This window comes from Rhea pennata, chromosome 1 (assembly GCF_028389875.1).
Source record: "Rhea pennata isolate bPtePen1 chromosome 1, bPtePen1.pri, whole genome shotgun sequence".
Lineage (NCBI taxonomy): Eukaryota > Metazoa > Chordata > Aves > Rheiformes > Rheidae > Rhea > Rhea pennata.
The window spans coordinates 131,036,236-131,180,102 of record NC_084663.1 but is presented as its reverse complement, the minus strand read 5'-3'; the positions used below and the strand labels follow the sequence as shown (position 1 = coordinate 131,180,102).

At 38.7% G+C, this 143,867-nt stretch overlaps 7 protein-coding genes across 17 annotated transcripts in view; 4 read left to right on the top strand and 3 right to left on the bottom strand.

Annotated features, from left to right (window-relative positions):
* PRDX4 (peroxiredoxin 4) overlaps positions 1 to 243 on the top strand; it is a 9,533-nt gene extending 9,290 nt beyond the window's left edge. Inside the window, exon 7 of the mRNA XM_062600315.1 lies at positions 110 to 243. Coding sequence (XP_062456299.1) covers positions 110 to 160 — 51 coding nt within the window. The 3' untranslated portion in view covers positions 161 to 243. The remainder of the gene's footprint in view (positions 1 to 109) is intronic.
* The window catches only part of ACOT9 (acyl-CoA thioesterase 9), a 32,862-nt gene extending 4,165 nt beyond the window's left edge, over positions 1 to 28,697 (bottom strand). The window contains exons 1-17 of one of the 7 annotated variants that reach the window (XR_009961235.1): positions 28,458 to 28,697; positions 26,209 to 26,300; positions 24,442 to 24,468; positions 21,366 to 21,411; positions 17,368 to 17,538; positions 17,237 to 17,274; positions 15,107 to 15,190; positions 14,409 to 14,512; positions 13,548 to 13,621; positions 11,170 to 11,237; positions 10,085 to 10,196; positions 8,902 to 8,992; positions 8,314 to 8,399; positions 7,443 to 7,530; positions 7,104 to 7,254; positions 6,686 to 6,833; positions 3,900 to 4,142 (exon numbers count right to left, since the gene is read on the bottom strand). Coding sequence is in view for 5 of the 7 variants with exons in the window: in XM_062600262.1 (XP_062456246.1) it covers positions 6,775 to 6,833; positions 7,104 to 7,254; positions 7,443 to 7,530; positions 8,314 to 8,399; positions 8,902 to 8,992; positions 10,085 to 10,196; positions 11,170 to 11,237; positions 13,548 to 13,621; positions 14,409 to 14,512; positions 15,107 to 15,190; positions 17,237 to 17,274; positions 17,368 to 17,538; positions 21,366 to 21,411; positions 24,442 to 24,468; positions 26,209 to 26,300; positions 28,458 to 28,471 (1,305 nt within the window). In the remaining 2 variants the exon portion in view is untranslated. Of the gene's footprint in view, positions 1 to 3,899; positions 6,834 to 7,103; positions 7,255 to 7,442; positions 7,531 to 8,313; positions 8,400 to 8,901; positions 8,993 to 10,084; positions 10,197 to 11,169; positions 11,238 to 13,547; positions 13,622 to 14,408; positions 14,513 to 15,106; positions 15,191 to 17,236; positions 17,275 to 17,367; positions 17,539 to 19,108; positions 19,194 to 21,365; positions 21,412 to 21,867; positions 21,926 to 24,441; positions 24,469 to 26,208; positions 26,301 to 28,457 lie in introns of those variants that run through there. The other 6 variants (XR_009961236.1, XM_062600262.1, XM_062600279.1 and 3 more) reach the window with 6 other exon arrangements.
* A 5,464-nt stretch (positions 28,698 to 34,161) lies between these two features.
* Positions 34,162 to 37,208, top strand: SAT1 (spermidine/spermine N1-acetyltransferase 1). Its single transcript, XM_062600248.1, has 6 exons — positions 34,162 to 34,432; positions 34,767 to 34,818; positions 34,903 to 34,986; positions 36,171 to 36,272; positions 36,360 to 36,400; positions 36,689 to 37,208. Exons 1-6 carry the CDS (start codon positions 34,367 to 34,369, stop codon positions 36,857 to 36,859), a joined length of 516 nt encoding a protein of 171 aa, XP_062456232.1. The 5' UTR covers positions 34,162 to 34,366; the 3' UTR covers positions 36,860 to 37,208.
* A 14,075-nt stretch (positions 37,209 to 51,283) lies between these two features.
* APOO (apolipoprotein O) lies at positions 51,284 to 83,745 on the bottom strand. The gene is made up of 10 exons (XM_062600235.1): positions 83,655 to 83,745; positions 80,669 to 80,729; positions 78,720 to 78,830; positions 76,200 to 76,319; positions 73,221 to 73,275; positions 72,075 to 72,170; positions 69,183 to 69,274; positions 64,486 to 64,593; positions 54,565 to 54,660; positions 51,284 to 51,584 (listed from the first exon to the last, which is right to left on the bottom strand). The coding sequence occupies exons 2-9, from the start codon at positions 80,696 to 80,698 to the stop codon at positions 54,604 to 54,606; spliced, it is 669 nt and encodes a 222-aa protein (XP_062456219.1). The 5' UTR covers positions 80,699 to 80,729; positions 83,655 to 83,745; the 3' UTR covers positions 51,284 to 51,584; positions 54,565 to 54,603.
* A 135-nt stretch (positions 83,746 to 83,880) lies between these two features.
* Positions 83,881 to 92,584, top strand: C1HXorf58 (chromosome 1 CXorf58 homolog). Its single transcript, XM_062577256.1, has 7 exons — positions 83,881 to 84,006; positions 84,177 to 84,271; positions 86,081 to 86,192; positions 87,317 to 87,448; positions 88,296 to 88,525; positions 91,230 to 91,380; positions 92,225 to 92,584. Exons 1-7 carry the CDS (start codon positions 83,881 to 83,883, stop codon positions 92,396 to 92,398), a joined length of 1,020 nt encoding a protein of 339 aa, XP_062433240.1. The 3' UTR covers positions 92,399 to 92,584.
* An 8,775-nt stretch (positions 92,585 to 101,359) lies between these two features.
* Positions 101,360 to 124,672, bottom strand: KLHL15 (kelch like family member 15). 5 transcript variants are annotated; one of them, XM_062600222.1, is made up of 5 exons: positions 124,589 to 124,672; positions 123,728 to 124,034; positions 112,240 to 112,535; positions 111,824 to 112,152; positions 101,360 to 102,684 (listed from the first exon to the last, which is right to left on the bottom strand). In XM_062600222.1, the coding sequence occupies exons 3-5, from the start codon at positions 112,526 to 112,528 to the stop codon at positions 101,575 to 101,577; spliced, it is 1,728 nt and encodes a 575-aa protein (XP_062456206.1). In that variant the 5' UTR covers positions 112,529 to 112,535; positions 123,728 to 124,034; positions 124,589 to 124,672; the 3' UTR covers positions 101,360 to 101,574. The 5 variants fall into 5 exon arrangements, with proteins under 5 accessions (XP_062456206.1, XP_062456176.1, XP_062456191.1 ...); XM_062600192.1 differs by having other exon boundaries at positions 101,362 to 102,684; positions 111,824 to 112,535; XM_062600207.1 differs by lacking the exon at positions 124,589 to 124,672 and adding an exon at positions 124,152 to 124,232 and having other exon boundaries at positions 101,362 to 102,684; positions 111,824 to 112,535.
* A 329-nt stretch (positions 124,673 to 125,001) lies between these two features.
* EIF2S3 (eukaryotic translation initiation factor 2 subunit gamma) lies at positions 125,002 to 139,797 on the top strand. Its single transcript, XM_062600179.1, has 12 exons — positions 125,002 to 125,108; positions 127,163 to 127,226; positions 127,745 to 127,872; positions 127,992 to 128,113; positions 129,558 to 129,652; positions 130,912 to 131,070; positions 132,643 to 132,777; positions 133,695 to 133,789; positions 134,618 to 134,762; positions 134,929 to 135,098; positions 136,152 to 136,324; positions 139,074 to 139,797. The coding sequence occupies exons 1-12, from the start codon at positions 125,040 to 125,042 to the stop codon at positions 139,135 to 139,137; spliced, it is 1,419 nt and encodes a 472-aa protein (XP_062456163.1). The 5' UTR covers positions 125,002 to 125,039; the 3' UTR covers positions 139,138 to 139,797.
* Positions 139,798 to 143,867: the final 4,070 nt, after the last annotated feature.

The following is a 143,867-nucleotide window of genomic DNA, read 5'->3' as shown; positions in this document are numbered from 1 at the left end:
TTGGCCTTAACACAGTACTTCACAGTATGATGGTATTTTGGTTTTATAGTACATCATATTTGTGTGATACTGTTTTTAGACTAACATTTTCTTTTTCTTTCTTGTACAGATAATTCCTGATCCTGCTGGGAAACTGAAGTATTTTGATAAACTAAACTGAGGCTCACTTCTGTTGAATTGCATACGTCATACTCAACTTGATTTTTGCCAATAAAATTTCATTAAGTTTGTTACTTTCTTGAATTTGGCTAAGACAGTTATAGCTCCAGCTGCTTAAATAGGAGATTGATAAGCTTATTAGTTATCAGAGGGTATTTTGTGAAATACATTTATAGCATGTTTACCCTGCCAGTATTGTTAAGATGCTTGCTTTTCCCAAAACATACTTTCCTTAGCATCTCACTTAGATTCATGAGTTTCACTACTGATACAGCATGACCAAGCAGACAGGATTTTGTGGAAATGAAGCAATCTAGGAGCTACAGCTAGCAAACAGCAACTTGGTATGGTTCGTTAGACCACATTCCAGAGGCAATAGTAGCCTGAAGCCAAAAATATAGTTACGGCTGCTGAATTAAATTTCTAGCTTGTCCGAAGTTGGAAAACACTTTTTTCTTTAAGCTATTAACATAGTCTATGCTACATTAATCAGTACAAGTGCACTGGAAAAGAAAATCAGCTATGTCAGTTCATGTAGTTCAAGAGCTGAACCAGTATTTTTTTTCTCACGCATTTGTAGTTAACATGCTGATAAGATCAGTTCTGTTCCCCATGGGCGGTATTTATCCTGGTCTTAAAGTATTACAGATACACACACTAGTTTTTGCTCTGTGCTGCTCCACATGTTACTATGGCTCCTAGTTTTAAGGGAGTAATTTCTTTCCTAAGATTATTATTGATGTGCTCATTGGCCATCAGAAACTCTGGCTCAGGTACATGTATTTCTTCTTTCAAGGGATAACATCACCTTCTAACACATACCTAATCCTTACCTTCACTGGAGATGCCTTTTATAAGAACATCTTTTTCTTACCCTTCCCACCCCTCCCTCTTTTTAACATAATACTCTACAGTTTATGCAATTGGAAAGACAGTGCTCAACTCCATAAATCAGTGTCAGCCTGTCACCAGGACTGCTGTGCTCTGGTCTGTGAAAAGGCCACAGATGACACATCCTCTCTGCTCCAATCCAGTATCACTAGTATCCATACCTGGATGCTATGCTCCAGAGAACTCAGCTCCCCCTTCCCTGCCAGTTCATATAATACCTTCCATGTACACAGATGCTCCAGTACAGTTCTGTAGAACTAGACCAACAGATGCATTTTCACTGTAAAGTTACCTGACTCTGTACATTTCAGTGAGTAATGAGCAGCTCTTCAGGTTAGTAGCTGCAGGTTGAGGGTAGAGGCTGCTGCTTGATTTTTGCTTCAGCTCTTAACACAAATGGTAGCTTTGGGCATGTGCATGGCAGGCAGAACTACCGCCACAGCAAGCCTAACTCCACCAGCCCCAGATACAAGAGCCTTGATGATAATTTAGCTCCCCCTCAGATCTCGGAGAGCAGTGCATGACCACAGCCAGAGTGCAACAGAGGCAAAACAGGTACATGGAAGACATGAATGCCAGAGGCTGGCAACGTGTTGCTCCAGCCCTTGCAAATTCAAAATGCCAAAAGGCAGCACATAAGAGAGAGAGTTTCTCACATACCTGGGCTGTAAATCAGCTCAGGATTAAATCGTCAACAAAGAGAACATTCAAATAAACAACTCCAAACAACTCCAGCGTGACTAATGCAGGCCCAGCCACTCCATGGATATTCATAAGCAGCCCAGGGCACAAAACAAACCTAACATATGTGCCTCTGACAAACAGCTCTGCTCTTGTTTAGCCATCAGTACAAGTACTTACTCTGCCTGCGTGTTCAGTCTGGGAAGACACACCTAGAACTCTCCTAGCAGCAAGAACATTTGTTCTACTGAGCCAGCAAATGAGAAGAGAGGGGAAAGAGGAGAGGAGGAGTTAACACCCGTATTTTGAATATACTGCAGCCTACAGCTCCTTGCTGAGCCAGGCAGGTAGGAACTCAGAGTAACAGAACCATAGGCTGTGCCACTGCAGCAGGTACAGCAGCAGCATCACACAAAAGTGTGCACTGGAAGCTGTACAACTCCCACGCTGAAAAAGGAAAACAGGGCCGAGAATGCTTACTGACCGAGCACACTGACGCAGCCTGCACACCTCTGAAAATAGCAGATTCAGGTGCACAGCTGTATACTTGGGCCAAATTTAAAGGGCTTGGCCTTCTACAGAGGGCTACAGTAAGGAAGGCATACAATAAGGAATGACTACGGAACTATTTTTTAACAAGGAGTTCAACAGGAATAAAAAGTTTTAAGGAAACAGTCCTTAAGCAAAGACCTGAGTCTCCATGTAACCATATATATATTTGAAAGGAAAGAGTATTTCTATAGAAAGGCAGAACAGGGTTTTATAGAGATTTGAATATGCTGGTAGGGAAGTTTAGGAAGGAAAAGACTGGATGAAAAATACAGTACTTGTACTGGTGCTTAAGGAGAGAGATGCAACAGCTGGGGAACTTGTCTTTTCGAAAGACAGAAAAGAAAAACTTTCCAGGGCTCCAACTTTTCCCAAACATAATAAAAGCTCTCTTCCAAGCCCACACTACCAGGCCAAAGGCTTTTCTATTCCATGGTGACCACTTAGATCTGACAAACTCTTCAGCAAAGAGGCTCCTTAATATGTATTGTGGAAGGCATGTCTGAAGTGAACAAAACTCCTGGAAAGCAATGAGACTCACAATGTATGCCTTCAACTTCCACTGCCTTTTTAGGCAAAAAACTCACACTCTTGGGATTGCTGTCTCAGCTGTAAAAGAAAAGCTTCATAAAGTGGTGGTATCTGGAGGTGAAAGCCACCTCTACAAGTACAGAGGTTCCACCTTTTGAAAGAAGTGAACCAACCTCCTCGGGGCTGGTGCTCCAGCAAAGCTATCTTACCAAAAACCACCGGCAGATGGTGCCCAAATTGCACGTGGATGTGCTTGAGAAACTTCTGCCTCCAGCTCCTCAGCCAACCAGCTCTGCCAGAGCTGGGGTCTGACCTTCCTGAGATGCAGAGCCCTGATGCTGTTTTACTTGTGTCGCTGTAAAAAGCAGTTCACTTTAAGCAGCATTTAATTCTTGAGGTGATCTGCCAGAGGCCCCGCCACCATCCTGCAGAACACAAAAAGCGTAAGGCCCAGAGAGGGGGGGATTTGTCCCTGCGCCATGACTGCAGTTTCTTACTGAACCATTACCAGATAAAATAAAGGAGCTAACTCGTAAGGAGGAACCAGAATGTGTTACTGAGTACCCCAAGCACCGGTCCCCAGAGCCCCACTCCACTGCTCCAAGAGTCTCCCCTTTCCGCTGTGTAAAAGATACAGAGTAAAGGGCAGAGGCCCAGAAGAGCCTCCAGCCTCCTGGTTAGGATGCCCTGCTGGGACGTGAGACTGCCAGTGGTCACAGCAGCACCAGTGTATTTTATATGCAGATATCATCATTGCACCCTCCCTCGACTATGCCTTCAACAACAGCAATCACCAGCCCCGTGCAGAAATCCTGTACTCAGCCTGCCCCCATCAGCTGCCAGCTGAGACAGCGAGGACTGCCCAAGTCCTGTGTCCCCACTGGGGCTCAGGCCTGGCCAGCCCTGGGCACATGCTCCTGGCTCTCCGAGTCCCCAAGGACCATCAACGACCCTCGCACACCGGCTAATGCTGTCACAGTTTCAGCAACTTCATTCCTACAATGCGTCCTACAATACTCTTAGCTGCAAAAGAATCCTGAAAATTTGAGGAGAGATTACTAAAAATTATTCCAATATTTTGTACTAAGTCATTTTTAATCATTTTATTTTTGACACAAGAAATAAAGACATCCAAAATAAAGCACTATGGGGGGCACTTAGCCCACCTGATCTCACAGAATTCACCTCATACATTACTGTTAACTAAGAGGCTTGGGGTTGCAATCCAGCTGCTGGAATTCCCACTTCTTTGCTGTATTCCAAGACATGATGGGCACAGAAACATTTACTTTCCACTACAGAGCCATAGCCAGTTCCACAGACATGTTAAGCTATAAACAAAAATATTTTCTATTAACACATTTAGCCTTATGTGGTAACGGTTAGTCACTTTATAGCAGCAAGGGGTTGGTCATTAAGTTGCAATATAAACCTAACAATAATTACTATGTTAAAATATTTCAACTCTGAATGTGAAATTTAAGAAAAACTAATTTTATCTTACCCATGAAAGCATACAGTGATGTACATAAACAACATTCCTCAAACACAGATATCCTTGGCCTAGTCTCAAAGACAGAGTCAGCCTGGAGTTACCTTCCAAGATTAAAAATACATGAACACATATTCTATGTCTTTCTTTTTATTACTATACATAGTTTACATAGTTTTTATATATTTTTATATATATATATATATATATATATGTATATGTATATACACACACATACCTATATTCTATATGGCAATACCTACATTTCTATAGTTAACTGTGATTGTTGTACATTCTTAAGACACCATGAACTTTGAAAATACACATCCTTTTAAGAACCTTTGCTAGATTCATTTTCTTCACTGTTTCCAGGGAGTTTTATGTCATGCTTTCCTCCCCACTACATTATCTCTTTTCTTCCTCTCCAAACACTTTCCAAATGGTAACTTTAGAAATTATGATGAATTCATATTTAAATATAACTGGCAGTGGAGGAAGAGTTTGGTACTCGCTTAACTTATAGTTGCTATGCAAAAGTGACCCATGTAGGACCACTGGGCCAATGCTAAAAAACTATAGTCAAAAGTAATAGGTAGTTCTGAAACAGATCTCTCAACTTCCTGCTTCAGTTTGAATACTCCACAGTCATGCACACAGCCAGGGGGTGAAGGTGGGACAGAATTTCAGTTCTTTTTTTTTGTGTGTGACCAGTCAAATATATTCAGCTTCCAAAGAGCACAAAGAGGAAGAAAACAGAAAACACACACGTAGTACATACCCCCAGTTTCGTAACTATTAAAGGAGTATAAGATCATATAGCTGCATCAGTAATGAAGTGTGGCTGAAGAGAGGAACTCTATATAAGGGAGAGGGAGCATGCTATCACTGCAACGCAACAACGTAATCCATATCAAGTAACGCTGTTTCTCCACTGGAAAGCTGTCTAACACATGCAGCAAAATCTTAGAAGGGAAAGGCCAACGTGTTATGCGCCAGCAGAAGGAACGCTCGTTCCCCTGCCGTGAACGGCCATCAGCTTTTACAAGCTATGAACTTCACATCATCATTCTAGTGTCAGAGGAAGCTGCTCCTGATCATGAATTTCTCAAACTTTCCTACTTAGAAATAAAATCTCACTACGTTGCTTTATTTTATTAACCTGTTTCATGTGTCTTTGCTGAGTCACACCAAATCTACCTGCTGCTTCCCCCATTTTGGAGATTTTAAGCCTAAAAGGGACAGCTGAGTTTATTCTCCTGCACTGTAGCACATGATAGTTTAGCCACTTAACCTACTGCTGAGTCTGCTACTCTGGTTTGGGTGTCTTGATCACACAGGACATCTGTCTTGATTTGAAGGTATCAGAGATCCAATTTTGTGGCTGTGACTGTCCTTCACAGATAAACTTGACAACCTTTAGAGTAGTGCAACAGTCATATTCCATTACAGTCTACCCTTAAACAGGAATGGTATAGTTATTCCCCCATAGGAGAATAACAATTCTCTTGCAATTCAGCAGCTGACTTGGGAGATGCTCAACACAGGTTCTCTGGACCCTTGACTCCTGCATCTATCAAACACAACCATTACCATTCTATCAGCATTGTCCTTTCTCTGCTCCCAACCCCAAATAAACCAAAATGTTTCGCTCTACAATGCCCTTTCCCAATCTCAATCAGATCTCCACTCTACAGACCATCATGAATAATTCATTCAGGATCGCACTTGCAGTTACAGCAACAAACAAACAAGTTTTTACAAGAGGTTAGCAGGACTGGCTGTATGCAAACAGAATGCCAGAACAGCCCACCTGGCTATTTTATTTCACTACAAAAACCAGTCTCCTCCCCAGGGAACAGGAAACCATCCAAAACAGAAGCAGCAACAACACTGTAAAATCACAGATGATGGAAAATGCCTGTTTGCATATGCACATACTAATATCTTCTGCACACTCTAATAATTTGTGAGCTTGCTACTGTCCAGATGCTTGTGTCTTTGCTCAAAAACAACAATATCCTGAACCTAATTTACACGTTAATGTAGGTCAAATGGCTTCATCTTCACTTATCTACTTATTGCCCATATTTTTCTGATAGAACTTCTACTCCTTATCAGAGAAACACAAAGGTGAATTACGAAGGGAAATAAGGCAGATGGTGACGAGACAGCAAAGGTGTTAACAAGATCTCTCAAAGCAGACAGACAGAAGCTTTCTAAAGATGGTATTTTTTTTCAGCCTTTTTTCCTATAAGAATCACTGTGTCAAAGTAGAGTTCTAAAAAATTTCCTAGTAGTAGAGAAATACACTTACAAGCAACTACATAAATAGTGCTAAAAAGGATTTTTTTTTTTTTTTTTTTTTTTAAGTACTGCAGGCACCTGTCTGGTAGTCATCTCTGGCAACAGCTCTCTTTCAAAGACAGGACGCTGCTACACCGTTGATGCAGCATTCAAGCATTCAGTGCCTCTTAGATTTCTTTTAAGGTTGCAGTGAAGTGTCGCTTCCCATCTAAATACAACATGGACTCTGAAATAACGTGAAGAAAAGAGACAATACACTAGCAACTAGTATCAATTATGGGCAACTACAGAGAGTGGCAATACTAAAGAGCAATTCAAAATGCATTTGTTTTATCATCAAAGCATACAATACATGTGCTATGCCATGAAATGTTGTTACATTATTCAAATGTCAATAGTTCATCTAGTAAAATGAACAGCACTTCATTATATTCGAATAGAAAGAAAGTCTTCTTTCCTCAGAGTTATAATGAAAATGCATTAATTGGATACTTGCCTCCATATGTTTTGGGGACAACCCGTGGGACCTCCTTTTCTGATATAAATGTAAAATGGAAGATATTGGTTGTATGATGTTCTCTGGTATCTGCATCATAAACCTCACTGTGTACTCGAACCTGGATATAGTTTTTTTCTGTATAACACACCTACATGGTTAAGACAGGAGGTACAATTAGAAATTCAACATTGGCACTGGAAAACTGAAGCGGGCTTTGTTTTAATGTTTAAAAAGAAAAGTCACTCTCTCTCATAATGCACTGTCCATTACTAGTGATTAAGAGTGATAATATGAAGGGTAAGTTTTCCTGCTCTTCAAAAAGAAATCAACTCCTACCTGTGCAGAAAGTAGTAGTAAGGATCCAACCTCAACTGGCCTCTGAAACATAATATCATCAACAGATACGATAAAAGGTCTGGAACCCCTGAGTAAGAAAAAGAGAAATTTGCTCTCAAGAGTAAGTAGGGTGCTTGCAGAAACTGAAGCTACTTCACTGTCAGCCTTTTAAAAGTTTTTTTTTTTTTTTTTTTAGAAAGTAAGTCTCAATCAAATACAAGCCACAGGAATTGCTGAAGAATTATGCCATCACCCTAGACAAAAATAACTGGAGGAAACCTCTCTTATACAAGTACACACTCCTTTAGGACACACTACGGCATCACTATCTTATGACTTAATGCTTGCCAGGCAATCTTCATGCCATTGTTGCTTAGGCCACAGTTGTCCAAGCACTGAGGAAAAACACTCATCTTTCTATCAGGCTATGCACATGCTTACATTAAAGTCATACACAGATCTTTGCTGAATGATGATCTCAGTTACATTTTCTAAGAACAAGCACTTTTTAGAAGTTCAGAAGCCATTACTTTTGTGTGTGTAATGAGAAAATGCAGTACCTGTTAGAACGTTTATTTCATATACTTAGAAGGAAAATGTATCTTTAGAAGTCAATCTCAATAGCTTCGAAAGACAAAACAAAAAGGATGTATTTTCTACTTTTACATGTGATGTTTAAAAATCAAGCTCTAAGGAGAAGATACAAATCTCTGTAAAAATGACAGGTGCACTGTCTAAGCAAAATACTGCTGTGTATTGTCACATTCAATCTAGGTCCTTTCTATTTGGGCTTATATTGGTTAACTTGTTTTTCTGACCTATGTCAGAAACTCATGTTCTGGATTATAAATACTGCAAGTCTGCAACTCACCCACAGCTGCAAGCAGTTGCCCATCCCAGTTCAAATGCTTTCCTCATGAGGAAACCCCCAAAGATCCTGTTGAAGATGTTCCGTTCCTACACGCAGAAACACCACAAACGAACTGCTATATAACATACATTCTTCCCAAAATAGCGTTGAATTCTGCCTAGGAATTTACACTTTTGTCTACAGAATTTAACAGAACACTCAGCATCTGAATATAAAAAGAGCACTACTGAAAAATATCTACAAAAGGCCAAATGGCTGTAACAAGTTCACTTAATAGGAGCTCATTCAACTCATTTGACAATATAAGATCAAAACTCAAAATCAGTCATGAAAAAGAAGCCCAACTTAAACACTTTGCAAAGAAATTTCTTTACACAAAACGAGTACTTTAATAATAAAAGAAAGCAGTGAAAAATCTATTTTTCAGTGTTAATCCATACAGATAATACAAAAATGGCAACAGAAACTCAAATCTAAATAGACAAGGAAGATGGAAGAACCTAAACAGAATAAAGTATTCACTAGTCTTAAAAGACAATTATTAATTCAATGACCATTTTTGTAATTCATTAATATACTTCAAAATACCTGAGGGTGGCAAATCTGTAGGCTCTTCAGCTTTGCATCTTCCATCCATATAGAATTAGGCGGTAAAACACGACTCCGGAAACTTACAGTCCTATGAAAGAGGCAAAAACTTAAAAATCCACAATAGCAGAATTCGACAAGTCAAAAACGCGCAAAAAGGAAATGCTGGCACTAAAAAGAACAAAAATGCTACCACTGAAAGCTATTGCAACAGACCTTGAAGCCTTATCTAAAGAAGTATGTGGATTTGTTACTGTAATCATATAGCCTGCGCTTCTGATCTTTCAAATACTTCTGCTAATGTTCAAGCTTATGTGAACAGTCTCAACTTATGACAGTTGCATGAAAGGGGAGATAAACAGCATCCACAAAGCACATGCTTACTTTTCCAGAAAAGCCTTGTAATGTTTATTAAGTTATAATATGAATTAAAAGCACATATAACAGAGTAACTCAACATTAAACAGGCACACAGTTTGAGGTTTTCAAACCCAGAACAGTGTGAACAAAACATTTGCTAATTCTAATGGAGGGCATGTCTTACTTTGGTAAACAGCTTTGAAATATCAACTACATAATGTTAGTAAGTTAAAGAAATTATAAATTATCCACAAATGCAACAGTATGCTAATATCATTAGGCATTGCTCTACCACCACTGGCACTGGAAGATTTCACAGAAATTTCAACTGGAGAAGCATGTCAACACTATTCTCCCTCAGACAATGTTGTCAGGTGTTATATTTAAAATACATTGCAAGGTTACCTGGTCAAAACATGGCCAATTCCTTCCCTCACAAGTTTTCTAGATATCAGGGCAGAAAACTCTTACACAGTTGCAAGTCACAAAGCTGCAGAAGAGTTCCACTCCCTTCTTCAGTTAAACATCATTAACTTTCTTTCTGAAGATTATTCCAAGCAGCCTGCTCAGCTCGTTGTACTAATGCTGTCACTTTTATCATCCTTGCACAGTTAACACTCTTGGATGTTTATGCCTCTTTTGAGAGGCATAAATGTCACATTTAACTTTGTATCTGTGTTTCAAGGAGAGCATTCAAGAATGTAAATGCTGAAATGGGAAAACAAAATGTCTACGCATCTTCCACTCCGCTCTCCAACTCAAAAGGCACGTTACTTTTCCCTCTCACAAGACTCCAGTTCTCCTCCACCCCTCCCTTTCTTGCCTTGTGTCCAGCGTATTAAGGAATATGTCATGAACAACGTTTCTTTCTTCTGCTGTCGGAGCCATTTTCAGTAAGGAAGCAGTGCTGAAATCAATCCTCTTCATCTTGTTCACTAAAACATTAAAAAAAGAAAAAAATCTTATCAGAGTTCAAAGACAAAACCATTTCACTTGGCTCTGAGGATTTTAACCTGGAACAATCTCTCTTTCCACTTTATTTTCCCGCAAGTTAAAAGGTAAGATTCACAGTCCCACAGTGCTAGACTTGGACTCAAATAGGAATCTGGTTTTTAGAATTGATGGTATCAAAGAAAAAATATGACAGAAGTCCACCATTACCCCCTTAATGTGATAAAAATTCCTTATATATATATACTGTGATATCCACCCCCCCAATAGGGCACTTAAATACCTCCAAAAAGTACAAAAATCATATCAAATAAAAAACCCTATAGAACAGACAAACATCTGTAGGTTTTCCAATGGTACAAGAATGCAAATTTATGATAAAACTCATTACCCTAGGCCACACTGATTAAAACTTCAGAAGATCTGTTGCTCAATTTACACAACCTTTTATTTTTCTGTTTAATTTAACTCCCTGCTTTAAAATTCTAGCTAGGAAAAAAAAAAAAAAAAAAAAAAAAAAAAGTTGGTACTACACACTTTTTCCTCATGCCTGAGTTCCTTTCCAAAGGAAACATGGACATGCAGATAGCGAAGGAGCTGTGATACACTTCAGCAGGCCCACCATGGGGCCAATCCATCAACCAGAACATCAGGAGATCCCACGCTGCAGTCAGGACTGAAATGGAATGAGCACCCTGGAACCAGAAGTATAGGGTGCAGAGTACACCAAAAGTGCCCTTGCCTGTCAGCTTAGCCAAAGAGTTTCCAAGAATGTAGCATCAAGGTTTTAAACTCTCTCTCTTCCATCTCTAGCCCTATTGGCATGTGAGACACAACAAAAATCTGATTTTAAACAAATTAGGAGCATCTATTCATAGCAGAACTTCTGAGGTCTACTTTCCAGCTACTAGGTTGAAGCTGAGTCAGATTTTCATACTGCCAGGAAATACGACATACATTCCCCTTGCTTGAAGATTTCTTCCTCCTCAGGGCTCTCAGGAATTAGTGGATTAACAAACGCTGGCCTATGGATAGGAATTTTTTTAGGTTACAAACTTCACAAGAATTTGTCCTATAAATGTTATGTTATAATATTTTTACTTACACATACAAGATGAAAACACAGACTTCAGATTATATCTTAGAAATAAATGTGTTATTTCGTAATGTGGCTGCTGACAAATGAGTATCATATTAACTTTAATTCTGAAGTTAGGTAAGAGATCCAACCACTATCTAGTATCATTAAGAGTAACCAATACATCTGTGCTTCTTAAAGAGCCAAAACTGTACCCATAGATTATACTGAACATCACTCAAGCAGAAAGCTATGTAGAAACATAGCAAATGAAGATGTGATGATCTAGAACAGTCTAAAATAGATATACAAAACTTGAATGGCAAAACAAAATTCCTTCTGGAATAGAAAGAGCACAGTGCTTTAAGTAGCAAGTGTTTTTACAATCTATACATTCCCTATACAGCCTTATCAACAGCCAAAACCTGTTTACCACATGTAACACTTATCAAAGAAGATGACAGGAAGAGGCTGCCTGGAGTCCCAATTCATATGTTTGTATTATTGCACAAATAAATCCACTCCAGTATAATTACATAAAATTTGATTCTTTCTGTTTGCAAGGCAACTGCTTATTTTCAAAAGCCCTTCTTCCTCATAATTTCCACATATTATTTTTGTATTTTAATCATTCATAGGCATGCTCAGAACAATATATATATATATATGCTCAGCAGATTTGCACATTTGTATGTGTATATGTACATGTATATGTTTGAGAGTATATAAACTTGCATATGTTTATAGATACACACACAAACATGTAAATCTGCTGAGCAGATCCAGCCTAGAACCTTTACTCGGGTCACTGACAAGAAGCATGCTGAGACACTGTTTGCTGGGAACAGCCTGCTCTCTCTCCTGCTTTGCTAGAACTCTGGTTGGGGAATGTTTGAGACCCACTGGCTCCTGCTCCATCACATGACTCATATTCCCTCTCCACAGCTCAGGACATATCAGCATCAGCTCTTCTGCCCATGCCCTAAACTGCTGGGATGCACAACTGCTATGGCTCAAAGCCATACGCCCACATTTTTGTGGTGCTGTATGCAATCTAATTTATCTGGTACCTCTCTGCAATGCCTCTACCTAATACCCTTCAAGACCTCTAGTCTTTCAAAATGCAGCTGGCTTTCATCCATCTGACTTGGAGAAAAGGCAGCAAAGTCTGTATCTATGATACACCTCCATACAGACATGCCCTCAGCTGCCCATTTGTAAAGTATGAGAACATTGCATTGGAGAGTTGCTTGGAGTTACCATCCTTTGTTTTGCTGCATTAGTCAGTCTGCTAGCATGTAATTTGATCAATTTGGTATTATTTTTTTTGCAAAACAAGTCTGCCTCCTCAAAATGGGTATAAGAAAGGTAAATTTCTTTTAAATAATATTGTGCATGAATACAGTGTTAACAAGACGTAAAAATATCTCATTAATCTGAAGGAAACCAAACTAATAACTGCTTTTATTATTATCAGAATAATTATGTCAAGCCAAAACTCCTTCATTAAACAGACCCCTCTTCATTAAATACAAACAATTATTTACATTAGCTAGAAACAGAAAATGGTCTATGACTTTTGCAAGCTATCTGCAGGCAGGTAAGAAAAACAGCTGATTTTTAACAGTGCTGGAATCATGCAAACCAAAACTGAAACTAAGCAGCTTGTTTCTTTAATGACTAGGTGTTAAAGACAGAGTGAAATGAGAAAAATAAGGTAATTCTTTCTTATAATTCTGTGAAAATACTTACCAATCACATATTATTTACATAGCAAGTTTCAGGCTGACAAGATCATTCTGACAACACTTACTATTTTCTATTAAAGAATTAAAGGCATTTTTTACTCAAAGATTACTGGACCATTCGGGTTCAATCTTTCTGTTCCTTAGGACAGGAATCCAATTAATTCTAAACAGTACCACAGACTGAGGTGTGTTTCTAGCTAACTCCTCCAATTCCATGTTCATCAGGCCAGTCATTCAAGCACAGGGATAAATCTAACAAAGAAAAGGGCCAAATCCTAAGACTAACAGCAACTCCTTGTGTCATTTAATTGCTGAATGCAATTCTCTGAAGCTTGCCCCAGAAAAGTAACAAGAAATTAGAGGGACATTTGGCCAAGAGAAAACATCAAGCGTGTCGTTTATCTGTAACTGATGCTATAAAGTTTCTCTATGTACATAGCAAGCTACCACATTTGCCATTTTCACTATAGCAGGAGTTGGAAGAGTATTTCTCTGTTCTACAAAATTACCGTTTGTTTTCAGGATCCCGGGCTACCATGACAAAGGTTGCATCTAACACAGGGCTGTAGTCACCATCATGTAGCTAAGAGAGACAAGAAACAATGATATTCTTAAACTCTAAAACTGTATTAGTGCTTAGTAAACTATCCAGTGGACATCAAACATGCAATCACAGTGTAAACCTGTTCACTTGCTCATTGTCATCCCTCTGAGCTCCCTCAAAATAGATCCAAGGCAAGGAAAGAACAAAACTTAACACACTAGTTTCTGGAATTCTGCAATGTAAAAATTAAACATAGGAATACTAATTAATTACTAGTTTCAGCTAGAAAAATCATCATACTCATTTTCTAAAATTATCCACTTGACCTTTATTCTGAGAAACACCACAACAACTATCTGTTGTTAACAGCAAATTGCCACTAATGCCTGCACTGGGAGGAGTTCAGACAACAAAGGTATAACCTTACCTTCTACATCAGAGACTTCACTCAAGGAGACACACTGAATCATAAAATAATTAGCTGAGTGTTTATCTGAATTGTAGCCAGTAATACTTAAGTAATTAAGTAAACTTACTTAAGTAAGTATACATTAAGTAATACAGTATAAACAATTAAGCATCTATAGTGTATCTGCATTACTCTAAATAAATGACAGAAAAATTAGCAACAAAGGATTCTGCTGATCCTAGAATGTCAGCATTCACTTTGGTCTTGAAACACTAGAGCTATTTCAAGCTATTCAAGACAGTTATCCTAGAAAATTTAATTTAGAAATGCTAACATCATTATTCAGAATCCTTTCTGAAGCACTTTAGAATGTAAAGCACAACTGTCATAAGATGGGGAGAAGTCATAGGAACTAACCTGCAGCATGTGCATCTTCACTTCCATTGAAGTCCTCCCAACCCAGGAAACATTGCCAGTGAATTTGATGTCACAGTCTGGATATATGATCTTTTTGCACAAATCTAAAAGACAAACATTAGAGGTTACTGCAGATAGAGAATCAAGTCTTTCTGTATTAACTGTGAGTGATCTAAGGCTTCTTTGTTTTCTCAATGTGACAACACGCACAAAGACAACCCAGAAAAAGCCAGTCATTGCAAGGGACCACATGCTAGAACAGGAGGAAGAAGTAGGCCAACAGGTGGTAGATGGATGGCAGACCCATAGAAATGCTCAGCGGAACACGTGACATAAGCAAGGCCCAACTCCATCACAAGAGACACTCATTTGCTAATACAACACCGAACACAGAAGTACATGTAGTATAAAAACTCATTTTAAAGGGAAGGGAAATCTGAAATGCCACAAAAGCACCTACAAAGCCCTCTTCCCTCCTCACCCCCATCCAAAGGAAAAAAAAAAAAAAAAAAAAAAAGAAAGAAAAAAAAAAAAAGACAGCACTTATAAGCCAAAACAACATAAAGTGAACTAAGAACTAAACAGGAGAGAGAAGAAGAAATCCTCATTAAGAATCATGCAAAAGCAGTAGCTGTGGAAAGACCAGAAGGTTCAGGCCAACAGATGAAATCATTTCTACCAATCAGATTGTCACTTACTGATTTTATCCACCAGGGCTGTAACTATTGATAAGGGAGACCTTGGCTGCGCTTCCTGCTTTGTGTGAGTGTAGCAAATGAGAACTGTGGAGAGATGAAAAATGGAGTCAGCCTTTAGTTCTCCTACATTTTACCAATATTTCAGTAAAGTGTTATCAAAGCCATCTCTGTGAAACACGAGAGCTACCTGCAAAACACAATCTCAAACAATGGCCTGTAGGGATGCAGATGAATTCCATATTTGCATGTGTGTAACTCATGGGATTGCTATAAAGAAAACTGTTACTCAGCAGCTGTCTAGGCTATATACATATTTACTTACTACAAAGGAAAATTGAGCTTAGCACCTTACCTCAACCCATTGCTCCTTTACTCCCTATCCCGTATTATCTCTTCCCTTTATCCCTGTAGCCCACTCGTCTCAGCTCCTTCACTCCCTTCCTACCTCCTACTCTGATTTTATTCAAGTTGTCCAAAGATACATGGTATCTGAGGACTTATTTTCAAGTACTGATTCCTTTAAAGAGGAGTAGATTAGGTAAGATGTGTCTTAACACATGAAAGCATAGTCAGGTATTTATCACACTATAATTACTACTAGCCAAACCACTATTTAAATTAACTAGCTCTGCTCACAAGAGTACATCCAAGTAAACAAACTCCTTAAAGTACTTTGCTGCAAAGATACTGTCTGCTATTCATGTGATTTTCACTTGATACAGATTTCTGTAATCAAAAGTATTTGTTTGAAGAAAGGAGAGAGATCCATCAAAAAAAATGTGAGATACTTTTTCCCTCCAATTGCTAAAGTCACCACTCTAAAAATGGTTATACACATCAGTTCAGTTTAGTAAGAGTCAGAGTTGGATTTATCAGACTTCTATAACCATGGACAAGTAATTAGAAGTCAATCACATCTTGATGTAGAACGTCTGTCAAGATCACAGTTAGGATTAATTCAAACTGATACATTCCCAGAAGAACTGACTGAAGTTAAATATGATTAAAAACAAAAACAAAGACATTCCGTGCTATATTAGGAAAAATCTAAGATCTTCACAGATCTACAGGGAAGATAAGCAAGGCAGAGAAAGAAGAACAGGCTCATCATTTACCAACAGAGGGCATCCAATAGTTTCAAGACTCCTTTCCTAACTCAGGATGGGAACTGAAAGGCAGTATCTTTCACACCCCAGGAAGAAATACAAGTAACCTAGCTACTTTGTCTATCCCTGATGACATAGGTGACATGCATTCACTTGTTTCTCTGCCCTCCTCAATTTCGGCTATCCAAACTTCTGAAAGGTCTTTCTTTTCTGTCAAAGAAAACGATATGCATTTTCCATCCACAGCTTCCCTTAATAAGCATTTATTTTTTTTGTCAAAAACCTCGACCAAAATGCTCCCAATCAGATACAGAACTTTTATCAAAACAGAAATCATCTTGTGACATTTTAGGAGAAAAACATCTCCAGGTTATATTAACAACCTAGCACTTAACTTAGCTGGAAAATAAAAGACAAAGATCTTGAACTTTTAAATATCATGAATAAATGAACCACAGAGAAAAGGATTAAGAAAGCTAACTCATGAAACAACAGAGTAGTTTCTACTTCTACCCTTAGCACAAATTCCAAAACAGAACTCAAGAATCTATACCAGGTGGCTTTTATTTGATCACAATGGATACATTCTCTCCACACTATACTCTTACTTCTCCTCCAAATGGAATATTAAAATAAATAACTTTCCCCTCACTATCAGCTGTTTTTTTTTAAAGAGTAAAATCATCTGATTTAATTTGAAACAGCTCTCCATGCAATTTTCTCTGACTCAGAACTCAATACAGACTCAAAGTCTAAGTGGATTTCTCAATAAACTATTCTTCTAGCTACTCCTTCACAAAACTGGACAGAGGCAATAAGCTGAAGATATAAGGAGCCATTTTGCTTCTGATAATTCTTCTCATCCTTCCTTTTCTTTCAGCACCAATATCTTCCCCTCCCTCCTTAAAGATAGCACTTGGATGTGATCCTCTCTCTGAAGAATTGTCATAACACCCCAAAAACACTACTCAAACTCAATTTGTCTGCATTATTAATGTATTCATTTCATGAGACAAATACTTACCTCCTAAACTGTCAAGATCTTCAAGAATTCTTCCAAACCTGTAAGATATGGTTTTCTGATATTTAATACCTACCATGATAATACATAAAAGTTAACACTTTTCTGTATATATAACATACTTGCTTTATTACCTGACACTGTTGTGCACATTCAGATACTTTTCTCTTATTTCAGGCTGACTTCCTAACGGTAGGATAACTTCCAAGTAGCTATCTTTCATTCTCCTAGGAGGCAGATCTTCCTGACGTGTTGCCAGTAAAGTATGAAGAGCTTTTCTTTCTTGCATTGCTTGCACATGATCCCTATTAAGAGAAAAAAAAAACACCATTTGAGGTATGACAACAGAACTGAAATCCTACCTGAAGATACCACAGTGAAGATTACTACAGTGAAAGGAAGATATAAAAATAGCAAGACACAACAAGTGTGTCTTGAAAAGAAAGTAAAAAGTACATAATGAGACATGTTATGCAAGACTTTGCAGAGAAGTTTTTAATAAAAGTTTTATTGTATGACTGGTAAGCACATACTTTGCACTAAAGAAATGAGCAAAATTTATCCAATCCTGAATGATAGCAAAATGTTTTCCCTAGAACACAAAATAGTTTAAGAATTTTAATTACATACAATTTAACCTACAGATTTTTGTGCACATTCATATATTCTGTAGCTTCTATATCCTAACTCTTCTTGCCAATTTTTTAAGTCTAATTTCCAGCTTACAAACTCTCCCAAGTAACAAAGGAGACAAATAATATTGACTAGTACTGACCACAGAGATATCTTGTCTGCTAAAACTTGCCATCACCTGCAGATGAATTTTCCCTTTACAGTATCAGTTCATACAGTCTACAGTTGACTAAAGCTAAGAGAAAGAGAAAATGAACCTTCCTATTTTCCTCTCTTTCTGCCCAGCCCTCTTACTCCTATGCAGCTATGGAAAGTAAATATACAGGAAAGGCAACTCTACCCTTTCAGGGGTGCTTTTTTTAGCATTACCAAGTCTGGAGGGGTTGCAGTTTGAACAAGGAAGGGAGGGCCAACTTATCCTCACTTCTTTGCACTCCACCAGCTTGGTTCCCTGCACAGATATTTATGCCATGTAACAATGCTGCCTGCTATTCTTCTACCTGTTCCTTGAAACTTCCCCCCTGGGGTTAGGTTTAGCTCAGCTGGTTAGAGTGTGGTGCTAATAATGCCAAGGCTGTAGGTTCAATCCCCATATGAGCCACTTGTTTGAGGGCTGGACTAGATGATCTCCAGAGGTCCCTTCCAACCTTACCAACTCTATGATTCTATGAAAAGTGCAACCTGACTGAAGAAAGCAAATATTGATAACATCCCCAGAATCAACAACAAAGCATTAATAATCTGAGGGTTACACATGCAAGAGTTCAGGTATAAAGCAAGAGAGTACACAAGATGATCAACTAATTTCATAGAGCAAGAGAAGGCATTAAACACTAAGTAACCAAACTTAATTTTAAATTTGTAATGGATATGTACCATTCATTCACTAGTGGATGCCACATTACTGTGATTTATGTGCCACTGTGTTTAACAGAGCCACTTAAAAAACGATCTATAAGAAAATAACAGAAAAGAAACTTTTCATCAAAAAGGAAATTTGTCTTAAAGTCTTTATTTTGGATGCATTCTTGATATTAGCCATATTTTAAGACAAAGATCTTTTTTTTTTTTTGCTTGGGTTTTATTTCAGCAGAGGAGACATACAAAGGAGTCACACTTCCACGTATTTATACTCCCCTTTTCTGTTCAATAATTTGAGACAAATATGAATAATCCATAATTAAAGAACACAGAGGTTTAGCAGAAAATTTCAAGAATATATTATTATTTAAAAAATATTACCTGAGCAACGTGAATACATTATATTGCAGAGTTCAGAGAAGATGAAATAATAGCTTCCTACTCCAGAGGAATTTTTTTGAAGGTGAGACAGTGTATAGATGTGGAATATACTAGATGACTAAGGAAAAAAATGCAGTCAAAGGTGATGCACCTCTATGCTTTCTTGAAGATTTGTTTTTAAGGCCTTTCAACAAAAGGTTTAAGAGAAATTAGTCAGAAATTAAATCAAAATTTTGTCTAAAAAAAAATAAATAAAAATCCAACTACTTTCTGTTTTCACTAGTGCCATCCTGGTCCCTCTGAGGTAAACAGCAGAGCTGCGCTTTACCTCAGCTTCAGAACGCACTCTTTAATACATAGAAATACTGGGCTCAAGGCAGTTACATTTCTCAACAGATAAATACTTTCCAACACTGCAATGCTTTTATAGTGTAAATCATCATATGAATCTGTCATCAAATTGTACTTGCAAAAAAGTACAGGTCTTCTTACGCAGACTTCTATGGGTGTTATTTTAATGATTTCAACACAGGCCAAACTACTCCATAACCTAGATCCAATAGCTTTACTTAGAAATATCTCATATCCATAGTAAGAATCATTGTGCTATATTCGTAAAGGGGAATGGATTAATTCTTAACCAAGTCAGTACAGAAACAGAGAATGCACAAGAAAAATCACTCGTTTTAATGCAAAATGCCTTTTAAGAGAAATCATAAATCAAAATTTAACTTTAGCAAACTTAACAGTCCCAGGTGTTCCTTCAACCTGTATCTTTCTTATTCTTCACAGTAGTTCAGATGTCTATGAATCAGGCCTTCACAGCCCACATCTAGTTCCCATTTCCAGACCCCTATCAAACTGTTCTGTTGGGTCCTCTTAGTCATTCTGTGGTCTAAACTCACTAAAACACTAGCTGGTCTGTCTGTGTGTATCAATTCTTTGTCAATTCAAGTGACAGAACGTCCCATTACAAGTTGGATCTCAACATCCACATGACTGATCTCTTCCAACTTCCCCACAGATCAAGCTTGTCATTCTCAAGCATGCCCAGCTATGGGCTCCCCAGCTTTACTTCTTCACGGCAGTTGAGGCATACAGTACTCTGCAAACAACTTCCAACACAATTATTCTGCATTTTACACAGCACAAGGGATATACCTATCTAAGGAAAACACTGCTCTGGAAAGCATGTTCCAGAGCCTTCTATGAGTTTCATATCTTCAGATGCTATTCCCACATAGCATGGTTCCCCCCAGCCATTCTTGGCTGCTGGAAAAGCTTTTTTTAAAAATCAACTTTAGAGTGCTTTTCAGCTGACCTATTGAAAATTTCAAGGCCTCTCACTCTTCCTCACTAGGCAAAAATCAGCTTCCCAGGTTCAGGCATTTCCTTCAGCATAACTATCCTACTGTTCAGATAGACATAGATAGATAGGCCAGGACACATTAGACACACAATCCAGGCATGCAGATACCTCTCCTCATTTCCTATCAGTGCACAAAGTGTGAAATAATAGCTCAGCAAAGACAGTCATAAGAATATCAACAGTCAACATAATAGCTATGGAACCAATCAATTTGTAATATATGATTTCCACCGACTTTATACTGACTCAGAACTGTTTACAGCCAGAGGACTATAGTCAGCTCTGACTTATCCAACATACTGGAGGAGAAGTAAAATAACCCAAAACACGGATGATATAAGTTATATGTAAATTAGGCCACAATTAGGTTACAGCGAAGAAAATAAATGCCTTAGATACTCTTGACTAGAGAACAGACCCAAAGCTGAGCATTTTACAAAGGCACATGGGTGCTGCCAAGCCATTCATAATGCAGCCTGCTTCACGCAGACCCAGTCCCATTGCCTCTGAATCCAGGGCAGGATAAATCCACCACACTGATAACCCCCCAAGAGATAAACCAAGAGATGACTGCAGTGTAACATTTTTGGTTGGGCTCTATGGCTCTTAAACTTCCATCAATTTCAAAGCTAACATAGTCTTCTAAGAATCAAAAATATACACTTCATTTCTTCAGTGTTATAGATAAAACTTCTGCTAGAGAAATCTCAGAAATCTGTGGTACAGTAAAAATTCAAAAACCTTTGGTTTGCATCATTTTTTAGCGTTGGCCAGATGCTTTTTTTTCCTCAAGCTAGACAGTAAACATTATCAAATCTCCACTACCACAACCTTGAGCTCCCTCTGGGTTTCACAAACAAAGTGGAATACATTTAATGTACACTGTACCTCCAGTTGGTAGATGCTCCCACTATATCCCTCAATCTGCTTCGCACTGAAACAAAAAAATCAAAGCAAATAAAGCTTAGTTCTGCAAATGATAAATGTGAGATTGCTTGGTGCAAAGAAACACAATCCTCATCCCAGAACAGGAAAATTAAGCAGTCGTGCAAATCGTGGCTTGAAAACAAAAGTTTGGCCAAATTCATTAATTTTGTTAGTAGGCATATCACAATAATGGGTTGAGTAACATGGTTCTGTAGCTTACTGTGTGCAGCCAAGATCAACAAAGAATGCATTTAGAGTGTTTGTTAATGCGATCAAATGCTCATTAACAGCTAAAAAAAGACAACAGATCAAGATCAGATTGAGGAAGTTTGATGTGAAAATATTTCAGGCTAAACACACACTGTGGAGATAACACAGATCATAAAGTCATTAAAAGAACATAAAAGGGAATATTGCAGCTAGGAGACAGGGAATACTAAGAGCACTTCTTAATTAGTCCTACCCATGAAAGGCAGGTAATGTCAGTAGTCCGGCTTTTGCCAGCATGGTTTCATATGCCTTCACACAGGAAATAAATTTTTAGCAGCATCAGACACCACAGTGTTCAGGCAGATCTGTACAGTTGCTTCCAGCACTGTTTTGCACTGTCACAATTAATACTAACCCTGCACAAGGTTTTCTTAAATTTCAAGAACCTGCAGAAGCAATTATTTGACTCTTTCCATGGATGGGGCTATTAAGCATGCTAAGATCTAGTCAAGTCTATTAGACTACTCCATCACTATTAGGCTGCTGAACATACGACATTTGCAAATATCTGAAAACAGGCAGTAACAATAAACTCTTAAATTCAAACCAGAAGAAAGTTGAGAAATGGATACCTTGCTTAATTACAAAGATTTTTATGGAGAGGGGCTTAATTACCAAAATTTTTATGGAGAGGGCTCAAATATTAGGGGAAAATAGTTAGGGACACATCAAGGAAGAGCTGCAATGACACATTGGGGGGGACTGCTGGTGACCCATCAGCTGATCCTTTATATGTTTAGGTTATTAGATACCATCAGGCTTTGCCAACTCCAAACTAAATGCCAGGTCAGAGTATTTCCTGTGGTCAGCAAGCTGTCCTGGGAGCACTGGAGTTAACAAAGCCCGACTTCCTATGGATTAAAAACAGGTACCATCTCTCAGCCAGATCCACTCTGTCCCCTAGCAGAGTCACTTCAGTTGCTGCTCGTTTCCTGCCCAAGCCCTCCACACCTCCATGGCTGCAATATGCCTAAGCTCCCCTTTCTTCTCCCTTTCCCCAGTACCCTCAGCCCTGTCTGTACAATCCTAGTCTACTTCTGGTTTGCCCATCCTCTAGTCGAGCACCAGTGCGAGCTGTGGCCAATTCAGAGCTACACAAGGCTGACCGCCAGCTAGTACACTGATCCCTGTTACCTGCCAACTGCCATCAAACACAGTGGTCAGCTGCTGAACTGCAACACTAATTCGGGCATCCCAATGAACTTCTAATTCAGATGCAAATTTTCACAGAGCTTGTGCAAACACAAGTCTCTGTGATTTGTGCTCATCTACTTTGGCTTAAGTCAGGCAACAAAAGATTCTGGAAGAACAGAGTGATAAGGAGATAGGCAGATAGACAAAGACAAAAGCTGACTACTGAGGCCTAATTTCTTAAGAAAATTAGGCTGAAAACATGTTTTGAAATAGGAAGAGTTCCTTTACTAATTCTAAGAACAAGATACTATCAGTGAAAGAAACTGATTGAAAATTGAACAGTTGATTTTTTGGAATGAGGCTCTAATTGGGTTTTTAAGCAGCAGCTAATTTGCTTACATAATGGGTAACTACTTTCCTGTTACGCATACTCCAGTTGTGAAGTTGCCACAGCATGCACTTGAAAAAATACAGTGTCAGCAGAAACACTGTTACAGCTTCAAAAACATAAAACTTCAGTTTTCCAGTAGTGTGCAAACTGTGCTGGGATAGGGAGGATAAACAGCACTTTCAGAGTCAGTGTCTCTGTCTTGGTTTAAACTAAGTTCATCTTCCTTTTCAGTTTTAAAGAAGTAAAAAGCTCTAAAAAGCTTTAGGTCCAAACCTGCAAACATCTAAATACAGCGCATACAAGTAAACGTTTGCCAGACTGAGACTGTGTAAACTTCCTTTTAACAACAAAAGGACTGAATGTAAAAGTGTTTTTAAGATGTTGCCAAACTAAATCTAGTCCATTTTACTGGACTAGTCCATTATGGGCACAGACTCAAAAATATGTACTTTTTTTCCCCAGGAAAAGGATATTGCTTTTCTACATTATTTTTATAGCAAAATATTAAGTAATTAAGCTTTATTAAGTAATCATAAACTCTTTCTCTTTTCTTACAACTGGTAAATGTCTTAGATGTACGAAACATAACTACATAAAATGTAGTTCACTCATTCACCCGTATCATGTAGTAATGTTTTACAGAATCCTGGAACATTAATGTCAGAGCAATAGGACCTGCATTTATTTGATCTATTCTGTGCAATAACAAAGGACATGAACACAGCTGGACAAGCTTACTGCATCCTTCAACGAGACACCCATATCCCCTTGTGCTGATGCCTCTCCAGGCTGTGGCCAGGTTCAGGTTGACCACTAATATGTATTTTACCGGCTGTTTTTGTACAGAGTTTGGTCCAGACTTCAGTGACAGCTACAGATATCCACTGCTTCTGAATAACAAGTCCTTTTATTCAAATGTCTGCAGTGAAGCTAAATACTGCAGGAGTTGGTATGCAAGAGATTTTTTATCCCACAGCCTATAAGAAATGAGTTACCCAGCACATCATCAAGAAAACAATGTGTTGACTTAAATCTAGTAAAACAGTAGCTCTACAAATAAGACCAGACCATTCACTTGTCATGACTAACAACTTTAATGGAGACAAAGAGGCTTTAAGCAAGTTAACAGAGAAGAACAACAGGATTTCATTTTTCATGGATGCTAAAGTAAGGCAAAAGAGTAGCAAGATAAGTTTGGTGCTATAGCAAGTATTAAAATATATACAGATTACCACAACACACCATTATTCACATGAATGGGTAAATGTCCTGTGGAGTAGAAAGCACATGTTAGATTAACACCACCACTGTAAAAGAAAGCAAGCAAATTACCTTTATTAAAGAGTAATCTATTAATCTGATAATTTTACTTCCTTAAATTCCACTTGAGTACATGTACCTTAATTTTAGTAAGCAACTGTAAGCGACTTGTCCTTGCTTATTTCCAAGGCTGAGCCAGTGTCTTTGTGATTTCAACTGAATTAGCTCCTTCCTTCACATCTGATCGAAGGCAGCTTTCCTGTTCATCCGTCTAGCGGCCTTGAGTACTACCTGCCTCCACTGTAATTCCAACTCACTCCTCAAACACTGTGCTACCTTTTACTATCAGTAAACTATTAATATTGGTTCTCAACACACGTATTAATGACAAGATCTCTGAAACTAGAGCTGCAAACACTTAACTCTATGAGTAATCCTAATACCTCAGACACCAATGGAAACATCCGGATTGAGCTGGGAGGAAAGAACAATTGGGAGCATTTTTCAGGAAGCAGGATGAGAGTTATTTCAAAGGAAAATACTGAAGTCCTGCATAGTGTCTCTTTAAAACTATGGAAGTGAGCACTTCACAGCTGGGACCCAAAGTTAAAAAGAAGGGTGTGAAAAGCTACTCAGTATTTGGTGTTTTATTAAAATATATTTAGCAAATGAAAAGAAGAAGAGCTTGTTCATGTATCTTCAAAAGTTTATATAGCATTTTTACTAATTTTACAATTTTGTAACAAAATTTCAAATATTTAAAGTTATTATAGCCCACAGAATACTAATATTCTTAAGCAACAAACCACAGTTAAGGCCAGGATGGCTTCATGACTTATTGAAGTATTTTTACCGTCCTTTCAGGTAGTATCATTATAAAATGTCCAAATAAAAAAAAAAAAGCTGGGTAGTATTTGCAATTAAGCAGTGTTCTGTATACTTGTTCCTCTCCTTTAACTCCCAAATTACTATTTGTTAACAATAATGAAAAAAACTCTAACAGCCAATAAGCCTCATTTTCTCTTTTATTGGATTACTTGGGGCTTATATTTAGAGCAAAAAAAAAGGGAAAAGCTGACACCAGAAACAAGCAGAACTTGGAGAAGGAATTAGTGTCTAATTCTGGCCATTTTCCTCCTCTCCTTTTCTCAATGCACAGGTTAAGAATGCCAGAAAACTTTTTAACAAGCTTTTGAAACTGGAATACTATGATTTATTATTATTAGAGCATTAAAACAGTATTTCAGCATAAGATATGATTGACAAGCACATTTTCACATGGCAGTGATATTCATCTAATTAAAAGATTCTTCTGTGTTTATGAAACAATATTGAAACATTAAAATACCACAGTTCTGTAAGACTTCATCCGCACTCAGTTCCTCCATCTCTTGACTGTAGTCTCCAATCTCCTTAGTACCTGCCTGTACTATATATACTTTTCATCCAGAGCCTCCTTAAGATAAAATTTTTCCTCCAGAAAAGTGGTTCCATTCCAAGGCTAAAGATCCAGACTAGTCCCTAAATCTGTAATTTTTGTAATGTATGCATATTCATTGCCATTGATCTCAGAACACAAGAAATTATTTTCTTCTATGTCCAAAATATTCATACTATGAGCTAACAGTCAAGGGTATGGCCATTTTGCAATGTAGCCAAACCATATTAACATATCAAAGGCTACTATCTGAAGCAGTAAGCTCCTCAGCAACACTTACAAATCTTCCAAAACACAGCCATTTACTTTACCTTCAGACATGTCAGGAAGTGACAAGGAGCCACTGGTCCCAGAAACGAGTGTCCTAGCCAGGACAGAAGAAAGTTTCTTCATGGTGCACAATCTACAGACACAGTGGAATGATTTAGTGTCATTAAAACCACTACCATGCAAACAAATTCAGATTTACTTTTAATGATTCAGAACTCTCGTTCTTTATTTTAGGCTGACTTTTAGAATCAGAAGCAAACCAACAGCTTAAGCCAGTTGGAATTCCAACAGGTATCCATCCCTAACCTAAAACAGGAGGGAAGAGTGATTCATTGGAAGTGACTGTGCTCTTCACTGACTCTTCAGATGTCCTGGGACAACAGCTTAGACTGAACACCAGCTTTTACACTGTAGATGTCTTAGCATAGACAGGATCTGTGTGCAAGTTATCCATGACTGTAAATGTAAACACACACACACATTTGGCTGCCATAGGTGGAGGTGGAATGTGGAATACTCTAGAAAGGATATCAGAAGGCCCCCATGGCTTCCCCACTGAGTTAACCATATTCTTCTCCATGGTTCTGCACTGCTCCAACTCAGAGCTAGCATAAAGTGCAGGACATAATCTGCTTACTTGCTCAGCAAAAAGCAGTAACCATGAAACCCTTCAGAGAATGTAATCTGCCCAGCAATTCAGTAAGTGTTAAACCAGCTAGCAGCCAGTAAGGATCCTCCAGGCAAACAAAACTGTGGTAACATAAATAACAATAAATAATAGGAGGTCTGCAATAGTAAAACCCCTCTTGACAGTTTACAGCATTATCCTAAGAAGTAACATGGTTGCCTGCCCCTTAATTTTCTGTGATCAAGGCTGGAGTTTCTCTGAAGAAAAAAAAAAGAAAAAAGGAAAAAAAGACATGTCCCCAGGCACCAGTGTAAAAACAGGGTCATATACATATCTGCATGTACATCTCCCTTAGGAACATATTTATATATATGTATCATGTACATACAAGCTGCCTCTGCCTGCAGCTATATCAGGATTACTTAAGACAGTTAAAGAAAAAAAACACCTTAACCACCTTAGAAGCTAAGAGAGTCTCATATGTACTGGAGATCACATTAATGATAATTGTGAAACCTTTCTGTTACAGCTTCTGGACCAAGTACATCTCTTAGCACAGTCAGCTAAAGACTTTTAGCTTAACCCACTCTGCACTCCAACAGGATCCTAAAACTTGTTGTTATTTATGTATGATGATACATACTCCCTGCACAAGCAAACATACAAAAGTTTAAAACGCTTTCTCAAACATCCTGCCAGTTGTGCTGTCAAAGTTGCACAGCCCCACCGACTCCAAAAAAGGAGTTGTTCCCTCCCCACAAGAGTGAGAAAAAGAGAGAGAAGAAACACTCTGTCGGCCAAAGTAGGGAAGGTGAGTAAGAGTGCATGAGTGCCTCTCAAGCCTTGCTTCTTCTCATACCTACCTGGATATCTCCCTGCTCCTAACAGCTTCCCACTCACAAAACCCTTCACCCTGTTTGTCATGATATTTTTAGCGCTTGAGAAGTGTATTTTTTAAAAAAGAAAATCACTGGCTCACAGTATCTTTTAGGGAAAAGTTTTGTTCCAGGTACTACTATAGAGGAATCTAAAACAATATTCTCCGTTGTATTCATCCAAAAGGCAATGGTTTGATGAGATTTAACCAGCCCATTTCAGCGTCTAGAACATCTTTTCACTTTCCAAGAGCCAGAAAATGAAATTAAATGCTATGAAAGCCTACGACTACTTTCAGTGTTTCTTATCTTCCTCCAAACTGCGTCAACTCAACGCCCCACAACACACACAAAAAAAATAAATAAATGAATGAGAGAAGAGAAAAAAAGAAAAGGCAAGCCGTGTAAATGGCAACAGGCACGCTTTCATGCCAGCAAGCCGGTAAGCCACAGGCACCTGTGGCACCGCACTGCGAGGGAACGCCCGCCGCGGGGGCGGCCCAGCGGCCGGGGTGAGGGGCGCGGCGGCGGCCGTTGGGCCGGGGGGCGCTGGGCGGGGGTTGGCGGCGGGCGCCAGACCCGCTGCCGAGAGCGGCCGTTTCCTGGGGAGGGGCGCAGAGCCACCCCCGCGCCGACACCGCGGCCCAGCCCGCCGCCGCGGCCGGGGCCGCCCCCGCCCCGCCGCCCGGCAGCGCAGCGCGGGCTGAACCGCTGCCTCCCCCTCGTCCCTCGCAGAGCGGCGGCTCCCCCCGCGCCGCCACCGCGGGCAGGGGCTGAGCAGCCTTACCGGGCGGCCAGCATGGTGCTCCCGCGCTCCGCCACCGGCACCGTCGCTCGCCCAGCGCCTGCGGGCCGGGGCCACGCCTGCCACAGGCACGCGGTCCTCCAGCACCATAGACTCGCGGCCCTCTTGGCACAGAGCGTGCGCTCCGCGCGGCCTGCCGCGATGACTCTCTGTGTTCCGCGTGGCGAGCCCACGGCCGGCGGGGCCCCGCAGCCCGGGCGGGGCGGCCTGGGGCTCTTCCTGTTGCCTTCTCTCGGGGTGTTTTTATATATATATATATATAAATATAAATATAAATATATATATATAAAAAAGTATTGAGGGTATTTTTCTTCTTTTAATATTAATTTGTTTTCACTTCCACTGAATTCTAAAGAAAAACAGGCTTATGACTGTCTGAGCATTAGCTTATCAGTACACACGGCCTTCCCTCCCATTCCAGGAAAAACAAAACAAAAAAAAGGGGCGGGGGGATTTTCAGGAAGTCTTGCTTGAATTCCTTTCCACACTGCCTTTCTGACATTGATGGATGAAATCTATAAATGCCTGTGTAACTGAATCATTAAAAAGTACGTTTTATTCCCTTCACCTGTCACTTGGTGGCACTGTTTACGTAATGGAGAAAATTCATAATTTTCGGGGAGGTAGAGCGGGGAGCTAAGAAGGCACTATTCTGTTACACCCATGCGTTTTCCACACACAAAGTAGCAACAAATGTAATTCAATTAGAAATACTTTTACATTGTGAACTTGAAAAAAAAAGGAGGAAAGCAAAAGTTACCTGAGAGCAGAGAAGCCCATGAGGGCCCATACCAGGGTCTCAAAACAGAGAGGCAGCTGCCTCTCCTCACAGACCATAAACATTATAAGGATGTAATTTACAGGGAACTAATCAGTAGCCATTTAAACACCTCAGGGCAACTTGTATATAAATAGACAGGTATAGCCCATGGCTTTCACAAAGGTCATAATTTCTACTATTCTCACTGGTAATTTAAATTTACCAGCAAAACAATACATGTAGGAGATTCAAGTTATCAGTGAAATTAAGTTATATTTCTATTGCTAAATACTTATAAAAGACAACACTGAGATTGTACAATATGAGAAAATACATTCTAGCAAATAGTGAAAGCAAGTTAATTAATGTATTCATTATTTTCAAGAATAACACCTTATCAGTCTCTTTTTTTTCTCTCTTTTTGATAAATTCTTTCCAATCAGACTAAACTATGGCCACACAAATTGAAATCCAGTATTGTTATCTTTTTAATATGAGATTTGTGATAGATTGCTGTTTTCCCCTTTAAATGAGAATGAAGTTGTGTGTCCCATACATTGAGCAAAACCCACCTAGAACTGACTTTTGCTAGCAGCACTTCTTTTCTGTCACGGTGGTGGTATGAGCACTTCTCCCCTATTTCATCACTGTATAAAGTGCCACAGCTGATCCTGGTGGATGATGCTGGGTTGTGGAGGATGCTGGGGGAGTGGGGTGGAACTGTGCTATATTTTAGGGAAAGTTCCTCTTAGCTGCTTAACAACTGTAATCGCAAGTCCTGTCCTAGCTATAGCCCTTGTATGCATGACCCCATACACAATCATGTGACTCTCATTACTTGATTTACTAGCTCCACACGTCTGCAGAGAAAGATGTTGAAAGAGCTATTTCAAAGCTTCTAGCTTATCTGCTTGTGGGAAAAAAATGGAAATCCGGTATGGGTGCATGCTGAAGAATCACAGAATCACATAGAATGAGTAAGGTTGGAAAGGACCTCTAGAGATCATCTAGTGCAACCTCCCTGCTCAAGCAGGGTCAGTCAGAAACCAAGACACTATAAAAAGAATCATCTCTGGATCAAGCAAAAGCTTGTGGCAAAAGGTAAAATGGTGATTGTGATGTATAAAAAGAACACTTGTTCATCCTGGGACTCCCCACTTGTTTGAAAGTAAAATTCATATTCCTCAAGTTTCTGTTTAAAGACTGAGATACTGAGCCCAAGAATGCCGATTTAAGCATGTCACAGGATCAGAAGCAAAGGCACTTCTACTGTATCCAAAACATAAGGATAAAAAATGAAGGCCCATTTTGTTTTCCAAAATTGTTTCTATTATTTTTATAGCCGTTATTATTTGCAGGCATGATGTTGATGATTTGTGGGTGCATTAGATGTATAAATCCCAAATTTGACAAATTGTGTAATTACAAAAGACTGTCCAGGCATATCAGCTTACAGGAATAGAAGTCTAGTGGCCTAAAATATGTCTTCAAAGGTAATAAAGCAAAATGTTGGGCTTTTTATTTCCAGTGTATGAAAATACATAGTTTTACATAATGCCCCAGATTCTGAAGTGCTACTGCAATATTTACTTACCATTTTCACATAAATACATTTTCTATGTACAGCTCAGTGTCAATAAAAAACTGTTACTATAAGTTGCTCGAAAAATATTCTGGCAGCAGCTAGGAACTCATAAATATCACAGCTAGATCTGAGTAATAGACAAAAATTATTCAGAAAAATTATTCAAGAAAATCCTGAACGTTTTCCAAAGAACAGTGGTGTCTGGAAAAATTAAGAGGTCAAAGTTGAATATTACCGGAATATGCATTTTCTGTAGTTTGCTCCAGGGATTTGAGAGGAGATATAATTTAGAGATACAATTTGGACTGAAATATTTGAGAGCCATTTAAATACTATACTCAAGAATATGATTAATTCACTGCATTTTAATGTGGAATAAGAAGTTCTTATTCTTCCCTCTTGTATTTATTATAAATAGAGAACTTTTGAGACATGACAGAGGCATTCATACAGGAATTCAAGGAATATTCCTAGCAAAGGTGGAAATCAAAAATTAAAATACCAGAAGTAAAGAACAGTTTGATTAGTTGAACACTGAAGAAAGCAAGCTGGTCCCTACTTTGAGACTTTTCCTTCATCCTCCAGAATAAGAGGAAATTCAAAAATGTAGATGCAGATTGAAATAGTTATCAATACAGATACAACTGAGGCCCATAATTATCTGAATAGATTGTTCAGCTGCATCCCTATGAAGGGAAGGTCTTCGGGGACTAGCATGACTATAACCTGTAGGTCCAGTCTAGACAGCACCTCTGCCTCTGGAATGATGTGGGGAAAATATGCCTTATTAAGATACATATTGTCCTCTATGCTTTTATTAATAGCCTGCAACAACACTTTCTTTTTTAAGTGCTCCTTTATTTTTTCTTTTTTTTGTTGGTTTTTTTTTTTTTTGTTTTGTTTTTTTTTTCTATAACATTTTCTGGCTCCCCATTTAAAGAGGAGATAAAATGAGAATGAGAGGAAAATGTGCGGCATCTTTTCAGATAATTCTAACCATTCTACCTCTCAAACAGTGAAGTACCATCCCTTTTGGAGGAAATACAGGTTCATACTCAGCAGGTTCTGCATGGAACAAGCTGCTGGTTGAAACAGGAAAAGCAGGAACTAATCCAGAGTTTAGTGCATATGTCATTATAACAGTTTATTTCAACACTGGTTTACTCTAAATGCATTTACTAATTAATTGCCAGCATAATTGCGTAAGTTGAAAAAAAGAATGATCCTTGTCAGAACAGTTACCACTTCTTATTTCCTCTAGGAAAAGTGTAAATAAATAGGCTGATCACTCAAGTCTGAAATCCTAACCTTAGGGAAGCCATTAGAAATTTCATCACTAACTTCAGCTTGGTCAAAATTACATGAAAGATTCCCAAAAATCAACAGAGCTGGGACAAATAGAGAAAGCTGCTTCTAAAGTACAATGCCCATTGAAACAATTCATTCACAGATTGAGTTCTTTATAACCTCTTTGTAAAATATTCTTACTGTTACACCAAAAAAAAGTATGTTTACATATAATCAAATGATTGTAGCATAGGTTATGAGGTCTAGGTATCTTAACATAATTTTTAATTTCTCTTTTGTTCTTTTTTCTTCTCTGAATTTCATATGTGTCCATGAAATTATTGTTGATACCTTAGGATTTTTTTAATTTTTTTTATGTTCCCTTGTAAATTTGAAAGCTAACTCAAATGAACCATATTCACTTGGGTAACAGAGTATTAACATATTTCTGAGCAAGTTGAAGCAAGACTCTACAAAATTATTCAAGGTACAAAACATCTTTTGCTGAAACTTCAACTTCTAAAATCACATGACTTTTCTAACTTGAGAACAAAAGAAACCAGACACTTTCTGCTCTTACTCAACATTAGGTTTTCTGATAGAATGACTTCCTCATTTTCAAATGGACCAAAAAAAGAGTTGACACAACAGAAAGACTTCTTATGTCTTTCAGAAAAATAGTATTCTGTGTTTGTGATCCCAGTCAGGTTATTCCTAGGAGTTAAAATAAATATATATATATATATTCATGGAATCCCTTGCAGTTACGTTGGGACTCTTTGGGGAAGTTACTCAGATTCAGTCTCCCTACCAGAACCCCTGTCCTGAAGGATTTCCAGATCCATAACTCCTTCTGAAACAAATCTCAACTTAGCCATTAGCTGTCACTACTTGTTTTGGAAATGCTGCTCTTCCTTGGGCATCTCCAGGTGTCACTTTTGCCCCAGTAGAGGGTAACTCAGTTAGATGGGGACACCCGAGGTGGTGTCTGAATAAATCCAGAATTACTTTTCTAGGGGCTAAGCACGCCGCTGGGCGCATGCCAGAGGGCTTTCCTGGCTGACCGTGGCCGCCAGAGCAGGCATGTCTTCGTCGGCGCTGCGTAAGAACGCACTCCGTATCGACCCGAACACCTAAACGAAGGTGAACCCTGTAAGCCGTTGGGTACACTGTCACAGAAAGATTTTAAGTCAGTCTTCTTACATCTTTTATGGTCATATCTCTTTTCCCAGTTGGGCACCTTTTATACTAAACCTTAATTTCTCTTTTTTTTTAATTGAGACCCTTTTAGCTCTTTGTGTCTGGGAGCACCGACTAGCTGGAGAGCCTTGCGGTCCTGCGTGACGAGCCCAGGGTTGTATAAGAGCACGTATATTGAATTTACAGCCCGGTTCATGCATTGCTGCACGGGTCGGCATTTGGTTATTTGTCAGCAGCGTGTGAGATTTAGGTTACTGAGAGCTGGAGAGTCTCTTCTAGTGAGCGAGGCGCTCGCTCTGAGGCAGAACTATCCCTGCGGCGGTTCCTAGGGATTGCTGCGGCATTCCCTGCCATTTCAGGCAGGTGCGAAGGCTATTTTTCCCCCCACACGCAGCCGGGGAAACAACTCGCGTTAGCGCCACCGCTGAGCAGCCACAGCGACGCCCCAGCAGCTAAGATGGCGCCCAAGCGCCCCTCACCCCGCGAGGCGGCCCCCTCGGCGCAGGGGGGCGCCGCCGGAGGGGGGCGCCGCCGGGCTCGCAGCCAGGCGCAGCCCCCGGCGCCGCTGCGGCAGAGGCCGGCGCGGAGCGGGGTCTGCGGGCGCGACGCGATGCGGCGGGGGTGCCCTGCAGCGCCGCCCGGTTCCGCTAGGGGGCGCCACGGCGGGGCGGCGGGGCGGGGGGGGGTTGGGAGTCACGAGACACCCCCGCACCAGCTGTTGCTGGCACGGTGAGGTAAGACTCCGGGGAAGGGCGCTGTCATTGGCTGAGGGCGAGCACTACGGGACCTCCCATTGGCCCGCGTCGGGGGAGAGGCGGGGCGAGAGTATCTATAAATGAGGAGCGCGGCGGGGGCTTCGCCGCTTAGGTCGCGTTGGGGGCAGAGCGTCGGGTGGAGGAGAGTTGCCCACTTTCTTAGCGCCGCCGGGACATGCTCGCAGCCTGACTGACCGCAGGTGGCCGCCGCGCCCGGGACACGAATGAAGAAGCAGTTGCTCCTCCTGTTCACGCATCGGGGACTCATCAGCCGAGGGAGTCGCAGGGGGAAACGCCGCCGAAAATGGCCTCGTTCCGCATCCGTGCCGCGCGACCTGAGGACTGCCCCGACCTGCTGCGACTGATCAAGGTGTGCGGCGGTTGGGGGAGGGGGGAGGGAGGGGAGCGGCGGTTGGCGGGGGGAGTGGCGGTTGGGGGTGTCGTTCAAACGGCGCGCGAGAGCGGCCGTTCCCCGCGCCGCCGTCGCGCTGGGAGGCGGCGGGGGGGGGAGGGGCAGGGGTCGCGGAGGGGGAGGCGGCCCGCGCAGGGTCAGCGCGGCCGGCGAGGGGAGGAGGGGCCCCTCTGCCCTCCTGCCTGCGCAAAAACAAGCTCTTGCGCAAGTCTGCGGAGGGGGCGAGCGGCCAATAAGGAAGCGGCTGAGGAGACCTGCGGGGACAGCCTGCTTACATGTTGTTCTCTTCCAGGAACTAGCGAAATACGAGGACATGGAGGACCAAGTGGTGTTAACTGAGAAAGGTACACAAGCGGCAGCTGCTCACCTGGCTGATAGCCTAATGACAATACCTGTAGCTTAGGTGACAATTTGTTCTGCTTTTCTAGAACTGCTCGAGGATGGTTTTGGTGAGCATCCTTTCTACCACTGTCTTGTTGCAGAAGTGCCAAAAGAACAGTGGTCATCTGAAGGTGAGACTTTCTGCTTCTTGTTCTTGTTGCTAAATACAAAAGAGATGTCGTGTACTTAATGTTGTTGATGGTACATAAGGCTCCACCAGTGAACTGGGGCAGGAAGACCAGGGTAACTGTTAAAAATGGAGTAATGTGCAGTGATACTCTCTAAAGTAGTCACTAATACCTGGAGATATGGGAAGATCAGGTATAATATAATGTACTTTAAATCCAATTAATTAAATGGCTTTTCTTGTTTGACCCTAACTTACCTTATGTAATCCTGTTGAATCACATTTTTTCTTTAATTTGTCCCCAATCTTCAGGTTACAGTCTCTAGCTTCGCCATGTACATGGCCCTTCTGTGTACATGGATGGGCGGGGAGGTAACTAAAAGATCCGTTACACAATAAAGTAGATGATCATAATATGAGGTAAGGTCTACAGGGACAAGTGTTATTCCCAAACCTTTACCAAAAAACACGGTAGATCAGAAATTCGTGTGCACGCTTCTCCTACAGTATGTGCAGTTTATTATGACAGATAATATTTTAATTCTCAAGATCTAGAACCAAGCGTGCTGCTCTCAAAAGAGTTGGTTTCTCTTCTGTGTTGAGCCATAGAATTATAGTTGGAAGTTTCCTTACTTGAAGTAGATAAGTTTTCTGGTGTCAGAGATAGAGAAGGGCATGATGGTATCAGTGCAAGCATAAGTTAGCATTGGAAATGTTGTAAATGTGGTCAGCAAGCATGCCTTTCTTGCACAGTAATTACTGAAGGATATGAATTTCAAGATCAGTGCTCTCTAGAGTTTGATACTAAGTAAGGAGAGTTGGGGTAACCACCTAGATTCTGAACTGCCATGTAAAATATGACTTAAATTCCAGAATGGAAATACTGATAAATCAGTAGGGTATGTATTTGTAGAAAAAAGCCTTGTATGTTCAGTACTTGCTGTAGCATTGATTTTGAGGATTTCAGGATATGAAAAGGGCATTCTTCAATCTATTAGGTCAACAAAATTTTGTCAGAACTCAGTTTCAGTTGTGTGCTTATTTGCAAACTTCACTTCTAATTCTAACCTAATAGTGAACAGCTGCATGTTACAGAAAGAGGGACTATGTTTAAACCTGCATGTAAGACTTGAATTAATATTTTGCCTTTTAAATTCATATCAGCTAAAGTTACACCCTTTGTTTCAGAACACAGCATTGTGGGCTTTGCCATGTACTATTTCACTTACGATCCATGGATTGGAAAACTGCTGTATCTTGAAGACTTCTATGTGATGGCCAAGTACAGAGGTAGGTTTTAGGGCATTTGATGAGTAATTGCAGGGCTGCTTTAAAACTGAAATTCACTTTTTTTTTTTTTTTTTTTTAACTTTTTAGGACTTGGCATTGGGTCAGAAATTCTGAAGAACTTGAGTCAGGTATGTCTAAGTGATAAGACTGAAAAAAGCAGAATTGAGGACACATGACAAGCTAACAGCATGGAAGTTTCTCTTTAAACTGTACTCAGAATTGAGTTATTAAAGGAGGTGACAGGACACTGGATAGTTTCAAACCCTCTCTAGAGTGTGTTAAACACTGACAAATGCTGAACTGATACATGATTTTAGATCTTTTGACAAGATACAGTTGGTTGCTGAGTAGTTTCGCCAATGTTTACTAGGTTTAGTGAGGACTTGTTGGTAACTTGTCACGTTGCACTCCTGCAGGTTGCTGTCAAGTGCCGCTGCAGCAGTATGCACTTCCTCGTTGCAGAGTGGAATGAGCCTTCCATCAGGTTCTACAAGAGGAGAGGTGCCTCCGATCTGTCCACTGAGGAGGGATGGAGGCTCTTCAAAATTGACAAAGAATATCTCTTGAAGATGGCAACAGAAGAGTGAGAGATGAGTCCAGCAAATAAATCCTTTCTATGAATATATACTCTCTATGAATAAATTCCCTCTTGCTTTCTGTGTATAGTTTGTGGTGGAATAAAGTAGCATGGATGCTAATAATGAAAATGCTTTGCAAGTGTGGCTAGAGTAATTGGTACTGTGATCTGGAATTGAAGCATCTGTGAAGTCAGAAATGTGCTTGTATACATCCTTTAACCAGTGTGGGCTTGTTATCTTTGAAATGTATATGAAAACTTCATTCTTGTAAGTGTCACTCAAATGTGTACAATGTACACACTGGTAGGGTTTGTTTTAAGTATTTTCTTTTATAAAAATAAATAGTGTTTTCATTTCATGGCAGTAGTTTTGACTTCAATTTTCACATAATCTTCAGAAAATTAGCATTTAAGACTATAGAAGTCTGTTTATTAGTCACCAGGCATATTTTTCAAAAATGAAGAGCTATTTATCACAGTCCCCAAACAATGATAAAAGTGCCTGCAGGTCCTAAGGGTGAGGTTCCCCACCTTTATTGGAGTGGGGAGCACTAGGTGGGGTTTGGAAATTCTTCTGTATGCATTGTGCAGATCATCCTCTCTAGCAAGCGAAGTTAGCTGCTCTTTGAACTAAGCTGGTTCTTCAGTGGGAGTCCACACATGGTTCCTGGCCTCTGCTGCCTGGAAGATAGCACCTAGGAAAGAGGCTGCTGCTACTTTCTCAAGACTTAACTATAAAATGCCTCAGTATGAAGGCATAAGCTTGAAGGGGGTATCTGGCAGGGACTGGTGGATGTAGCTGTACTTTCAATAGTCCATATTGCTCAAGCATATGAAAAAGTGTGTTCTAAAGAACTAGAAAAAAATCCTTTATGAGTCTTTAAAGACCTGATCTAAATATGTTTGGAAGTCCTACATATACATGATGTCAGAAACTATGGAACTTGGCATGTGCTTCAGTGCTGTAAATCAGGCAGCAGTAGCAAGATGCCTAAAACTAAGTGCTATGCTAAGCACTGTTAAGCGTAAAACCTAAGTCCTGTGCATTTAAATACAGCAGCAGGAAAGAATAATGCTACTCACTAACTTTTTCATCAGCTTGAAAAGCAAGCACATTTTTCAATTCAGCTTTACAACATTGTATCTACTTTTTTTCTGAAGTTTACAATATGAAGTGGATGTATGCAATTTTTACACTGTTACCCTCTTATGCTATAGAAAGTCCTGAAGTGAAAGGCAGACTTTAGCCAGTACTGCTTTAGACCTGAAAGAAAGTGAAGAGGCTTACCTGGCTTGTAACATGTACTGCTTTAAATGAAATGGGATTTTTAAACTGAATTTGCTGCTTAAATCCTACATCTTCTAGAAGATGTTTCCTTGTCCTATAGACTAATGGGTACCAACTGTTTACCACAGGTAACCCTAATGTAAATTCTGAGAACGTGACAACCCTCTGCCTTGCTTCCGAAGTAGGCTATGCAGGGGGAAATCATAAAAGGATGTTCTGTGGGCATTTTTTATTGTGCTTTTTGTTTGTTTTTTAAGGGATAGGCAGTAGTGTGCCAGTACTGCTTGTGTGTGATTGATACAGCTGTCTGCTATTGCCTAAGGAATAAGAAATCTAGTAAGAAATACAGGAAGTCCTAGAAGAAAGCAGGAGGCTGCATACATCTATACTGTTGTCTGGGCAAGCATAGTTTGGATTTTACCTAGATTCTGACAAAAAATTTACCCTGATCTTACAGATGAGGTTCTGCATAAGTCATTTCTGGACGTATGTCCTTGTTTGTGTAGAAGCTCAGCTGCAAGAGTGTTCATACTGCATGCAAGAAGAGACTTACGGTCAAATCCCTCTCCTGCCTAGGGGAAGGAAAGTCGGTCTTTCTCGCTTGACAGCAGCTTTACTGCTAGGCTTTACCCATCCTGTGGCCGCAGAGATGTTCACTACTCTCTCTTACTGAAGCTGCACAGTTTTGCAATTCAGTGGGTCAAAGAAAGTGAGAGTAAGCCCAGCTGATGAACTGTGTAGGTAACTAAACCTGGAGACTGGATGGAAGGAAGAGCTGGTTTCCAGCACCTTTCCCTGCGGTTCAAGGCAATGACTTTTTCTCGCGTGTGTCTGACTGGTTAGTACACCTCTAGACAACTACTGCAGCGACGCTGATGACTGGTAACTCGTGACCTACAGTAACATAATCATGCATCTAAATCATAGTGAGATTGGTTTTAAAGCTAATTTAAGCCAGTGCTTCTGGCACTGTGCATCAGTCCAGAAGGTGATTACTAGCAGAGCAGATTAAAGACGTTTTTATTTTCAAATTAACAGTTCATTAGCTATCTAGGACATAACTACTCAAGCTTCAGACTTCTGGAGCACAATCAAGCTATCACTGCTGCCTGACTGAATAGAACAAGCTAAGTAATTAGGCTTTATAATTAGGAAAGTAAACAACTTCTTAGGATAAACACTTTCAACTGATTGAAAATTCAACTGTCTTGTTCATCTGCTTCTGCCAATGCAGTTTACCATTGCATTCTTTAAATGAATTCTGCTGAAATAAAAAGTTCATCAAGGAACCACATAAAACACATAAAGCGCTGTCCTATGAACAGACTTCCTCTGTCATCTGTGATCATTTGAACACCAACACTTGAAAGCAACGACAACTACTCACCTGCCAGACATGTGACGTTCACTGGTATCCTGTTAAGCAGAAGGGTTTTTAAAAACAGCAGAAATATTGTCACAGTTATGACAACAGACTCTCCAACAGAGGGACCTGGTAGTGACACCACTCAAGACAAAACCAAATTTCAATGGTTACTCACTCAAAATTAGCTGAAATAATTGGGGTACCAAGGTACCCTGTAACTGTGACGAAGAATCACAGTTACACCGCACCGACTAACTGAGGAAGACTTTCTTCACGTCTGCGATCTTCACTGCACTGCAAAGCTGCACTGGTAGGGTAATCCAAACCCAAACAGCGTAAGCACAGTCATACCCGTGTGAAAACGCCAACTGCCTCCCCTTTCTCTGAAGGGGAGCTCAACATGTCAGCACCCAAACTGCAGGTTGCAACCAATGCAGGTTTCAATCATAAAATAAGCCTGGAGACAACCAGCTATGGGCTCGTGCATCAGGCAGCAGCCCTGCTTCAGACGAGCGCTCCTCTCCGCCAGCTTTCGACCCCTCGTCCGCACCCAAATTGCGTCCATGCTGCCACGGCCACCGGGGCAGCGACAGGCTGGGGACTGGTGCAAGGGAGGCAAGCCGGGAGGCGACAGGGTGAGGTGCAGGCTTGCGGTATGGAAAATACAAAGCGAACCCAGGGCGTGCAAGGGGCCCGCGTGCATTTCAGTCTTCGGCTTTATCTTCTTTGCTCCTTGCAGTCTGCTCGGCTCTGGGGAAGAGGCAGAAACCGGCTGCTGTGACAGAGCTGATGATCACATCTCCTGGGAGGTGCCGCCACCACCCTCGCCCTTGCTCTCAGCCTCACGACCCGGGAAAAGTTTCCTCACACCAAGCGAGGCAGCGGAGGTCCTTGCGACTAAGACATTTCCACGCTCCCGCGGCTGAAAAGGTGGCCGCAGGGGGTGGGCTCGCCGCCCCCACTCCGCGTTGCTGCTTCCCGGCCCCCGCGTGAGGACGGCGGAGGCGGCCATGGCAACAGCAGAGAGGGACGGTTTGTTCGTCTACGTGATTCGAGTTAAAATACGAAATAAATGGGAAAAACACTCTCCCTCCTTCCCCTCTGTTTTTAAAGAAAGAGCCTTCACTCTCGACACAGTTTGAAGGTCAATGCAAAAACCTTCCCAGAAACACAGGCATTTTAAGGAAATCATGAGCACGCTGCTTCCTCGTTGGCAGCCCGGCCAGGTAACTGCTGAGCCCTCGCCAACGCCGGCGCGAGGAAAACCCCAGCGGCGCGCGGCGCAGAGGCACAGGAAGCAGCCGCACGGCGCTGCTCCGCCGCGGGCTGCGCGCTAGAGTCCTTGCCCGCCTCAGTCCCGCTGCAAGGCCTCTCGAGAGCTGCTTCCCACCCAGCGCCGCGGGCGTCGACGTCGTGGGCGGCCCCGGGGCCACCGGGCGCGAGAGCTTGTGCAAAGCTGGTCCCCACGCCCCACTCCGCCTCGCGCCAGCGGCAGCTGAGCCGGACAACAGGCATCTTGGAGAGCAGGCTGGGGAGAAGGAAAAAGAAAAAAAAATAAAAAAACCCCAGCTCCAAAACAGTTTCAGTTTCGTTTTGCGGGTTCACTGGAGGGCAGAACAAAAAGTGGAAGGCCCCGGGAGCCGACGAGATCAGTGGGTGAGAGCGCAGGGCAAAGGCAAGGTTGCAGGAACTCCTCTGAGCTGAAGAGTTCTGCGTGTTTGCATTTGCACCTCTGTGAGTTCCCTTCGTTCACAAAGCAGGAGCAAAATGACTGTGTTCAAGGAAAAAGGCGTTTCCCGTTATCGCTGGCTCTATTCTTCTTTTCTACAAAATCAGGTTAGAAAGAACATGCCGTCGTAAGACAACGAAACCAGCTCCCAGGTGAAAGTTTTAGCTTCGCAGCATATCGTGGTGGCTTCCTGTCTTCCAGATCTCCTCCCAGAAGCCCACCAGGTGGCACAGGGAAGTGAATACCTGAAATTCCCACTAAAAATCCTCCTCCGCCTGCAGAAAAAAGTGGGAGAGAGATGCTGACTCTCCATGTAAAAGCCCATCGGTGTCTCCATGCGACATGATTACTGCAGCAGTGCCCTAGGCGTTTCGAAAAGACACCAGTAGAAATGTAGAGTGAGATGTTTCAAAGTTGACTGCTGTCATTCGGCCTTCAGCAGCCACCTGCAAAGGTGCCTTTGAACCGTCTTCTTCTGATGATTCTTGAGCTGACCAGACTCCTGCCTGGTCTCCTCAAGATCTCCCTGAACTTTCCCTTTTTGCGTGGCTCCAGCAGCTCATGCAGGACCACCACTGCGTGGCTGGCTTAGGTGCTGTAGGAAAAAACAAAGGAGCCATAGTTTTGGCCTATAATCTTTTGCAGATAGTTTCTACAGCAGAATTTTGTGTTTCTTCTCCAGTTAATGTTCTATCGCGGGCTCACATGGCTTTACTAGAACATTTCTCACCACATTTCAGCTATAGTGCAGGCACATGGACCTTACCTTCCCTCCCCTCCCCCCCCCCCGAGGTCTTATGCTTCATTATAAACATGAGTGGCGGGACTGAGCCTGAATTTTAGCCAAGCTAGAGCACATATGGAAGATATATTGTAAACAGAATTAATAGTTTCCTTTTATTAAAAAAAAAGGGAGGGGGGTTGGTTTTAGAAGACTTATTCAAAGGAAGAGCTCCTCCTTGCCTAGGATACTGTATCCGTAGGAGGAGATGCTCCCGGAGCCTCCCTGGACTGACACAGGACAGCATTTAGTGAAGGAAGATCCAGCCAAACAGAAACTTCCAGCCTCTCCAATGCATTTCAGTCCAAAAGGTCTGACAGCTGTTTTTATTATTAATATTATTATTAATTTTTATTGTTTACTGGATGGATCTTAATCATCACAGGCCAAGCTGCAACTAGACGAAAAAATTAAAATGCAACGAGGAAAAATATCCCACCCCAGCAGGGGGAATGGAACGACAAAAATCTGTGTTCACTGCGCCTGGAGGTAATAACCGCTGTACAAGGATGGTAGCATTGCCATTGGGGTGGAAATTTTGAAGTCTCAAAGAAATAGTGCTGCATTAAGCCAGGTTTAACAGAACTAGCTGGGAATTCAAGGAATCATGTCAGTGTATGTTGTTCCTTAGCCCTGCAGGGGAACACAACCCTTTTAATGCAGCTACCTCTCCCTGAAAGCTGGCAGACTGCAAATAAGGCTGCTAAAGCAAAGTCCATCGAGGTACAAAGTACAGCTGTCCAAAGGATAGCAAAACGAGGCCAAGGTTAGAGTGTCCCGGAGGCAAAAAATCCATTTCGTAAGAAATCAGTTGGCGTTTACAGGCATCAGTCGATGCCTTTCTCAGTGCAGGAAAGCGATAAGGACCCTACATTTCCATGCTAAGTTTGCTGGCACAAAGATTTGCCTGAAATTTGATTAAAGCAGTCCTGCAGGGAGTTTTGCCCGGGGGAAAGCTCAGCAGCAGGAGGAAGCTGTGCAGCGGCCTGAGCCCCAGAGCTCCTTTCCTTGCCATTTGAACTTGGTGTACCACAGGTTCCTCCTTGGCTTGGCTATTAAAAGCTTCCCACCCCCACAGCTCAACACATTCATCCGCCCCTTCCCTCTCCCAGGCAGGACCAGGTTCTTCCAGCACATCCGTGTCCACACACCTCTTCAGCATGGTTCATGCAGCTGTTGCTCTACTTATATATACTTGTGTAGGGTTAGGCATACTTTCCAAACCAGAGAGGTTTGGGGGGGGGGGGGGGAATAAGCACAGGACTGCAAAAGTCCAAGTTCCTCTTAACACACCAACGCAACTCAAAAGCAAGAATGCACAAGCATTCTCAGACGAGGAGCTGAGCCTCTGGGATTCAAGAAGCGATGGTTCTCCCATTTACAATACAAAACATGCAGTGCTCCTGATTGCAGAAGCACACAATGCAAAACCAAAGCCAGTCTGCCTAAAGCCAGATGCAGGAAACAAACGCTTTAGAAATGCGAGTACGCCACGCAGGTGGGGCACCAGCCTTCAGGACATCCCCAGAGAGGCTCAGCGCTACACAAACAGGACAGCTGCAACCAGCCCTTCTTCTTTACAATTTCTTCTGTGCACATGAATTTAGCCATGATAGCCTAACCCGTGCCAAAGCACCCGCCAAACGCTCCATGGGAGAGCCAGCGGACTGAGGAAATCAGATGATGGTAAACACCAAATCTTCATGTCCTTAATACTTGGTCTTCCTGTCATCAGCAAAACCTGGCAAGCTCGCGTATGAGGAACCTCTTCCGTAGGCTGTTGCCAACCAAAGCCAAAATAATCCCCTTTCCGAGTGAAGCTGACGTGGGCAAAAAGCATTTAGGAGGAGCAGAAGTAAGTCCAAGAGAGCCAGTTTCTACGCAACTGGATTCAACCGTGGTGTTGAAGATCTAACGCTTGCCAGGATGGGAAGGTGCGTCACGCTCGCGGGCTTCCCGCAAGCTGTGGCGGGGAGCCTTGCGGAGGAGACACGGCAAGCGTTGCAGCGGCCTGCTTCCTGCCTCCGCGCTCCCGTACCACCTATATAATTTGTTAGGCGCACAACATACCACCTCGCCCCTCGCCGTCGGGGCGCGCGCGCGCCTTGGGGACGCCGCCGCCCGGCACGGCGTCAGGCAATGCAGTAGGCAGGTCGCTCGGTGAGCTGATGCGACGGCATGGAAACGCTTGGCGAATGGGAACGGAAACCGGCCGCGTCTCGCCTGAAAAACCTTCCGCACGCCAAACAGAAGAAAGAAATGACGTTCGATGGGAAACGTGGTTGGTTTGTTTGTTTGTTTTCCCTAGGACGTAGGTGTAAGGTGCTCAAAAGCTATACTTGATTATGGATTGCCAGCTTTGACAGTTACCTGTGGTATTTCACACAAAACGAAACCCGTCTTACCCAAGCAATTGCAACATCGCCGTCCGCGCCAGGGTGGGGGCTCAGTTTGTGCCTCTATCCTCTGGCTGCTGTGTTTTGGGTCCCACCATCTTCAAAAGGAGCTTCGAGGCCACCAAAACCCCCATGCTTTCTCCCTGGGTCCTGTCTGGCCTCTTTTTTTAAGTCCTCACCGGGCCTCCCACACCCCGCGGCTCCCCTGCGGAGGGATTTCCTGCCCCCTCTTCCCTCCCCCGGCCCGAGCGCCCGTGGAGCCCGGCTGAAGGGTTCGGGGGTGCTCCCGAAACACCTTCCGCCAGCGGTGCTGACAGGCAGGGCGAACAGCAGCATGTCCCGCGCTGCCGGCTGCCTTTCAAGCAAGCCGTAAATACACCAGCCAGGCTTTCGAAGTTTCCTCCAGATAAGGTTTTATCTGCTCTTTCCAGCCCCGCTACAACCCCTCATTTCACTGACTCACTCTTAGCGTGAACACTGCGCAGGCAACCCAGCGCCCAGCCGGCGATCCGCGCCTCTGCCGGGGCTGCCACGAGACTTGCAGACGCCGCTTGCGAACTTCAGGCGTGCACCGTAAGACACGTCCGCCGCGCTTCTCAAGCCAAGCGCTTGAAAAGCTTCATTAATCCAAAAATAGCACCGGTCTGGAATTATCATGCAATAAATTACTGCAGGGCGCTTACTTTTGTCTTCGGCGTGATGATCGGTGCCTTGCGCTTGTGAACCTGCAAACAGAATCAAGGCGGTGTGATTGCAGGGGCGCGTGCGGAGGAGCCCCGCCAGCAGCCCCCTCCCTTCTTCGTGAGTACGAGCTTGCTTATCTTTTGCTAAGGACAGATTAAAAAAGCATGATGAGTAAATCGATGGCTGTATCTCCATCCTAAAAGGAGCAAGCAGCTCTTTTGTAGACTTTCATACAAGTAAGTTTTTCTCCATTTCTTTTAAATCTCGTATTCATCTTCTGTACCCCTAAACGCAACATAAACATGGCACAGAGACGCCTTGCGGTTACAAGGGGAAGAGGAGGGTTCATGGAAGCTCCAAGGTAAGGGACAATCCAAACGGAGACTGGTGAAACTCTCATGGGCCCGGGCAGCTGCAATGTGGCCCGAAAGACTGGGCGCTGCGGGACACCAGCTCCACGGCACTGGGAGCTGGGCTGGGGCTGAGCTGCAGCCCCGCAGCCCGAAGCTGTCCCCAGGGGCCAAAGCCCAACTTGGCTTGACAACGTGAGCTGAAAAGAAGGAAAGGAGGCAGGAAAAGAAAGGAGGCAGGGCAGGAAAGGAGAAAAGGAGCTTATTGTTCACCAGCCTTTAGGCTTTTTTCTACAATTCTGAAAACTAAAAAAAAAAAAAAAAAAAAAAAAAAATTGAACAATACAATAATTAAAATAAAATATAATAATTAAGATGATGATCGACCAGCTTTTAAGGAAACGTGGCTGGCTCAAAGCCGGCGACGGCTGGCAGCAGTTCGGGGAAGCCAAGGAGCCCGGGCAGCGGGGCCAGCGTGGTGCTGCGCTTCCTTGAGAAGATTCCTGGGAGCAGGCGGCTGGCGAGGGCGGCAGGGTCGGGAGAGGCTTAACATCCCATCGCTCCCCGGCGTCGCCAGCAAAACGGTGGAGTTTCCCCAGGGCCTCTCGGGAAAGGCCCCTGCCCGGGGCTGCCGTCTGTCCGTCCGTCCGCCTCCCGCTGGCCTGGAGGCGGCACGTGGAGGGACGACCATCCCGTGCAGGCGCCAGCACGCTCTTCGCCTCTCACCGCAAACCACCACCGCCGACGGTCGTGTGCAGGCAAAAGGAGCAGCTACGCCACGAGGGACATGGCAGCTGCACCCCGGAGTCGAGCAATGGCCCTTCTGCTCCAGACCGTGGATTTGGGAAGACCGGGATTCGCCGTGACGATGCGACAGAAAACACCATACTGAAAAAACCTTCGGGGCGGAAAGCAGTTTGTTTTCAGAGCCTTCACGCAGTAATATCCACTGAAGGAAGAAACGAGCTTTACCTTTTAAGTTTATTCTTTCATCCAGGGTCCCGATCTCACCGCTACCTTAAAAACGCACGCTGAGCAAGCGCCCTGACGCCCCACGACCTGCTCCCTCGCAGCCCGTCAGCAGGCACGCTTCAGCCAACCCCCCTCTGCAAGACGCTCACCGTCCTGCAAGGAGCAGGCTGGCACCAACGCCCCCGCTCCGGGGACGGCTTTGCGGGCTTCTGCTCTTCTCACGAGGCGGTCCCACTTTGCACAACACGTCCTTGAGTAGCACTGAAACGCCCATGCTTAACGTAGGATGAGATTAAAAAAATACATAAATAAAGGTTCTGCTGCTAGTTCTTTTCTAAACACACGCCAAAAGAATTTGGTAAAAATAAGCTTAGAACATAGAGCTGCGCATGGGTACACACCTAAACCTGGCTAGGGGGTATTACAGGGAGGCATTCGCTGGCACTACCAAACTCTTGGCTTCGTACCGGCAAGCTTTGAGTCCAACTGCAACAAGTATGTGAATCAAATATACCTGTTACTCTGCAGACACAGATCAGTGTTTGAGAGAGAGAAGAAACAGACACCCATTTAAAGCTTTTTCAGTATTTGGGGAGCATACAAAAAAAGAAAGAAAAAAAGAAAAAGTGCCCTGTCCTGCCATTCATGGAACAAGCAGCATCCCAAATGCAAAACATACGTAGCAACACATTCTCAACCGTGTTTCTTGGATGTGTTTTTGATTAAAGCCTCATTGTAGATGGCCACACACATGACATTTCAAAGCTGTTCCTTCCTCAGACAGAAGGACTGATGGATCTGAATTGCTTAAAGACTACTGCAAAAGCCTTGTGGACACAGCACCTGCCCTCACTGCCACTTAAAGTGCATAGGAAATGACATTGTCTTGTTACTCTGTGCTGCTGTTTTATGAACTTTGTATCACTGACCAAGACTGGACACCAGGACTGCATGCAAAGTGCATCCTTTAGCTTTAGTTGCCATCAAATTAAATTCTTAAGTCTTGTTCAGTTTCTGTTCTTCTATAAGCACAGAGACAAAACTACTGGCTGAGTTTGTGCTGCTGTTGGCGTGGCTGGCGCTGAGACCTGCCCTTTTGGACAGCGTTTGCACACAGCTCCAGCTGCTCTGTGGCTCTTCCCCAGGCACAGGGCAACAAGTCATCTTGATCCGTTTCCCTCTCTCCAGAACCACTCCAAAACATCCTGCAAAGCTTTAGTACCACGGTCCTTATAGTCAGCTTACCCATAATAAGACCTTACCTCAGAAGCTGGGTTGGCTGATGGCCTCCCAGGCTCACCTGCCACAAATGGATGTGTCCCACATGACCAACCAGATCTCAGTATTTGTTGGCAGAGGTAGACCCTCAAGTGGACCAAAAATGGCCAGCAAGAGCCAAGAGAGCCCGAGAGGCTGGTGTGGTGAGGGTAGTGTAGCTCTATTTCCTCCACAAAATAAATGCATTGTTAGGGGAAGAAGATTGGTAATCAGCTGTGAGACACCATGAGCTGATGCAAAGGCTACCAGTAACACCAGCTTGAAGCAGCGGTAGTGGGAGCAGCATTCTAGAGAAATCCATGAGCATCAAGGAAAAAAGATAAAAGTACAGATCAGACCCTAGTCTTTAACTAGAGGTGACCAATAACAAACCTCATGGACACAGAGCAGGAAAAGGTAACACAATTATATTAGTTTACTAATTCTATTCCCAGAGACACCTCGAGAAAGCAGTCTGTCCCAGTCACTTTAAGAACAACACACAGTCAAGAAATACCAAAATCAAGTAATGGCCCAGATTTAAGGGGAAGGGAGGGTTGTTATGCAATTAGAAACATCCTTCTCTACTTTGTAGTTCAGATATTGCTAGCAAATGTTTCTTCTGTAAACAAGAAGCTTTTGTATTTCTCAAAAACACCCCACAGTGGTCTTGACCCAGACAGGTGCCAGACCATCCAGGTGCACTGCTTTGAGATGCTATGTCCAGGAAGATCCAATGGGAATTTATGCAGGCCTCTCTGTCAAGCGGGAACAGCCGAAACATTCTTTGTTAATAGAGGCCTATTATGATAAAATTGACTTTACAATTAGGGATATGCTTGAGGGTGTAGAAATGACCTCCATGAAAAAAAAAAGGAAAATCAAAAAAGAAGAAAAAGGGAAAAGGTGAAAAAAAAGAAAAGCAGGAAAAAAGAAAAAAAATCGCATAGTGGGGTGGGAGGTTGTATCTTTTCTGAAGCAAATGATCTTACACTGGGATTTTCTGCTATGGCTAATAAATAGAGCTGTAGCAAGCCACTTCAGCTTCCCAGGTATTTTCTCCAGCCCTGAAATACAATTCTGTCCTGCTTATTCTTGCACTGCAGAGTTATAGGTATTTTCAAAGGTAACAGATACAATGAAGGCAGCTCCAAAATATTTTGGTTACAATCTCTGCTGAGAAGTCTTGTCTGGAGCCTTCTGTGTCTAGAGCACTGAGTCTTACCCAGACTTCTACAATAATCACATGTGGCAAAACACATTTTTATTCACACTGCAAGGTTTTGCAGCAAACGGAAAAGCTATGTTATCCACTCTTACTCAATGTATTGCTGATGTACTTACTACCTGTAAGGATTTCCATCCCAGGATAGGATGGCTGCTTAGGCCAACCTAATGATCTCCAGTTCTACAGCTTTCCTATGTTGGAGAGATCAAAGATAGTGCTTTTTAGAGAGGGCACTGCAACATATCTGCTCCCTGACACTATGACAGATGATGTTCGGATGAGAACACCATTTCCTCAGTTGCACAGACTCCAGTTATTGAGCTGAAAGGCTAAGAGTAGAAGGGTGACCAGACTGTTGACATGAAATGTGGGTGGGGAATATGCTGTTTTTAGCACATTTTGTAATATCCACAGGCAAAGACTGGCAAAAAGTAACACATGCATACACAAAATAGTCCCAGAAATATATGAACTGTGGTCAACTGCTCTCATGTTTTCCATTAGGAGTGCTTGCCAAGTGAGTTGAGTATTTATGATCTTTTGCACTCAAAACAGCATGAGACATTACTTTTTCCATATGTCCTCTAGCTAAAGTTTTCTATGAGTAGGAAAAGATTCAGTTACAGTTATCTTGTTCACATTTTGGAACCATCCTCTCATCATCTGTTTTCCAGGTGCAAGGAGATAGTCATTTCCCACTAGATAAAAGCATTCTATTATGCAGTCCATCACTTTGGAACATTTTTAAGAGCTAGCATAAACAGAGAGTATGAAAATATAATCAAATAAAAAGAATATGATTTAAATGATACTTATTAAATACAAGATTTCTTTAAACACACATTATTCATATTATATACATATATAAATAAAGATTAAAAGCTGCTGTGTTTGAATGCAGATTAGCTAATGCAACAAACTGGTCATGGCAAGTTTCATTTTGCTTCCATGGTCAGTATAAAAGAATAAAAAAAAAAAGGGTCACCATTGCCTTAAAAAGGAGAAAGAGAAGGCACATCTTGCTTGGTGCAGCCCGATAGCCAAAATACCTAAGAATCACCAAGTAATTATGTTCTTAAGTGCCAGTGTGGCATATGTCAAATACTTCTGAACAAAATGCAGGTATTTAAATCCTTATTCCTAACTCAATGGTAATAATTTTCCCCAAGATATGAGTACCTGTAAGTGCAGGCCTACTTTTAGTTGAAGACAGAAATCTGTGCTTATATTGTAAGAGCTGTGCAACACAGCAGTTACAACATGTCCGTTCCTCAAGTTTCTTTTCCACTATTGACAAAAACAGTACTTTGATCCTCCCAAGCCTGTTTGAACTATGTGGGCAAATTTTAAACTAAAAAAAAATTTTTAATCACATAAAAATTCTGCTCTTCTTGCTAAACCTGTAAACACCCATCCATACCAGCACAAAACATTCACAAAAACATGCACAGAGCATGTTGTGAGATACTACTTTCCTGCCTGAAGCAACCACATGCCTTGCACCTGTATTGAAGAGTTGGCCTGTTTTATAATGCCTATATAAATTGGTATTTGCATTGTCAAGGTCTATTTGTTTTTCTCTAAATGTTTGTGGAATATGCCCAGTAGGATTACCTACTGATGATTAAAAAAAAAATATAAATAAATAACCCAATTTATTTGGTATTTCCTGCTTGTTCTTTTAAGAAAGGTAGTGCCTCATAAGCACATAATTCATTCTTTCCTTCCCCCATTGCCCTCATATTCACTGATGGTTAATTTACAAGCATTAAAGACTCACCAATAGAGTTTTAAATGCTATGAGCTACTTGGATTACAGTAACTTGCAAAACACCACCCCCCAAAAGAGAGCTTCATGTAAATGGCCACAAATGATGAAAGGGTTTTATTGTGCAAAGATTTCAAGATGTTGGAAATTCTTTTGTATTTCCCTTCTGCTTCACTTTTCCCCCTCCCCTAGCTGGGGATAAGGAAACAGCCAAGTCATTCTATAGCTAGTTCCCACCAACACAACATTCTGATTCTCACTGAGCTGTGCATTCGAGCAAAAACAAGAACAAACATTAACAGCTCCATTCCCATCCATCTACTAGAAAAGAACTCACAGATGCTTCATTATATACCTCCCACTGGCACTGATGAGGCAGAAGATTTGTATAAAAAGGAGGGGGAGACTCAGACAAAACACAAGATTCATTGTAATTGTTCGCATTCATAATTCTATTAGCTAATGCTAACCAAAACATCATGCTACTTTAAGCTTTTCCTCACTTTTTAATAGACATTGTCAACAGCGTCTCAAGAACCATAACCTATTGTTTCATAAATTGTGCAAATGTCGTATTTTAGAAAGAATATAGGCAGAGAAAGGCAATCAAAACAGTTTTATGTAATTAGAATTTTATTTTATATATAAATAACAAGAGACTGAGGAATTTTGAGACTTCCTACTTGGTGATCTTGCAATAGGACCCACTAAGTCCCACTGCAGAACTGATGACATGGTCTCCGGCTGACACAAAATACGCAGTGTCCTTTTAGAGACGCCAGAAGATGATGCAAGGTGCTGTCAGTTTTTCCTGAGGCAGAAGGCAGATTAGTCACATTCAAAGTCAAAATGGATTCAGATGTTTTTCTCCTTTTTTTTGGTGAAATTGTTGTTCTCATCTACATTTTATATTCATCTATAAGCAAAGAATAGATAGAGGATAGAGGGGAGAAGGAAGGTGGGAGAGAGAAAGCAGAATTAAAATTTCATAGACATTTTGCACCCACTGTCAGAGTGCAATTTTAATTTCCCCCCGCCTTTAGTTTGGCAAGTTGCTCAGAATCAGTAAGATGATCATTTTCAATGCCAATTTATTCCTATGTAGAGATTTAATGCTTCATATTACTGATTGCAGCCACAGTAATAGAGCATTAATTATTATGTTTGCTCTAGAGATCTTGATTTATTTAGTTGAGCTGTATGCAAATACAGAAATGAAAGAACACTTCCAGCAACAAAACACCAATGGCAGTCTTGTGTAATAAACTAACTTTCTCAAATAGAATTCTTTCTAATTCCTACTAAAGTGTATTTTCTCCCTGATCTTGCTTATTCTGCTATAAATCTAGGGCAATGTAACTTAAACAAATAGAAACAATAAACAGAACCTGAGCAAAGTGAAAATGAGATATGCTGTCCTCATGGAAAAACACAGACTTACGTAGCTTCCATGCAACTCAGCACAACAGATGGATAAAATTAAAGCTTAGTTCTCCCACAGTGGGATGTAGTTTGAGCTGTACTTTGCATATAACCATTAACAACAAACATGCAGTGAAGGAGGTGCAATGCAGCTGTTTTTTTGGAATGAAGAAATATGTTACTGCCTGTCTCCATTCCAAAGTGATTTTGTCCTGGGCTGTTTAATTCAAAGATCTATGCTGTCACAAATCTTTATGAGGAAAATGACATTGTATTGTTTGGGTTTTTTTTATTTTTTTTTTTATTAGCTAGATTCAACAAGGAATATTGCCAACATTTTAAAATACAGTGCGACTCTAAGGACTGATCTCATTTGGTATAAACAAACACATCTTTTCAAAGATTACAGTAGTATTCTCCAGCGTTTGGGATCACTGAAATCCAACAAAGCATCTGGACCTAGACGTGAAGTTAAATAACTGGATTTGAATTCAGGCAGAAATAACAAATCACCACCCCCACAGAACAGCTGAAAATTGATACTGATTTGAACTTTCACCATCTGGCTCCTCCAGGTCAAAAATCTAGACATTTCATTTAGGTAGCTTCTCTAGAAACAACATGAGGCAGAGTAAGCAGATTTCAAAAGCACTCAGGTACACGAGCAGGTTAACTCTTCAAAAAGACAGACAGTAAAATGACATCTGAGACAGCAACTGTTAATGAGGTACTCATCAAAACTTGCTATTTATATGATTGACACTTTGAGGACAAAAGTTTGGACAACTTTAGTACAAACCTTCCTGACAAGCTTTTGTTCCTTTTCTTTAAAAGAAAACCTGCTTTAAGCAGATGCCAAAGTCTCAACAAATGAATGAAGAGCTGACAAAAATTATATTCACAGGACAAGAAATGTTGAAAGAAAGGTGATTTAGGGATTTGTTTCTGATGAACCTTGACACTTGTACAGTGTCCCACATAAATAAACAAGAGATCAATATTCCTGGCTTTCTATCATTTAGTAGCTCCATCTCAATTCACAACAAGCACAGTATTTTAGTGACCTACCTCTTCTTGCTCTTGGTTTTCCTGGGTATCTTTACTGTAAGCAAGACTATTCTTCCTTTTTTTGTGTGTGTTTTTTATTTTATGTAGTTGTTGTATAAAATATTAAGAGATCACTCTCATACTTAAAAACTTCTTATTTATACATCTGAAGGACAAACACACATCCTCAGTAAATCAACCACTCAACATACTTTTGCTCTTGTGAGGAGAATTAACTACAGCAATTAAAAATACATTAATGGAAACACAACCCTAGAGAGTAGCTTTGCTTTTAAAACTGACCATCTAAGAGTGAAACACTTACTCAAGAGATACGCGCATTGCATCACATTTGTAACTGCTGACGATATATGGGGGGAAAAAACCCAAACAATCAAACGAAAGAGACTTACGCAGTTCTCTAAATCCAGACTATGCTTACGTAGTTGGCAGTTGACGGTGCAGGGGGAAGTAAATGGAACACTGCATACAAGAATAGTGAGGAGTACCCTACAAAAGTAGGTTTTCTGACAGAAAGTAATTCTCTATCATAATACGAAAGTAATGTAGGTAGGGTAAAGAGGAGCAATCAGAAAAAATGTTCAGAAAAGACATCCCGTATCAACTGATAATAAAGCATACGTCATCCAGTATTTTGTACTAAACTACTTCCAATCACATTATCTTGAGTACTAACATGCCTCAAATACATAGCAAGTTTTGTCCTATTATCTTGAACTACGTTTAAAAAGTTGGGAATGCTTTACAGTCAAGGGACTTACTTGATGTTAAAAAACAACTCAGTGGCCAAGTCTGAAACAGAACTGGAGTCTCAACTCTGTTTCTGGCTCAAAGAATTGAGAAACACTACCTCCATTTCCTCCAGCACTGGTTCCCCACTGATGAGGCATGCCTCATTAGTGAGGAGCATCAACATAAAAGGTGAAGCACAGGGTGGACCATCGCAGGCTTTAAGATGAGGTTGTACCTGGTGTTGCCAAAGCTTGAGAGGAACGACAATGTATCATCAACAGGAAAGAGGTTCCTCTCCCCTCCTCACATCCGCACAGGTGTGAGAGGGGGCAAATGACAAGGGCAAAGAGGTCTTTGGTAAAGGAGGCAGGAGTGGTAAGCTAAAAAATCCAATGCTTTAACAAGGCCTGGCTAAAAATTAGTTGGGAACCACTGGAGGAAACTTTTATACTTACTTGCCGTTTTCTAAAGATGAAGAATTTAGATTAGCTAAGTAGTATTCAGGAGAAAACATTTTCTTGACAAATCCTAAAATGAATAAAATCATCATCTCTCTTTCCCAATTATTTATCAATCTAAGGAAGGTATCTGCAAATTAAAACTTGCAAATGTTCAGTTTTTCCAGGTTATTTTGCTGCTGCAGCCTCATATTACTATCAGTGTTTATCTTTTACCTGTTCGATGGCAAGTGATTTAGTGTTCTACTTCTGGGTTCATTCCTCATTTGGAACAGCATGGACTTCCAGGGGCTTGTCACCATCCGCGTCACCCTTGAGGAGGGAAAAATACACACAAAACTTCAATTGAGGCAATCCATGATTAATAGTTTTGCTAGAACAGAAACCCTCTTCAAAAGCCAGAACAAGAAGTTCCTGCAAAACCAAATGGTTGATGAGACTAATTCAGTAAGATACACTCAGATATGATCTTCTCCCAAAGTGTTTCTAAATTTTAGTGTTCCTGCATCTAGCTCTGAAACTAAAGGCTTTGAAAGAACAAGTAGTTCAACAGAAATGCTTCAATTGACTCATTTTTGCCTGCACTAACAGCAGAAGATGAAGTAAGCTTTCCGGAGACTGAAACACATGACATACAAAGGCTGACTGAGAGATCCGGATCGGTTCAGCCTGCAGAAGACAAAGCAAAGGGGAAATCGCTATCTACAGCTATTTCACGAGTGTGATGCATTTGACAGTGCCAGACTCCACTTAGTGGCACACAGCAGAAGGACAAGAGGCAACGAACACGGTTGCAGCATGGGAAATTTCTATTATAGATAAGGCAGGGGGGAGGGAAAGAAAGATCATCACATGATCCAACACTGAAACAGGTTGCCCAGAGAGGCTGCCAAATACCTATCCTTGGAGATATTGAGCACTTGACTGGACAAAGCCTGAGCCACCACATCTAACTTCAAAGCGTCTTTGAGTGGGGCTTGGGAGAAATGAGGAGAAGTCCCATCCAACCTCAATTATTCATAAATTCTAAGAACATGAAAATTAAATTGCCTTTTCTTTTTCTTATAAAAGGAGGTACTCATCAGTATGCCTTAAAGAAACGTGACTGAAAATGTAATAAAATAAGCTAGAAGAAACTGGAAAAGATAAAATTTCACAGGATGGGTAGCATATGTGTTCCAGTACAGATTAAAAACTACAAATGAGGCTCTGGGTCTATGAGGCCCTGTTTGTGCTGTGAAAATACAGACTCAAAATAGGAAGATTCAATCATGAAGATAACTTAAAATTTTCTAATCATTCGTTTCTCATACACTGGTGTTTAGATGAAGTAATGATTTATTTCCCATAAATAAAGATTACTCTTTCCCCCTTCTGTAAAGTGCCTCACAAAGTTTCTTGTTATCAGCTGTTAGCTTTACATAGAATTTGTTGGAAAAATTCTGTGAGTGAGTGAGTAGGAGAGAGATATCCGTATCTCTGGGTCTTGGTGGAACAACAACAATCAAGATTTTACTGTATCGCAGATCAGACAAGAACTATCTTCTTGTTGAAGATAGTTTAAGCTCTTTAAAATTTCAGGTTCTGAAGAGGCAATCTCCAAAGAATACTTTACTTAAACTTTCTCACAAGGTTTAACATCACACAATTATGTTAAACTTTAACGTATTTAAGCTGGAGTCAATCACCTCAATTTTTTATTCTTCCAAATATATGCAGCAAGAGCTTTAAAAGCTAACCCTTTCCTCCAAAAAAGCCACTCTGTTTTGATCGCAATTCCGGATAGTTAACAGTTAAATGAAATCATATCTACAAACTACACTCATTTCAAAGTAATGATCTACTCTATAGTTCTCCACCACAGGAACTTGTAAATTTTATCATTTTACAACTTATCACAAACATCTTGGCTCATAAAGACTGATCTCAAGGGTTACTGAGTTCTGAACAATTGAACTAAAAATAAATGGTTCATAAGTGTCCTATGTTTTTCCACTTGTTTTAGTTCTTAAAAAAAATAGTAATACCTAGGTAAGCTCTTTTTTGTCCTGAAAGAAAGAAAACAGAAAAATTAAAACACATGGGAAAATAGGGGTCTTGCTAAATTCTTACGTATCTGACGGTTTCAACTGAAAGGTAACAGATAAGAAAACTCCATAAACTCATTCATTTGTAAAGTGTTCAATAAAAGGGTATCCCTTGGGATTAAAAAAAAAGAAAAAAAAACTTATTTGAGATTCAAAATAGTATTGGATACAAATTGTCTGTAAACAATGGATTCTGTAAGCTTTCAGTATGTGAATGATTAAAATATATCTCAGTTTAGCTCACAGTATCTAACAGAGATGCCTTGAGACCTACATGTTAAACACGAAGCTTCAGAAAATATAATGATTTCTGTGAAAATTCTCCTTTCACGCAGAAGAAAATCCCCATAAGCAACCTAGCCTAATGCAATAAATAAATAAATAAATAAAATTAGCCTTCTTTCCTCACATCACAGCATTAGAGTCTAACCTGAGGTCAAAGTAAATTTATGCTGTTACCTCCGAAAAGGTCTTGTAGATGCCCAGCCCATTTATAATGGCATCTAACCTTAGAAATCCTAACTCCAAAATTAGAAGCACACATGTTTTATGATTACGGAAAATTCCTAAAAGGTAGAGTCCGGCCATTAGAGGGAGAAAAAATAAAAGGTTGCAAAAGAAAAATAAAGCATTTGGGCTCACAGATTAATAATTTACTTCTTGCTCTGTTCTCTTTTGTTTGCAGTATATTGCTTAGAATAACGATAACATCGCTGCTTTATCTCATTTGTCCTTTCCCAGTTAACCAATTATTCTTCACCTTTTATTTTCAGTTGAGCTTGAATTTAAGTCTCTCAGAAATATGAAGCAGTTTTTAAATGTTACTCAGTGTGTTTCTGAGTTTGCACTAAAGAAAAACACAAACTTTTCTTTCATACACAGTAGATTATTTCCTCTCCACCTATTTAAATTCACAACAGTTGAAACTAAGGATCCAATTTAAAAAAAAAGTATATATTTTTTTCCCTACAACTTTCACTCTGTTGTTCTTCTTACTGCCAACTAGCAACAGGAGAAGATATGACAGTAAACAGCATTTTTGGTCAGCAGTAGAGGTTTATCATTTAGTTAACTGGGTCAGATGACCCACTTTCACCTGTCTGTTGAGCAGCTACTAAAGACAAGTCTTACAGGCATTTACAGTAAAAAGAATTTCTCTCAGCTACTTATGTTGTGTTTTAAAAAATACTCAGAACTCACTAACTTGAAACCAACCTCCTAAACCGCAGTTTAGGCTCACCATGGTCACAAGCTGCGACGCTCCCTGTAAGGCTAACCAGCCAAGATACTGGCACCGCAACTTCCACCAGAGCCTTCGGGTGAACAAACTGCAGCGCCGTAGTAGCAGGCCTCGAAGCCTGCTCTGAGCGAGCACAGGTCTTTGCGCTTGGAAGCGGTCTGTTACCAGCTGACACTTCTTAAAAATGCCCAAATGGCTATGTTTAATTAAAAAAAAAAAAAAAAAGAGAGAGAGAGAGAGAAAGAAAGAAAGAAAAAGAAAAAAGAACACCAGTATTGGTAAATCACAAATAGTTTCTATCAACGGACCAGACTGGAATGAAAACCAAACAGTAAGCTGCAAGAGTTTCTCTCGACGACAGGCAGCAAGGAAATTAGTACGCTCTAAGATCTTCACAGGTTGGAGCAAAGTGGGAAAGAGCACAATTATGAAGAAAGGAACAAGAACTGCAAAGAAGGGTGCTTGTAAAGCCCTAGTGTTGGGACATACTATGGTGTTCTTGGTGTACTCCGGCTTTTCACATTTTGGCTACTTCACTGAAAATAATAGGTGACTGACTCAGTGTCTGGTGGGAATTTGGGTAAAGAGAAGAAGGGAAAGAAAAAGAGCACGAGAGAAAGAATATCTAGAACAGCTGAAAATACGGTGAAACCGAATGCCATAAAGACAAAGCAAAGAGAGAACTGACTGCAGAAATTTGTTTTTGTGTGTTTCAGTACCTTTTAGCTGACTGGCTGACCTGTGTTTAAATGACTTGGTGCCATAATACACGCTCTTGTCACTTGAGGATGAAACCATCGCAGTATTGGAGCTAAGTTTTGCATCTCTTCAGAAGCAGCACTTCACTGAATGGAACAACCCGGCAGCACAAACTAGCAGTACAAATGACCGAAGTATTACAAGTAGCAGAAAAGGAAGGGCAAAAAGCTGCCTTCCATGAAAATAAACATCAGATGAGTAGGGACATACATTGAAAAACAAGAGCTGACTCTTAAGAAACTTACAAGTGGTCTGTATTAAACTGTGGCTCTGAAACACTAATTTTAAGCGATCTTCCATAAAAGAAAGCTGTAGTTCTTCGTATAGAAAACTACAGTCCTTGAAGTTATGGTGTTGCACAAAAATCCTCCAGCAGCCATGTGTGGCCCATCCCTCTGACCTAAGAGCAGGTATTAGAGCTAACAAACTTAGCCAGTATTAAACAGACCAAAACAGACCATATGAAAAGAAAGTTCCAATTCACTGGCTTTAATGTTCAACTAGCAACAAGCTTTTATAGACACTGGAAGACCAAGCTACAAGAAGGCGGGGCGGGGGGGAGAGAAACAAAATATTACATGAACTATGATATAGTGGGGCAGAACAGAGAGACCACAAAGACTAGCTGAAGCCAGTGCAGGGTGTTAGCCTCCATAATTGGAAAATCCAAGTAATGAAAGCTTGATGCCACCTAAGGCTACTCAAAAGGATTTCAAACAGTATACATCATTCTAAAAGCTGTATGAAGACAGAAGACAATATGATCCACTGCAAATTTTGCAACTAAATTTAAAGATAAATGAGGTTTTGAGGGACACATTTTTCACTTTCTTTCCAATGTCACTTCCCTGTCTTTTACCCCCAAGATTTACAACCTGATAATATAAACATCAACAGTAACACCACTGATTTTTGTGGAATTATCCTTGTAAGATTACCCAAGTAAGGAAAATAATTTCAAAAAATAACAGAAGATATCTTTAAAATATCCCTGGCTTCTCACCAAAGTGGTTATATTTCTTCTACCACTCTACCAATTTGGGAGAAGTAGCAAAAATGTTGTCTATTTTATATCAAGATAGTGTGCAAGGAAGCTGAACTCTGGCTGTCCCTTATTAGGAAAATGTTTCATCCTTTTGCAAATAAAACACTGAATACTCATTTTTCACTTATGATTCTTATGTACTTTTACTGGACACATACTTTCATCTTGACAACCACCCCTTTCAGCAAGCCAGCTTCAGGATACCAAAACGTTGTACTGTAAATCGTGTACTCAAAGCTACCCAACTGACTTTCTCTGGAGAGGGCCTCCAGCCATAGTGTTTCAACTGTTAGAGTAGTTTAAAGCAGAACGTCCTGGAATTCTTCTCTTTTAGCAGAAATTTGATTTCCGTTGATATGACCTCCATTTGGCATAGCTTTTTGATTCATAAAACCTTCAAAACATTACCATGTCTATTTAAATGACATATTCCTGCACAAACATCCAGTTATGCACAGCTGTGATACCTATGACTCTCAGAGACATGAGCAATGAAACGAACTAACACAAGCCAAAAAGAGCCACCCATATAATGTTTGGATCTTTGCAGGAATCCTTTGTGTAGCAACAGAAGAATGCTAGAGTGAATGTCACAAAAACAAAAACACACAGTAACATCTTTTGCTCTGGCATGGTTTCCTGAAATGGATTACATGTGCTAAAACTCAAGAATAACATTTTTATTTGCCTTCACTAGTTATAGAATCTACTTGCCCATAATAAGGCACGACAATAAGGAATGAATATATTAAAAAAAAAAAAAAAAAAACAGCAACAACAACAAAAGATTCTTTCACTGGGCTGTCAAACTAAAGCAGAAGTCCCAGAATCTGTCCTGGAGTACTTTGCCAGTTTTGGTACATGATAGTTGGGAACATTTTTTTTTCTTTGACAGTTTTGTATCAGCAAAAGCTCTATTTTTATGCAGTTTAAATTACTGCCATTTTTTTTCCTGGAATGATTTATATTGATTTTGTGAATCTAATCAGTAGCACAAACAAAAAGCACTTTTAGTGCTAGTACAAACACTCAATGTTAGAGATGGACCGACAACATTTTGTTAGGGTAGTCTTGACCTCTCATCTCATGTTACAGTCACATCCCTGCTTTTAGGTATCAAAAAACACAGAGGTTCTCATTATCAAGTATGGTTGACCTCATCCTGCTAGAACATCACTACACTATCTTTAAAAAACAAACTTTGCTCATATGCTTTATAAGAGTTCACCAAAGTAGACAAAAGGAAATTTGAGAGCAGACTTTTTTTCCCATTAGAAATACTTCTCAGTCCACATTCCAGTTTCTCTGAAAGCATGTGACTTTTTACAACTGCTGTTCAGCTTCTCTAAAGAGAGACAACACCCTCTCTTTAACAGCTTCAGAGCACCAAAAAAGCAATGAGGCTGTATACTCAAGTGTTTAAAGACCTTTGAACATCTGAAATACAGGCAATTCCATCTGAAGCGTGCAGTACTTCATTTCAGTTATGAGATTTCTGTATCTTGCCTAATTCATCAAGTTAGTTGGCAATAGTTAACACTACCAATTTAAAGATTCTGCAAGGAGGAAAGGAAAGAAGTGTGTTTACTTAGTAGTCTCTGCAATTTTTGTGTGGTTTGTTTTTCTGCTGAGGTAGCAAATGCTTGAATAAGCCTTATTAAAAGATGAAAGCTTCAAAGTTTTTGGCTTCCAATAACAAGCATGTGTTTCCTTTTGAAAGGCTAGGACACATAATAAAATAAAAAGCTCAGCTAATTTTTTAATCGATACTGTCAGTTTGTCTTTCTGAAATATTTTAATGTTGCCTATATTTTTTGTGATTTTTTTTTTGACAGCGGAGGTTTTAGGAAAGGAAAGTATGATTAACTAACCAACCTTTGTTTATTCAAAGAATTATACAAGTTCTTCTTTACTTAAGTGCCCCAGACTCAATACAGAGCGAGTATCCACTAATGAAACTCTCCACCAACATACAACTGATGCCTACTTTCCTAAGACTTGGCAACTGATAGGATGTGTGAACCTTTCTCCAACTCACCTTGTATTGGCATTAGTCCCACACCTAGACCTACCAAGGAAACTAGATCCCATACCTGTGGTCTATCCAAGTGATATTGCCTCCCTGAAACATATTCTTCCTCAGTGACGCCCCTTATTTCTTAGGGCCTCTAGGCAGCAGACACTTCATTCCGGTCAGATAGGATTTCTGGTCCCCAACAACCCAGAACACCACTGTTAAAGCTATACTGCACTGTCAGGTTAGTAGGAACTGTTACCATATGTTCTTAGCTAAGTGTCAACCAGAAGATCCACAATGAAACATTAAAATTTTCTGCTGGCTCAAAGTTATTTTCAAATCACCAGTTAGTTTTGGCATGTTACTTTAAAGAACTAATCTGTAAAATAAGAGAAGACTGCTGCCCTTCTGTTAAGTCAACAGTTTTTAATCAACAGAACAAGCACAACTGCTTAGAAATCAGGAATGAAAGATGCAAAGAGTCTAGAAATACATTCAAAACAACAGAAGCTTTAAAGTTACGCATCTGAACTTTTATTTTTTTTTTAATAACCATTACAATTTTTTCCTAACAATGGTTTGACCTAGCAGGCTCTCCCTCCCACACACATTTAATCTGTCATAAGCTATCTAGCTCTAACCAATTCTTTGGTCTCTTATACTCTGCTTCTCTAAGCCTACATATATTTCGCAACAGTCAGTTTGCTTATCTGAGTCAGAGAGGTGCAACTACAAAGAGAGCCTACATCCGTGCAGTAATGGAAAAGTCTAGCAGATAAACGAACCAAAACACCATTAAGATAATTAACTTGAGAAGTTTGAGGCGAGTTACAAATTATGGTCAAAATATTATAAAATACAATGATTCATTAAAACACTTCACATTTCTTCACAAGCCAATGCTAATCTCCAAATAATATCATTTATACATTGCACTAATTCTGAAACTGGCAACATTTTATAGAACGTAAAATGCATCTGAAGAAGCAAAATAGAACCTCATTTGCATTTTTTTTTTCTTTTAGGAAATGAATATTTGCTCTTGCATAATGGTGCCACTGTCTACTACTAATCAGATGCTACTATTTAGTCGTAACATCTCTCATTTTAGAGAAATAAACCATCATAGCTGGAGACAACTGAAGTTCTACAATTCACTACAGTTATGTATTATACCTGACCAACTCAAACTACAGGCAGAGTCTCAATTTAGTGTAAAGCATTAACAAAGTCATTCTTCTATACATTTTCCCCTCCCTTTCTTTTTTTTCGTGGAGTGATACCACTTCGGTCTTTGGCTTCCTGTTCATTTCTCTTACTCTTTGAGCTGTTGATTTTGCTTTTACTCTAGTCCTGAAGCCCTTCACTTCAAGGGCTATTCTAAGAATGGACTTTGTGGATATATCTGAATCTCTCTCAAAGATAGAAGGCATTTTTCTTTTATTGGATATTCTTCAACCTCCATGTTTAACTTTTTTCACAAGAATTAATCCCAAAGACTTATATTAATACATACATAAACAAAATACTTGTGTCAATATATACTGCTCCAGCACAGAGAAATATATAAACAAATACACTTAGATACTGCTACAAATACTATCTCAAAAACTGAAGATAATGGCATGCACACTGAATGATACAACAGAGTGCAACTACTCTGTTGACTATAAACGAACTATAGAAGAGCATACTTGTTGAGATATTAAGATTTAAAGTAACTAAATGTACACATACTACCAAATGGAGATATTCTATAAAAGTGGGCCTTAGGAGGGCTAAAGAAAATGCTTCAGTTCTCTGAAGAAGAAACTGTCTCCAATAAATTATAATGTATCACTGATGCTCTGTAGGGGGAAACAGGGAAAGCTATTCTTCTCTGAAACTAAAAATAAGCATGCACACATTTACTTAGTTGAATTAGCAGTGTTAATTCAGAAATTCTGTTTTTAAAGGAAACCCCAAGGTCTGCCAATCTCTGTAATACAAAACCACTATGTTAGCAACTTGCTCTATGATTCAATGCAGGAAAGCAATCTGCTTAGCATAGCACAAAATGGTAACACCAGCCAAAAAACAGTGACTTGTAAAACAGAAAATAAAAGTGAATGTTATTTAAACTAAGAAATTGTCTTTTTGAACATTACTTTAGTCTCTCATACAATAGCCTAGTGCTTGAGAAACATTTAACAGTTGGAAATGTAGAAAGCAGCACTCTGAGCAATGATTGCCTTCAGTACTTCACGTGGACACAGGTTCAAAGATGACTCAAATAATTTTACTTTTATTGGCACTTTTCCTGATGAGAACCAATTAAATCAAGTTTTCTAAAACAGGGCTATAAATACAAAACCATACAGCTTGTCATTCATGACTAAATTCCTAAGAGCTGCATATCCATATAATGTTATAAAGTGCTAGTTCTTATGACTAGATAGTAATGTTTAATAGATCAGTACATAATTGCATCTTTACAGCAAATATTCCTGAACACTCACCCACCAAGGAAAAAAAAAAGGGGGGGGAGGGGGAAGGGAATAAATTTGAAACCAGATTCTACCAGATTCTATTTTACATCTTTCAAAGACAAGATACATATAATGAAAAAAAATGCTATTTTTAAATTTGACAAATTCTGTCTTTAAAAGTCAATCAGCATTTATTTTAAAAAGTAAGTGTATTTTAATAATCAGGACTACAAATCTTCATCTGTAGCATTTCAGACAAAGTAGTCCTAATTTTTCTATTGAAAACTTAGTAGATCACACATTGAACAACTGCTAAATAAAACTTCTAAACAGTATTTCTGAAAGTTTAAAATGGAATAATTTTTCTAGAGGTTAGAAAGACAGTATCAAATCCTTGTCTTCAGAGAAAAAAGCTCAGAATAAAAAAAATACTATTTAAAATAGATATGCTTCATCGGAACATGTTGTGAGTGTCTATACATTCTCTACTAACTCAAAAATCAAGCCCTCAGACTTCTTACCTTATCACTTTTTTTCCCAGATTTCTTCTTTTTGGGAGTATCCTTCCAGAGAGATTCTAAAGCAATATATCCCTGCACACTCCAGTCATACAGCTGTGTACCAGCAACCTTTGAAACAAAAGGTATTAGAAAGCATGAATTTAATAAACATCTGAAAAAGATTATCTTGCTTTTTGTTCAAGTTGAAGAGATTTCAAAAACTTAGATCTTTAGCAGGGATGTTTAAGGGATGCATACATGCTGTTCAGCTCAGGGTGTACAGCATCTTGAAAGAAAACAAAAATGTCACAAAAGAAGTAGAAAAGTTACCTACTAAAAACTCTTCAAAGAATACACTGAAGTAGATTTGTATAAAAATGGGTGGATAGGGGATACTGCAGGGAAATAATTTTGGATTTTATAATCTTAGTACCCTTCTTTCTGTAGATTTAACATATTCAAATTTTTTTCCTTAATTTGACCTTCCTGCTATATTAGAAATTTTATTTTGTTACTATTTTGCAATTTTACATTTTCACTGCTTGGACAAATCAATAAGAGTACTCCTTGGTTTGTTTGCTATTTAGAAGCAAGACTTAATCTGCTGATAGGTGGCTGCAATGAATAACCATCGGTCAACCTCTAAGACACAGGAGGGGTAAGAAAGACAGTTTTTGTCTTTATATTTATTTATATTTATATGACCCCAACATGTAACTTTATGACAGAAGTCCAGCTGCCTAGTAACAGACAACATCTTCATGTCCCCTACATAATATGGAACTGTAAAATTCACAGTATCCTTTAGAATTCAAGGGCGCTGGATTTTTGGAACTCCAGACTCAGGTCAGTACTCACCTTCATATCAATACTGGTTTTCTTACAAATAAGCAACAGGAAAAAAGGACAATTTGCCCAACTAAACACACACACACACACACACACAAATAAAGAAATGAGAAAGCATCACTCTATTCTCCAACAAAAAGCAAAACTGAAAAAACAAGGAAGACCATAAGAACGGGGCAAGCATAAATGACACTTCCTCCTAAGAGTCTTCCAGTTTCCAACAACTTGCAGCTCAGAGATTTCCTGAGCCAGAGGTGATTTCTGTGTACCAACCCTCAATGAGTTTCTCTCATGCGAACTTGTCCAGCCTGCTCTGGAACACCTTTATTTTTTAGCATCCACAGCATCCTGTGTCAAGGGGTTTCACAGCTGGGTGCACATCCTGTGACAAACCACTTCCCTTTGCTTGCCTGAACACAAGGGCCTACGCTAGTTGCACAGCACAACTGTAATGGATGCACTTCTGATAGAAAGCGTGTGACCACCTTTCACTGCTACTAGCACAAGCGAGTTTTTGAACCAGACTGAGACCTCCAGCCTTGTACTATTTTTTTAGTGCTGCATTAGATTTTAGGAAGAGTGCAAATACAAAGCCATATAATACAGACTGCAGCAGGGACAGCTATTTTGCAGTGGATTCAAGATCAGAGACGCGGGCCCCACACAGATCTCAGGTCCTGTGGGCTGAGAAACCCAGCACTAGACAACCTGTAAGCTGCAAGTTTCAGGGTCAACAGGAACACATGCAAGAATTTTGATAATCATCCTGTGCATCCTCTACCGAGCACAACAGCAGAGCCATGTGTTAGAAACAGTCTTGGATTTATATTCCTTTCCCCCCCCTCCCCCAGGAGAACTTTAAGAGTATTGATATATTGCCCTTATTCTACAGTTCTATATACAGTGCCAACCAGGCAAAGTAAAGGGAGTAGTAGGAACACAATCATTTAATTCAGATTGTTCAAAGTGCTCATCTGAATATTCATACAAAGAGTTCATCTGAAAAGTGGCAAATTTTTCTACGTACTAATCTAGAATTCTTAATTTTTGGAAGATAACAATTTCCAATTTATTTGTGTTACAGTATACTAAACTACATCCTGTGTTCAGTGCAACACTGTAAGTTAGTTTATATGCTAACATTTGAACAAACAAGTTCAAAAGTCACACTGAGTGGTTGTCAGTAGGGATCCTGAAATAGCTTGAAAGTGATCCTGGGCCACAAATACCCATACCAAGCACAGCCGGTAGCATGAGCAATTTCTGTGGTATAATCCGCAGGTAAACAAGCTTCCATCTTTTAACTGTACACAAGACTAAGCTTATAATATCGATTTTTCTGTATGTTATCTGTGAAGATTATCAAACAGAATTATAGTTATCAATTCTTTATCAACAATGCATGCTGAGAAACTCAACTAACGATCTACAGCTTTTCTGCATTATATTGCTATCGCTAACAAAGCTGGGTACAATTTCACAAGCGTTTCATTCTCTGGCTGAGGTGGACTACATGACTCCAACTCCCTCTTTTCAACCCCTAGTTCCTGCAACTATGCCAAGCTCTCGGTTGCACTAGATACACCTGTTTATGCATTATGCACTGCAAGGAACTGGACAAGGAAAAACATACAGTCTAAAAACAAACACATAATTTAGTTTGTTGTCAAGAAAATAAACTTATGTATTAGAAGGATTTTTCTTCCTTCCAAGAAGAAAGTAAGTATAAAACACATGCTGTTTCAGGGAATTTGAGAAGTTCCAATACAAATACATAAAAATAAAATATTACTGACAGTTCTTCTAAAAATAAAGGGATTGATATAACTAACTTAATTATGGAAAGTTTTTCCAGACACAGGACAAGTCCCAGTTAATATAAAACCTTCTGAAATGCTCATGATTAGCTGAAAAGCAATACAGTTTCACCAGAGCAATGGTGAGCTCTGTGATTGTGACTTTAGTTAGCAAGTCACACATTTTACCTAAAGGAAGAAAAAAGTCTTCTCCCAGACAAATGCAACCAGTGTTACACCTCAATGCAAATACTTTTTGCTGAGTTTATTTCCAACTCGGCAATGGAAAATCATTAATAAGAGCAGTAAGGAAAAGATTTTAAAGTATGGCTAAATCCAAACTTTACCAACTGAGGAGAACTATACCACTTCAGATGGAAATGTAATAATGAAGTACTCAAATGAGGAAGGAAAAAGAAAAGAACAAAACAAAGAACAACTTAGGTTTCAAAATACCAAAATATTTCCTATACTGTTCTATCAATGTGGCTTTTAAGCTTCATACTGCAAGCATCTCTTTTCAGGCTTACAGAATCTTTTTGAAATGCCTATGAAACATTTCAAAATAATTACTAGAGCAGAAAATGCTTCTATTTAGTATTTTTAAAGCTTTTATTCTGTAATATCTATATTCTTAAACTTTTGCTTTTTAAAGGTGGGGGAGGGCAAGAGAGAGAACAAAGGAACAAAACAAAAAAAAAGAAAACCTCAGGACATCACTCCCCACAGAAGCTTCCCAACTCTTAGATCCAGCACCCTGACCAAGTCAACAAAGCTAAACCTATCCCAATCAAGTTTCAGGTTCAGTCTTTCGTATCAAAGCTTTTGTTATAGTCAAACTAAGAACTGTGAGTTAATCAAAGTGCAAGCATGCACTTCAAAGTTCTGGTAAAATAAACAAGGTATTGTGAAGCTATTAGTAGCAAATCCATAGTTAATGCTGAACTGAGTTTCTTTTAAAAATGTAACATCGTTTTGAACACCATTCAATCACTTCCTCCTTTATTGATCAGAAAACAAGTAGAATTTCAATACACAATTCATCTACAGAAAAGTCTAAATCTCTTAAATATTGATGCTTTTTCCTGCCACTTGCATAATTGTCACTTCCTAAAAATAGCTAACATAATTACTTGTATTTAGAGTATCTGAATCTTGGAAGCATTAAAAACATTCTAGTCAAGATCAAGGTATCACTATGCAGGCAAAGTTCAAATAGACTTTTTGACTCTCCTTAAGTCAATAACCTTTTGGTTTTTAATAACATCATTTGTTCTTGAGAACACTGTATATTTTCATCTTGACATCTCCGTGTCATACTGAGTAATGCGATACACAGAAGTGCAAGTGGTCTATACCAGACAACTCAAATTAGAGTATTTCTACACCAAAATATGCACACTGTGGGTGGTTAAGTGCGGGATCTGAAGAATTTGGTGGACAACTGAGAAATCTGCCAGTAAAATCATGAATGAGCAGACAAGGCACGTGACCTGAGATCAGTATGGACTGTGGGCAACTGTCTGGTCTTTTATTTCTTTATTTCACAGGAAATGCACTTAAGCAAATTAAGTAAACAGTTGTTTCATGGGCATATAATAAATATTAACTTATCTCAAAATGTTGTTTCTATGATTTTGCCATAGATTTTTTTTTTTAAAAAAAAACTTCCTCTCCCCTCCCCTTCCCTCTCCCCCACCCTTGCTTTCATATACTGTCAAGATATCTCAGGCTTCCTTAGTATTGTAACTGCACATGTAAACTGTACTTACTAATCATGTTTATGTTAATTTATAATTATTGGAGTTTAGGGACACAGAAAGGAGTTCATATTCCTCAAACTGAAGACTCTACATGTCAGAGGCAAAACAAGGTCACTAAAAGAAATGGAACATCTGACTGGCATTGTTTGACTGCATGTCCTTTGACAAAGAAACTATCAATTTTATTTTGTTAAGTGCCAAGCACGCAAACAGGACTTTTACAAAAATGGATTATCAGTTAATTTGAAGGTATGAAGAAATAACTGACAAAGTAAAAAACACTTCTCCAATGAAAAATACCATCACTGACCTTTGCAATAGCAGCTGCTTGCTGTGGATAATACAAGGATGCACCAACTCCCATGAAACCTATAGGATACACCACCTTCTTTATTTTTGAACCTGTTTCACAACAAAAAATACATAGTTGGAGTATACATTAGCTGTATGGCCCACTCAACTTTTATACATTATCAACACAATTTTACTAAATGTAGTTCAGCAGATTTTCTGTTTAGGTCTACTGGTTTCTTAAAAAGCATGATTAAACAGAGCAATTTTTTTTGCTTTAGAAAATATTTTTATTAGCATCTTTCCATCCTGCAAATTACCTTACAATTAGATTTGCTGCAGTACACAAGTTAATTCAGCACTGAATAATGACGTCACAGTTAAGAAATACTGAAGGAAACTATACCAACTGATGTTTTTTTTTCCTAAACTAAAAGGGGAAACTCAGGCAAAGAAAGATTAGGTTAACATTCTTTTGAGAAATCACGCAGAAGCAAGAGAAGTTCCACAAAAAAAAAAGAGAAGACTTTACCATGACTCACAAATCTTGATTCTTCCACGGCTGCTCTTATGAATAAGTTTTCTTGATTCAGTGTAGCAATTTTCAAAGAATTTGAAAGTACTGTTCAACTAGGATAAAGTACTTAAGATCATGCTGTCTGCCCACTGCTTAATCTGTAGTGAATTTTGAATATGTTGATCAATTTCAACCAAATCTTTATTAAATAAGACCAAAAATGTAACTGCCTAATAACAATAATAATCACCCTCATCACAGCTGGTCACAGGCGTGTAACCCTGACTGCGAGTGAGAACATGCATCCCTGAATTAGTTACAGGTACATTGCAATTTCTCCAGAAAGGAAATGTAGAAGAGAACAGGTACAGCAAAAAATAAAATAAAATAAAATAAATAAATAAAAAGCAAGTAGTAATGGGAAAAAAGGGAAATAGGGTATAGGATATAGAACAGATATGCAGAGGTCAGGCTTCGGTAGTTCTGTTGCTCGTAGCATAGCTTGTAGTATATGCAAAGATATATTTCCTTCTAATAAAGAGATTCTTAATTCTGAAGAGGAAACACACATTAGAAATATGTAGTGTTTCCAAAAATACATTCTCATGATGAGATTAGAAACAGTTAATGGTAGAATAGACAAACTGTCATAAAGTGATGTTGCCAATTTCTTGATAATGGAACTTGGTACCAATTAGCTATAAGGAAGCACAGAAAAGGTGAGTTTCATTGCAACCAGTTAAATGACCCTTTTGTTTTAATTCTTGGAAATGGAAAATTCCTCCTTAGTGATAGTATATCAGAGCATGACTACAGTATCACTTTAGAAGTAATTTAAAAGTTGAAGAGAGTATTGCCTTCCAGTAGCTGGTTACCTGCTGGAGACCCCCATCAAAGGGGAATTCAGGAATACTCCCCATCTGTTCCAGTGCAAGTCAACCAGGTTAAAACAGATTACCTTCGACAGCATTTTAAATCGAGTCGGATGACTACAAAATATTCACATGACTCAAGTCTGAATACAATACTTTCTACCTAGTGAGCAGTAGTATCTTCAAGTGCTATGGTTTGACCTGGAAGAAATTATTTATCTGTACCTTCCAAGAGGGCAGTTTTCTCAGGAATGCAACTCCAAATGCCACTCCCCCCCCCCCCCCAAAAAAATCCCCAACAATAAAGAGGAAATTTGGTTAATTTGGTTCTAACATTCTGCAACATCAAAATTAGGGTGTACTTCCTATTACAGCAGGAATACTCTCTGGAAATACCAGTCCAGATATTTTCTCCAGTATTGTCAATGATAATCAGATAAAATTAATAAACTATGGCTCCATCCTAAAAGACTCACAGAACAGATATTCATGTTATGAAGGATTTATTTTTATTAAACTTAGGATCCTCTTATCTTTCAGATCCAGTCTCAAGACTACTTTTCTTTCTTCCATAATTTTGCCACACTCAAAGGCTAGAAATGAATCTTATTCATAATCACGTAACAACTCAAGAAGAAGGAACTCAAAGAGAAAGAACTTCAAATGGGAGAATATATCATCTTTGGAAATTAAATTTTGGCAGGTAGAGGGAGATGGTGCATTCATAGAATCTTTGCCATTTCTGAAGAGCCAAGTGCACATTTCCAGTTTGTTCAACATATATGGAGTCCATTAAGGTATATTTTTTATCCAAAGTAAGTCCTCACTAGTATTTAAATTCCACAACTTTGTGTTATCTCATTTCACTGTATTAAGAATGTCTTACAATAATGTACATTTCTAGAATTAACATACATTCCTGTCAAAGCATAAACATATTATTGTTTCTTCAACTAATGTGATGAAATTAGCTGTATCACATTTCTGCACCACAAAATACATTTGTATTTATACTATATCCAGAGTTCACAAGTATTTTTGCTGGATATTCTTGTCTGCAGCAGCTTTGCACCTGGACACACAAAACTTTGAAGCGACTTGAATATACAACAAATGTACATACATACATGTATCATAGTTTAGGAACCTCTGTATTTTACCATAATTTATTTCTCCAGTTGTCGACAGCGACATACATGATCAAGTACTTTAGCAATTTAGAAGACTTTTAGTCTAAAAAAATCCTTTCCTACTTTTGTTACAATAAACTAACTGAAGATCAAAGACTAGATTCTAGTAACAAATACAGATTCATAAACAATAATGAATAGGTACCACGCACCTTTTGCGTGATGTTTCTTTATAATGGGACAAGCACTGCAGAAACATACTTGTAACTTACATCAGATATCTCACAGTTAAAAATTAGGATTCTTCCTCCCACTCCCAAAGAAAGAAAAACCCATCAACAAGTAATTTACCCCGAATCATAACACAAACAGTTCAATGGCTCCTCACTTACCTCTAGCAAGAAACAATCCAACAATCCCAGCAAAACCAATCACACCAAGCCTTGGATAAAATCCAGGAGGGGGATTTTGGAGAAATTCACAGCCCTCTGAAAAGAGGTCAGAACACAGTGCATTAATGTAATGTGAAAGTGTTTTTGTGATAAGGAACCATCAATACATGCTGGCAATTGTTACAAGACATAAAGAGTTATCAAAACACATTTAACTATCATGCACATTTTGTAACTGCTGGCATAAAATTCAAAGCCCTTGAGATCTTCTCTAGTGATACATGAATGAAACTGAACATCGTATTGTATTTACCAATTTTCATAGAAGATTTGCCTTCACTTCTGGGCCATCTGTTTTGTTTTGCTCTTTTGCATCTCAATTATATCTTTTTCAAGTTGGTGATAAAAATCTTTACAAAATGGATTCTTATGTTTACATGCTAACAAAAATTAGTTTCAGTGAAACACCGTACAAAAACAGAACAGAACAAAACAAAGACATGGCAGAAATGAAGGAAGCTCTCATATGAAGGTCCAATAGGGACCTCATATGGGGAATAAAAAGAGCTATGGAAAAATCAAAGGAATTCAAAAGATAGAATGTTAAATTTAAGGACAGGATAACTAAGGCCCAGGATCTGAAATGAGCTCTGATGAAGAGGCAACTGTTAGTATCTATACTGAGTCTCAAGGAGCCAAAACGGGAAAGGATGCTTTAAAGGGTATTAATTCAAAATACTTAAGAGATCCAAGGAGGTAAACCAAAATGATAAAGTTAAGCTTAGCAAAAACAAGACCCAGCACTGGAAACAACAAATAAAGATTGCAGGAAGGTTCAGTTACAGGGCTGGGTCAAGCAACTACTATTGAATTATGCTTCCTTTTGGCAGGAATAAATTGTGAGACTCTTTCTTCATGTCTGTCATTCTTATTGGCACTAGATGCATAGACCTGCATCCACAGATGCAGGTCACAGATTTTAACTATGTGTCATAATGGTCCATAAAGGAAATGCATGTAGAAAAACAGCCTTACATGCATAAAAGACTATAGGTAGAATGATACTTAATGGAACTTCCTTTTAATTTAAGATGTAGTATAGTCCTGCATTTTAAATTGTTCATATAGAAAACTAAACCGATTTACCTCTACCACGCTCAACAGCTTTTTCTAGTTTGGGCATAGCTTTAGCATAAAGATCCTAAAGAAAAGAAAAGAAAACAACAGTAAATAGATACCAATTAAGTAAAATATTAACCACTGCATTGTCACTAAGCCAATGAAGAAAAAGATTTTTAGGTTGCTTAAAAAAAAAGGGGGGGGGGGGGACAAAACAAAACAACAGAAGAAAACCTCTAGTTCATTTACCCATAATACAGTTTTGTTTGGGTCTAAAACACAGCTGCAGATCTTTTATTCAAGGTCAAACTAGGAAATGAATGTATGCATTGTTTTATTCTAATATACAAAACCAGTAAGAAAAATAAGGAAAACAGAACAAGTTCTAATTTTACCCAGTTCACCAAGACTACTTCCCTTTATTCCTACTTCTTCCCCTCACTCACAAGTTTAGGCTTGCTAAACATTACATTTTGCATAACATACAGCATTTTCTCAAGGTAGTCTTTGGAGAAAGATCAAATATAGTACCTCAAAATGTAGAGGTCTACTTCACTATTTCACTGAGTTTCTGATCAAGTAGCTGAAATTGAGGATTATCTCAGATTTCTCAGTATACATAAATATTGCAAATTCTTGAGTTAAGAATGCAAAGGAAGAAAATAAAAAACTAAAACTCATTTTTTGCACTTCAGAGGGACATGAGTCATTCTGCAAGCTGATTAATCCCCCTTTCCAAGAGACATTATCTCAAGCCATTAGCAATTAGTAATGGCATTTTTGAGATGATCTGAGAAAAAAAAGATGCCATACAGTGTCAAAACCAATTAATCAAAGAAGCACTACAGCAACTCCAGGAATTACCTCTATTTTTTTCCCCTGACTGACAGTAAGTAGGAAATATAAGTGGTGGGGGTAGAGGGGAGAATCACACTGCTTTTTATCAAAGCAGAAACAAAACTTAGTAAGAGCAACCTTGCTAATTATGCAAAGACAGTTTATTCTTTGGGCAGACCGTACTAGACAAATTCCTAAACATACGTGCCTGAAGTTAAAGAACAGAATAGTCTTGATCCTACTTGAGCTACATCTATGGGGAAGTGAAACCATTTGTTTAGGCTACTACAGTGCGACAGTATCTTTAGAAGAAGTTTCATTTCCTTATTGGTAATAGTGACTTACCAAAAGTTTGTCACAAAAGAAAAATTAGCACATGACAGACAGAACATAACACTAAATGGGTGTTGGCCATATTAAATGCCAGTGCAAAGAAGAGCATACTCTAAAGACTCAGAGACTGACTAAGTTTGATCTTCTGTCAGAGCTCACACAAAACTCTTATTTCTGCATCTGTGTTTTGAACTGGCTTTCTATTAGGATTAAGCAAGTAATTCTTAAAAAAGTAAAAAATGGTATATGAATGTAGCCAATTCTATTTTCAATATCCTGGGTTATCCTCTCATTTTGAAAGGCAACTGAGATGGATATCTAAAATGTTATTTTTTAAAGTAGCTGGGGGGGGGGAAGCAATAGGCTCTGACTACAGTTAAGCAATCAAGATGACTCCAAAACCATGAAGTTTACATGCCTGCTTCATAAAATGAGTCAGTGAACCACTGTGAAGAAATGATCTGTTGTCTGAGCAAAAGAGCATATCTTATGCAAATAATTACCATGTAGATAAAAATGAGGCAAACAAAGTAACAGGCCAGTGAGATGTAAAGCACCGTACAGAGCTTACCTGCAATCAGTCCAACCAGGTAACTAGTCACTTCTCAAATTTCACTCTCAGTTACAGTTACCACAGGCAACCAAACAGAACATAGGCATTTAAAAAGGTCAGAGCTCTAGTGACACTGCAGAACATCCCCCTTCACATTCAGAACTGAAGCTTATACCCTGCTGATGTGCATGTCAGAAACACGTAACGAGGCTGTGAGTGGCCCTGGATATTTTTTCAGGAAAGGTATAGGCAGTATGAACGGTAGGCACCACAACATAGAACTTTTAGGCAGGACCATAGCCCTGAGCTCAAAATCTCATCTTTCTGTACAGAACAGAAAGAGCAGCTTGCAGCCTAAAAGCAAGGTTCACAACAGCCAGCACATGAAGTAGAGAATCATGTAAAGTTGCCAAGAACAGATCAGAAGACAGGGCCATCCACCCTTCTGCCTTTTCAGGCTTAGGAGCTTATGTAGGAATTACAGGGGACATGTATTTCTGGTTTGTATTTATGACCTAGAGGACTCAAGAGTTCAATGTCCACAACATTCCTTTAAAAAACATACAGATCCATGTTCTTTCCAGAAAAAAAGGAGTAAGTACATTTTTTAAAAGCTAAGACTACCTGATCAAATGTTTCATGCAACACTCTCCCTAGCACAACAAGAGTTAAGAGAGTCTCAACAGTCACTGGCTCAGAAGAGTGCAAGAAAGCAATCATACAACTCCGTAACCTAGTAACAATAGTCTAGATCCAGATTACAAAGACCTCGCCTTTCCTTTCTGCTCCAGAGGACCGTTTCTGTATTTAATGACAGGTTATACTGGTACAAATATGCTACCTAATAAAAATACATAAAAACGTTTTGGGATGAGGCCTAGAAGCCACCATGTAGTGATTAGGGATCTTCTCTCTCCCAGAGAGCCATGTTCCTTCCCTCAACATTCTGGTTCTGAAAATACTGATTTATTTTCTAAGCAGTTTTTCCCTGTCACAGTTGCAGTGAGGACAACTCATTACTGCTGCCTCAAAACACACCACTTGATATTTTATGTCAATCTCCTTTTAATCATGCAAAATTTGGGAAAAATATTTTTAAAGATAATTATTTTTTGTAAAAATACTTTGCTGCCATCTAAAGATTCTTATAAATTCAAATCCTTTCATGACTATTTTTAAAGCAGTTCTTTCTTTTACATTCAGAAATATTTTAATTCTGCATCTAGAAACCTGGCTAAACCTTTATCACCAAATCGCTAACACATTTAACAAAACCGTTATACCTGACACCAGGCTGTGTATGGTTCCATAACATGCCGCAAATGTGAAATCCCTTCTTCCAACTGGGTTTGTGGATTCTCCACATATTTAGTCTCACGAGCTGGACAGGAGTAGAGTGACAGCTGTGAATATTACCAAACAAGAGGTTAAAAACAAAGGTGTAATTATGCAAGTAGGTCTGCAGGGCACTAAGTCTCTTACCAGAGAGCCTGATGCTTGCTACGTAAACAATGCATAATAAAAATTCAAGTACAGCTGCGAGACAACTATTAGGAGCAAAGTTTAATTATACATTACAATAATGACTACTTCTAATTGCTATGCAATTCATCCAAAGTAGGTGCTATATGATCTAAGTCACAAGTTATAAATTACTGTTAAAGTAGTTTAATAAGAATTCAAAACATACTTGCCAGAAATGTTTCTAGTCTTAATCAGCACTTCTGGTTCCCAGTTAACATACCAAATGTACTAGAACTTTAAAGTCACAATCAATCATTTCTTCTATTTGCACAGGCCATTATTAGAGAGTCTAAGTAGTTACCTAACCAAGGTAGCACCTAATACAAATGGGTTTATTTATTAATAAACTACATCCCAGCTTTTTTTTTGTTCGTTTAACTGTACTACATCCCAGCGTTGTAGCCATTAACCGCAGTAGCAATTGACTGCATTAACAGCACCAAAATGATGATAGGAGCAAACAGAAATTGTAACATTCACCTAAAGAGCAACGGGCATGTTCACATAATAAATACTAAAACACCGTAATTTGGGGCTTAAGGCACAATGTACTTATTGCAATTACCTGAGCACATTTAAGACTGTAGTATACCACTAAAAAAAAAAAGTTTATACTATTGAAGTGGAACAGCAAAACTTAGATAAAAATAGAAAAAATAGAAAAAAAATGTTAAAATTCCTGATATTTTATACTAAACTTGTGTTTAGTATAAAAGTTTATATAACATTTTGTAGTTAAGTGTAAATTAATGTTTATCTTGAAGCAACATATTGTTGCTTCAAAGTGCAGTTAGCACTCTTTTCAAGGTAAGTTGGAAACAATTATCTATAGTAGTAAAAAAAGTTGTTAACCAGATTTCCTAGGGAAATGAGATTTAAAATTATTTTCTTTTAAAATATTATGAGGAATCCAACTATGGAAGTTGTCAAATTATTTTTATGTACCTGTCGCTGTATCTCTGATTATCTTTGGCAATCATAATCACAATTAGTCACCTGCTAACAATTTTTGATCCTGTTAGATAACCTCACAGCCAAGTTTGAAACACACGGATAGAAGTCTCAGAGGTAATTAAATTCCCATATGTCTGATGAAACTAGACAGTTTCAGAAACTGCACACTGTGAACGCTAAGAAAGGCACCGGAACTCCACCATCGCACATGCTGCTTTACTGAAGCTGACGGGCAAGTCGATCACTCAGCACGAGCGTAACCCCAGGCTGTTGCCTCACTACTGACTCATGCCAATGGAGGTGCAGGGCACACAAAGACCCAAGCTAAAGTTCCTCCTTTGAGGGAAGCTAGGAGACTGCTTCAGCTGTCGATCTTCTCATGCTACGTAAGTGAACTGCTAATGCAGACATATCCAAAAGACCTAAGCCTACACAAAAAAAAAGCTTCATATAATTCCACTGCTCATGAAACGACACTTTGGATTAAAATGTTTTACCACTACGTTAAAAAAAAACTACAAAATCTCACAGACATAAGGCCATATTTAGTTATGAACTATAAAATATGTCTTTAATGTTTGAGACCGTTAAAAGCATACGCAACAGTACTTGTAAGTAATTACACTACGGTTTGAGATAGGACAGGAAGTTACAGAATTCCAATTGTGATATAACCAAGACATCTGAAACATCTTAAGGAAACAGTTGAGTGACAGGTTTAAATTATGACTGCATTTTGTATTTGTTGCTACCTAGGTCCTAATGCTGCAAAGCAATGAAAATTGACATAATTCTGGGTGGAGACAGTGTAGTCTGTAGGCTACAATACTTAGTGCTACCAGACAAGAAAATTTATTTCTAAAACAGAGAATAAACTACTGCACTTCTAGAAATACAATCTTCTGGTTTTACTCTTTCATTTGAGAACAAAAATGAAATTTTAACAGAATTTGACAACAGTATTTGTCATAAAAATATATGGCATTATCTAGATAAAAAAACAAAGATATTCCTGTGGATTTGAAACACGACTCCAGGTAAACTATGAAGGTGAAAAGAATTTCTGAATGAAGAACAAAAAGCTTTAATGTACAAAAAATATCATGCATGAGAGCAAGTCTGACACTGTCAAGCAGGTTTCACCAAATGCAACACCATACTGACTTCTCTGTTACTGAAAATAAAGAATTGAGTTTAAAGGCAAGATACAAAAGGTAAGGAGATACACACAAATGCGTTTGCTCTTCAAAATATAGTTGGTCTTTCAGAATTCTGCAAATATTTCTCCATAGGTAGAAGAGCATTAGGGATCTAACCATACTTACTTCATCAATTTTCAGCAACTCCTTTTTGGAAGTTTCCTTCTCTGAAGAGGAAGCATAAACTTGGATAGAGAGCAAGCCCAGGCTAACAGGGGTGGCCCCCAGTTGAATTACCTGGAAACATCATGAGAAGACATGTAAGCTCTAAGTCCAAACAAGATGACAACATGTTGGAACACATTCTATACAGACAATATTTATGCTCCAGTATACGGTCATAGGTGATAAGTTAAGATGATTGGAAGTCAGGAGAAAGGGAGGTCAGTAGTACTCAACCTAACACTCTTGGGTGCTCAAATGGTAACACACAAATTATTCGGAAGGTATTTAGAAAAGCTTAAGACTAAAGGAGACAGCAGCTGTAAATGTTAATCTCAGTTTTCACCTCACAAAAAGATCATTTTCTCACTTGAAATACAATTATACTCAACTTTGCCAGTATAGATACTAAGAACATTGTATTACTTAATTCATATTTTAAGCAATTTTATGAAATTCCATAATGCATCTATTTTCCGTAGCTAATACCAAAAAATTCAGCATTTTAATTCTAGTTATTGTCTACATCCAGATTTACAGGGGAGAAAGAAAAAAAAAAGACCTACAGTTGAAAGTATCAGCACATAGTTCTAAAATTCTTAGAAATCACTGATTATCTCCTACTTTTATGTGAGACAAGAATTACAGTACTGCTAGCATCATGACAGACACTTGACTGTTTTTGAATGCCTCAGATTCAATCACACAACACAATCACCATATAAAAGGTAAATACAATTTTTCCTATATTCAGGATCTATGTTAAATTGTATTTCTTAAAGGAAGAGCATGCTTTAACCAAAAACCCAAGAATTTAAGAGGTTTGACTAATCAAGAATACACACACAAAAAATTTCCAACAAATACTCATCCTTATTAGTTTATCCTTATTAATCCAAGAAGAGAGTTAAAATAGAAGACCTTTCAATATCTCGTCTTCATGTTACTAAACTGAGAAACATATATATCTTAGTTGTGCAGAGTTACAACAGTCTGTTATTTGCACCATGTCACAGCATGAAGGAATCCAATGGCTTGTGGCAACCAAGCCGGAGATGCTCATGGCCTGATTAGTCCTGCTGCTCCCCTTGCCCTGCCTTTGGTGGCTGGAGGGTTTCACTGCAAGGGAACTCACCTCACTAACTTGGCATAGATTAATCCTGCAGAGGAAGTGGAGAGCTTTTTGTGGGGTTCGTCGATTGAACCTATTCATGAAACAGTCTGATTAGCACCAGAAGAATGTGTGGTTAGGGAAGAGGGGATGAAGAAGAAGGCAGCAAGACCTCTTCCTTTTCAGGGATAGTAAGGATATTATAGTGACTTAATGGCTTATGAAACAAGCCTATGTTAAATCAGTGCATCTTTCATCCTTCTACAACAACCAACCTAGCAACACGATTAGTCTTAAATCACTTTCTCTCTGCCCATTGCAGAACTGTTAGAAAGTAGCTTTAAACTTATACAGACTGTTTATTGTATACAGATCAGTATTTGCAACTCAGATTTCATCCACCGCTTTACAGATTGAATATTTATTAAACATTAAATAAAACCAAGAGACTCTTCAAACTCAAAACTAGAATATATAGTTGTCAAACTTCCTGAAAATGTCTGCTCATGTGCAAGAAACAGCACATATGAATCAGGCCACATGGTTGTTTTTCAGAAAGATGCAATGGATCTGATGGAGGGCCAAAAGGGATGGAAAGGGATGGAAAAACTTGCTTAAAATGGAAGTTTTTCTTTACTTATATAGACTCATTAATACAGCAATATAATGAAACACCACAATGACCAGTCCAGTTATGTTTCACAGTCAAGGAAAAACATGAACAATCTTTAATAATGTTTGCTTAAACAAAGACTTTTCACACACTTTAATTAGCCAAGACAAAAACATGAATGCCACTAACCATTATTAACTGTAGGATGTATTTCCTCATTCTTTTATTTCACTGTAAAATTGTTCTCTCGCTGAAAAGGCAAAAATCTGAAATGCATTTTCATTCTGAAAGTGTTTTCAGTAAAATATTACTTGCTGCGATTTTTCTGATGTTAAAAATAAAACATACGTCTAGAAAAGGCATCAAGATACTCATCTACTCCATTTGCCTTCCTCAACGTAGCATCACATTTATTTAAACTACACCTAACAGTTATCTGAACTATCATGTTGAGTTCAAATATTTCAAGTGAGCCTAAATTTCAAGCTACTCTAGTAAACTAAGAATAGCTGTGCTATAATAACTGTTACACCAATGGCATATACTACACTCAAAAGATGTTAGCAATAGGGAAGGCTTTTGAAATAAGCCTCTCTCAACTTCAGTCACCCAGACACAATATCTGACTAGAGCAAACAATTGTTATACGTATGACACAATTTTCACAACTTCAATTTAATGTTTTCACAAGTGTCCTTCGTATAAAAGAAATCTACAAAAACAGCAATAAAGTTTTTTGTAAAATGATACTTTAATTAAAAGCATAATTCATTATTGATTCACCTCCATTTAGGAAAAATAAATCAAGTCTACTGTGTTAAACAATAGGTGTGTTTTTTGCCTCTGTTTACATAATTTTCTAATAATATAAATAGTGTTAAATATCACCAACAAGAGTAGTAAATCTAAATGCCTTAAACATTTGAGTGTTTTATGTAAATATGCACATATGTATCAAGCATGCTAACAGTGGAGCATAAGAATGGCATCACCTCAGTTTTCCAAACAGTTGTCAATGATCACAGGATTATTCGAACAGAAAGCTTTAACTGTACTGTTGTAATACTGTTCATACTATCATAATACTGAAGTGCAGACATTTTCCAAGGGTTCTTTATCTACATTTTACACAACAAAATGGAATCAACAACTAGAAGTGCTATATACACAAAATAAAACATTCTGTATTATGAAGAACTAACTGCTCTCTTTTCCATTTCCAAACGTCACTTTAGAATCTCATTTCTTAATTTCTTAATCAGAGTACTACTAAACCAATTGTTTTACTAAAGCATTTTGATGGAGCTTCAATTTGCTTCAGTCCTACATCTATTCAATTGGTAAAAAAAGAAAAAAAAAAAAGACATCCTCTCTAGGCAATGTTTTGTATTTTCATTAACTAAAAAAAGTTTATTACTTTTTCTAACAGAAGAGTTCAACTTTATTTGTAAGCACCAGATCACTTACAGACAAACTATACCAAAACTGATAGAAAAGCCCATCATATTTCATTTTTCATTCTTTTGCTTTACTGTGTCCTTCTCAAAGTTTTTAACTCCTAATTAAAAAAACCTATGGGAAAAATAGATTCTCTATTAGTTCTCAATATGAGCAGGAAAAAGAGCGCAAGATAAAATAGAACTTTTTTTTCCTTATGTCCATTTTCTTAATTCACTTGTTACTGTGACTGTCAGTCTGTCAAGACTGGGAGAGAGGAAAAGAAAGGAAATCCTTAATTATACTTAATTATGCTTTTGTGAAGGGCGATATTTGCCCTAAGAAGCAGCTGCATTTTCTCTTCCCTTCTTTCTCCTGACTCCCAACCCTAACAAACAAACAAGAAAACCCACTCTTGAGCATTCCTTTTACCTGAAGCACAGATATGAAGAACAAGAAGTCTCCTTCCCTATTCTTAGCAGCTGAAACCAGGCTGGCCTTAAGCACCAGAGTTTGCCTAACCTCAATTGCTGTATAAAAGTAGTAATATTATGACAGTACACAAAACCCTACAATAGATTTCAAATATATAACCAAGCTTAACGCAAACTGACAAGTAATGCACCTAAAAAAAAAAAAAAAAGCAATCTGCAAGCTCAGTTTCTGGACTGTAATGTAGTTTGAAGTTAAAAAAATCCGGAATCAGAAAAAGAACAAACTTTCATTTTTATGATTTTCAATGTTCTTTGAAATAAATGTTTTTATCTCTTAAAATGTATCACTTTTCATTTGAATAATATGAATAATGTCTAACAAGTTTGATGTGCCAACTAGAATTTGGTACTGGAAGTTCATCACCAGGACATACGTGATCCCTTTAATGTAGAATTCAGTAACACTTACGGAACCCTCAATAATTCTGAGAGTAAATCCTTACATAAAGGTCCTTACATAACTTGCTATTAGTCTGAAGCAGGCTACGGCTCTTACTAGCTAAGGCAAAGACCTCTGGGGGAACATATCTGCTGTGTGATTTAAGCTCAGATCATGGAAGCTTCCTCCTTCCTTTTCACAGACTTTGCTGAAAACCTACACAAAAATTGAAAAACTTTTAAGATAAGGAATTTCGGAGCTATATGAATCCAAACCCTGTAGGAAAGTAACACTAAATCACAATTCCATGCTGCTGTGTCTAATAAAGACCAAATTTTAAGTAATGGAAGGTGGTCCCCATATTTTGCTTGCTGGGGAACAAGAATAGAGGACTAGGCCTCACTCTAAAACATCAGTGAGAGATTAGGTGACTGCAGTTATAGATAATGCCCCCGGCATATTCTGCACACAGCTGCCAGCTGATAATCCAGATTTTTTACAAACACCAAGCTGTAAATCGAAAGGACTTAGCCGGAAGCGCGCTGACCGCTGAGTCTACGCAACCGATGAATAACACTTGGCTTTAACGGAGAAAGCGAGGGGCTGACGGCGAAGCCGCTGCAAGAGGCCGGCGCCGCGGCCCCGGGCAGCCCGGCGCGGCGCCCCGCGGCCAAGGGCGCTCCAGGGCCGCCCCCTGCCGGCCGCGCCGCCGCCCTCCGGCCGCGCCACCGCGGCCGGCGCCGCTGCCCCTTCCCAGGGCGCCGGGCCAGGGCCTCCGGCCGCCGCCTGCCCTCCCCATGCGGGGGGGGGGAAGGGGGCGCGTAACGGCCGCCGCGGGGAGGGGGGAGGGAATGGGGCTCCTCACCTTGAACATCGCGGTAGCGGCGCGGGCTGGCGGTGGCGCCGGCCGCGTCGCTGGGCTGGTGACGTCAGCGAGCTCACGCGCCGCTACGGGAGCCGGCGGGGAGCGGAGGGCCAAAGCGTCGAACTGGGCGGGGCCTCGCGCGCCTCAGGCTCGTCCGGCGCCGGCGCGCGCCGCGCGTCTCGGTCTCCCGGCAACGCGGCGGGGCGGGGCGGGGCCCGGCTCCGCCATGTCGGCGGGCCGCAGGCCGGCGGCGGCGGCGGCGGCGGCAGCGGCAGCGACCATCCAGCGTGGCTGGCGGCGCTACGTGCAGACGCGGCTCTTCAGGCTGCTGACGCGGGCGGTGCGCGCCGCGGTACGCGCGGGCCGTTTGTGCCCAGCCCCGCCTGGGCGGGGAGCAGCATCTCGTCCTGGCTCGTGAAAAACGTAGTTTAAAGGCGGTTCGCGGTTCCTCTGTAAAGTACCGCTGGGGGGCGTAGAGCTGGCGGAGCGAGAAGTCAAGTCTGTATTTTCCGTGTGTTTCAGGAGCACTGCATTACGCACGAGATCCTGAGAAGGGTGAGCCCCGCGGAAGCGGAACTGATACGGGATCCTAGCATGAAGTGTAAAGTCAGGTTCAGGTAAAGCGGGCACAACCGTGTGTTCGTTCCAGTCCAGCGCACCGGGTGACTGCAACTTAACGAAACAGTGCCGTGTCTGCTTTTACTATGCGTACTGTCAGGCAAGGTGACAGTTTGAACGATACTTGGCTTTACGTCTTTATTTATGACAACAGATATTTTTGTAGAATTTATCTTCTGGACTAAAATTTCCCCTGTAGGCTTCCAGCAGTTTTGAATATTTTTAGAAAGTATATTTTAAAGTTACTACAGCAAACAGTTGAGAAATGGCGTTCTGTTTATCTTTGCCAGGTTACTTCAGGAATTTTTGCTTTGGGAATTTACGAAAAAATACGTAGTCAGGGTTCATGACTTCTGTATGTTGGAATATTAAAAGTGAAATAGATTCATACAAAAGGGGAACATACCAGGCACATTTTGATTTTTTTTTAATTTGGACATTTTGGACTTGGATCTTATTTTGAATACACTGGAAGAATTTTGGTAATATAAAATATTCTGAGTTTCAGTATGTACAAACTTCAGGCGGAGAATAATGACTGTCAAATGCAGCTAGGCTGATCATAAGAGTTCATGACTTTATCTCTGCTAATGGAATTTTACAGGTTATTTTGATCAGTTACCAGCCCCAGATTAAGGTGATGCGGTGGGGCTGCTTTGCTCTGATTCCCATAATCTCTTGCTGGACTTTGACTGAAACATTTACTTGTAAAAGTCAGTTGTGCCCAATATTTAAATTTTGCATTTCTTCATCGGTGTATAGTCATAAGAATAAATACTCTTGCTGGGACCCCATCTTTTAAATCATTACATTAAGGTAGCCATACTTCCATACAAGAAGTGTTCTAGGGTTCAAATTTTTTAAAATATATATACCATTCCGTTCTGAAGACTTAAATTCCAGCCTTTCAATTTAACAATATGTGAGCAGACTGATCCTATGGTTTTTATGGCAGGATTGCACATTTTTAGTCATTCTGTGACATCCTTTAAATGAAAGGTTTTCAAGCTATCATTCCAACTGTTCTGAAAATCAGTGAGAACTTTGTGTGAATTTGAGTGGACTTTCAGATACAGAGCTCTATTACTTTAGATAAATTACATTTGCTATTTGGAAAGTTTTGAGGTCCTAGGAACTATCAGGATCAGTAAGATATGAAAATGTGGTTTTAATAACCATTTTACAACCATTTTTAGTTCAGGTCACAAAATATTACTCCTTATTTTACTTCATTCTTTCACCTAGATCAACTAATTGTGTGTGCATGCGATTTTTTTTAAAGTATTGATTCCTCATTAATTTGGGAGTGATTTAAAACGACGATTTTCAACGACTCATACTACTTAAATTACCTCCCACAAGAACTGCTTCTGGTTTGTGGGATTATGTGTAATGTGCCTTTCATAAAGCAAGCAGGGTTCAATGTTGTTATCTTGCAGCCTTTGTAAAAGATACTAGGATACATTTCATGGTATTAAAATGTAGATGTGGGTAGAGTATAGACATAAGGAGATGTGCTTCCTTATCTTTCCATTTTCAGAATATTAAATTAAAAAATAAAACTACCCCTTTCTGCATATTTTAGGACTCCTTGATTTTTGCAACCCAGGAATTGGGATCTCCAGTTCATTTGGAGCAAATTAGACTGGAGGAAGTTCTTTGCAGCTTATATCAGCAATAATGAGTACTAAATTCCCTTCAGATAAGATAAAACAAGACAATAATCTTTTCTGATTTAAGTCATCGGAAATTTGTTCTCATATTGCAATTAATTAACTGTGTTCTTTGTTTCTGTGTTCTGTGTTCAGATTTGCTGGTCAGGAGTTCCCACCTTTCATTGTGTTTAAGATTTTTCGCAACACTCAAGGCAAAGGCAGCAGATACATTAGTGGAAAAAGAATAATAAGTCCATCAAACGAGGTGACTTATTTTGTGTTCATGTGAGGTCATTTTCTGATCAGTTAGTGGTATCTTGGTGCTTGTTATTTTTTGACATTATGTAAGATGCTTATCCACTTACTTAATCGTGGTCACATAAAAATATATTTCAAATGCAAACAAGTTACTTGCTTCTACTGAATGTTATTTTTCAGTAAGCAAAGAAAAATTGTCTTTGAGCTTAAAATTTATACACGAAGCTTTTCATAAAGATATGTGAAAGCATGTGTCTGTATTCTTTGTGTAGATTGTTAGGTATGGAAAGAGTATGTTCCATAGGCTGTGTCATACAGTTGCCCTTACAGTTCTGTTGTGAGGCAGTTCTGTCATAACTAGGCTTGAAGGGGTTATTCAGTCTTCCTAACTTTTGCCACCTAACATAGCTGCCTGATGCTTTAGGAACATTTGTTGCCTAGTCATTGATTGAATGTAGACTCCACCAGAGGGAGTTAAGAGCGCTTGAATTAGGTTTATGTTTTGAAGTGCACTCACCTAGTCTTTTTGTCCTATTACTCCAAGAGGAGCCATGGCTCCTAATTTAGCCACATAATTAAGTACATCAAGAAAGTAATGTCCAGGTCCAAAAATTACAGTAGTCTAAAATAGTTAATACTGCTTTTAGAATATGCATCCTTTTAAGCCTAGAAAATTATATCAAGAAGATTTTTGTATAAAATCAAAGCATCTTAAAGAGGAGGATTCGAACTTAACAGATACTTCATCTGTTAGGATATCATGGAGAGACAGAGGAGGCATACACGCTCTTGTATCACCTTAAATGTTATTTGTAATGATTTTGTCATGTCGTGCCATCTTTTTAAAAAAATCTTGTTTCTTTTTTAAAGTCTCTTAATAGACCTGATGGAACCACGTACAGCATGAAGAAATATTTTGAATTTATTTGAAGAATAATGGGAATGCTTCACCATCACATTGTGGAATTAGACAATGCTTTTGTGTTTTCTCAATGAGTTTTCTGTAAATTAGCAAAAGATCTTTTTTATTTGTTGGTAGATTGGAGAATTGTTAGGTGAGGTAAGAAGACTTCAGGCTTGTGCCTGTCTTTTCTTTTTGAAGTTTTATTCTATTTTTTGCTTATTTTACAGGCAGCAGCTGATGCTTGCAAGTTAATGGGATATCGGAAATATTATGAACAAATAGTGCAAGATGAACTTCAGTACCAAAAGCAAAGGATAACAGATGAAACAGACATTGCTACAATGAAAGACTACATGCATGTAGGAAATGTTTCAGATATTTTATTACAAATTTTGATCATAAAGGTTCCCCTTTTTTAGCAAGGAAGCTATGATTTTATCTAAAATGTAGATAAGTGACTTACAGATAAAGAATGATAATGCATCTTTTTCACTATAATGTTATACTTTGTGCAGTCATTTATATCCGTGGAAAATAAGCAGTAAGTGTGGCACACGTTTGTGGAAAAGTGATTTCATAGTATTTTACAGCAACTTTGTGAGAGCATAGAAAGTGACTGGGCCACTTGCAAGGCAGTCACATTTTTGATGTATTTTATTCATCCTCAAGGTGTTAGAGGCAGAAAATTTTCAAAGATAAAAATGACGTGAGAGTCAAAAAGAAGAGTGATGCCACTGGGATATACTAATAGAACCTGTTCTGTTTAGTTCTTAACCAAAGCTAAATCCTAGGCTGTGGATGGGACTATGTTTCCCAAATGAATAGAGGATAGAGATTTTTAACTGTTTTCTCTATTTTAAAGTTTGTTACAAGAATATTAAAGTCCAGTTGTTACTGCACATACAGTGGTATAAATATATATATTTTTGTAATCTTTTTAAAGTAAATAACTACACAGCAATTATTCATACACTTACATAATGCAGAAAAAAACCCCTACAGAACAGATACTGTTTTTTTTTTATTAGAAGAATCTAAAGCACGCTATTTTATGAGCTTCACCATCTTGAATATATTTTTTTCTTTAATGCGCAAGTTCATCTTTAAGGTGATTGATATGTCTGATTAAAAAGAATGGGAAAATCTTTATAGAGAAGACCAATACAAATATACTAGTTTTCATGTAGGTTTGCTGTTCTTTGACAGTATATCAGTAATCTGGATGAAACCCCTGCATACTTTGGTGGCAGGAATAATTGCTGGAGAAGGTTGTCTCTGAAAAATTTCCCTAGGACAATGATAGTGTATGACATAATGGAATATGCACAGTCCAGAACACTGTCAGACAGACTTAAGAAGGAGCTGAAGTTTCTGCTGCTGCGGCCACAGAATAAAGAGCTTTGGCATGATCAGCTCATGGCTGTTTCTAATATTAGGTAAGAACCTGTACCAAGTTTCATTTTATTTTGCATGCCAGTATTTTTCGCTTTAGTTGGTAGTTAGCATTTCTAAATATTTGTGAAAGAGATATTTCCTTTAGAAAACTGCAGCGCAGAAAAAATTGAAAATGTTGCTTCATAAATGAAGTCAGTCCAGGCAAAAATACAATTTAAGAAACTTTATTCCTAATTCTTTGACTTAGCTGTTACACTCTTAATCGTTCATAATGTTGTATTAGATAGCTTTTTTTAGTTTATTTTTTTGTCAAGAAAAAACAGTTCTTTACTAGACAGTTATTTGCCACACCTATGGGGGAAAAAAAAATGTTGCATATTCCTGTTTGAGTTTGTAGCACCTCGCCATTAAATATCAGTGTAGTTAGCTACTGCCACTGATCACTGGAAAACTTGTAATTCTAAAAAGCTAGTTTATCTTGATGCTCTCTTTGATGTATTTTTTTCTCTCAAAGCACATTTTTCCATGCACTGCTGCTTCATTGAAAAGGAATATATAATACTAACATTGTGAACCTGGCCTCCTAAATATTTTCCACAAAGTACAGTAGGATGTCACATGTCAGGTATATAGCTTTTCTAGGTAGGTCTCCAAAGCACATAATCTTTTTCTTACGTCACTGCTGCTTTTAGCATGTATGTGTTAAACAGCTAATTGAACTGTCTTTTATAGGGGTGTATGATGACAGATTTTATCCACTGACTTTATGAAGGGAGTGTAGTTAGTATTTTCATAAAAATCCTATTTCATTATTCATACTCTAAGTTGGAAAAAGTGGGTTAAGCAGATTTTCTATTTAATGATACTGTTTTGGTTGGAACGAAGCTTACCTCATGTTTTTGCCTTTCATTTTACTGTGTACATTTTAAAACTATTTTGCATTAAATACTTGTGCTGTTTTGCTAGCTACATGGTCTGAAGTCATATGTTCAATAAGCAAATCACATGTTAAGAATAGGCAGATGCCATTGCAGATTTCTTTGTGCTTTCTGCTGACTTACCTTTAATTACATCAAAGGGATTACTGCATTCATCTCTAAGGTGATTCAATACTTGAATTTCTGTGTGCTGTCATCAGCTTTGTCACATTCTGACAGCATCCAAAATATACTCAGTGCTTTCTAAATAAAGATTCTATATTCTAAGACAGGTGACAGGTAGAAGAGAGAAACCTATTGTGCAAAAAGCAGTTTAGTGCAACTGTTTTGATAATACCATAGTTAAGCAACATAACTTTCTGTCCATAATTCAAGTTTCCGACTAACTGTAGTAATCAAGACCTTTAGCTCCAGCATTTTTGAATTACCCACTTTTAGGCTCTTCCTTCAGCATAAATGAATAGCTTTTCTATTAACAAGTTGCTGATGCTAACAACAGAGATGACAGTGAATGCAATGTGTAGCAAATATCTTGGAATGCATAGGCTGTATACTACTAAAAGCAGTAAGAATGTATAAGCTAACAAACATATTTTTGATGCCCTTAAGCATCAACCACAACAATTTTAACTCCTTTCAAAGTTTAAACGCATCTCAGATTTCAGCTGAGCTGAATAAATTTTGGACATTAACTGAGGCTAAAAGGTGGAAAGTCTTGTATCTGTTGACAGACTTTAAAAATATTTAACACATTAATTTTTTAACCTAATAAATAAATTGCTTCCACAGTAATCCTTAATTTCTTAGCAAGGCGATGTGGATATCTTACCTCATTTGCATATAAATATATTTACATCAGTATCTACATAAGCTTGTATATTAAATGTAGTATCTTATTTACCTGGATGATGGCTTCTAGCCTACCTAATTTTCATAAAAGGCATGCTTTCTTTTCCTTATTGTGCCACCTCTTTAATGACTAACATTTGATTTAACAATTAAGTGAGCTAAGTATTTTTTTTTTTTTTTACTGTGATCAATTTTGAAGGGTTTTTCTTTTTTCCTCCACCAAGGCACATACATATAGAAATATCCCATGAATGAAAAGTAATGTGTATTATGATTACTACATATACACACACTATTTTACAATAAGTACGTTATATTACTAAATGTGTTTTAAGTGCCTTCTGCCCTCTTAATTTTGCTGTAACGGAATTGCATTTTTACGTTTCTAAAAGAATTCACACACACTGTTAAGAGTAAGAGGAGTTACAGTGAAGTCCATTGGACTTCCCATTCATACACACAGAGAAAACTTCTGGAGAATATAACATATAGCCTTACATGCTGTGCTACGTCTTTCATGGTATAAGCTAGTTTGGTGAGAAATAGGGAAGGATTTGCATACCTGAACAGTGAAACCTATACTTACATTATTAGTGAAGCCTTGGTTTGAGTCCTGACTTGCTTCCCTGCTAAGCCTCTACTCGGGGACTTGAAACCTTAGAGGATCCCAAGGATCAGAAGAGAAGCAGACCACTCTGCAAAGGTTTGCTGGGCAGCTTAAGAAAGAAGGGAGTCAGAACTTAGTAACACATTAAGAACAGTCCAAATTTCTTCCTTACTAATGTCACTACCACCATCATTTGATACAGGAAAAGATGATGAGGAAGAAAATTATTATTCGCTCCCTTTCTGGGAAAATAAAATTTGGTTTCCTGGCTTTCTTTGTTCAGTCTAGAGCAATATCCTTTCTTAGAGAAGCTACTGAGTTGTTTTTGTTTTTAATACTCTTCTTTTCCAGGTCTTCATTTCCATGTAATTCATCAGTCACCTCTTTGTTTTGCTCTAACCGATCAACTACAGTGTCTATGCAGTCAACGCGTTGCTCTTCTAAAGCTCGACAAAAGATAGCAAAAATGAAGCAGGCGTATTTGTGTGAGAAAAAAAGAGAGGTATGATGCAAAATTAGAATTTTCAGGACAGAATCCAGTATTTCTGTGGAGACTATTTTTTAGCCTGAAGTCCCACTATATTTCCTTACACTTCAGTAGCATAGGTGACATTTGTTCAGGCTGTTTTTGCATTTCTCCATTGATTTTTTTTTTGGGGGGGATGGGGGCTGTTTTTTTTTTTTAACAAAACAAAACAAACATAAAAACTTTCCCTCACGTTCATCAAAACCCACCATATCTAGTACCTCTAGAAGACTGCCTTCATTCTGGGTGCATTTACCAGCTAAGACTAGCACCTGACCTTACGTGTGTTTAATCCTGAAGTGCATTTATGGAACAGACTTTGCAAGGCTCTATCACAAGCACTTATTAAAATTGCCATCTAGAAATTTTCCCTTACCTGTTTCTCTAGACTGTTCACTGGCACACTTTCTATCTTCAGCATATGTTATCACCAACTACTTACTGTAATGTGAAGTCAGTCATATGTTTTCTTTCCCACCACACCCTGCAGAGGAGGGCTAAGGCCAGCTTAATTGTAGGAACTATGGGGGCATACAGTAATGGTGTACAGACTGACCCTCTCTGTACTTATAACTTTTTCTCTAGTGCAGCATGTAAAATTGCCTTTTCAGCTAGTCAACTGCACAAGTCTTGTACAAGCCAGTCCTGGCACAGCAAAAAGCATCATGTTTTAGTTTGCTTTGGCATCTGTATAGATGAGAAGAGTGGCACGTTTTAAGCACAATTTTATTTGGTTTGTCTCCATTTACAAAGTTGTATCACATGATTTTTATTATGTCCTTATTCCTGTACTTTTACGACTATGCATGCTATTATACAGGCACAGAAACTGGATATTAAAAACAGGAGTTACTTCACTGAACAACAAGAAGCTACCATTTCACAAGTGGAAAAGCCCGAGGATCAATCTGTTCTTACAGATGAAGAATGGGAACATGAAGCAGCTAAATTGTATGCTTGGTCCCAGGCATTATCTCTTGAAGATGTTGGATGATTTTCATCCATAGCTAATGTATAAATCTTCAAAAGTTATGGCAGCTTTAGTCATTTGAATGCTTTCAGTCCTGCTTTGAACAGATTGGAAATATAAAAGTATGGCTTCCTACACCTATTTAACTAACAAGTTTAGCTAAACATAGATTCATTGCAATTGTTTTACACTGTGGAAAACTAAAATAAACACTCTGCAATGCAAAAGTAGGACAAAACTAAAACTGAGAACATATGATAATTTTTCAAGGTTCAGAATTCTGTGAAATAGGACTAGTTTATTATTCGGGCATTGGAAAGCTTGTACTATTTCTTTGGTTACAATGTTTAGTTTATTTAGCTTCTTTTCGGAGAATGGTACTGAGCCAAAATGCAGCTCTTTCAGAAGTTAGCTAAAAATTTCCACTAAGCTTTTTCATGATTTGGTCAGCTCCAAGTTAATTCAGTTCAGTTAATTATCAGCACTTGATTTTTCTAATGGCATATTTCTTTTAAGTGTTCTGGATAATCTGTCACAAAAAACAGTGAAGGAAAAAAATCTCATTTGATAGTAAGAAACACTCCCAGATGGCAATAAATAAACTCTCAGCATCAAGAAAAAGGTTTTGTACTCTAAAATGTCTTTTGAAACTTGACAAATTTCTAACATTCTGGGTTTCATTTTAATACTAAAAACTGCCCTGAGAAGTTAAAATAAGTTCTTGGTAACAAAAAAGGAGAACGACCTGTAAGAGGCAGAGGAAGAACCGAGAACAGCTGTTAAATGAGACAAATCTCATGAAACCTCCTCAGCCAAGTAAGGATTACAGGTGATTAGAGCTCCGTCCTAGAAATAAATTAGTCAACAGAACTTTTAAGTGATGCAAGAAAACAGCAGAACACTTTCCTGCTTTCCAGAAGTGAAAATGAAGCCTGTCACTACACCAAAATAGCAGAGAGTGCTTATGCTATGCATTATACTCTCACTGGGGTCACTGCCACAGAAACAATTCCATACATTTTGGATGGCTTCTGAAATCTGGAAAGGAAAGCAGAGAAGAGGAATATACCGACCATCTTCTATTTTTTTTTCTGCCTTAGATTAAGAAAGCTAAAGAAAAAAAGCAGCACATGAAAATACTTGTTTTCAATTACCATTATTCAATTCTTTTGAGAAATAAGGCATAGTGAAGTCTGATAGTACTGCTCCTCAGTAGTACTCAAATATATAAAAACAGACCCATAACACAGAACTGAATGTGTTATCTCCAAACAAAGGGCTACAAAGGGACTTTTTACAGTATCTGTATGCAAATACTAGGACCTAAGGTAATGAACCACAGGAGGTAAGGATTCTTGCACAGGAGAAGAATTAGGTAGTTGGTTAACTTCAGTTTGTAAGATGAACCATATTGCAAAAAAAGTTAAATGAAACAATGCTTAGAATTTGCCTGAGGACATACTGAAAATGACTGTGGGAAAGGAAGCTGCCAATAAGACAACATTATCTATCTGATAAAATTGAATAATGTAATAACTAATAGAACCATGCATCTCATTAGAAAAATAATTTATTCAGCAACATTTATCCATAAAATATGAGAATTGTTACAAAGGGTGACTGCATCATGAGACATATTTGACAGACATATATATGGCAAAACAATACTTTCTTAGTTTCTAAAATGCTATATAGGATTAATCTAGAAGGCTGAGCACTCAACGTGAGACGTTTAATTCATTCCAGTGGATAGAAGACTGAAGAATTGCTGGATACTTAAACAGAGATCATGATATCATGTATGTTTTAAACTATAAACATTGCCTAAAGCAGCTGTCAGGGTAACTAACACATCAAATGTGAAAGTGGAAAGTGTCACAGTAAGAAGGTAAGGCTATTTTTACACATATTCTCTACCCTTTCTCTTGAGAGGGGCAAAATTTCACATGCACCAAGAAAGTTACACTAGACAAAAAACTACTCTGATTAAAAGATGATGTTGAAAAATTAGTAAGACTTCAACAGGCCAGAGTGGGGGTGAGGGGAAAGATCTGTCAGCAAATACATTACAAACTCAGAATGCATCAAATCAATAAAGAATCTGAAACACAAAGCAAGAGTTTTCCATTCCACATTATGGAGCTGATGGAATAGGGAAAAAAAAAGAACTGTACTAAAAGAGGAGCATCTGTTAAGATTTCAAGTCAGCAAATAACTGAATAACTGAACTGCTGCAAAAATAAAGGTAGATATTCCCCCCCCCCCCAAAAAAAAATAATAATATGACACAAGCAACTATGAACCTGTTAATCTGAAAGTTCTCCTTAGTGAAATAATGGAACCATTATTTGGGATTCCCAGTCAACTGTGAAGGTGCTAAGAAGTAAGTAATGTCAGCCAGCATAATGTCATGGAAGAAGGGTATTTCAGAAGTATGACCTGTCTCTCAGAGAAGGGAAACTAAAGAGGTGAATAAAAATAATTGTCAATAACAAATTTACAATGTGAAAAGATTGCTGTCATCTTCTATTCCACCATATCAGAGTCCAATACATTCGGTCTCCTTTGAACTGAAAATGGGGACACATCACAATCAAAGAGGCTCTTTCTCCAGTGATGTATTCCACTGGGATCAATACAAATGCATCTGCAGTATCTTTCGTTAAATACATATATATATATTTTAGGATTAAGTCAAGTATCGGGGGAAAAAAAAGACTAATGACTTCATACAAATACAGTTTTAAGTATTTTCAATACTAAAATAAAAGTAGCTAATTAAAAACCCAAGATTAAAAAAGGTAAAACAATCACAGTTATTTTCAGACATTCCTGATAGCAGGTCTTTATGCTAGAGATTTTGATATGACAGTGAAAGGTTGCAGAAAAACATTTTTCCTTTTGTCTGCCACTATCTGTAAGAAGAGACTGACAAGGTAGATTTTCATCAGACCACTTAAGAAAATAAGTAAAGATCACAACCTCCTGTTCTATGTTTTTTTCCTCTTCTTGTCCTGATCTGAGATAATAATCCTAAAATGCATACAGATTCTTCTTACAAAAAAGTTAAAGCAGTATGGCTTAGATGTCTGACACTTTGAGTGTGTAATAAACGTTTGTTGTTTCAAAGCTGCCAGTTCAATGATCCTGATGGCTATGAACTCTTGTGAACTCTGACTAGCAAAGGCTGGCATCAATTTTTAGTTTTATCATTTAAATTTATGTCTTGATGCTGATTTACAAGTTTAACTACAAAGTCAGTATTATTTCAAGCTGGAAATACAGAGTAGACACGTGAAGGTACCAGATCAATTAAAACAAGGAAGATTATAAATATGGTGCTAAAGATAAAAGCTTGATGCTATACAAGGACTTCCAACATCTCTTGCTGGGATAACTTTAATACGGCATTATGTGATAATGATACACATATCATTAACAGAGCATTATCAATTATACTTAACATTTTTGATTATTTACTTAACCAGCTGAACTTTTAAGTCTTGCAGAAAATTATCCAGGTACACTGCACTTAAGTATTATACAGCTTACACAAGAATGTTTAAAGATTAAAAATATTTTATTTACACATTTCTTTATACACACTTTATACATTTTTTCAGTTTAAAAACAGAACAGAGCACATATGCAAGTCTGAACATACTGTATCCATAGCAAGGGAAAATTACCTTCTGCCAAAAAACGACAAGAAAATTGTTCTTAAAAACAGTTAAAAAGAGGCAATTCTTAAATTATTAGAAGAATTTTATAGCAGCCCTGGGGTAGTCATTAGAGTGTTAATCCAAAATGTACACATGAGGTCATAAATATATATATAATTGTAATTTTAAATAGGAAAAGTCTTTCCAATTGCTAGACACAAACACAACAGAGTTTGAAAACAGCTTCTCCTCTTAGCTTATCAAATACATTCTTTTCAACACAATCTGATATCGTACACTGGAAAGCAGTGAGAGACGATAGTGGAATTGCATTCTTCGGCATATAATAACATTTTTAAAAGATCTACAAAAATAACAATATATAAGGGGAAAGTATTTAAAATAAAAACAGAACTGGCTCATCCCTCCACCTGTTCCCACAACTGACATGAAAGCTATATGGGTTTCACTGAGGTAATAAAAGCACACTAAGTACAGCTAGCTTTGCACTCCTATGTAACACTGTATTTTCTAGAATTACACAGCAATGTTTTCTACCTGCACCATAAATAAAAACTATTACCTGCAACTAGAAAGTGGTTTTCCCCTAGGTACCAGTTAGTGTTAATCCAAAGGTATTTTAAATTGATTCTTGAAAGTTATTTTAAAAGGCTATATAAGCACAAATTGAAATTTGGAAGTGAAAAACTTAAATGGAAATCCAGGAAAGCTGTGCTCAGAAGTCAGTTTTCCTGCCACCTGCTAGTATGACTGTATTTTTATGAAGATTACCCACAAAAATGGAAATTCCAAGTTACTTACCAACTCTCAGAAATAGAATACAGGTGCAAAAATAGTCATTAGTATTTATTTTAAGCAGCTTTATATTGTTTTACAAACATCAAAATCTCAAAACGTAAGCTACAGGACACTGGCAAGCTTTGTTTTAAATGAATTACACGTGCTTTCCAGTTACGTTCTTTCCCACACTCCTTCAGTGAGCGCTGCCACATGTAATGGAACATATTTACTCAAGTAATTTCAATGTTTTGTTAAATGGAGGAGTGTGGAAAGGATGTTTTCTTTGATGCCCCAACCCTGTAAACACTTAACACAAGTTTAATAACATTTGTGGGGGGGGGTTTGTTTTCTTCTAAGTACCTTATAGTTTTCCACTTCCTTTACAGTCCTTTATTGGACTGTTCCCATATGTGAAGTACATACTTGAAGTGTTAGGAGAATCAGGGGACCAGTTCCTTACTTTCATTTTTTAAGGAAAAAATATTAAAAGGCAAAACATCTCCACAAATGTGATTATTTCCACCTGTAAAAGACTTTGTCATTTATAAAACAGACACTTGTTTAAAGTTTTTATTTTTGTAAAAGAAAGGACATAGTGTGTTTCTTTTCAAACCTACTTTAATTTGTACATGCTGAATTTCATCTTTTGCTTCCTGAGAGTCAGGTGAAGCTTCACCCCGATGCAAATATGTATTATAGTATCAGCAGGAAAAAGGCAGCATTTGTATTTTTAAGGAAGGAAGTCCTTAAAAAAAATAGCTGCAAATCTCAGAGGCCAGATAAATGCTAAAATCCCAGAACCTTGGAACTAGTTGCAACAGGACTGCTATCACACTGCAGAAAGTAGGGCATCGGCATCCAGATTTTTGAAAAGACGACAGCAGGTTGCCAGCTGCCGGATATGCTGCCACTAGCCCCTCTTGCTAGCAATGCTTTCTCAAATAGCAGATCCTTTGCAAAATCAAGTACCACCTTCCTTCAGCTAAGTCAATTGGGACCAGATTTTCAAAACTTCTTTTGCCATCTAATACCTCCCACTACAAAACTACTGCTGAGACTGTAGGGGGGAAAAAAGGGGGGGATATTTTTACTTCCCGTAGCACTTAAAGAAAAGATCTGGCCCATGTAAACAGATACAGCAGCATGCTGAATGGGAACTGGCAGTGTTCAAGCTCTTTACAGAAGCACCATTCTTTTTGTCCATTCTGATCCATATGAAAACAGATTTCCCTCCCGGAACTAGCTGCAAGAATTAGACATGAACCTGAAAATTTTACTATAAATGTGAAAAAAAAAGAGCTCAAGCTGTAACTATGTCCAAGAACACTTACTATTTAAAGCAGGTCACATGTTAAGTTTTAAGTAAACATGTGAGATTAGACTTTCTGATACTACATAAAAGGTGGGTGTGAACAGAAGAAAAAAATTCCCTCAAATTTATTAATCACAGATCATGACTTACCTATTCCCTGATGAATGAGACATTTGGATAGTTTGAAATACACCCTATTTTAATCTAATCATCATGTTTAAAATTTGATAGCAATAGAGAGTTCTTATTTGCCAACCTGCTTTGTTTTTATTTAAACACTAAAATGTTTGGAGCAAGGCACTAAAACCATATGCAAACAGACCTTTCAATGAAAAAGCAAATATCCCTCTGAGATACAATGCAACAAAAACAAGTGTCTTAAAAGTTCCACAGCAATGGAAAAGAGAATGTAAGCTAATGTTGTATTTGACATTTGAAATAATAACAGAAGGGCAGAAACGTAAATTAACAAAGCATTCTCACGTACCCCCACATTTTCTAAACCAAAGAAAATTCCAATCATTCCTAATGCTCAGAAGGTTACAGCCAGCTTTTCAAAGGAGACAGAACCTCAGGGAAGCTGAAACCAACAATTCAAGTTAGAATTTCACAGAATAATTACTATTATAATTCAGAGTAAGATCTTACAGAACTGGGTGCTTAAAGTTAAATATGAGCTTAAAAGCAGAGTACTTAAAAATGACCTGGGTTCTCCATTTTCCAGGCATCAATACTCACCAATGACTTAACTGGCAGTTGTTTAGTGCTCAGAACTTCAGAAGTGCTTAAATACAGAGCAAGAAACATAACTTAGATACTTCCGTCCTTACCATTATTTTTAATAAATTCTTGGTCATCTCTCTTTACATCTAAATCATGGAAGACCAGATTTCCAGAACCACATCCTTCGCCCAGATTGGCCCTAGATGAAAATGGTGAAGTGCTCCCTACTATCCGTAACAGGCCCATGAAAGCCTACTTAGGCAGGATCAGTCCTCACTGCCTCATAAGCTTATTAAGATATAGATTATCCACAAAAGGGAAAAAACAGTAAAAAAACGGGGCGGGGGGGAGGTTCTTTGTGCTCTAATTTTCTGTGAGATATGCACAGTAAGAACCTCTTCATCTGCACATAGCCAGCACCAACTGAAGCCAGGTATTCTCTGCACATATGCAGGTTAACACATATACAAGTCTCATAGTGAAATTGAGGTCTTAGTGTAAGCCACAAAGACTGTAGTTAACTTATTCAAAAAGTAAATTAAATTTCTTATTCAGTAAACTGAATGTTGACAAAGACTTAAATTTAATGCAAGGCTTAGTCTGCATCAGAAGGCTGAATATCAATATTTGGTCCAGTCACTACTGGCATGGATAATTTATCACTACTGCTATGATGGTATACACTCTCTCTGTTAAAACTTTCAGAAAGAAAGTACCAATCAATCTTTATTAATGAAAAAAGAATTCTGCTCATCTGCCATATCCTCAGGTCTCAACCTAAAACATAATTATTACAAAGATACCATTAAATACAAGTATAAGGAGTTTAACACATTGTTTTAACTTCTACTGATTATTTCAAATTTAGTTTAGGCAAGTAGATATTTTTAATATAGCAAATTTGGGATGATTTTGGTCCCTGTGTAAGTGCATTCTTTTGAACTCCCTGAGTACTATACATTCCTTTCCTACAGTGACTTCTGACTAGAAGATGCTGAATAAAGTGAATTTGCATTGCTGCGTATAAAGTCTATTGATTAAAGTAAAACACAGTAGCATAGGATTTTACAAATAGGCACCTGCGTATTTCAGCATTTTGCTTCTACACATCTAAATTAAGCGTGAACCTTCAACTTCCCCACATCTCTCCTTTAGATTTTAGAATGGCTAATTTCACATCATTAAAGAAAATTAGAATGTGAATAATTACTTTTATCATTATTTGTATCTTGGCAGATATTCTTACCAATTTACTGTCAAGAAAATTTACAAGTTAACACAATGCAGTTATTGAAAGTACTTTTGGATGACACATCTCAATTCAGGGACTCTGAGATCAGTAGCTATAGTTGTGTAGGTTTTTTTTGTAAAAGAAACATAAATGGAACTAACTATCCAACCATCTAAGTCTGCATTTTCAAAATACAGTAGTTCACAGAAGTCGGTAATTTAAAAAAAAATGGATTATACCACTTCAACATAAGTACAAGCAAAGTCTCTGCTGAGAATAAATTTTAGTATATCCAGTCCTAAAAATAACTGTGGGTCAAAGCAGTGTTCAGCATTTGCTTACTGACATTTTCAATTTTCTTTAAAAAAAATAAAAAGGGCAACATATTCAAAAGTAAAAGAAACTCAAATAAGATGTATTTACTTTTTAAAAATAGCGTATAAAATAACAAATTTGTAACAGTTCATTATGAAGCATTAATATAGAGTTCAAAGTTACTGAATCAATCAGTATACGCTAAAGATACTTTGATACCAAACGAGGCCTCCAATTACTTAAGTTTTTTTAATTATTTAATTCATTAAAGGATAATACTATACCTAAAATTCAACAGATATGGCTAAATCTGTGCACTAGTTAAAATATAATATCCTAACTGCACATAAAAGATGCATTTATACATAGGTTTTACAGTGTGTGCATGTGTGTGCATATATTTTACCACCAACAAACACAATGCAGACAATAGAAGGCAGCACAGAAATAATGTTTTGAATATAAAAATGTTTCATTTTCAATTTAATAGAAAATGTATAATTTGCATTTGGCAGACTTACTGGTACTACTATACAAAACCAGGTAGAAGTCATGCAAAGGATTACTCTTAAATGTATTTAAGGGGAAAAAATGCCTATTAGAATTGAGAATACTTAGCAATTAATGGGAAAAGTATACAAAGATAACAAAATCTAGTTTAGTTTTGTTCTTTTAAGTCTGGTTGTACCCTAGTACAGCTGATGAGTTCCATTTTCTTTTATTTTCTTTTTTTTTTAAATGAGCATCAAAATAAAGTCGTTCTTCTCTTCCTTCCACAGATATTTTGTTAAACTCAGTTGATTTCAGAAGCATAGTGGTGTAAAGGCCAGTTAAAAAAAAAATGCTATGGACATAAAATGCTACCAAAAAATAAGCACACCAAAAATATATTTTACTTTCCCCTACTTACAATTATGTTAAAAAAAAAAAAAAAAAAAAAAAAAAAAAAAAAAAAAAAAAAAAGCTTTTTACAATACCAGACCAGCTACTGGCTTTTATAATAGACTTGGTAAGTACTTTCCCTGTACATCCAGTTTCTCTAAGCATTTAGCAATTCTTATACACAAGTTAATGTCTCTGAAGAAATTCAACTGGTTTGGATTTCCTGACAAATTAGGGATAGCTTTTTACATTTCAGTGGGTTGCTCATTCTGTTTTAGCTGCAGCGTCTAACATGCTCCAATACATATTCAGGAAAGTGCAAGCTGCATACTTGTAAGCCATCCAGCTTGCAGGGCATCCTTGGGTATTCATCTTCTTTCCATTTGTTTTCGTCTGGATCAAAGGTGAGGATTGAATCACTGTAATGACCATTGTAACAAAGGCCTCCAAGAACCATTATCTGTTTGTCCAGAACAGCTACGCCATGACCACTCCTACCAATTGGCATAGAAGCCAGTATAGTCCATTGATCAGTATCTGGGTCATAAACCTCTGTAGAAGGGCATCCTTGAGACTCAAAGGAGGCCCTCAAGATCACACACACACCACCAAAGACATAAAGCTTACCATTGTAAGAAATCATTTTGTGAAAGCACCTTGCATAATTCATTTTGCATTTGTTCTCCCAGCAGTTAGTAACCACTTGAGTTCTCCTTGTGCGCTGCTCTACCGTCCCTTCTTTACTAGGGTCAAATACACACACTTGCTTAGAAGTTGAAGAAGATGTAATTCCACCAGTGATATACAACTTGTTACCAAGCACAGTCCCTTCATGTCCGTATTTATTGACTGGATAAGGATCCACAAATTCCCACTTATCTTCAGTAATATCATATCGTTCAGTTGAGTAAAAAGTTTCATCTCTGGTTCTCCCAGCCACTGCATAAACATACCTCCCAATAACTCCAACAGCAAACTCAGATCGTGGAACGGACATGTCTGCCATTCGTAACCATGTGTTCTGTCTTGGGTCGTATCTAAACACTTTGGATGAAGCATGAAACTCACCATCTGGCCCTAGTTCTTCCCCACCTAACAGGAATACAAAGTTATTCACAATGGCAAGGCAGTCTGGTCGTAAAGGTACTTGAGGACCCTCTAGTTCCCACCAGACCCTTGGTTTGTGCAAGAGAAGAATTTTACTGTTTACCATACTGTGTCCTATCATTCCTCTAAATACTGCAGTCTGGGGTTTGGCAGAACGAATTTTGTTCGATTTCATTTCCATCAAAGGCTGTTGGTGAACGCTATGAAAGTAATTCATGGCTTGGTCAACCTCATGTCGCAGCTGCCGGGAGTATCGGTAAAACTCTGATGTTTTTACCTATGAATACATTTAAAAGATATTAAAATGCTGACCAAGAGAAACAATCCAGAACAACCTAAATAAGCATGTGTCATTAAAGGATTATTATGCTCAGTTTTATTCAGATAAGCTTCGAGAACAACTGCATTTGTGCACGGACGGTCAAGCTAACGTAAAATTATCCAAAATCTAAAGGCAATCCAGTGACTGACAGCCGTGGCTAACATTTTCAGCTGAATACTCACATGCAGAACTTAAGCAGGAGTTAGGTACACCTGCAATTCCCAAGCGCAAAAATCATTATTCCTTCTCCCTCAAAAAGACTCTGTTCATCTTTTGCTTAATCCACAAAGCACTTAAATTAAAAATGCACTACTGCCCAGGTTTTGAAAAACATCTAGATACCTATTCTGTGTTTACCGAGGTCTGCTCTGGTCTGCTGAATTCTCACAACCGAGACCAACCGAGCAGGAATTCCCAGACTTGAGGCTGTGCTCACAGTGCTGTTTTATTGGGCAGGAGTGGGAAGGCAAGGCTCAAGCCTCTTCTGCAGAACAGGAGACTGCATTAACCTCTAGACATGTTGGTCGTTACCTTATGTCTCCCCTCTGTGAGCCTCCACTGCTTAAGGCAGATCTTTAACAAAAGAGGAAAACATCTCCAGCTATGCTCCCTTGGTTGCACATTTTATGTGCTACCTACTGCAGAGGTAGGTTTGAACCCCCACTTCCCAGGCGAGAGTTACAACCTTTGAACTGCCTTATAACGGGGGAGGGGGCTCCTTCTTGCTCCCATTCCTCAATTTGGAAGGAGTTATCCCTGCTTAAGCTTGTTTAAATGAATGATTGTAAGAATTTACCTTTTGAGCACCTTTCCTACTATCCAAACTAATCCAAGTTTCTGAAACTGGTCCTGAGATGATTCAAAAACACCCTCCTGTCTTGAACATTTTCATTTAGCATATCCAAGCAGCCCTCAGGTCAGAATGTGATTCACTCTTCCCACTCAGAAATGGTAGATGTCTAATGCAGCATTCTGAAATACATTTCTAAAACAAAACAAAAAAACCCTCTAGCTATTGCAAAATTCTCAAATCCTTTATCAGATTTGATACTTAGTCTCAGCATTTTTCACTTAAAACTGGACTGCTTTCAAACAGTCCAAACACCCTTAGTTCCCAGTAGCTTCAAATAGAGATGTAAAGCCCTGGAAAAAAAAAAAAAAAAAAAAAAAAAAATCAGGCCACTCCTAAATTTCAAAGAGACCAGTGGACTACAAGACAACTTCAGAAGCTACTATATTTCAATATCTGTTTCCCCATCTGCTCTGCTCCTATGCCCTTTCCCAAAGGGCAGAAGCCTGTATCACCACTTACGTGAGTGGTGATGGTATAAGTGAAGGTTTTCACATACTTGAAAAGCAATCTGAGGCAAACGTTCTTTATTCTTTATGAATAAAGTAGTTGCTTGTTCCATAAACAAAGCAAGTAGTATTCAAGTTTTTCTAGCCTTCTATTAGTCATTTCTCTTCCTTGTATAATAATTAAGATAGTCTACTCTCAGATGAACCTTTAAAAAATCCTTTGGACTTACTTATTATTTGACGTGATTTGCAAGTAGCAGCACACATTTCTAGATTGTTTTATATAACAGATATTAAAAAAAAAAAAAAAAGAATAGTAACCTACGCTTGCAAAGCACTTTATAGTACAAAAGTTAGTGAATCGGTGTTTTTATTTTAAAAAATAGCACATTTAAAAATGAAAAAATACTCAAAACATCTTATGTAAACATTAACTTATCTGTGGCTTTTGCAATCCTAATAATAATAATAATAATAAAAAATCCAGAGATAGACTCTTAAAAGCCATTATATCAAATATACCTGCCATAATATTTATGCATTATAATGCAGTTTTTAATCACTTGCTCTTTATTTTCAGAAATTCAACTTATTTTTGCTTGAAAAAAAGAAGATGGCCACACATGGACTTCATGAATTACTCTCAGGAAATATCCAACTGTTTGTACCCTGCTGAGCGCAGGGGCAATTATGGAGCAAAAGGTTTATCTAGATGTAGTGGTTATAAGACGTCTACACTAAGCCTAACTCTTCCAGAGAATGAAGATTTATATTGTCATCACAAGTGAGGAGAAGAGCACAGCAGATCTGCTTATATGGTAGGAAAATAGCCACAGCCTGTATTTTCTTGTGTTTGAATAAACTATATACCTTGCCCAGTTGAAAAGACTGAACATTACTTCCAAAAATATACAGGAAATAAAAAATTTTATCAAAATTGTAAAAAGCAGACAATCAGACAATCTTGAAGATTACAAAACTACACAGCAAGTTAAAACGACATAAGCACTCTGTCCTCAAAGCTAACTTTCAAATTCTGCAGCAGCACTACTATTTCACGCATTTGTGCCGAAAGTGGAGCTATCTCTTCTGGAATTAAACAAAAAGTTAAAGTAGTATTGTGCCACATATTTACACTGGAAGTTTTCTCAAAAGACTGTGGATATCAATAGGATCAACATGCTCTGACAAGAAGCAGCACACTAGCAAAGCCTGGCTGACTTGGAAAGTGCTTTCCCCCTCCCCGCAAAATTTACAACCCCATCTTCAGATCTGGAAATTCAAATGCCAGCCCAGACCACCACCCTACTCCTTTACCTGTGCAACCCCAACCTCATCCATGAGAGTGTGCAAAAAGAAATAAGGTATGTTTCTAATTCCACAAACAAGATTCTCAAGACCAGGGAGCCAATCCATTAGTAGTTTACTACCATCTATCTTAATGAAGGCAATGACATCAAAGTAAAGCCTCAGTCTCTCGCTTTAAACCAGAAAGACATCAAGAACCAAATGCAACTGCTAATTATAAACTCACATACACATACAAATATGTGGGGAAGTTAGATAACAGCACAGTTTTGAAGAGATGAATATAAAAATATATCAGCACAAGAAATTTTTACAATATTCAGAAAAAAAACAAGATGGCACACTGTTTATCTATATTCTAATAAAGGAAGGTAGCTGGAGGTGTTCAAGACTGCTGCTGGGGAAAAATATCCATGCTTCTAGTCTTCTACCTTCAGCAGCACCATCCTGCCAGGCAGACGGAGAACCTCTCCTGAGGCTCAACCAGTGGTCTAAGATGAATGTTAGAGTACATCTGTGCAAGAGCATTCATGCTCATGCTTGCCTGATAAGGATGAAGACAAGGCAAATGAACGAGGGTTTGCCCTCTTTCATATTCACATGTTGTCTGTATGTGATCTTCCAGAATTATTTGAAAATCCTATTCAGTAAGGAAAAGCCTTGCCATATCTACCCTTTTCAATAATCTTACAGGTTTTTTAATTACTCGTGTGTATAATCAAAAAGGAAGGAGGTTTTAAATGTAAGTATTAAAAAACAACCTTAACTAAGTTATACATATAGTGCAGTTTTAACAGATTAAAGAACGTGACGCGTAGCGAACCTTTTGTGGGAACAGCTGTCTGATACCCAAAATATGCTGAAGAAAGTCTATCAGCATGTAAAAGTAGGTTTCTGCCATTACCAGTAAGCAGCAACAAGTAGTAACAAACTAGCGAACCTCTAATTGCTTACTAACAGACCAAATTTTACTGTTAAATTAAAATGAAAAAGTTCTAGAGGCAATATTCCCCTAATTACTGAGATACTAAATTAGTGAGAATTCACGGGTTTGTGCAAAACAATTCACAGATGGAAATGTACAATAATCATGATGAATCCTAAAGTAAAACAGACATGCACTGTGGAAGAGCACATCATCAACTTGGAACTCACAAAAAAGAAATTAATGTTTTCAAAGTGTAAGCAGACATTTTTCTGTTCTCTTGCTGAAGAGAGGGAGAAAAAAAGAAAGTTTGTTGAATTTCATTACCACTCCCAGCCTTATTCTAAAAAAAGGATATTAATCCTAGTGATCAAGCTTCCTTCACTGTGCGTACACTCCCATACAACTCTTCAGATTTCTAGCTAAAACCCTCTTAAAGAGAGTCTGCTGGGACACAGCATTAATACAGGAACTCCCCAGAGAACCACTGTGAAATACCACTGTAATAGAAATTGCAGATCTCATTGAATAATCTACCAAATCCAGTGGTTCACAATGAGACTTTTAGTTACACATGCAGGGATCAGCATAAACAAAATGAAGAAGCATGTCATTCCATAAAAAAGAAGATAGAGAAAATAATTTAAAACTCTCTATTCATCCCTCGGGTTGTCAATATCAGAAAAACTGGTTTTGACTTGGTGATGCTACCAAACTCAACATCACCCCTCCAGCCACAGCAAATTGGGGACTGACTGAACTTCCTCTTCATAGAATCACAGAATTGGTGAGGTTGGAAGGGGCCTCTGGAGATCATCTAGTCCAACCCTTGAACGGGTGGCCCACACAGGGACTGAACCCGCGACCTTGGCACTATTGGCACCAAGCTCCAAACAGCTGAGCTAAACTCTTCTTCATTTTGAATCAGTGAAAAACTCAGTAAAAATCTCTGACTTCCCCAACTAAAGCAACTACCATTGCCTATTTTCCTGCCGCATTGCAATAGATGCTTTTCCAGTCACAGCAACTAGACAAGTTTAATATTTTTTCCTCTACAGCATAAGAAAAAATAAAGCCAAAAATGCAAGTCTTTACAGTTTTAATTTGACAAAATGATCCAAACATGTACTCCATGTTTTCTTTGTAATCTCTCAAAATAGTTATGCAAATTCACTAGGAGGAAGAGCATGAAATGGAAGGAACTCTTCTGTAACAAAAGTTTGTCTTCAGTATGTAGCACAGTTTTTTCTCTAACCGTTTTCAGGTACTGCTTTATCTATACTTTTGTTTCTTCCTTTTCTGTAAAAACAAAACTTTCAGAACTGTATAGTCAAAGCTACTTCTGAAATGCTTAACTATTATTTGTAAATCTGTAATTAAACCTTAACACGTTATGATTTAAGGTAGATTTAGGAGCCTGGCTAGTACTGCGGAACTGATAAAAACACAGAAAATGCTGTATGCTCCAAATGTGACTCTATTGTCTCTAGCCACTTAAGCAGAAAACTATTTCAAAGGTTATAAAATTGTGCTTCCTTGAAGTTTTCTAAAGCAGCTAATTCTGAACATATGAGTGATCCAATTTAAATTCAACTAACAGGAATACAAATTGTCTTTATTCATTTAAAAGACATGGCTTAGTTATGTATCAGAGTTGTAGAGAGTTAATTCTTTTTATTTGAAAAAAAAAAAGTTAGATTTTACTAGAGATTAATCATAATCAAAACTCAAGATCCATCAGTCCTGCTAACAAGGATTCCTATTATTTTCACATCTACTTATTGCTAGCCATATTCCAAGCACAATTATAACCCTGACAGTAAACATAATTTTAAACTCACTTATTCCAAATCAAAATTCAAATAACTAAAGTTACATATATGCCTCTACAACAATAGTAACCAAAATTACCTTGTAACCACGCATACAGTAACCAGGCTACTGTACCTAGCTTTCCCTTTTTATAAAAACAGATCATTACTCACTTACATCTCATGGCCAGTATGAAAATTAGTCAATATCTGTGCAGGACTTTGAATATTTTGCAGGCCTTACAAATCACTTACTGTTTTTCTGCTTAACTATAAAAAGAGAATATAAAAGAAGACAGACTCTCTGAAGCAAGGACAATATCCTCAAACTCAGTGTTTTGACACAGTTTCTAAAAAGGAATAGCAAGAGAAATTATCACAATCAAGCTGTAGTCTCAGTGCAAAAAGCTCTCAAATGAGAATGGAATCAATCTTTATGCCAGAAATGAGCATACACAAATACTTCTAGCACATCTATCCTAGTCAGCAATGACCATCAGAGAGAAGAATGTCAAGTGCAGCACCTATATTTAAGGTAAGGGAGAACTCAGTAACCTCATTCACTAGACACTCCTTAGTCAGAGCTTCAGGATACAAAGTTTTAGAAAAATATTATACATATATGAATTATTAGACATTGAAGTTAAACAAAAAAAAGCGAGAGGAGAACACAACATTTAAAGATATAAACATGATGACACAATTACAATGCCATCTTCTCAGAAGTGAATTTCTAGACACTGAAAAGAATACGATGCACAAAGCCAAACTAACTAATGTGATGTCTGTCCTATCTCTGAAGTACAAGCTCATGCACTTAGTGATATCAAAGTTTCTGATTTCAGCTGTGAATTTATCAGTCAGCATGGACTAGTCAAAACAAACCCTGCAGACTGGACATTAGAGAAAACTTCCCAATTTTAAGGTCAGAGAGGTTCTGAAACAACATTTCAACTAGAGTAGTAGAAAAAACTAAATGGATCTTGATCAGTATATGAAAGCAAATCATGACCTGGTCGCCCGCAATAGCAGAGAGCTGAACTCAATGATCTAGGAAAACTCCCCTTTAATTTTCCTGGCGACTTACAGAGCTATAAATATGTTCCAAATAAATGAGGGTGTAACAAGTATAGTAGAAATTGTGCTTCTCCCTGTGCCCTTTTCTGTAATTTTTCAACATTCCCCAAATCCTCACTTCATCTACCTTTCATTTTCTTCTAAGTATCTATTTCAATGGCTGAACGAGAACGGAAGTATCTCAGAGACAGTTCTTCCAAGACAAATCAGAGTAAACAAACAGGTCATATTTGCTTTCGTGCACCCCCAAGCATGTCAGTCTTGAGATATCAACCCTGAGTCACTCATCAATTCCTTTTTAAAGGGAAAACCAGCCTACTCAGGTTGTAAATCTGTTTAAGAAGGAAAATGAAGGAAGAAGAAGAAGGGCTTAAAAGGCAAAAAGAATCCTTACTGTGACTTGCAAAATTAAGTTACAGAAGTTATTTATATACTACGACAGGCATCTTAGAAATGCGTATTAGAAAGATTACATAAGAGTACAGATGACAAGTCAGTGTACAGCTAACATTGAGTTCCCTGAACCATAACAGTCAATCTCCGAATGTTTTTGGTATACGCAGGAGTTTACCCATTGCTCGCTGCAAGAAAAGGATGGGTTCTTGTCTGTTCCAGGTTCTCCAAGAAAGCATAACTATTGAAATTTTCCCCCTTCTGCACACAGAAGTGAGCTTTTCCTCAAGCTACTGCCAGTTAATAGGCGTGCTCTGTTTTTAAAAGGTAAGGGCCAATACTCTTACGTTAGCATCAACCTTTGTCACCTGTCATGCTGGATTACTCAATGCTTTCTAGCTGCATCCAAAATTGAATACATTTCTAGCTGCAGTGATGAATGACACTTATTTAGCAGTGCTTCCCTGTGCTGAGCCTACCTACCACTGTCCCACCAGCTTCTCTCTGTTGCCACATACAATTAATGGATAGTTTGTTCATGGATAAAGCTTGTAAATGTGGGTACATAATCTGGGATGCTGAAAATGACCTCTCTCCTTACGTTGTACCTATCTGGTCATCTGGTAGGTGCCAAGATCAAAACTGAGAAGCAGAATATGCATGACACATACTACTGATGACAAAAACAACTCCAGAAGTTATACCTAGAATACAGTCCTAAAGATCAACATATACTTTTCACTCAACACTTAACAGATTTCAGTGAAGATGATTCGATATTTGAGTATGAACACTCAAAACTTAAAAGAGCTGAGGCAGACTCTTTCATACATATGGCTCTTACCCTGTTAGACTGCCTTTAAGAACACTTTGTGAATCCTATCAGTTTACCTACTGAAGGCCTTAAATTGCATAATAAGATAAAAGCTTTATTAAAAAGATGACATTACACAATACGTTGCGGAGTTTAGTTCTTGCTAGTTGGAAATGTTTTAACCGAATATAAATACTACATTACTGTTTTAAAATATATTTAGGTGATTATTTTATCTACAGGCTAATATAGGAAAATATATTTTACGTATTATGACTTCCTGTATTCAATTCAGACAAAAAAAAAGTGTAAAAATTCATTAATCTCTGAAGTAATTAATAACTTTTATGATATAAAATACAGATAAGCACAAACCAGTAGCCCCTAAAACCACTAAGAATAATACAATCTTATCTACATATTCACTGGATACCAAAGAAAAAATACGTATGGGAAATTAATTTAAGAATCCCAACAAAAACACAGATACTTAAATCCTATTAGTTCAATGACAAGTCAAAAATACACAGGTTGAAGTTAGATCTGATCACATAAATTTGTATCGTTAGAATAAAAACCATAAATGAAAGAATTCTTAACTTGAACACTCTTACTGTTACTAGCCTGCAAAAGAACTGCTTATGTATTTTGCAGTTCTCTACCATTTACAAACCCTCCGAGATTCTCATGAGCTAGAAAACATCGTTTTTTCCTATTCTTCCACAGAAGAGCAGAAAAGGCAAGCTCTCATTTAACTTCTTAATACATACATGTATCAGTTGAATTTTAAGTCACCTGTTACAAAGATTTCTTTAATACTTAGATAAGTCATTACACTTCACACTTAATTTTGATTGCATTACATGCCACATGTAAGATCAAGTGTATGTGTAACTGCAAGATCAGGGCTTATCTCCAACTACCGTGTAACAGCACAAGTGCAACAACAAAATGTTGTTGATGCAACAACAAAAAATTCTAACCTGCTGATTTAGCAGCAGGAGCTAGTTTTCATTTGTGAATTTTTTTAAAAAAAATGTGTTTAAAACATGTAAAGTCTACAGTCACTATGTTTGTTTTGCTTATATTACTAGCAATTATGATAACATATACCCTACCTAATGTATGCAGGCCAGAAATCTCTGGAAAATCAGGCAGCAACTTGTGGAAAACAGTTAGAACAACTGAAATAGAACTTTATACAAGTGATCTTATTTTAAAATGTCCTTTCCATAAAAAGCCATTTAAAAGCAGGTATTTAAACCTACCTGCTCTCCAGTCACTCTACATACTATTTTCTAACATTTAAATGACTTTACTTTTAGATGTTTGTCTTCTACAGGCATGCTAGAAAAATAAATGCCGTCTTTTTGTTCCTCCTAACAGGTCTGAGAATCTTACCTATTTAACGGCATGCTGCCCTAGCTAAATGATGAATCCTGTCTATTGCTTTTCAAATGCACCAACCTTCTCAAAAACACTGGATGGTGTCATCAAACAAAACCTGATGTTCTGAATGATGGTGTCCGTATGCCTCCAGCGTCTTCTATCATGGCGCAGCCAAGCCTGAACAGCTTCATACAGCTCTATCTCTGGAAATCTGCTCAGATGATCGTTATCCAAGTAAGACATGAGCTTTTCAAAGCTCAGATAGGAAAGAAAGTCAGGTCTGGACATGAGTGGCACAAAATTCTCTAGCAGAAAGGAGTCCAATTTTTCCCTGACTCCTTCGATGTTTACACCAAAATCATCCAAAAGTCTCATAATTTCTGCACAGTTTTCTAAGCAGATTTTAGCTAAGAGAAAAGAGCAACAAAATTTTACCACCTCTATCAGCTGGACATACATGGCAGCCTGAAGGATTTCATGAACAGTGTTCATACTCAGTTCAATAGTTCCATAGTACATGAATTGGAGGACATGACTGAAGCCTGTAGCTGTCAGACCTTTCAAATGGATTTTGTCCTGATCTCGTTCTCGCATGTCAGCTGTGAACATAATCCTGAAGTAATCGCTCTGGGTGGCGAGCAGTGCTTTATGGGCCTGAAATTGGTGGTCTTCAATGACAAGTGTGACATCAAGAAGCAATCCCTCTTCATACAGTGCTCTGAATCCAGCAGAGACACTGGTGTCATGGATGGAGGAGCTAAACCCTTCCACGTCCCCTGCCATGAATCACCTGGGGGGAAAATAAAATAAAAATAAAAATAAATTGTTATTTCTGTTAATGAATACAACACAAGTCCTTCCTGACCAGATAAAAACTGAGATTACTTTCATTAACACAGAAGAATTTTCACCTTCTTTTTTGTTTTCTGCCTTGAAAAATCAACTTAAGAAACAGCTTAAAAACACAAACTGCAAATATTTCTCCCCCAAAGATCTTCTGGTTTTAAAGAAAAGGGTAACGAACATGAGTAAGTATGAGATAATGACAAACTGGTTCAGCACTTCAAACTACCTACTGGTCAGATAATGAATATTCAACTAAAATAATCCATAGTCCTCCTATGGACTCTTCCCACATCCTTCCCCAGTCTTTCTAAAAAATTACCTGAGGGAACAATAAAACATCTACTTTGGAATATTAAATACATCAGAAAGGAAGCAGGGACCTCCTTAACTTCAGAAACAAGCTCCAGTAGGTCTTTACAAGGTATAATCTAAAATAATTTTTACCTTGATAAAGTATGTCAATTTATTTGAAAGTTATCTCTAGGAAAGTGAATATTTTGCACTTGAGAAATGTTATTTAATTTCTCATGTTTCAGTTTTCTGTAACAACAACACAGTCTGATTTTGTTTTCTGCCCATTTCTTACTGTGAAATGTAATTAGGTACTGAGATTGGTAAAGCACAAAATACTAAGTCCATAGGAAGCACTGAAAAGATTAGATTACAATTAATATTATCTTTTGTATACTGGGCTTAGTGAAGCTTAAATGTGCATTAAGCATTTGAACGTTTTCAGACGCATAGTGCTACAACAGTGCAAACTATAGTTTAATTATAAATAAGCACATAAATAAATAAATATACAAATATATAAATATATATACATCAGATTCCTACCCTGATAAAGTTAAGGAAGGTAAGTATTCAACAGAAGACTTACGAGTCTTCTGAGTCTAGAAGACTCAGAAAGTGCTTGATGGCAGGACATCACATGTGTGAACAGAGGCAAGGAAGGACAGCAAGGTCTGCACCTTTTGGCAGTAACCAACTATTAGAATTAGCTAAACCATTTTTGTTTAAGCTTAAGTTACACTGCAACACTCACCTAGGTAGTTATTTGTATAGCTAAATATTAAGCTTAAATATAGCTTAATTTCCTATAACTAATAGCAATTTAAGAGAGTAATGTAACGATACTGGTAACTTCTACAAATAGGTAACTTCTATAAATTAAATAATACCAATGTTAACATATTTAAGAAACTTTTAACTTTCAGTTTCAGAACTTTAAGACAGTGAGTGTATGGACACAGGAGTTGCTCCTGGTTGGCACTCCAGGTTTCACAACATCAGTGAGCAGTTATCATGTTGCTCCCCCTTTCTCAAGCAGCACATCCTTACTGCTGCCATTTGAACTGGATTGTATCTGATGAGACTCCATAAACAGATAATCATCTCCATTCCTTAGCACATCAGTGCACATCATGGAAAACAAAAACAGAGCTCCCTTTTCGCCTATGCAAAATTAAAATGGCGAGTGGGTGTTTGCAGCCACACCTCGCCGAATTAGCACCGCTCCCATACATTGGAAACCTGCTGTCAGTTTTTGTGTACAATAGAGTTAATGCCAAGAACACAAGCTTTCAAGAAAATTAAGACTTTATAACAAAATTCAAATTCCTGAAAGCAAGAGGAGCAGCAAGAGAACAAAACCCAATTGCTTTCTCAACAGTATCCATAATAGCACGCTCCCCTCAATGTCACTGAGGACAGGCAGAAAAGGCAAACTTCCCTGGAGCTCTGTACTGTGTGGCTCTTGTTCCCGAACATAGCACATCCTTACCAGGAGGAAAAAGCCATCAAATATTCTTCTCTTTGCTATTGCTAATGATTGCATAAAAGCAGGCAAGGAAAGAGTCAGTTTTCTAACTCCTACCACCTCAAAGAGAAACAATAAACAAACTGAGGTGGAAGCAACAAAGCCTGATTTTTCAAGATTTTGCTTTCTAATGTCATTTTTTGGTATCAAGTAAAAGATAAGTGTTAACTTTAGCCTTTCTTGCATTAGAACACTTTTAACACCTCCCTCCCCCCCCATCCCCCGCTCTCTGATGTCTAAAAATAGTTGAGCTCGTAGTTTAGCATTTCCTCTTTAGGAGATTTAACAGTCACTTGCCTCAGCCTAGGCCACCCATTTTCATAAAACACACCGTAACTTGACATGATTTGAGACAGCACACTCTCAGTTTTGCCTGAAATCAGCCAAGAGGTTCAACAGTCACTTGGGACTCTCCGGCAGTCCAATTGCAGAGGTCAGGAAACCAATGAGGAAGTTTGCTTTGCCTTTAATTCCAAGGTAACCAAAAAGAAGGCACAGGAGGAGAGCTGGTATATTCAAGCGCAAGACATGAATGGCAAAATGCAACAACAGATGAATAAGGATGAAAAGAATGCCAGAAATGAGGCAACATTCCCCAGGTGACCAAAGCAGCATATATGATTATCTGGAAATAATGGCCTGTCATATGGACTCACACAGGTTGACAGTATCTCAAGGAAGGAGTTGCTTCAACACAGCATAAGGGAACAGGATTAGTCAGCGTCAAAGACATGCTAGGGTCTTTGACTAGGAAAGACCTTGTGTGAGGTCACTGACTTAAGAAAAAGATAATTGTAAGCACTCTGCAAATATGAGGAAAGAAACTAACTTTTAAATAGTGTGGTTCTAAAAGGCCTCAAAGAAAAGAAGACCGAAAAACAAGCAAGTGAGGATGAGCAGAGACAAATGGAACAAGGTAAATGCACCAAATAAACAAGAGCATTTCTGGTGTTCCTCTGAGGGAAAAAAGAAAAAAAAACTATATGTCTCTATATACAAACATATATACATAGTCACACGATCTATCTATATATATATACACAAAAGCAAACCCAACATCAAGTTGTTTTTACATAGAGACTGCATTGATTTTTTTTGCAATCATCCATTTAACTGATTAAATTGTAATAAGACATAATAAATTTAGAAATAAGAAACATTTAAAATTTAAAATCAATCTAGACAAAAAGTAAGGTGGGAGGCATCCTATTAGGATTCCAATTTTTGTATCTTCCCAGAACCAGATATTATGCCAAAATACACTGAAATCAGAAGTCAGCCATAAAACTCCACATTGTCCATGTAAAGTGGCCAACACTCCAAAACTACAATTTCAGAATTTTAAAAAATTGGGGGTTTAGGTCATTCAATTCTTCATTTCTCCCCTTATATTATTTCTAGTAAGCCTCCAGTTTCCAATCACAAAATATTATTCCTTGCAAACATTAGAGAAAATTGAATTAATTTCTTAAGTAGAGAAAAAAAATGATGAGACTTCTCTGTAACTCTACATAATGAAGCTTCAGGAACCTGTGAGTGAGGAAAGAAGCTACTTGTCTTCTCCCGTTAAATAAAAGCAGTAAATACCACCTTTTGGCCTAAAGCTATGTACTACATAAGAAGATATATTTTTCTTTGTATCACAAAAATATATGGCCAGTGTATATACACAAAGAGGTTAAAATAGTAAGTGACTGGGAACTAGACCATTAAAGACATATTATGATCAACTGCTAAAAATCTTTCTATTTACAGCTAATGTCCTCAGTCAAAAGCAAATAGCAATAAGGTAGTTTAAATAATAAAAAGAAATACAAAATACTCTCTAATTAAGTCATTTTTCTAAAGCACGGCTACGCCATTCCTCCCACACACCCACTTGCAATCTTAGATGTCATTCTACGCACTCTTCTAATATACAGCCAATTTCCCAAAAGATGATAACAAAATGATTTTTTCATACTTTCAATAAAAATGCAAAATTCAGAGTTAGATTTTCTTCATCCATGCAAATCAAAACAGCATATCTGATTCTAAGGAAGACGCATACTCTGCATTGGTCTGTAAGAAAATTGGAACAAAAAATTTCCAATATATGAACAATAAAGCGGGGGGGGGGGGGTGTCTAAATTAATGCTCCCCACTGCTCTGCTCATACTACAGCTGTTTGGTATAACACAGTACAGGAAGTAAAATTCTCTGCTGAAAAATCTAAAGAGAGATACACTTAACCTTATTAGCTTTTCCTGACAAGCCTTCCTTTTCAGCACATAATGCATTACACAGTCTACTCTGCTGTGACTGGAAAAGCATTTTCTTGGAACACTGATTTCTCATCTTTATTCTGCAGATGTAATAAAAGTCTGAAAACTCTGTTCCAGACTGCTTTTTCCTGCTAAACAAGAACGTTTTTTCCTCAGGGTATCTGAGACTCTTAGTCACAAATGGAAGAAATAAAGTCTAAATGCACAGACTGCTAAGAATGAAGTTATGAAATATCTGCATTTGGCTCATGTCCTGTTTGCTTTAAAAATCTATTCAAAAGCAGTACTTCTGAAAGCGTCTCCTGTAAGAAAGCATCTGTATTTTATATGTAAGCTTTTATACGCTTTCTAGGGATAGAAACGTCTTGTTCTAGGAAGTGTAAACAATACCAACTTCAGCACTTCAGCTGAAAGGCAGGATTTCTGCTTTCCTTTACTGCTGTTTCTTAATAACGCATTGGGATGCTGAGACAGAACTAGAAAGTTTCTATGTTTCTAAATGATGAAGTACTTATTCATTCTACCTTCCTTAAAGTAATTCTGTGAAAGCATCCATGTGAACATAGCTGAACAAATTTTAACCTAATAAAACATTGTTTCAAGTTACACAGCAAGTTATTTTAACAGAGGTACAGAACCATACTTTCATAACACAAAGTATAAAAATAGATTTTAAAATCCAGTAATCTGTTCCATCTATTCCCTCTATGCAACAAATGCACACATTTAAATGCAAATTCTAAAGTCACTATAAATATGATTTAGTAAGGCATAGTGGAAAGTGTTTTTAGCAGAATTCTGTGACCCCAATTTTAAAACAAGCACCTGCCCGCACAAATAGGATGTTTTTCGCAGAGACAGATTTTATACATATGTATGAAAGTTTGATATACCTAGGCATTTCCACATGCAAGCAAAACACTCACAAATGCACACATTCATCACTGAAAACAGTGCCTTTTAATGCAGGTAGGTAACAATGATTTATCTCTGAATTAAACTTTTATTTACATAGTCTGAAACTAAAGCTATTAAATCTTATCCAAACCACCATTTTTCATCGTAATTCCTCACTAATAGCAACAGAGGGAGTGATGTAAAAGAGAAAGATTAGTGACCAGTGGATATCAAAACTCTCCATTCTTTCCAACTATAGCAGATGTACAGAAACACTTCCAAGTTTCTGCATATATAAAATCTTTTTTAATGAATATGCTAGATTTCAGAAAGAAATTTACCTGAAACACTCTAGTATTATTAACAAGTTGAAAAAAGTCCTTAGTGTGAACCTTAGGTAAGAATTCCAAAGAATTCAATTATTTCAGAAGCAAGGATTTAAAAGCTTAACACCCACTGGCAGTCAAAGGAATTATGCTGCTAAATGTCAAAAAACTTTCAATATTAGTAATTGGGTACTTCTGAAAATTGCACCTGCTTCTTCTAGAAATTTCTCTTAGTTGTACACTTCCAACACTGACAGCTCATCTTACAAACTCTACCCATGTTGCTACCTCCAAGCTATCTGAATCAGTTTGCAACAACAGTGGCATTTTTATAGAAGTCAATTGTCTGCGAGGTCATTATAGTTATGCTGGAAGCATTGTCAGAAACAGTTATAACCAAACCTGCTATAACTGAAAATGGATTTTGTCTCAGCTCAGTACAGTTATACACCACACCAAGTATGCTACAACCCTGCTGAGTGGTCTTTAGCAATCTTCACAGAGTATGGCACTAAACAGTCTCTTTTTTTTGGAAAAACCTTTAACTCAAAGCAGATTGTTGCTACTTTCCATATGCATATATTTACAATGAATAATGTTTTCAACTTGTATTGCTTTGTGTCCCTAAAAATTGATATTATAATCCAATTTAGTCTTTCTGCACAAGAAGATCCAAGTATGTTATGATTGCAAAAAAGATCAGAATCGTTTTTATTTTAAAGTACTGTTGAACAGCATAGTTTTAACATATGTTGAATTTAGATAAATACACATGGATTACGTCAAAAAAATCCCACTTTACAATACTAGCCATCAGAGAACAAAATATGCTCCCCAGGTAGGCCCTTAAATCAAGCTTTAAAATGATTATCAAAAGGGTTCTGAAGAAAGCATTTACTTGACAAACATTTTAAGACTACCAGGCAAATCAGTATCAGTTGTAGTTAATTGAGCAATACCTAACTGTACCTAACTGCATCTAAAATCAGCTTCTGTCTCACAATTTAACATTACTGAAAGATATACACCAGTCATTACACCATATTAGGTCCATTACATGGATGATATAACTGCATTTCACAGACATCTGACATAGTTTTAGTTGGCTAGAACAAAAACAAAACAAAACAACAACAAAGTACACTCCAACACCTAGAGCAAGCTGAGCCCAATGCTGTTCTGATGTATTTTCTGTCACTAGGCTAAGCAGCTAGTCTTTAATACTTTGAACAGATCCAAAAGGATAAGAATCATCTTCATCTGGAAAAACTTACTTCATTAATACCTAAGTAGTAAATTATGGTAGTGATGAAAGCTACAGATTTGCCACTCTTCTCAAAGATGACAGGTCCACCCTATCTTGGATGTTAACAATTTTTATTATACATGCCAGTGCCTTATATAACAATTAATGTTATTAAATTTAAGTGCACTTTATCTTAAAAAGTGATTTTCAGTATAAAGATACTAAGAAAATCATACTTCCTACTGATAACTAGCAAGCATTTCATAGTCAATAGCAAAAATTTGAGTTCTGCTTATTTATATTGAAGCATTTGACCTGATAAAATTTTAGCGTTATAATAAAAATCAATGAGCTATAAGTGATATTTAAACCCTTTTAGTAAAATAATTTTAATATAGTTGAACTGCTCCTTACAACTCACTGACTTTTTACTGTTAGCTGTTAATTCCTGACAACTTAGTACTTTTTGGCAGTCTTCTGAGAAAATGAGATTAATAAGATTGTGCTTTTTGCCCCAGACACAGAGCTTTCACCCCACTGCCAAACGTCAACCTCATTTCCCAAGAACGGCAGAAATTTCAGAACATACTAAATTTCTACAACTTTCCTGAAAACTGGCAGCTAGAACAAACGAAAAAGGCTCGGAGTCTCCAGTGCGGGCTCAACAGTTCTTCATTCTGCTTTGCCTGCTGAAAGGCAAATCAGCACACGTGTAGATCCAAACCAGTCACAGGATATAATTAAGGAAAGTGAAAGGAGACGAGTGACAGCGGGAGAGCTGATGGGACACGCAGCGCGAATCAGACACGCGGGCCAGGCGTCGCAAGGAAAAGACAGAAAGGATGTCGATGCGCGGTGGCTGTGGCCGAGGGGATCCGAGGGCAAACCGGGGCCCCGGCGGGGAAAGAGCCAGGCTGGCGCAGAGGCGGCAGCAGGCAAGTCACCAGGAACTTCTGTAGTTCTGCCTTTCTATCCGGTAACGGCTTCACGCTGCCCCTGCTCTTCCAACGGAAAAAGCACTGAATTTGTAAGGCCCACCTCAGCGCCCGCCCCGGCAGCCGCGGCCCCGCCGCCCCGAGCAGCCCCCGCTCTCCCCACGCCGCCGATCCCCAGCGGCCATTTTTGCGGGCCCGGGGCGAGCTGCAGGCGCAGCCCCCGGCGGCACCTACCTCGGGGCAGCAGCGGCGCTGGAGACGCGGCTCCTCCCGCTGCACCCGCGGAGACGCCGGCCTGCGTGGGGCATCGAGCCGGCGGCGGCCGAGCCGGGCGGGAGGAGGAGGGGAGCGGGGGAGGAAGGGGGATCCTGGGCTCACATCCCTCCTCCTGCTGCTGCTGCGCCCGCGGTCGGTGCTCGGCGGGAGGCGGCGAGCCGCCCCCGCCCCCGCCGCGCCGCGGGGCCCCCCGCCCCCGCCGCTCACACTTGTTTACCTCCTGCGCTGCCTAGCGCGGCCGCCGCCGCCGCCATCTTTCCCCGCGACAGGCGCCACGCGCCGCCCGTCACTTCCGCCGCCACGCGCGGAGCCGCCGCGCGCGGGCGTGGGGGAACCGGGGGAGGGGGCGCCCGGCCCCGCGGCCTCCGCCTCCCGCCGGCCCCGTCCGCTGCCTGACAGCGGCAGCGCGGCGGAGACCCGCCGGCCCCGAAGGGAAAAGCCCCTGCGTCCGGCCGGGCACCGCAGAGGCGCTAGCAGCAAGAGGCCCTTGTGTGTGGCCTGTCACTGTGCTCCCCACGCAGTGGGGCCGCTTTCGGTCCCGCCGCGGACTGCTCTGTTCCCCTCTCTGGTCTCCAAGCCCCATCCCAGGTCTGCAGAGGTCTTGTTCATCATCAGCGTTTCTGTCCTCCGTTTTCTTGGGCAGCAGCACAGCCTGGCTGCCAGGCAGAAACCCACGGGGAGCAGCGGCAGCTCCTTCCAGGGCTGGCTGAACTCCTTCCCCGAGAGCTGGCCCCCGCGGGCGCTGCAGGCTGGCCCTTGCTGTCCTCTTGCGGGCCACTGCGAGCATCAGGCCACCGGAGCCAAGAGGCCAGTGCCACTGGCCCTGCTCGCTAGCGTAGCTGCCTGCAAGCAGCAAACTCCATGTCGCTCACAGGGAGCTGCAGTCCAGCAAAGGATGAGCAGCTTCCTCCCCAAGCCCAAACTTCACCTCCTTGCTTTCTGCTGCTTGTTCTTGCCCAGCAAACAGTGACTTTAGTGCAAGAAGGAAAAAAAGCCAGCCTCCCCACCCCCTACCTACGTAGGGACAGCACACTAAAACTGTGCAGACCTTTGGTCTGCCACTGACACCCCCAAATCATTCACTACCTGCTACTGAACCGCCCCCATCACCCTCTATGTCACCCACTGTTTGAAATAACAGGCCACACATTGCCATCTTCTGTTTATTGCTGCTCCCATCCCCGTCACTGTCTATTTTCAGTCTCTCATTACCACCCCCATCCCATTCTTGATTTATGAAAGGAGCATAACTGCTCTCTAACTGCCACCCCCAATCTGAACGTCTTTCCCACCTTTCATAGCTCCATACAATGAACCAGCTATCCCAGGCACTGCTTCACAAAAGACTTCCCACTGCTATTCCCACTCTGTTAACTGACCTCCTACTGCTCCCTCATGGCCTACTTACTCTGCACTACAATCAACCTATTCCCATTCACTCCATCATACCCAACGACCTAACCTCTCTACTCAGCAAACTTCATACCATTTCCCCTCATGCACTAACTCATGCAGGAAATTTGCCCCATTTCCCCAGTCACTGCTTCAAAACCTGTTATAATGCACTTATGGTTAAATAACGAACATTTATCTATTGACTCCAAGACAGCTACTGTTGCTGTCCTCTAAGACTCACACAGAAAAAACATTCTCACCCTTACTCATAGGATATATATGTCCTCTGCTGCACCAACCACATACCCACTCACAGCACAAACTACTTCAGCAAAGACAAACTGGAGTAGAAAGTAAGTATTTCTTGTACAGAAATGATACAACACAAACTTCATGCAACTTTGTGCTCTCTTCAGGCTTTTCACCTTCACAGGTCAGTAAGGGTGGAAAGAGCTAGCATGACAGTTTTGGTTTTAGATGTCATTTTGCCACTTGCGGTTTGTGACTAGCTTATGTATAAGATGGTCTTCAGGTCTCCCCCACACTGCCACAGAAGACAACCTCAAACCAAGCCAAGCTGCCTACTGACAGCTTTGGCATACTCATTCTCAACACTAAAAAGAACAACAAAACAAATCTCCCTCTCCTTCATATTGGACAATTTGTCTCTAATGAAAAAATCAAAATAATTTTAATCTCCTGACTAAAAATGCTAGATTGTTAACTTTAAGCCACAGCCAATGACTGCTAATAATATCTTAATTAGCATTAATGAAAATAGAGATTTGGATGGAAACCTCTCATTTAGGCATCTGTACAATCTTGGTTGCTAAGTAGTTCCCACTCACATAAATGAGACTATTACCATAAAATTATGGACTTAAGTGTTTCAACTATATTAGTACACCATTTGCCATTTCGTTTGTGTATTTTTAAACCTTACTTACTTTATATGCATAGGTATATGAGTAATATACTTGACAATTCCTAAAAATGTGAAGTTTTATCCTGTTTTATTAGACATTTGCAGTCTTTTCTATTTTTTTTCATACTAGGGGTACTTGAAAACACAGTGAATCAAAGTAAGACTATCTTAGAATACATGAAATGTATAATTTCATTTTAAAGTAGGAGAAATGGTTTGTGTATTTTTTCAGATGCCTGACAGAGCTCTTGGCAAGGATTAAATCATTTATAAAGGCTATTGTAAATGTGAAAAAAAATGTTTAATTTTATATTGCACTATGTTATTGAGTAATTTGCATAGCTAAATAAGTACAGAGTCTACTATTTTCAGCCCATTTTCATTAAATAGGGATTATACATGCCTAGAAGTCCAGGCAACTATAACCATGTATTGCATCATGCTCACATCACACTTTGTGTAATTCAGTCTTAAGTATCTACTTTTTTCCCAGAAGGGAGATCATTTATCAAAAATTGTAATACATCATGTAGACTGAAGAATATATACTAAAATTATTTTTACATTTGACATATCATTTGAAGTTATACTAATTACATCATATATTTTAGATGTATATAATTTTAGTTTTATATTCATTTTTGATCCACTTGTGCAGAACTATTGTATGCAGGACAAAACAGTTTTTCACTGGCAACACCATTACATGTACTGTAAAGTTTCTTGCCATATTCTCATATTAACTTCTTCAAAATACAAATGCTAGCAATGTACTTGTTCTAGGTTTTTAGAGTAGAATTCATGTCTGAATCTATTCAGGAAAGAAATGGGAATAGTAGTATTTGTGAAAGTGGGAGTTTACAAGCACTGTTAAATCGTATATACTAGTTTTATACAGATTTTATCATCACACTTCAATCATGTTTCTGTGTATTCCAAACCTATTTTTTTCACTGAAGCAGTAAGCCAGGCAAAATCTGTGAACCTTCACATTTTTCAACAAGCAAAGACACTGTTGATGAATGGGATGTATTTGACATAATGGTTACTTACACTGGAAGAAATCCTACTAGTAGCAATATTCTCTATGCCTGTAAGAAGACCTTTCCATGAAGGAGATAGTTCCATTTCCCAAGTGGAAGGGCTGGGAATTTGGCCTTTATCTCATAGTCTCTGTTAAAGCTCCAAGCTGGCTGTCATCACCGTACCAGGGATTTTATTTGATTTTTAAAACATTTATCTTGTGTCCGAATCTGAAAACAGCATACATTTGGTGGGGGGTTTAGCTGTTTGGTATGAAAGATTCAAGCTGCTCATTCTTGGGGCAGGGTCTTGTTCTCTATACCACTAAGCACTCAGCCTACAAAAGACAGCAACAAGAAAAAAGTTGAAATTCAAAATCTTGTTAGGCAGCTGGCCAGCAAAGATTACTAACATACATATAGTAATACTTTACTGTAAAAAAACACAAACTGACCTGACATCAAATTAGATGTGCTTTTTTTTAGTTCGTGGAAACACATCTAGTTGTAATTTTTACCCGTATCTTCCTTTCTGTTTCATGCCTATTTACTGTGCTAAATAAACCTGCATTTTCTTGCTGTTAGATATGCACTGTCAAAAGTTGATCTTTACTACCAAAACCACAGAAAGAAACTCATTCTTTTTGTACAGCTATCAACAAAACCAGCCCCCATCTTAATTACAGTATCGAAGAGACTACAATTTACATATTATATACAGTAATAATATAAAATAACAGAGGGCCCGGCCAGCCTGTAGTTCTAAAGACAAGAGACAATCCCTTTTCAACAGAAATACTTAAACATGCTAATTTCTAAGGCAACAGTAACATAAGCCTGCGCACAAGACCAAGCACAAACCATCCCTAGCGATGCATTTTAATTCGCTCACCTCTCGCCATCCCCCCCCTCCCTCTCTTCAGCGCCTCCACCCGCACAACGGCCCCGCGGCCCTCGGCTCACGACCGTTGCCCGTCGGGAGCCGCCCCGCGCACGCGCGCGCGGCCCCCCCCCCCCCCTTGTCTCCCTCAGGCGCGCATGCGCACACGCGCGGCCCTCGCCTGGCTCGCGGCGCCGGCGCACGCGGAGTGACTCTTGCCGCAGGCCCGGTTGCATCACCCGGCGCGAGGTCCTTCTTGGGGTCCTTCTCGGGGCTGCCCCGCCGCGCGCCTGAGTCGCTCCCGCTGCCGCCCCTGCGGCGGGGCCGGCGGCGGCCCCGAGCCGGCCCAGCGCTGCGGTGCCCCAAGCCGGACGCCTTGGTGCCGCGCGGGGGGTGGCGGCGGCGCTGCGCCGCTGGGGGTCAGGCGGCCGCGGCGGCCTGCCCGCTTCCTCTTCGGGCAAAGATGGCGGGGGATGAGGCGGGAGTGACGCTGGGGCAGCCGCACCTCTCTCGGCAGGACCTCGCCACCTTGGTGAGGGGCGCACGGGGGCGGCGGCGGGGCCCGGGGGAGGCGGCGCGTGCCAGGGGCCGTGGGGCGGCGGCGCGAGGAGGCTGAAGAGAGCCAGGCCTCCCTCATCCTGCCCCGGGTCCCGGGCCGCGGCCGGTGTTGACGGCGCGGCCAGTGGGGGCGCGGGGCCCGGGGAGCCCCTCGCTGCTGGAGCCGTGAGAGGGGAGGGGAGCGGAGCTTGGCGGGCTGCCGTGCCGCCTCCCTCGGCAGGGGAGGCCCGGCCGTCGTGCGGCCATGGTGGCGACGTGCCGCGCGGCCCGGCCTGGTGGTGGTGGTGGTGGTGGTGGGAAGGGCGCTGCGCTGCCCTGAGGAGCGTTGTAATTCGGCCGCCTGCTCTCCGAGGGGGCTGGGTAGGGGGCTGGCCCGCCCTGTCTGCGTTGCTCTTTGTGTGCTCTGCAAAGCCCGCTAGGATGATCCGTCGTCGTGGTCTCTCGCCCTGGTAGGCTCTGCTATAAAATGCCTAACCGGAGCTGTCTCACTTCTCTTCATATACGCAAGTAGGGCCGATCAGAAGACCCACTAGTTGCCGTCTACCTGGTTTTCGGCAAACTAGAAGTTATTTTTATCTTTACAGTGTTAATGTTTGATAGTCTTGGGTTCCTGAGTACAGGAGTTTCCTTCATATTATATTTAAGCATATTAGTGTTTAGTAGTGAAGCATGTTAATCGTTTCAAAACGCTCCTTTACTTACTTCCTTTTCTAGTTGGCCTTGGTATTTGCCAACTGGAAAAAGAACAGATATGCTGAATTGAAAGGTCAGTAGGAATTACATTTAAGCCCTATCTTGTATTTATTTCGTTTGGCCATTGACTGCTTGCATTTGACTGGGACTTAAAGCTGAACTTAACTTTACACCACTCTTGAGGATAAAAATGCATACATGCATAATTATTTGAACCAGGAACAGTTCTGTTGATGACAGATTTTGCATCATGTATACATGCATGTCATCCTACTGTACAGTGCCATCTGCAGGTCATGTCCCACTTCTTGATTTCAGTAGATACAGTCATGTTAAGTTAGGTGTACAAGAAGTATATACTGTAGCACCTCCGTTAAATGGACAAAACTTGTTTTCGATTGAACCAGATCATTTAGCTCATGTAATTAATGAAAATATAATGCATAAACTAAAGCATAACGAATAAAATTCATGAAAATATAATGAGTAAAATGAGCTTACTCATTATATACCTTAACTTAGCCTTAACTGCATAAAATTGTATTTCATCACTGTGCACAGAACCTGTGTGTATGGCAGTGTAGAATCATATATTGTCTATGCCAGTTAATGTGTGTGCATGTATATTATATGCATCTTTGCGAAGTGTTTGTATGCTGTCCTGCACTGAGAACTCTTCTGGCATTGTGAATCTTTGCTTGAACTGATCAGCCCACCCATATGGACTCAGTGCAGGATCAGCCTTCAGGTCCTGAAATTAACTGTGAGCAGTCTCAAAAATAGCACAGAAGAACATTTTAGTGGTTTCAATGTTTGCCTAATATTTGGACATATAACGCGCCCCCCCCCCGCAAAAAAAGCTGCTTTAGAGTTGTTGGAGTGTTTTTTTCATTGTTGAATGTATCTATAAGTGTTCTGATTTATCAGGTACTACCAATAAATTGTAATTACATGTTGTTTATGATGGAACATTACTTCTGTGATAAACATTTACTTTAAAAATACAGATGTAATTGGTCATTTAGCCCATGGAAAATTAATTTGTCTGTTATGTGTAACAAGTTTGGGGGGAATTATTTTTGTTTTTTTGTTTGTTTTGTTATTTTACCTCCATATTCCTTTAATCCCTTGTAACCTGTATTGATTGTAGGGTTTTGTTCCTTAGTGTCCTATTTCACATCTGTAGGACAATAGAATGCATATCTAGAATTATTTTAATTAGCTTGGTTGAATTTTGCTTAGTAGAACTAATAAATAATTTTTAGGAAGACATGCATACTACTCTTAAAGCATTTAGATACAAGATGAATAAGTTGTAAAGTCTTCTTTCTCCAGGATGTTACCAAGCTGACGCCTCTCTCACCAGAAGTAATCAGCAGACAAGCCACAATTAATATAGGTAAAAAAAATAAATTTCTGAAAAGGAGGGGAATATTAATGTGACTCTGGTGCTCATGCATTAACATATGGCACCTATGTGACAGAATTTTTAAAAAGTTATTATTGAAGCAGACAGTAACACAGATATAAGTGTAAGTTCCTGGACATAGTGTATTTAAATGTTATCAAGAAACAGAAAGAGACTTGTCAAACCCTTTTAACTTGATAATTGCTTTGTTTTTTTGTACGAATATTGTATCGAAGGAAGGATGGGGAGTAGTTGATAAATCAAAATTTATTATGTTTTAAAATTAGACAGTGAATGAGTTTCAAAAAATGCAAAGATCTGTCTATTCAGAGTTCATCTTAGGATTTCATGTATTAAAATGAAAATGGTTAAGAAATCCTTATGTGCTTCTGATGGGAGCTTTGGACCTACTGGTTCCAGAGGGTTGGGGTAATAATACATTGATTGTAATGGAACTGTAAAGAAATTAAATAACTGTTTATTGACAAACATTTGCTTTTAAAACATAGGTACAATTGGCCATGTAGCCCATGGAAAGTCGACAGTAGTCAAAGCTATATCTGGAGTTCATACTGTCAGATTTAAAAATGAACTGGAAAGAAATATCACAATCAAGCTAGGTTATGCTAATGCAAAGGTGAGTCGTTAAAATGAATCTGGCAAATGTGTTTAATTTGACTCATGTATTTGAGATTGGATATAAGCTTGTAACTGCCTTTTGATGCAGTTCCTCTAATTCTTAAAAAATATTTACAGATTTACAAGCTGGATGATCCAAGCTGTTCCCGACCAGAGTGTTACCGATCTTGTGGAAGTAGCACCCCAGATGAGTTCCCTACAGACATTCCTGGCACCAAAGGGAATTTTAAACTAGTCAGGTAACTGCTGTAAAACAAAGGATATAAACTGTGTTTTGTTTGTTTGCGCTTTCCTTTTTGTAACTGAAAATAGACAAGATTGAGCAGCAACCTGAACGACTAGTCCTGGTAGACCACATGCTCTTACAGGTTGTAGGTTGGGTACCCCTGACCTGAGGTATCATCATGCATTTTTGTTATAATTTTTTTTTATTTACTGATGGTGTGCAATCCAGAGAAGAGCACAACTTTCTGTCCTTGGTCGTTTTTAACACTGTGAAGTAAATTTTTCTACTCTTAACATAAGTACATTTTAAAGCCACGAAAGTAAGAACTAATGTGGACCCTACAAATCCATTTTTGAAATTTCTTTTTGGAGTGTAATCTTTCTTAAATTTTTTCTTCTGAAGGCAGAAAAGTATTCAGAGTTCTTAAAATGGATCTGTGAGAGCTTGATGCTTAAAATGAGATCAGGCCTGTAATTAGGGGTCAGGCAGCCTTTATTTACTTCATTTCTAATAAAGCGTAGCTGTAAGCTGCAAGCATAGTAACGAGAGCAGTTGTGTTGGTCTTTGCAGTGACTGATTGTTCGTATGAGAATAGTCACAAAGGCAGTTGTACAAGATTCCTATTTCATGCTTACGTGTAAAACGCTGTTACTGCTGTAATCACACATTTCCTTCCTTTCCTCAGATTCCCAGTAGGACATTTGTTCTAACAAAAGCTTTTGGTGGAGTAACATAGTTATGCAGACGCTGTTAAACTATCGCTTGAAAGCTTTGGATTCTTTTTACTTACCGTTTATTTGCTTATTGTAGATTTTTAAACTTGTCAGCTAGCAGCAAATCAGTTCCTTGCTTTTTGGTGGCATGTTACCAAGAAACAAAGATTCTTGGTGGATATAGTACAAGAATGTAGTGCCTGAATTATTATGGGCTGCACAGTGGAATTGTAAAATTGGAACTAACAGCTGTAATGTTATCAGAATTGATAAATCTTAGAAGTAAAGTGCAGTTGTAACTATGTAATTAAAGACATATTTTCTAAAACTGGACAATGGGAGACATCTTTTAAAACATATAAGAAAAAGTAAAATACTCTATATCCTGTGTGTGTGTATTTGTGCGTGTGTGTGTTTCATTTGGTGCATTTAAGTATAGTCTAATTTTTTGTAAATCTGTAAAATATTGAAGCAGTATCTAGTATGAAGATACAGTATCAAGTTTTAAAACTCAGAAAAAATATTCAGTAGCTGATTCAGTAGTCTTTGTTTTCATAAAAATACTTTCAATTATCACTTCTCAGCATCTCTGTTGAAATGTTCATTTCTTTTGATTTTGTTATGTGTTTTTTCTTTAAGGGGGTTTTTAATCTTTTTGTGTCTGCTTAGCATTCATGTAAACCAGTCACAGAAATTGCTGATAACTGGCTTTTGGATTTCTTCTGACCTTCCTTGTACCTACAGGCATGTCTCTTTTGTGGATTGTCCTGGCCATGATATTTTGATGGCTACTATGTTGAATGGTGCAGCAGTAATGGACGCAGCTCTGCTGTTGATAGGTAATAACTGGTACACAGAAACAGAGCTTTTGTTTTTTTTTTAATATCATGAAAGTACTTTATATAGATTTTTAAATTTAGGGAACAGTGTGGAATAATTGGTTAAAAAGTGTGTTACAGAGTTGTGTTTAAAAAAGCTCGAGTGGTGCTCAAAGCTTAAGGGTGCAAAAAAGTACTGTACCCCCCCCCCCTTTTTTTAATTCAACTAAAACACTCGTTAGTCTGGTATTTGGCCCAGTTGATAGATTGTTAGGTTAAGGTGAAATCTGGTGGTATAGTATAATAAAATTTATATTATTTCATGGAAATACATTTGTGTACAGGTACAGTTTGCATTTCACTGAAGCTTTAAATATGTATCCTTAGCCATGCAGGAGAGTCAAAAACCATCTGTACAAATGGTAAAACCAGGTGAATATGGATAGAGCAAGGTACATGAGATATATACTGATTTAGAAAATTCTTGTTCTGATTTTCAAACAGTGGTGAGTGAGTAAAATTTGTTTTCGTGCATTTGTAGAATAGTGTAGTGGTCTGCAGTGATAAAGAGTGATTGTGTTATCTGGACAGGGCGTGCCAACAAAGGAGAACAACATCTTCAGATACGGTTGTTACCTGAAGATCTTCAGTTACAGTAGTTTAAATAGTCTTAGGTAGCTGATAAGCTGTTGTTCTTCCTGCCTCTTTAGAGCAGAGCAGCTAGGATGTGTAATGGATCAAACATAATAATTATACATCAGGCCAAAGGCTTCTCAGCTACCTGGAATCCAAACAATGCTGATAACAGTCCTCTTCACTGCCTCATGTATTTATTGTCTGTTACGTAGTTTAGGGGTCTTAGCATTTTTATTGCTTCAGTGATAAGAAAACATTTAAGAATTTTAAGATTTTTTTTTTTTGAAAGATCAGTTATGTTATGGGCAGTTCTCAGCTGTCTAGAGATCTAAAGGATGGAACAGTTCAAGTAGACACGATTTTGCTGTCCAATACCTTTGGAAATTTTAAATGCATGTTTCCTTTTGGAGAAAGTAGAATGGGGACTCTAGTACCATCTCTACTGTCATGTGTTGTGTGTATACTAAAGCTAACAGTCTTTGGAAGGAAGTAGAGGATTGCTAACGTTTGGGTGTTTTGTATATAGGTTAATGAGAGATGATTGTAGTATTTTTGTAAAGACATGGTGGAAGATGTAGGGGTTCTCACTAGGGGATTTGTGCATCTTTGTAGTTTCTGTATTGCAGTCACTTTTCTTCTTCCAGCTGGTAATGAGTCATGCCCTCAGCCCCAGACCTCAGAACATCTAGCTGCTATAGAAATCATGAAACTGAAGCACATTTTGATTCTACAAAATAAGATTGATTTGGTAAAGGAGAGCCAGGCTAAAGAACAGTATGAACAGATTCTTGCATTTGTACAAGGTAAGTTTTCAACAGCAGAAATTCAGTCAGTGGTGGAAGTTCTTCAGTGTTGGGACATAGTGTTTTCCTACATGTATGCAGAAAAGTTTCTCTTACTTGGATTACGCAAGTGCGTGTAATCTGGTAATCTAGAAAATATGACTGTTGAAATCGTGTTTCTTCCCTGTTCAAGACTGCTTAAATACAGTAATGTTATTGATGTAAAGCCAATAGCAATAGCTAATCATCTAGTAGATTTCACAGAAACATGGTTTATTCTTTGTAGCCCTGTTTGTTTCTTTGCTAGAGACTGCACTGTGATTTTTTGTTGCAGTGTAGAGGAGAACGAGGCAGCAATTTTATGACAACCTTGTAGGTATAAGTGTGTTTTTTAATCTACTCACAAAAAGTTTATCTTTCATCTCTTGCTGTAAGTCCAGTTCAAGCGATGTTTTCCTACTCATTCAAGCAGTGTTATCCTACTCCAGCCATAGATTTCTGCTCAACTTTGTTCTATTTCCTTGAGTTCCATCTCTTGCAGGAGCTGCCACTGTTTCCCCTAATTAACTGATTTAGCAGGAGCAGGTAAAAAGCTATATGACTGGGTTATCACCATCAAAAATATCCAGTGGTTCTGTTCTTGTATAGTTTAGATTCGTTGCCTTGCATCAGAAACTGCTCATCACAGTTATGTTGGGGGTGGCTTGGTACATAAATTTGGAGTTCTTTTGTGAGAACTGGAGTTACGAGAATTAAATACTATTAGGTTTTTTTTTTTAATCAAGTCTTGATAATTCAATGCATCCTTCTATAAAATTAAGATTTCTCTAAAATATGTATTTGTATTGCAAAACTTAGAGGAGGTCATCATTAAAGTGAGATAGGAATTCTGGTTCTTCAGAATGAAACGTGACTGTGAAATTAATGCATCGAATATTTGGGTACCTGATTTCTCTTGGGAATTATAAGTAAAGACTCAGTTATGTGCCTTGAAGTAAGCAGTGAGGATCCTTTCTTATTCTTAAATGGTTAAGTAAAAGCATATTTCTGTTTACAAATTCTGTCACCTTCTGAAGGTGTAAAGTGTTGGTCAGCATAGGGTTAAACATCCAAACTAGAGTCTTTCCTTTCATGATATGCTTTACTACTTTGATTTTATCTAGTGTATGCATGTTTACAACTCTTCCTGTTCAGAGATCCCTAATGTATCCATTGTTCCCTTGAGACTTGGGAATTAAATAGCTCAAGAAATCCTCTGAACTTATTTCGTACTGTTCCTGATCACCAAGAAAGAAGTGAATTCTCTCTTAGAAGAGAAAGAGAAAGTTGTGTTATTGTTCACAACTTTATTAAAGCAGCTGTGTAACTTGTATGCAGTCACCCAGAGGGTAGCACAAACTGCCTTAAAAAGTAGGTCTATATGGCTTTTGAGCTAAAATGGTGAAGGGGTAGTAGTGTTCTAATACTTCTTGTTTTGGAAATGGGTATAAATGGTGCCTTAAACTTTGCTAGTGCTTTTAACAATGTTAAAATTTGGATATGTTTCTGCAAATACTATACTGAGGCTTGTTGCTGAGCTTAATTTTGTTTTAGGTACAGTTGCAGAAGGAGCTCCAATTATTCCAATCTCTGCACAACTGAAATACAACATTGAGGTAGTTTGTGAGTATATAGTGAAGAAAATTCCAGTCCCTTTGCGAGACTTCACATCCGAACCAAGGCTTATTGGTATGTAAATGCTTGTCTTACTATTTTGGTTCATCTTTTGCCTTGTGTATATAAGCCTCAAGTAGCATGTTGTTGAATGCTGTAAAAAGAGGCAAGGTTAGGAGTGTTCAGTGCAGCCTCAGTTTAAAACTTGCCTATTTCCTGTATTGTTCAGACTTAAATTAATAGATACAGTTAAATTAATTTGGAGTACTTATTATTCTGTGTGTATAAATGCAAAACAGCAGTAAAGTGCAGTAAAGATGAGAAACTTACATGTTTCTTGCATCAAATTTAAAGTCATAGCAACTAAAGGAACATTTTTTAACAGAGTCCTGACACAGTTATATATGCAAATCAAATTATTTCAGTAGACCATAGAGGTGGACTAACCTGTTTAGATTTACTGTAATAAGAAGTCATGTCTCCTAGGCATGATTGTCAAAATTTTGATTTTTGTCCACCGTATTTAAAAATCAGTTCCACCACAATAAATTAAAAAAAAAAAAACTTACACAGAACATAGGAGACCTATAGCTCATGTTTTCATAATACATACCAATTCAGTATGTTATAACAAGATTGCAAGGAAATTGAAATTATGATTGAAGATTTTTTTTAATATAGTTGATTGTGGCTTTCTTCTTAAACTATTGATATTTAACTTTATTTAAACTGCACATATGAACAGATTTTTCAAAAATAGCCTCTGAATAGCAGAAATAGATTTGATTTAAAATAATCAGCCAGTCTTAAAAATTCTGAATGAAGTATTTACAAAATTCATATGGAATGCTGAAATATGGTATTTATAATATTTATAAGTATTTCTTTAACTTCGTAAGAACAGGGAAGTAGTCTAAACCTCTGAAGAAAGGTACTAATTCTTTAAAAATCTAATCTTAACTATAAACTTGATTACTGTTTATTCTTTTCAGTAATTAGATCTTTTGATGTCAACAAGCCTGGCTGTGAAGTTGATGACCTGAAGGGAGGTGTAGCTGGTGGCAGTATTCTAAAGGGTGTTTTAAAGGTAACATTGTCTTCCTCCTCTCAGAAGACACTGCGGTGATAGTACTGAGAGTTTTTGTGTGCCTGGTATAAAATGAATCTATAACACTGAAATTTTTTGTTGTTGTTCTTTTTAAACTAGAATACAGTTAGGTGGCATCTATCCCTTCTATCTACGACTTGTTACTTTACTGTTTTAAAGTACAGGAGCAAGAAACACTGGTTGTTATTCCCGTATTTTTTTTCTTTTTGATAAATTTTTGTTTCAATAGTCTTAACTTTTGCTACTAACAATACCACTTTTCATTGCTTTCAGAAATTGAGGGAAATGATTTTTTTTTTTTTGTCTGACCACTTTCCTTGATAAGTTATTTTGAAAAAATAAAAAACAAAATATTTATAGGTACATCTGTTATACTGGAAAGCAAACTACGTCTTTGAATGCCTGTACAATTCATATTTTCTTGTCTTGTAGTTTATTGGTGCTGGTCAGTTACGGTAATCAAGTTACCTCTTTTTTTTCCTCAGTGCTGTACCATTTCTGGATGAAATGTCATCAAAAAAAATTAAGTTAGAATTTCAATGTTGGAATGATCACTGATAAAGGTCCTTTAATTAAGGCAGCTATTTGGAAGAAAAGTATTTGTGTTTCATCGGCTATAAGTTAGAGCTTTTCAGTATTTTTCAATTTTCAATAAACAGTGCAACAAAACCCTAGAAATTCTACATTAGCCCATAGTATAAATACTATAAATAGTAGATCTTGGAAAAACTAGGTCTTATCTGTGATAAGGTAGCTTTATGTTCCTGTGAGACAACCAGTTAACTACTTTTTTACCTTTGTAATTAGGTGGGTCAGGAAATTGAGGTCCGGCCTGGTATTGTGTCAAAGGACAGTGAAGGAAAACTCATGTGCAAGCCAATCTTTTCCAAAATTGTATCACTTTTTGCAGAACACAATGATCTCCAATATGCTGCTCCAGGAGGCCTTATAGGTAAGAATATTCTCTTACAAAAAGATATTCTGGAAGTGCTGCCCAGCTAATAGGGAATTCTCAGTATATTCTCAATTTATTGTTTTTAGATCTCCTTCAAATATGTTAATAAGTAAAGCTGGCAACTATCTTTCAGTTATATTCTTTGTGACTTGTTATATTTTAGGTGTCGGAACTAAGATTGATCCAACTTTATGTCGAGCTGACCGAATGGTAGGGCAAGTTCTTGGTGCAGTTGGAGCACTGCCTGAAATATTTACAGAGCTAGAAATTTCCTATTTCTTGCTAAGGCGATTATTAGGTGTGCGCACTGAAGGAGACAAGAAAGCTGCAAAGGTCTGTACCCCTTTTTGGAAAAACTATGTTTTTTTTTTTCTTTTTTGGTAGTTTATTAACTCTTTGTGTTAAGTTTTGTTAGCATGTATGTTTTTCTGGTTTGTATAGTAATTTTCTCTCCCTGATAACGTATGCTTATGTCACTGAAGTAACTGGCATCTGTTTATGTAATATTGTAGAAAAATACTTTTCAGAGGAGTAAGAATTAATTTCAGTATAATTTAAAATACTGTAAGGTATTTATATGTCGTAAAGTTAGGTATTCTAAATGTATTCGTAGCTGTTTTTCTTTGCTGTCAGCCTGTTTGTGCAATAGCTAGTTTTACAGGCATATTGATTGACTCCTTACTTGCTTTTTGTAGATTCTCTCCCTTAAGAACTCTCTAAATATTTTTGAAATGCTGTAGTTTGAAAGAAACTATGAATTTCATGCACAGCAGTCTCTTATTTTATGGTCCATTTTACACAGAAGGTCAAACTAAAGCATCATAGTGTTCACTATTAACATGAAAATCTAAAAGCTGCTTCATTTGGTGGTAAACTGTTTCCACCTTCTTTTTGTCCTCTGTGAAATGTTCTGTTTTGAGAAATTGTCTTGATTTATGTAGGCTTAAGGGAGATGAGAACATCAGGATTATGTAAAAGAATGGTATAATGTTCCAGTTTGTAGCAATATCTGAGCCAATGTTTTCGCTACTAATATAGTGTGGGCAGTTTTGTATGTTTTATAGAAAATGGCACAATCTACTTGGGACTTCTCTACAGTAAGAACCTGCAGTACTAAATGGAAAACATATTTACATATTTGTGCTTTCAGAAGAATGAAAATATAACCTTTCTCCACTGGCACTGTTTTGTATGATTTGTATGAAGATAATTATAGTCTTTGAATCCTTCTACTATCATATCTTTTTTTGTGGCAGTTAGGTAACGAGAGATAATATTGTCTCTGGTATTTTTCTTCATTAAAGGCATCTTGTTGCTAAACAGTACTGACTTAATGTGAGCAATTTTTAAAGCTTAGGTTTCAGAATTTTGTATGTCTTATTTCAGGTGCAAAAATTATCAAAGAATGAAGTTTTAATGGTAAACATAGGATCTTTATCTACTGGAGGGAGAGTCAGTGCAGTAAAGGCTGATTTGGGAAAAATTGTGCTAACTAACCCTGTATGCACGGAAGTGGGAGAAAAAATTGCCCTGAGTCGAAGAGTTGAGAAACACTGGCGGTAAGTTGGCGTTAAATTGGTAGAAGGCCTGATTATTATGATGTCCCCCAAAGAAATGTGTGAATCTGATTTTGCTCTAGAGTATGTAAATGTATGTCTATTCTTAATATTCCTGTAGATTCTCCTAATATGTTGATGCTTTTTTTTTGTGCAATGCTTCATGCTATTTCTAGCATCTTTTAAAAGAAGCATTATAACAGAGCTATCTTTCCCTTATTTATATAAGGAAACCCCTGATGTTCACAGTTTTGTTGCCAGAAGAGCCATGCTGTAGTTGAGATAACAGTAGGCAATCTTAACAGGTTTGAAAATTTGTTACTTGACATTAAGCTGAAACCCCTCCTCATACCACTAAGTTGGTGGTATTCAGCCTGTGGAGCTCTGTGTGACTTTTAGTGCGACATAAAGTAATGGCTGACTGTGCACAAGCATCTGGTAGCTGAGGATGGTGAGCAGATTTGATGATTCATTTTAGACTTATCGTTTAGATGGCTACATACACTGTACTGGTTCTGTCTTCTGTAAGATTACATGTATAACACAAGAACAAGTGTTGTTTAGATTTCTTGGTCCTACACAGCCCTTTGTGTGTGAGCAAGAACATAAGGGAATATAACCATTCATCTCAGAAGTCACAGAATAGTTGGGGTTGGAAGGCATCTATGGAGATTGCCTGGTCCAATCCCTCTGCTCAAGCAGGGTCAGCTAGAGTGGGTTGCCTAGGACCAAGTCCAGTTGGGTTTTGACTATCTCCAATGTTGGAGACACCACAACCTCTCTGGCCAGCATGTTCTAGTGTTCATCACTCACAATGAAGAATTGTTTACTTATGTTCAAATGCAATTAGCTGTGTTTCAGTTTGTTGCCGTTGCTTATTATCCTGTCACTAGGCAACACTGAGAAGAGTCTGGCTCCATCCTCTTGACACCTTCCTGTCAGATATTTATAAACATTAAGATCCCCTGATACCTCTCCAGGCTGAGCAATCCCGGTTCTCTCAGCCTCTCCTCATATGAGAGATGCTCCAGCCCTTTAATCTTCTTCATGGCCCTTCCCTGGACTCAATCCAGTAAATCCATGTTTGTCTTGTAACTAGGAGGCCCAGCACTGGACTGAGCACTCCAGGTGCAGTCTCACCAGGGCTGAGTAGAGGAGAAGGATCACCTCCCTTGATCTGCTGGCAGCACTCTGCCTAGTGGAACCCAGGATGTGGTTGGCCTTCTGTCATGAGGACACATTTCTTGCTCATGGTTAACTTGTTGCCACCAGGACCCCTGAGTCCTTCTCTGCAGTGCTGTTCTGCAGCCAGTCAGCCCCTAGCCTATGCTGGTGCGTGGGGTTATTGCTCGCCAGGCGCAGGACTTTGCACTTCCCTTTGTTGAACTTCATGAGGTTCCTCTCTGCCCATCTCTCCAGCCTAACACAGTCCTTAATGTATGAAAAAGAACCAAGTTTTAAGTATCTTATCCATGGATGGGTGTTTCTTCTTCAGATCAACAGGAAAGCACCTGAGAATTTCACACCTCTATCTCAGAGCTAGCTGACATACTAAGGAAAAGGCTATTCCCTGGGAGCAAAAAAAAAAAAAAAAAAAAAAGGTTCTCTTGAATAGGCAGTGAAAAGATTAGGACCCAAATTAAGTCAGGGAAACCAGATGGAAGAGGATAAACTATTTGTATTGGAAACAGTGCTTGAAACCATAGGCCTGCCTATGCAGATTTTAGTGTGAGTTTTGTTGCAAGGTACCTTACATCTTTATTTCCCTCTCAAGCTCTAACCTAATTTTGCCCCAAAGCATGCTTGTCTGGATTATAGAAGGTAACATTAAGAAACAAAGTTAAGGGAAGGGAGCAGACTGGGAAGAAGAGGATGGTAATGTCCAGTTGGAATAAAGATTGTACACAGCTGATGTTGTGAAACGGAACTTGTAATCTCAGGGAATGGAGTACTGAAATAAGAAAAAAAATGTGAGAAAGTAAGCAAAAACCAGGAGGAATAAATAGAAAATAAATATATAGAAGCACAGAGGTCAAACATCAAATGGCCAAACAGACAAGATTACAGTAGGGATTCCAAGGAACAGTGAATTCAAGGTGACAAGTTATAAGCTATGGATGTTATTCTCAAAAAGTGGGAAATACTGGGCTACTACAGTTTTTGGGTTGTTTTGTTTTTAATTGATATACTGATCTCCAGAGGTGACCTTTATTGCTTACTAAATTAAACTTTTGAATTTTTTTTAAGGCTTGTGGTCTATAAAAGGAGAGGAGGATCTTGATATTGCTGAATATAAGTAGTAGAGCTTATTTGAGAGTTGAGCTAACTTCATGTATAGATTACACATTCATTGAATTGTATTTCAGTTTATAATCTCACTGTCACTGTTTCGTATTTTCATTTCTCTTTGAAAGTAATGCAGCACTTGTATAAACATGGAAAGAAATCAAACTATGAGTGTGTTTATAGTTTGCTATTACAATATAAGTTACAAAATTTTCAGGTTTAGTTCCCTACTCATAAGTACTATCTTATCTGATTACAAACACACTCATGTTCTTTCCCTTGTCCTTTATTCTGTGTTTCCAGTAGCCACTCTTAGATCTCACAGGATGCTTCAGGAAGGGAGGGAGTGGAGAAAATTCTAAATGTTGTGAGAACTGAAGGCATAAGCATAACAGAAGTATGTTGAGTTACTTTGGATATTTGTAAGTGTTGTGAAAAGTAAAATACACTGTTTTTCATTTTGCAGTTTAATTGGTTGGGGTCAAATCAGAAGAGGAGTGACAATCAAGCCAACTGTTGATGATGACTGAAGAATGAAAATGAGTGCTTCATTTTTAAAGATGAAGTGCCTGTTTCTCTTTGGGGGGGGTAATATTTTCACAGTGGAATTGGAAGCTGTGCAAACATTGTATTTGAGTTGTATGGCTGTCCTTGTACATTTTATTGAATTTTACCCTCTTACTAAAATACTAGTCAATATCACCATTAAAAATGTAAAAGATTTGGCATAGAAGTGGGTTTAATTATTCTCATTTTAGTAGAAATTAATTGTACATGTCTCATGGCATGTCTAATTTATGTTGTGTTTGAGACATATCTGTTTAATATCAGTCAAGCCAGCCCTGGTGTAACACACAAACCATAAATCCAATATTGAAATGAAATATTGCTTATTTTTCATTAATTCATACATTTTTTTGAGTAAGAAAACTGTGGTAATTGTTCAACCAGCACAAAAATTAAAAACAAACAAAAAACAAACTCTTTGAAGACTAGTACCCTTTTTGCACAACATCTTGGTTTTTTAAATGTGTGTGGTTCTGATTTGGGGATTGTGGCTGTATTAATTACCCTTTGTAACTAGGATGGCAATGTTGACTGACTACTTAAAGTTGTCGCTTACAGTGTTAACAAGGGCTTTGGATAAAGCCACAAAGAGGAAATATGAGTAAACTGGATCTGAACTGGCAGTACTGGTTTTGATCTTATTTTAGCATGAATTTACAAAAAGAACATGTTTCACTTGAAAGGTGTAGTTGTTTGTCATTGTGGGACTGTGTGGGTGACCTGACATTTTTATACAGGAGTAAACTGCTTATTTTAAACTTTTATGAAGCTAGTGAGCCAATATTAGCTATGATCTTGAATTTAGAATATACGGAAAAGGCTAGTTAAAATGATGAATGACTGCTTTGAAACAGTTTGGGGTTTGTTCCTAACTTTTTTTCATTTTATTTTGTGTTGCCTTATCACAAGAATTGTGTGTTCTTGTACTCAGTTTCTCCATTTGTAAAGTATTTCTACCTCACATGGCGTTGAGACTAAATACCTTCATTTTTTTATAGTGCTTCTGATTGTTAAGAGAGTCAGAGCCAATTCTTCATGATTCTCCTGGTGCTTGACCAGTACACATTCCCAAATATGTCTGCTTCAGAGACTGCATCTTTCATGCTTTGAAAGCCTGTTTCTATAACTCAGGTTATAGGAATTTAGATGAACTTAAGTCTTACCTAGTTTGGGGACAGAAGGGCAAATGCATAAGAGGAAGTAAGCTACCGCAGAATGCTAGGATTACTCCACCACAAAGTTGGAATCTAGTCCGAAGAAGTCTTTCCAAAAGTGTTGAATATAGGTATATTCATTATGGGTATAATGATACAGAAATGCCAAAGCACTTCTGATAAATTCTGTTAAGTACTTGTAGGCATTTTTAAGAAATATTTTGGGTATTAGGCCTTAATGTCTTGAGCTGCAATTTAGAAATGAAAAGTGTCATATTCTTTGTAAAACACTTAATGTACTCTTTCACTTATGTAAATAAATGCAAAATACTACTATGTTCCTAATGTTAGGATTTATAGTTGGTTTTGCATGCTAAATGTCTGTAGGTAATTACTATGGATGTATAATTATTTAATTTACATCTAAAACACAATACTGTCATAGTAGTTCTCAGATTATTAACTAGATAGGTTATCAGTAATATTAAGAGATGCTGTATCAAATATTGTCTTGTTCTCTGAAGTATTAAGATCTTGTTTGTCTGATGCTGTGCACAGGAACTAGTAGAAATTGGGGCAAGAATAGAGTCAATGAAGAGCCAGAATAGTAAACTTTGCTCTAGCCCCTTCTTGCATCAGCCTCCTTTCACAAGGGCTCCTCCAGACTGGGCCAGGCCTTTTAGCCTAGTTGCTTTCATCCTAAACTGTTTGCAGCCTCCTTCTGATGGTGGACTTATATTCATTATATGTGCACATTTATTGTGTCGTATGCAAGAAGACTTGGTTAAGAGTGAACCCATCCTCCCCAAAAAAAGAAGGGAGGCTAGGAGCATGTATACGTGGTCTGAAGTCTGAATTGTAATTTGCCCCTGACACAAACTGTATGCTGTATAGCCCATTACATTGCACTTTGGCCCCTCTGCCATAACAATTTTTTACCGCCAAAATGTAGCATTTCCTCTAACTGGAAGGCCTGTGTGCTGCTGGTGTGAGTAAAGAATGAATAAAGAAATAAAGAATAAGGGGAACATTCAGAGTCTTGGATGTACATATGAAGTATACCATTTTGCAGCATAAGAGGGCCAAGACAAATATGAACAGTATAAGTGTAAATATATTGTGTACTGATATGTGTACATACACCCGCTGTGCAGTCGCTGACTATATAGATGAAATTGTGATCCTGCTGAGATGTAGATGAACAAGGGTAGAGGAAGAGATGTAAAACTAAGGAAGCTGAAAATGACTTAGATTTTCTGGGCCAGGATGAAAGCAGTAACAGATGACTTGCATACTCTGCTGCTTTACCAAGGATGCTTTTCATAGGAGGAGGGATGTGTGTGTTCAGTGTGTTTGTTTTTAACCCTGTATAGACCAGGTTTGTTACTTGAAAGTAGGTGCGTAGTCCCATTTCGAAAGGGTTGGGTGGCAAGGCACATGAATGGAATTGGCAGCTATCGGGTGCACTATGTTCTGGAGCAGCAGCTGGAAGCCAGGCACTATGTAATAGAGCATGTCAGGTGGCACCAGGTACCTGTATTTAGGTAACTGAATCTCTTCCAATAATTTATCTGAAATGCTTTGGTAATTGGTTTTAGGAAGGTACCAGAATAGTCATACCCTTTCACTATGGAGAGGAAAGTATCAATAGGATGTGACCTACTTCAACATTTGCAAAAGCTTCTTCCAGTGTTCAAGAAATCTACCAGACTAGTTTAAGTTAATCAAACTGCATGTTTTTGTCAACCTGCAACTGGTTCTGTACTAAAATTTAAGAGGCATTGATTGTCCCTCATACTGAGGACTCCAGTAACACTGTTTTTATTATATAGCTCATATTTAACTAGGGAATTAAGAAACCAAGTGCCCCATTATGTTTTTCTGTATTACAAATCTGCTCCTCTGCAAATTGTTCTTAGCTAATTCAGGTTGGCTAAGTGGTTTAATTTTAAGAAATCAGATTTTTAAGCAAGCAAAGGTGGACAAAATTTAAAGCTGTTTCTCTACTTGTCTTAGCTTTCTGTGGGTTCCAAAGGGATGGTTTCTTGTTTCACTTGGTTTTATGCATGGAAATGAGGTTATTCCTAATAAAAATGGATGCTGATTTCCTGTTGTTTCTCATGGAACTGAAGTCAAATTTAAAACTGAAATAGGAACTATGGGAAGAAAGAAAATTGCTCTCCAGAGTCTCCACGCAACCACTAATTGAGAGAGGCCCTCCAGCACTATGCTGCATACCCTAGCCTTTGGGGTGAGAGATTGTCCAAGGTTAGTTTTTCTGTTGAATAAGGTCCTCCAGGGTTTTTTTAATATTTCTAATAATCTTGATGAGTACAAAAAACTTATTAATGAAGCAAAATAATTTGTAATGGTGGAAGAGGAACACTCCTATTCCAGACATTGAGTCTCTCACTCGGTTCACACCAAGGACTTGCCCCTCTGTTCTACATCGGTGCAGAAAGCTGAAGTCATCACTGTTCAGGATACTGTTGGTGGATTTTAACCATTTGTATGTACACTCTTTGTGTTGTGGGATTTACAATTACCAATCCGGGGTTTTGGAAGACCAGTGTTCATAACTGTGACTCTAATTAAGTGGAATAAACTCCCACAGGAGAGACTGTGTTTATTGCCCTTTCTTTTCTCTCTAGCCTTTCTCCCGCCAGCATTTTCCTTCATGGAAATGAAAGGCAGAAGCGATCCCGTTATGGCCTACCCATGTTTTTTACATTACTCATTACCTTTTAGACAAAGATACAGTTGCTGATAGTGACACAATATGCAGAAATGCAAGGTTAATGATAATAACTATGGCCATGTAGCTGCCTTAAACCAGCAGAAGTCTGGATTGCTGTTAAAGTTTGATCCTCTCCTGTTCCTGGATGTTTGTTACACGTCCATCTGTATCAGCTCTAGTGCTTGTACAGATGTGCAGTGAATCGGATGAGGAAATGAGTTTGGAAGAAAGCTAATTTTGTTTTGATAGGCTAATAGCTGATCTGTTCTCTAATCCAATTTCCTGTGTGACCACATGAAGCTTAGCCATGGCTAAGAAGTGAGAGAAATGAAAGGAGAGCAGCGTATGAAGGAAAAGACAGCTTCATTTGTTGGCAGCCTGGATTTAAAACATGGTTTCGTGGCCAAATCATCTGTCCTAAGGTTGGAGGTGAAGGGAATATGGGCCACTACATATTTTGGTTTCCTTAGCTAAGAAAACCTCCATGTCTCCTTTGTTATCTGACATAATTTATGACCTTATATATATGGCTTTACACTCTATCACCATTAAACCAAGAATACATCCTAGTCTAAGTGCACATATCAGTGCTATAGAGCTATAATTCACACTGATCATGCAGTTAAAACCATATATTATAACTGTATCGTTATAGTTAAGTGAATTCTGGTTGTTTTTTTATTCCTCACTGCTTAATTATTTTTAGGAAATATTCTGATGAACTGATTGAAGAACGGAAGCACACTTAACATCCACAGCAGATGTTAATTGTGAATGCATTTTCATTTCCTAGAATATACGC

What these genes read in the sequence shown, in the direction of transcription:
- SAT1 (XM_062600248.1), top strand. Translation starts at nt 34,367, where the DNA reads ATGGCCTCGTTCCGCATCCGTGCCGCGCGACCTGAGGACTGCCCCGAC. An exon ending in ACCTGCTGCGACTGATCAAG is followed by an intron (nt 34,433 to 34,766) that starts GTGTGCGGCGGT and finishes GTTCTCTTCCAG; the next exon opens with GAACTAGCGAAATACGAGGA. An exon ending in TTCTGAAGAACTTGAGTCAG is followed by an intron (nt 36,401 to 36,688) that starts GTATGTCTAAGT and finishes GCACTCCTGCAG; the next exon opens with GTTGCTGTCAAGTGCCGCTG.
- APOO (XM_062600235.1), bottom strand. Translation starts at nt 80,698, where the DNA reads ATGAGGAAATACATCCTACAGTTAATAATG. An exon ending in AGCTGTTGAGCGTGGTAGAG is followed by an intron (nt 72,171 to 73,220) that starts GTAAATCGGTTT and finishes ACCTCTTTTCAG; the next exon opens with AGGGCTGTGAATTTCTCCAA. An exon ending in CTGGGAAAAAAAGTGATAAG is followed by an intron (nt 54,661 to 64,485) that starts GTAAGAAGTCTG and finishes TCCCTCCTCAAG; the next exon opens with GGTGACGCGGATGGTGACAA.
- C1HXorf58 (XM_062577256.1), top strand. Translation starts at nt 83,881, where the DNA reads ATGTCGGCGGGCCGCAGGCCGGCGGCGGCGGCGGCGGCGGCAGCGGCA. An exon ending in TAATAAGTCCATCAAACGAG is followed by an intron (nt 86,193 to 87,316) that starts GTGACTTATTTT and finishes CTTATTTTACAG; the next exon opens with GCAGCAGCTGATGCTTGCAA. An exon ending in ATGGCTGTTTCTAATATTAG is followed by an intron (nt 88,526 to 91,229) that starts GTAAGAACCTGT and finishes CTTCTTTTCCAG; the next exon opens with GTCTTCATTTCCATGTAATT.
- KLHL15 (XM_062600192.1), bottom strand. Translation starts at nt 112,528, where the DNA reads ATGGCAGGGGACGTGGAAGGGTTTAGCTCCTCCATCCATGACACCAGT. An exon ending in CATCCAGTGTTTTTGAGAAG is followed by an intron (nt 102,685 to 111,823) that starts GTTGGTGCATTT and finishes ATGTATTCATAG; the next exon opens with GTAAAAACATCAGAGTTTTA.
- EIF2S3 (XM_062600179.1), top strand. Translation starts at nt 125,040, where the DNA reads ATGGCGGGGGATGAGGCGGGAGTGACGCTGGGGCAGCCGCACCTCTCT. An exon ending in CGCAGCTCTGCTGTTGATAG is followed by an intron (nt 129,653 to 130,911) that starts GTAATAACTGGT and finishes TTCTTCTTCCAG; the next exon opens with CTGGTAATGAGTCATGCCCT. An exon ending in GATTCTTGCATTTGTACAAG is followed by an intron (nt 131,071 to 132,642) that starts GTAAGTTTTCAA and finishes ATTTTGTTTTAG; the next exon opens with GTACAGTTGCAGAAGGAGCT.